General features: G+C 37.0%; 1 protein-coding gene across 2 annotated transcripts; it reads right to left on the bottom strand.

Moving 5' to 3' along the window:
- Positions 1 to 74,838: 74,838 nt before the first annotated feature.
- Positions 74,839 to 142,971, bottom strand: Sec22 (vesicle-trafficking protein SEC22). 2 transcript variants are annotated; one of them, XM_090368606.1, is made up of 6 exons: positions 142,636 to 142,971; positions 120,797 to 120,803; positions 97,875 to 97,980; positions 86,073 to 86,233; positions 81,302 to 81,448; positions 74,839 to 75,275 (listed from the first exon to the last, which is right to left on the bottom strand). In XM_090368606.1, the coding sequence occupies exons 1-6, from the start codon at positions 142,708 to 142,710 to the stop codon at positions 75,127 to 75,129; spliced, it is 645 nt and encodes a 214-aa protein (XP_090224732.1). In that variant the 5' UTR covers positions 142,711 to 142,971; the 3' UTR covers positions 74,839 to 75,126. The 2 variants fall into 2 exon arrangements, with proteins under 2 accessions (XP_090224732.1, XP_090224731.1); XM_090368605.1 differs by lacking the exon at positions 120,797 to 120,803 and having other exon boundaries at positions 97,875 to 97,984.
- Between the last annotated feature and the right edge of the window lie 1,208 nt (positions 142,972 to 144,179).

Here is a 144,179-nt window from a genome sequence, read left to right as displayed (position 1 = left end):
TATTATTATTTATGCTAACCATCAAAAGATGGACCAATTTAGCAATACTGGAAAATTAAGTATCAATCGTCCTGAAGCACTGTGTATTACAAATTGAGTTCATAAATGGATCTAGGTTATTCAGGAAATCACAGGAAATATAACCTCTGTGTAATAAAAATAGATAGTTTATTTATTATGAATTAGAAGACAAAGTCAGTTTCTGCAACTACATTATTAAGTCCAACAGAGGGTGCAAATTTGCGGATTCCTGCATTACATATTTAGCATAGCTTGTCTACGCAAGGATTTTAAAGTAATAAAGTCACTAAATAATACATTATCACGATATCTTCTTTTAACAGTATTTAGGTCAGTGGTCCTCAAACCTTGTGGTTCCGATGATTTAAAATGAAGGCCATAAAACATAAAAAGAGGTCTGTATGAATGTCAAAATGAAACTGGTTGTTCTGCTATGTCAAAGCATGAAACATCAAGAAACTAAACGAGTTTAATTGAAATCAATTGCTATAGAGCAGCTCACCTTCATCTCACTCACTGGGTGAGACAAACGTACTCACCGGTTAGACAGCATTTTTAAAGGAGTGCGCTAATACTCGGCAAACACTATGAGGAGATTTTGCACACTGAACCAGTGCACAAAGTTTTGCACAAAACATCATGTCTGTAATTTTCCAAGTCAAATTTAAATATTAATTTAAATTTTTCTACATTAAACTCGATTTCTTGGATTTCTACATTAAACTGAATTCGAACACAGTGCATATATATCGATTTATTCTTCATAATCTAGCTACGGAAAGGATTCAAATAGAATCACGGCAATAGTATGAACATCAGTGTAATGAAATATGTGTGATGAAAGACTGCATTAGTCCAGATATTAACTTTTCTGGATTCAAAGGAGTTCTGTTCATTTCTGAACTATCTGATCTCAGTCTACGATCAGAAATAATTCCTGCATCCACCCCACAGAGCACAATTTCAGTTAAACAAAAACAAAAAATACTATGAAAGTAGAAGAATTTCAACGTGCAGTTATTAGAACTCTGTCCATGCGAAATGGGAATCAAATGCAAGAAACATTAAGTCGAAATATTTTTAAACCTATATTTTCAAAGATATACATTATACTTCTTAAAATTAGGTGGGCATCTTAAAAGATGCCTATATTCACTGGCGATGAAAAACTATTCAACATTATCAAAAACAACAAAAAAAAAGTAGCACACATAATTATCACTTAGTATTATTAGAGAGCCAAAGAAGACCCTTCTTTTTCATACAACCCCTAAAGTGGCAGTCCTAAAGAAGAAAGGCCCTCCTTTCGTCTTTAGGATTGCCACATTCATAACATCTCAAATTTGCGGCATTCTTCCTGTAGTTCAAAGTGAAGCTTTTATAGGCCATCCGCAATCTGTCTCCAATTGTTTAGAAACATTTGAATGATTTCTGCACTGTTTGAGGATCGAACCAAAAAGCACTTGGTGAAGGAGTCGTGAATCTTTTTATACAAAGTGAGCCGAGAACCAAGATTTTATAAATGATTTATTTTAGTTGAGGTGTATATTATTGAATTTCACTATATATATTGTACAGTATTTATTATTATATGAATTTTCAATTTTCAATATTTCCAAGCTGATCGATATTTCCATGCCATTCGAAATGTTGCCAACTGTCCATATCTACTTCGGGTGTTTGTTCTGCACTCGAAGCAGATATGGGCATTACATACATACAAACACAAACTAATTAAAATCTTAGAGATATATCTTTCCGGAATCAAAAGTGCTATTTAATTTGGAGAATCACTTGGGATCCAACAGCGAGTGATGTGGCATATGAAGATAAAAAATTTCTCTTTTGAACATAAAAATGATCCCTTACACAAAGTTTCGAGTAGTTAATTTCGACAATTGTAGTTTTAATGGCCTTTCTTCAGCCAATGACATATGACCATTTTAGTGATTCACTAAAACAGAACTTACTAGCTTCTTACTAGCTTATATTCCTTCATGACCGACTTACTTGAATGCTAATAGACTGGCAAAACGACAAAATTGTTATTTTCAACTCATGAACGCATCGTACACTTATGAATCCATCCCTTCAATTATTATTTAATAAGTTAAGGTCCATTCCTGAAACTAACTCAAACAATAAATGGTATTTTAAAATTACTGTACTTGTCAGTTCGGTTCGGTGTTGGCATAGTAGAAAGCTATTTAAAAAATTCCCTTTAATTAAGGCGAATTCTTGATGGGTTTGGTTTTAATTATCCTATGACATCTTTTATTTTCGTTATAATTTCAAATGCTTCAATTTCTCTTCCTCCTGTTGTCTGTTGCCAAAATTCGATTGAAAACGAGGTAGCTTTCGGCTTTGGGCCACTCATACACACTTGAAGACTTCCCGTATAGATAACGATCAACTTTTTCCTTAAACACCTTACTCGCTGTCTTTAAATGCTACGAACGTCACCCAAGGAAATAACCAGCTCCATCGATACGACCTCGTCATATCTGCCACGTTTCAGAAACTGCTTCCACGCCCTCTAGCAAAAATCCAACGTGGAATGGGACGAAAGTTTTAATCTGGTCAAGGCGAAATAAACAACAAAAATTCTTGTAAATGCAGGACATTTTCTCATCTTCCACTAATGAGTAGGTGGAAGATGATATTATCCATGTTTAAATCTTGACTGCTGTGATCAAATTATATGAAAAACAATAATTGCCACTATTTCTATATTGTCTGATAAAAACATGGAATTTTTTTTATTTGTAATTAATTTATTTATTATTATTATTATTAATTAGTTTATATTCTGAAAAGTAAATAAGAAAAGCAATTTTATTTATCGAGTTAAATAAAGAAAAAATACATTTTCAGCTTCTCTGGATCCACATCTCTCATGAATATTATGTTAAGGGAGTTGGGAGAATAATAAACTATTACACATATGCTATACAATTTTTAATCCTGTTTTAAACAAGATCTGTGTAAAAACAGCCTAAGTACAAAAGAAAAGGAAAGATCTAAGTACAAACGTAAAAAGAAAGGCTTTACAATTAGAACATTTATATCTAAATCATTTGTCGAATACGAGAACTGCCAGAAGGAAAAATATCCAGGGAAAGTGTAGCTTAAAAATTAAATAAAACTCTTTTCTGTTTATACTAGGGGTCACAAGAATTGACGGGATAGAGTACAAATAACTTTTATCGTATTTTGTGGTCACCTGAATTCAAACGCGCTCCGTAATTTTTTTATTTGTACAACGAACCATTCGGTAAGGTTGTGCTTGTTAAATTTTATTTTAGGATATAATAAACGAGTTTTTGCGTTTTATCAGAAATATAGATTATACTGCGCACCATGTCTGTAGAAGAGTGTATTCACGGCCGATTTGCAGGCTGAAAACCCAGGAATAATTCACATGAGAAACCCTACTCACTTCACCAAAGATCGACTACCTGCAGCCACGATTGAAGAGAACTTGTTCCTCTTCAATTCCATCAGCCACAGACAGAAACCGGACCAATAAGACAGTAATAGAGTGATAAATTTGGCAGTAAGGTTATATGGACGTTCCTTAAAAATCGAAAATATCCACAGCACTAGAAGAAACAAAATAAAAATCATCTTTGAACGCAACGTTTCCATTTGATGCTGAATTACAGTCAACCGTTATTACATTCTGATGGTACAATTCATGATCCACGTTAAACTATGATAATCTGTCACTTATGGAGTCTTGTAGGCCTGAAATTATTTTCGACATTTTTTCTTTTGTTATTTTCGAAACTAGGAAGGCAGTTTCTCGTATAATAACAATAAGAACTTTCAAACAATATTTATTCTAAATGTGAACAAGCTAGAACCATATATAATTATGCACATCATAGTTTCTTAGAAGTTTGAAGCAAAAAGGGCGTTGTTCCGAGCCGAATATGGTGTTCATTATTTTTGGCTAAGCGAAAATAAGGACCAACGAGTCTACACGATACAGTTTGCTTTAATTTGCTAATCAAATATGCATTCCAACTTGATTATGCTAATCACGTTGCCATATTGGCGACTTTTAAATATTACTTGCAGAAAAAAGGCAGAACGTTCGTGCGCTCGTGAAAGAGAGAGAGACGCCTTTATCAGTCTTTTGTCCGTATTTCATTTCGCATCATATCAACCGACTATTTAAAGCAAATAACAGCAAAACTGGTTCGGAATGAAATGCTGTCTATGACGTTATCACGTCCAGGAAACATTCCTACAGCGAAGTCTAGCTTCGCCCATTACAAGGCTAGTATTCTGAGAGGTGTGCCTGTTGCACTAGACATCACGCATAGGCGTATTACTATCACGCCTGTAATATTCACCGTCAACATACAATCTTTCAACAATTCATATAAAACCTCTCCCTCTCTATTGTCAGCAAAAGAAATAACGCTAAACCAAAAGTTGTTTTCTTTTAAGAAAGTTGTTCGTGTTCTATTACGTGTAATAGAGCACGCTTATTGATTGTACATGCTTATGCACAATTAATCTATATTTATGTGCAGAATTCTAGTGATTAGAATTGCCTTTTTATACATCACCATCACCTACTCTCTAAAGAAAATGAAAAATAAGTCTTCCCCAACATGAATGTAATGCAAAGAAAGTTTTATTGGCCGTTTCTTTGTTTTTCTCCAAAGCAACTAAAGGATACGAGGCATCAAGTAGTCTGTCTGTAAACTATGTATTCTAAGGTCAGTTTGGCTGTTTCCGGATAAAAAGAATCTCTTGGGAAGGGAGGGAGGAGGCGAAATCCTCTCTTGACTAACTGGTTAAAATGTGAAAAGGTCAGTTTGGCTGTTTCCCGATAAAAAGAATCTCTTGGGAAGGGAGGGAGGAGGCGAATCCTTTCTCGACTAACTGGTTAAAATGTGAAAAAAAGTTCACAAAATTCCATCCGCCTTGAGAGAATTCGAACTAAGGCCTTCGATACACGATACGGAAGAGCAGCGTTGTTGTGGTGTTTTCTGGCGCAAAGGCTACTTAGGCCACATTGCACCTCCCAAATCAATTGATTTTCTATATAGAAAGGGCAGCGATCACAGCCACTGTGCTATTGCGTGAGATTTAGCAAAGTGACCTTTACAGACTTACTATGTACTAAAGGCTCATTTTACATTGAAAATGAAGAGTATTTTAATAAAACTCAAATAATACTAATTAAACCAAGTTACCTGCCATTATCAAGTGAATTTTATTGTGCACAAAGTATCGCAATTAAATCATGTAAGTTAAATCATACACAACAGAGCTACAACTTTTCTGTCTAGATTCCACGTTGAATTCTGTCATCAGGCAAGTACGATTTGGAAGCTTTGAAAGCTGATACTAACTGCACAGGGTACAAGAAGGGTCTTCTCTTAACATTAGCTACAGTTTTCAAATGCATGTGAAAACTGCTAAGCAATTTCTAAACGATATTTATGAATAATAGCATGTGAAGGAAGAACGTTGCAACCATCGCTAGCAATGCAAAAATATGCGAGGAAAAAAAAAAAAAAACAGCATAATGCACCTTCCATCAATTACCGGTCACTGAGGCTGCATTCATACTGTAAGCAGTTTCAAGAAAATTTCTATTCATAAGAACACTGCAACCTTTTATTATACGTGTAGCTGTTCACAGTAAAACAAATTTATTCGGCGGATCGCTCGTCATTGCTAATCGTTCAAACTGGTTTCTGATCGCAAAAACAATGAATACAGAAAAATTGATTAATCTTGTTTTCAATGAAAGTGCTTCATTGGGAGGGGGGAAGTTACCATAACCCGGAAGTTTCGAAAAAAAAAATTATGGATGAACGTTTCAAGAAGAATTTATTAAATAAGCAATTATTTGGAAACAATGTGCATGAATACAAGTTGTGCACATTGTTATTTGTATACATAGAGAAGTAACAGAATTTGGTATGAACAAAGTGAAGAGTTTCGGCGATACATTTTAGAGGGTACTGATGTATACCTGTATTTATGTTGTATTTACAACAATTATGTTATAAATGATTAAATTACACAGCATAGTCGTATTGCAGTCAATACTCTAAAGCTGGCATGAGAAATTCGCCTGAATTCGTTTGCAGCGTTACCACAGCTTTAGGAAGTCACTATGACCCGCAGAGAATATTAAACGTCGCAAAGGATCCAGGGCTCAAAAAATCGAAGAAGCAGAATGCTCGCTAATTAATAAAATATCTTATTTTTAGCAATCCAACATACGCAGGACATTACCAACGAGTATTACAAACCAGAACAGCATTCTGATGCGCACCGGTCCATTCCGAGCCCTGAACAGACGATTAACTGTAACTTGCCCAAATAAAGCCAAGGTAAAATACAAAGATAATGCGAGTACCATAGCCTGGTATAGTGGCTGAAGAAATCCGATTTTCATCAAGGTGGCTTAACTGTTTTCATACACTCGGATTCTATAACAGTGCTTCAATCTTATTTCAACAGAGCTGTCGCAAATTGAAGTGGCACTGGTACAGGGTCGGTCCTAAAGTTCAGGGGGGATACAGGTGTAAGAATGTTTGGGGGAAGTGCAGTAAGAAGGAGTTCTCTTTCAGGGTTCCCATTTGTTGGGATTTGGGGCTCTTTTTAGTACGGGTACAGATGAATTGCACCTCCCTCTAATTACCGGTCCTAACTGGCTGCAAGAAGCAGGTACACCGTGCTACAAATAAAAAAAAAAAAACCATGTAGTGGCACCAACAAAATGATTTTTAATTCTTTGCAAGGAATGATATGAATATTATTATATAAAGCATCTGGTAGCAAATGGACAATAAATTAGGCAGTAGACGTCTTGTGGCATCCAAAATGCGGGGAAGGGATCAAAGCAACGACTCGGGTATCTGCACAGCATTTGATCATGCAGTGATCCAAAATCTTATACGCTCAGTGACAGTATGTGAGGGCACTTAACAGATATTGGTGCAAATTTTATTCTGATCAGACTGAACGGCTCAAAGCTTAATAATTTGCCGACAGCTTATATATATATATATATATATATATATATATATATATATATATACATATATATACACACTGTGCTGCCACTTTATTAAGTACACCCCTGCTGTGCACACAAATGGTTTGTCCCACAACTTTGCAAGTCACATGACCACAGTTGTGGATATGAATGCAGCAGAACAACCTTTCTAGTATCAGTTAAGCGTAGAAACCGTAGCAAGAATGGAGAAAAGGAGTGATCTAACGTGGCATGATAGCAGGTGCAAGACATGCTGGATAAAGCATCTCTGAAACGGCAGTTGTCCTGGACTTTTCATGCATCACAGTTTCAAGGGTATATTGAGAATGGTGTAACGAACAGAAAACATCCTCTCAACGGCACTCCTGTGGAAGAAAATCGCTTGTTGATGAGAGAGGTCAGAGGAGGATGGCTAGAATTGTGCAAGCAAACAGAAGGGCCACAATGTCGCACATCACGTCAGAATACAACCTTGGTACGCAGAACAAAATATCGCGACGAACCACAAGTCGCACTTTGTAGCGAATGGACTACAAAAGCCGACGGCCACATCGCGTACCTTTGTTATCAATGAAGAACAAGAGCGCACGCCTCCTGCGGGCACAGCAACACCAGCACTGGATTATCGAGGATTGGAAAACAGTTGCTTGGTCTGAAGAATCGAAGTTCCTGATGCATCATGTTGATGGGAAGGCTCAGAATTTGGCGAAAACAACATGAATCCATGGACCCGTCATGTTTGACAACTACTGTGCAAGGTGGTGGGGGCAGTGTTATGATGTGGGGAATGTTTTCTTGGCACACGTTGCGTCCATTGATACCCATAGATTCACGTCTGAATGCCACATCGTACCTAAACATCGTTGCTGACCAAGTGCATCCGTTCATGTTGACAGTTTATCTTCAGTCAGATGGTTACTTCCAGCAGGATAATGCGCCGGTGCCCAAAGCCAGAATTACTATGGAATGGTTCCAGGAACATGACAATGACTTTTCTTTGCTGCAGTGGCCCGCTTAGACCGCGGATCTCAATCCTATTGAACATCTTTGGGATGAGCTGGAAAGAGCTGTTCGCTGCAGGCCTACACCTCCGTTGAATCTCAAGGAACTGCGTGACACACTCATGTCTGCATGGTACTCTATTCCTGCAGAACATTTTCAGCATCTTGTTGAATCCATGACTAGACGAATTCAGGCTGTTTTGTAGGCTAAAGGAGGCTCAACACGCTACTAGGTAGGTATACCTAATAAAGTGGCGGCACAGTGCATATATTTTGCTATTTTTAACTTGTTACCATCCCTTTTCTAAATACATAAATATTATTTATTTACATCCCCCACATTTCACGAGACAAATGAAATTACAAAAAAAAAAAAAAAAAAAAACGAATTGAAGACAAACATTTGTATTACTATATTTTGAAATTTTAAATGCCATCTCTCTGTATTGCTACTAATTTCAAATGATTTTAAGCTGCTACAGAGTTGGGTGACGGGGAGGGAGGTTGTCTGCTCCCGTAGGCTATATTTAAAGAACTTAATACAGAATACATACGTAATGAACACTTATATGCAGACTATTAAAAGATGACTATTTCCGTTACTACCCAAACGGCTTCCAGTATTAATGCCTTATTAATAAAAAAAAAATCCGAAACAGTATTCGTCAACTTAGGCAACCAAATTTATATCTTGCTAGGCAAAACCATTCTAAAAAGTAAGTCTGCATTGTTAAGTTGCAATGCACACGTACAAGAATGGAGAAGCGATATTTTAAAACTTAAATCTACGTTAAGCAAAGGCAAAGAAATTCTAGAATAAGAGGCCAAGCAGCCCTCGGTACTCTAATAGTGAGGGAAGCCGAAATACTGAGAAAAGTGGGAAATAAGAAAGAAAATTTAAGAACTCGGACATTATCTGCTTTGCCGAAACATTACTGTCTTCAAATAAGTTTGGTGTATACTTTTTTTTTTTTTAATGACTAATTGCTGTGTACTGGTAAGCTGGTTGGGTCCTGCTGGTTAGTGGTATTGTTTTGTTTTTATAAAAACTTAAGTGTGAAATGATGCCTATGTAAATAATTATTTTGATGGTTTCTCTGTCTTGTACTTTAAACTTTCTTTTCTAACTTCTTCATTTTCGGAGATGTCTTCTTCTCCTTCTTATATCTGCTTTTCCCCCCATCTCCCCAAATAAACCTTCCATCTCCTATCTTCCTTTCAGTTCAAAATTCGGAGCTCCCAGGCTTGCCTGATAGCGCCATTAAGTGTCTCAGATAAAAAGTGGGGCCTGGCGCGCTTCCTCCTGGCCAAGGTTGGGAGTCAGGGGGCAGGAGACCTGGTGTCCCCTCCCCCCTGTCTGCGAAGTCGCCAGGTGCCGGCACTCAACAAAACTTAATAACAACACATACTTTCACACCTACATACACACTTGCCGGCCTTGGCCTTTTGCCTTTTCAGATGCTACAGCGGTATATAGCAGAAACCATGGAGACCGCAATTAAACAAATACTGTACACCTCGACCTTGTCTTCAAATAAGTAGCTTGACATTCTTATTTCTAATTCTGCATATTTTACAGTTAGAAATGATCGTGCAAATAAGCGTGGTGGTGGCATGATTCTCCATCGTAAGTCATATCACTCTGAAAACCTGAGGAAAAACAGTTCCTATCACTTTGAGGGTTGGCGCCTCCGTGGGCAGGAGCAGCAGTGCGTAGCACAGGCTTTTTGATTAGACCGGGGTTCGAGCCCGTAACCACCGGATGCGGAAAGGTCAGGGAATGACCACCACATATCCCCGGAGCAATATGGCCTTAGTTGCTAATGCTCCTAAAAAAATAAATAAATAGATAACTTTGAGGGTCTGTGCGCCACTTTTGAATGTAGATTTGTAGAAATCATCAAATCTGAATTGTTTACCTACCTCCTAGTCATACGCAGAAATCTAGAAATGAAATCCAAACATGGCTTTCGTGTCACTTCTCCTCTGATGTTCCTACCTTTCTCACAGGCGATTTCAACATGCCTGTTCCTAGATATGCGGATGCCAGGAGTGACCTCATTCTGACTTGAAAACTGCAGTTAGCGTGTCTCTTGAGACACAGCCCAACAGATGGAATCAGATATTAGATCTAGTATTTCATTGAATTCCTGGCCTTACTTTAATAAATAATTTTCTGTTTATACTCTGGGACGACCAAACGGTCAGAGGAGTTCACAAGATAGACAGAATACAAGAAACAGCACCGTATTCAGCAGTCACGGGTTTGAACCCCGGTCACTCAAGGCACGTGTATGCACCCGGCGCGCCTGACCACTAGGCTACGGCGGCCTTCTCCAGACTTCTGTTGCGACCAACTTCCAATTTGCATCGGATCACAAGCTGTTAGTTTGAAATTTTGTTCAGTCAAACTGAATATAAGGACACTAAATAAAATTTTCTGTTAATGATTACATCTTCCTAAAGCAAGATGTAATCATGAATTTTCTCACTTCAACAAACTGGGAATTCTTTTCCCAGTTGATGATACTATCAACGGTCTTGCTTTACTCGCCTTCATCATGAAACAGAAACTATACAGGAAATGGCAAAGAACACGGAATCTAGCCGACTACCAGCTCTATAAAAAACATCGGGCACGCTTCCTACGCATTCGGAGGAAGGCGCAGAACGACTGGATTGTACAGAGAATGAAACTTGGGAAAAGAATCTACATCAACAGTCCCCCATGACCACTGACATTTTCCTCGCGTGGGCTAACTCGCTCGAAACTAAGCCCCTACCTGCCCCAAACCACTTTATTCGGGTTAATCCACCAACTAACCAGACACTGGATAAAATAGCCATCACAAAGGAACGCCTTACTGAGGTCATCAATCCATAGGTTGGGGCAGAACGACTGGATTAATCACCACATTCTCTGCTCCACAGGGCTCCCCCAAGGGGACGTTCTCTCTGCCGCCCTCTTCCCAAAAAGTCTACCACTGGCCACGATGGATTCCCCGTTTTCATGATTAAATTATGCAGTGTATATATCATTGACCTCTTGCTTGACGCATTCAATTCCTTCCTCGTAACAGGAGTTTACCCTGCTATCTAGAACACATTATGTTTCTCCCGTCCCAAAAAAGTCTAACCCAAAATCGCCTAATGACTACACACCAATTTCCGTAGGATGCACTTTCCTCAAAATCTTGGAAAAAGCCATACTTCCTGCTCTCACCCATCACATGTTCGGCCACAAACCTCCATACCTCCATAGTGTATTACCTGGACGATCCACGATCACCAACCTTTTGGACACACTGTTCAGAATTGAAAGTACCTTAAGCAACAAAGAGCAACTGGATATTGTGTTCCTCGATATTAAGGCGGCCTTTGACAATCTGTCCACCCATGTATTATGCACCATACTGTGCAACTACTTCAAAATCTCTGGCAACATCCTAGTTCTCCTTAGGAAACTCCTTCAGTCCAGGACCCTATGGATCAGAAATCAAAACCGTAATCACCACATTCTCTGCTCCAGAGGGCTCCCCCAAGGGGGGGCGTTCTCTCTGCCGCCCTCTTCGCCGCATCTTTAGAACCCTTCCTATCAAACCGTACTAATTTTACCACCTACGCAAATGATATTAAGTTCTTCATCATCACAAAATGCTCCCAGTCTCTCCAGTCTATTACTGTGAGCTCCAACCGACAGCTACATGAACTGGAAAACTACCTTCATGCGATTGGGCTCTCCATTAATAAAGAGAAAACTTCACAACTCTCTATCACCAAGAAGAAAAATACCAACGATGTGAACATCATTATAGCGAACTCTCCAGTTAAAAAAGTCACACAACATAAGGATTTGGGTGTCACCTGGGACAAAGACCTCACCTTCTTGCCTCACCTTAATGCCACTCGAACGAAAACATATTCGGCTTTATGGGCAGTAAAACAAGAGATCTCCAACTTCCATAACCCGGACCCTATCATCAAATACATTCTTCGTTGCATTTTCCCAATTCCTTTATATACCTCGACTATATGGTTCTCAGCACCCTCATCATACCAAGCCAGGTTCCTCTCCTTGGAATTCTGGATCTTGAAATGGCTAAATAGGGTTGTCGGGCTAACACCTACAATCTCAAAATCTGTTCTGGTCACCAATCTTCATACGCTTCCTTGGAGGTATCACATCACCTCTGGGAACCTTCTTACCCTCTCTCAGCTTCTATCCGGAAAACAGCTCACCTGATATATGGGATATCATCGCTAGACCGTCCGACAGGAGAAGATGCCAGTCCAAGACCTCCCCATACAGATCGAAGCTGCGTAGCATGTCCTCCCTGGACAACATGTTTCCACATAACTCCTTCCAAATATTTAATAGATTAGCCATAGACGTTGAGAAACTTTGCAAGGACAGAATCTACAGATCTTCCATTCTTGCAGACATGTATGCCTTAGTCATGCTCTAGGTCAGGGGTGGGCAACAGCCGGCCCGCGGCGCTGTTGAATCCGGCCCCCTCGGTAAATGCATAAATATAGAAAATCCATACCTGACTACACTCGCCGTAAACGTTCGGCTTAATTCGGTTCAATCGGGAATCGCGGCCAGTACAACAGTAACCAAGTGATTCTACGCAGCGTCAAAGAGTTATTTCCTAATTATTATTGTAGCATCGATCGAAAGAAGTTCCTTTGGGTTTGACTTCTTATTGAAAAAAATAATATTGGTGCGAGATATTTTATGTTTTATGCCTTTTCTAATTATTACAATTTTTAATTTAATATAATTTATAGCCCATAAAATGAGCCAATTAAAAAAAAAAAAAGAAAAATTGATGCCGAATGCCGCATTTTCAATGATAATTGGACATTCAGATATTTTTTTTTTAAAATACATTAATAATTTGGTAATTCAAGTAATATAACATTTTTTAGGTTCTGATTTTTTTTATTAAATCGTTCAATCTATTCCGGCCCGCATCATGATGCGAAAATTTCATTCGGCCCGCATCATGATACGAAAATTTCATTCGGCCCGCTGACGAAAAAAGTTGCCCACCCCTGCTCTAGGTGGACTCTCTGTGATGCCGCACTAGCCACGCTCCGATGTATCCGTATGCACTTTTATTTGTTGTAACTTTATGTTTTTGTATCTTCACCAGTGGCTGTTTAAGGCCGTATATTGTATCTGGCTCTGTATACAATGCATTTGTCTGTATTTTATGTTTTATCTCTGTATGTAACTCATGTCCTCTAGCTGCATAGCTGTAAAGGGAAATTTCTTCGGAAATAAATTGATATTAATAACAATACATCTCAAGGCTATAGAACTTCAAAAAGATTCCAAAAAGATCCGAATCAACAAATGGATGATACAGTCGAGCTCACGAAAATCTTCATCAGCAAGCAACGAGTATATAGGAAATGGGGAAAAAAAAAGTAGCGGCTCCTCAGGAGTACAGTCGTTACAAAAAAGAAAATGAGGGCTTTTTTTTCTTAAACTCAAGAGACAAGCATACTATCATCTTTTAACTAATAAACTCCAAGCGTCCATTTGCAAAGCACAGCAAATGATTTAGGCCGGATAAGAGTTGTTTTATTTATGGCCAGATGCCACCATTTCAGATTTTAACACAAATGGTAACAGCTCTTATATCATCTCTTCCATCGAGGGTTGAAATTGCCTATCTTTCCTCCATAGTACTTACTAAAGCGAACCTTATTAAAGTTATTAATGGACTGTCAAATAAATCCACTGTCGAGCCTGATATAAAGAATGTGTCTAATGAATGGCGGAACATGGAACGTCAGTTCAACTTCGCTGTGGTGATAGAGGATATGCCTATAGATAGAACTGTCGGACCTGATGGATTTCCAGCGTTTATGTTTAAAATCAGCAGTTTTTTCATAGTTGATGTCCTGCTGTGCATCTTTAACGAAATATAAAGACCAGCCTCCATACCTCTCATTTGATACAGTACTTTGTGAACGCTGTCCCAAAGAATGAGAGAACAAAAACAGTGAAGGATTTCCGACCTATCTCAATTTGGTGTTCCTTCCTTAAACCATTTGAAAAGGTTATCCTTGCAGAGATAATTGATGACTGTCTCCATCATAGGCCTCTACATCTGCACTCAGTGATCCCTGGGCAGTCTGCTATTTTCAATCTTCTTGAAATGTATAGAAGTAGCCCTTAACAATAAAGCGCAACTGATATAATCTTTCTTGATATAAAGTCTGTATATGATAGAATCTTTGTTCCTGCTTTGTTAACACTATTAGAATATTATTTCAGACTAACAGGCTCTCTTCTCATGGTACTGAAAATTTACAAGAGAGACATCTCATTGTCATTCATCAATTTCAGTGCTGCTATACCATCATCTGAAGAGTCCCTCAAGAAGATATGTTGTCAGCTGCCCTTTTTCTGCTGCAGCGTTGGAACCTCTTCTCTACAGCGGCCGTAACATATTATCATACGCAAACGACCTTAAAATTTTTATCACCTGTGACTGACGAAGCACCCAGTCTTCCAGAATGCAATGAAGTAAATCTCGGACATTGCCAGTTTACTTAGTCAGTCAGTCAGGCTGGAAATAAATCCACCAAAATCGGGCCAGATGATCTATACTATAAGGAGGAGGAAGATTCCTCTACTGTTCACTATTAGTAGCGTCTTAAGTCGAAACTTTATCGCAGAGATGTGTATCGCAGTTTATCTGCATGGCGTGGGACAGAAACCTATCTTTCCAACATCATTTTAAGGAAACAAAAAATAAATCTCTTGCTGCTCTTTGGATTGCACGACAAGAACTGTCTGGATTTTGTAATATAAAACTAGTCACAATATATGTAGAGAATTGCATCACCCCGATTGCAATTTTACACCTCAGAGGTTTGGGCATCAGCCACATCTACATAACTAAAACAGTACATCGGGCTGTAGTACTGAATATTAAGATAGCTTAATCGAATAGCTGGAAACTCCCTCACCATCATCAAGGCAGCCTTATTCTCATTCTTGGAAACAACCCCATGGATGCTTATAATTACCATCCCGAACATCACCACCCTTGCTGAACTTATAACGGGAAGGTTCGATGCTCTGGACATCTACAGACTTATCAAGCAATTTAAGACCAGTAAAGGAAGTAAAAGGTAAAGTGCAGCCATTATCAACTCACTGCAGGATGGAAGCCTCCTTAACAATTCATGCTGAGGGAAATGGACCATAATCTGCCACGCTGGTCCAGTGCGGGTTGGCAGATCGACCGTATTCAGCAGTTAGGGGCTTGAACTCCGGTCTACTCAAAAGAGCGTGTGCTACTGCACTCTCGCTCCTGACGACTCGGCTACGTAGAAGAAATACAGACCAGCAAAGAGTGCAATTAAATTCCTCGCTTGATCAGCTGGGCTGTTTGAATAACATGTTCCCAGCTAATACACTCAGATTTGCCAATGATATGGGCATTGATCTTTAGAGGATACAGGAAGATGATTTTTAGAGAAACCTACACTGTACTACAATCCTAAAGCAACAATCGCCTAATAAACTTATACGCTATGTTTTGTACATAAGTTTAATATTTATTCAACAATGTAAAGTGTTAAGTTTACTAATGTAAAGTGTATATTTTTAAATAGTCAATAGCCATATAGTACAAAGAAGCCACAGACTTTAGATACTCTGGCCGAAAAAAAAAAAAAAAAAAAAACACACATACAAATTACCCCACATAGGTAACTATCCAGCTGACCTTTGAATTTATTCAAACTGTCAGCTTCAACTACCTGCGAAGGCAAACTGTTCCAGCAATAAACGACTCTATGGCTAAAATAAAACTTCCTACAGTCTAGTCTAGTCTAAACCTCTTCCGCTACAATTTGAATTTATGCCCCCGAGTTCTAGAATTTGCTGTAACAGTGAAAATTCCGCATTCATTCACTTTACTAACCCTTCTCAGAGCCTTATAAACCTCAATCAGGTTACCACTGAATGGCCTGGTTGCCAAGCTCTGTAGTCCACATAATCGGAGTCTTTCCTCATACGGTCGTCCTTTTGCCGATCTCACCATTGAATTTCCAGTCTTTGGACCCTTTCAAGAAGCTCAGTGTATTTTTTTTTTTTTTTTTTCGTTGAAGTCTCCATACTTGAACACAGTATTCCAAATGTGGTCTTACAATTGCCTTATACAGTAAGATTACCATCTCCTATCACTACAGGATAACGTTCAATAAATCATCAATAGGACACCATGGACATTCCTGACTGCCATTCTTTCAAGCTTTTCAAGTCATCCTGAAGGAGCGCTGCTTGATACTGATCATTAACTACTCTGCCGAACTTTTCGTCGTCTGTAAATTTTGACATCAAGCTTTTATCCCATCGACGATATCGTTTATGAAAATCATAAACAACAGTGGTCCAAGAACCAATCCATGGAGGATTGAAGAATTTTTGATGTACCTAAAATATATTGACCTGTACAGGAGCATATAATTTAACATCTATAGCTATATGTTGCCTGTAAATAAACAATGAACAGACACAACTTGGCCTCAGTAGCCCTTGTGTCGTTAAACCCAACAACAACCACGGAGGATCCCACTTCTGACTTTACACCAATCTGAAGAATATCCATTAAGCACAATTCTGTGCCTCTGCTCTGCAGCTGACCATCTTAGAATTTTTCCAGTAATCCCGACATGTTCCAGCTTATACAGTCACCTTTCATTAGGGACCGAGTCAAATGCCTTGCTAAAATCCAAATAAACTATTTCGAAATTGTCCCCTACATCCAGCTCATAAGTAACTCAAAATAGCCCACTAATGAGAAAGGAATTCAGTGCGACTGGAAGAACAGTAACTGGATTTAATAAGTAATTAACTAACAAGTAAGTTAAGTAAAAAGTAAGCCCGCTAAGTTGGTTAAATATGATTTTCCCTTAACAAGCTGCGGTATGCATTCAGGATGCCATATCTATCTAAATGTCCCTGAACTGCACGCTTAATCATTGCCTCTAAGATTTTTTTGTACCACTGAAGTCAGAGTAACCGGTCTGTACTTAGCAACTTTTCCTCTTAGAACTATAAATACATGTATATATCTTATAACATGTCGCGTATATGCTTATATATATATATATAACACCTTCTTTATTGCCCTCCTAGTATATGAATGCTGTGTTGGAGCCAATGTAATTTATTTACTGGACTAATAACTTCGGGATCGTAATTTCATCCAGTCCCTACTAGCACGGGCTTTAGAGAAATAATAAGGATCACAAATTTATATATCTAGGCGCCTCCGTAGCCAAGTGGGCAGGAGCAGCAGTGCGTAGCACACGCTTCTTGATTAGACCGGGGTTCGAGCCCGTGCCCACCAAATACGGAGGATGCGGAAAGGATCCGGGGAATGACCACCGCATTCCACGGAGCAACATGGCCTTAACTGCTAATGTTCCTAAAAACCAAATAACAACAACAAAAAAAAACAAACAAATTTATAGTTAAATGTTGTAAAAAATTAAAATATTTAAAAATCTATTAAGTTATTTAATTCATTTTCTCCTTGCATTTTCCATGACTATAAGCATAAACTTCCGTTTCGAGACCCTTTCCTCAATACTTAAGGCACGCCAATATCCAGGCTATTACAAGATGAATATTTCCTTCAAATATTCAAATCACTTCACAAACAGCTTCCGATTCTAAGTGGCGTCTCATCAATGGGAAGTCAGATATTTGACTGAGAGGGGGAGGAGAAAAAAAAAAAAAAAACCCAAAATATCCATCAACTTTGGCGTCCAAATTTATATCTGTTTGTTACTCAGTATTTCCGATTCCCTCGCTATTACTACCAAGGACTAGGAAGTTCATCTTTTCTTTTCCTTGGTTCAGCCGAGTGGTTAGCGCACTAGTATACGCATCCGAGTTGAATTTGCTTAGAGTCCTCGTAATTGCTAAATATTATTCACTGTATTATTGTCAAAACGATTAGTTGTAAATTCCTCTGCCTTATATAATCGTCCCGGTAGCAAGATATACTGTATATAAGAGAATGTTGAAGTCGATGTATGTTACTTGGATTCGTTTTAGGCGCGTTAGCATATATGGGTAACAACAGTCTGAGAAGTGTCAGAAATTTTTAATATTTCGAGGAAATAATAATCTTGTAATAAATAGTCGGGTTATTTGGTTCCTTATGCATTAGTTTATCATGGTCCCTAGGCTCAGTCAGTCCTCGGAAGTTTGCAAGACAATACCGTAATGTGCATTTAATTTTGAAATGAATTGATTTCAAGGCGAGTCGATGGCATTATAATAAGATAACTAGATTCAGCTACTAACATCTAGGACCCTAAATCAAAATTCACTTCTGACAGCTAGAAAATAAAAGAAATTCTAATAACAATAACAGCCCGAACTTCTTTTCTGTACAGCCATCATTCAAGTGCAATGCATTTAAAGTATACATCGAAATGTTCATAAGACATAAAAATGTAAGGCAGACACGCGTTTGTTATCTAATTATCATAGCCAGGTTCGGCCTTAGAGCGAGGTGATTGCCTTGGGCCCGCGCACCAGTTGACAAAAAAAAAAAAAAAAAAAAAAAAATTGCAACCTACCATACGTAAACACACCGCGAAATTCGCATAAAATAGTAAGGGAAAATTTAATACAGTCAAAAATGCTTTCAAGGACGGGTTAACGAATTGGACACCACAGTGAAATTATAGCCAAGTTTGCGTTAATCTCGCAAGATTTGTTTAGGTATTAAAGTTAGAATATCAACTGTGCATATTTTTATACTTTTTGGCTATAGAAGCTTTAAGTTATTACTTAAAAAATATATTTTTTGGTAGTATTCATTGTTTTGCCGTGGTCCAGGTAGGGATCCAGACTGTCCTCCTCCTGGGAGAAGGTTAGCGATTGCCCCAGTCGCTGCATACCGAATCTGCCAGTGTCGTGGCCTTTGGCCACTTCTAAAGGTTCGATTTTTTCGCTCATTTTTAAACACTGAACTTTTGATTCTGGATTTGACATAAACTGTACTACCCACTTGATGGGGGGGGGGCAGTGTCAGCGCGTTGCCTTAGGCCCGTAGACTCTAAAGCAAAGCCGCTCAAAGAATCACAATGATTCCTGCTGGCACTAGGTTTGTGGAAAGGAATGCTGTATAATCGAAAGATATGGATTATTATGGTAATATAGGTAGGAATAATTAAAAAAAAGAAAAAAGAAAAACCCCTAACTGCTCGCTTTCATATTTGGTTTTTCAGATTGCTAATAGCATACTTTTCAAATAATCAGGAGCGTAACAATCCTCCTCGGTGCTGGAGGAGAGGAAGACCAAAACAAAGGAGGCTCGTTTGGTAAAGACAGCCGACGTACTATTTTGTTTGACGTCTGCCTGAATATTTAAGTTTATGTTCTGTGAATTTTAAACTTAAATATGAACCATTTTTAATTTCTTTATCTATCAGCATATGGTCAAAGAAAGACGGATAGATACCCAGCACAAAGCAATGTTTTCACGAACTTATGGCAAAATTCTAAATGTAGAAAAATGAAACTAATAACAAGGCCGAGAAGTTACCTTCGTCTCCTCCGTAATTCTAATCATTACCTAGAACTTCCTAATCTAAATCGCCTGACAGTGTTCAAACAAATTTGGGAAGAAAACATATATCAACCACCAGGCGCCATCCGACAAATGTGTAACGTTTTACAAACATTTACCAGGTTTGTTTCCTGTTTCTGACGTCAATTTAGGTAAGTTCAGTTCAATAACCTCGTCACCAGAAGCACACTTTTCTTTTTGGGCAGTGTGCAGCACCGTTTGCCAATTGGGTTAAGACGAGATGTCAGAACTCAACGACCTTTTTCATGGACAATGAGAATAGAACACGTTTAAAAAAGTAATAACAATGTACATCAGCTGTCGCGCTCTCTAGTTTTTCTTGATTTTTCAGAAGTGGTACAGCAGTGAACCGGTTACCTACTCAAAACAAGAGACTTTTATCATTTCTAGAATACTTTTATTCGAATGGAATTTATTTATTTTTTAAAAATTTCTTTCTTTTTTTTTTTTTTTTCTCTTAATGTCCAACAAGTGTCCTGAATTCTGATTGCACATTTCTTAAAAACAATCAGAAACAAGAAATAAAACCCCAATAGGCGCAGACGTACCTGTACCATCATTTACATCTCATAAAGTGCTCAACATTATGGAATATAATAACGATATACTGTAATTGAAGAGGAATAGTACCGATATAGGAATGGAGAACGGAGATCGCCATAAAACCTAATGAGATGAATTAAGGCACGATCTCTTTATGAGACCAGTTATGGCAGAAACTGGTAGACAATATGTATGTCCTATTTTCTCTATCTAAAAATTTAGAGGTAGTGAATGTATAAAGAATCCTAACGTTTCGTAAATAAGTATTACGCGCATTTCAATTATTTCTAAATAGAAACTGAATTATTAATTATTTCTAAATAGAAACTATGAAACAAACCTACACGGGGCAGAACTGTTTTCAGATTTTTCTGAAAACAGTTCTGCCCCGTGGTCAGAAAAAAAAAAAAAAAAATTGAGAGAAAGTATCTTGAAACTCCTCCCCCCCCCTTAAAAAATATGAAATCTTTGTGCTTATTTTGAACAGTGACAACAGATGGATTATGCTGAAGGCAAAAACTATTAACACATAACAATATTTTTCCATTTATTTTATTTTTTGGCGAATGTGTTTAAGCAGTTTGTTTTAGAAGAATACAGTTATGTAAATCTCAAAACCATTTGTGCTATACCAACAAAATGTTGGTAGGCACAGATGGTTTTGTACCAATGTTTGAAAAATAAATACAAATACAAAATTTTTAGCACTGCAAGCGGATTATTTTAACCAAAGGCAAATTCTAAGCACTCATTATCTTGGTCATGACAAAAACGAGGACGTAACTTTAGACAGCGGGAAACGTTGGAGAGAAAGATTTGGTAGGAACATGAACCAGAACTAATATTAGAGTCTGCTGCAATCGATAAACGATATACATTTATTATTCGAAAGGAATTGTGTCATAGCATTTCTAACTTGTCGGCGGTGACCTAGACACGTAACCTAGATGTATCAGCTGGGTCACACAATGTTCTGTTCCTATCGGAATGTGTATTGGAATACAATATTTTGCGCCTTTTTGTTATACCAAATTCTCAATAGAGAATTTGGTATAACAAAAGAATATTTCAACAACTTTGCTGGTCATAAATGAATGGAAAATAAGACAAACATTTAACTAATTAATACTCGGAAATAAAAAAAAAATGGGAGGGAGGTGCTTATGCAGTAGTGAAGATCTCTTAAATACTGTACATCTTATTTGCTTTACAGTTCTTACTCCTATGGTCAAAACGGAAGACGGCCCGCATTCAGATTTATTCAAATTAATATTTCTATTATGTGTGATAACAGTAAGAACACATGGTAATATCCTTAAAAATCAAAACATTTCATTGTTATCATTAACTCATAAGCTCTTCATAAAGTTAAAGACAACTCTTATTTACTGATAACATTCATTTTAGTACTGGGGAGCACGGCACACATTCATTTGCTGTAAAATGGAAAGTAAAGCGTAGTAAACATGCGCTTAGGAAAGGAGGGTATAAAGTCCCTTCGTTATCGACACGATAAACAAACAGCACTTTCTTTCCCTTTTGAGAATTTGCCTTTATTTGTAATATGGCTCCAGCATCACGATAGCTGTTGGTGCATCCACAGTGATGCACTTAGAAATCCAGTGGTAATTTGGAATTACAGGCCCAATTCATTTTGAGATATTAACTGTAATAATTTTGACTCTCTGGAACTTATCCCTAATACTTCAACTCAATCTCCATTAAATATAGAAGATATCAATTCTAATGATTTGGTAAAAGCTATAAATGAAGGTCACAATTCAGCTAACCATGATTTCATCCCAAATTAATTTTTATTTTATTTTATTTTTTTTTCAGAATTATTGGTTACATTAATAAAGTAATGCAAAAAAATAATCAAATTATTTTAACAGCACCAAAGCTTGTCGTTCATATTTCTATTGTATATTTGTCAGTAGAATTGTGTGCTTACATGCCAGTTTGCAAGTTTTCGGAGTAAAAAACTTGGAATATTTCATAGGGAGTGGGGAGGAACCATATTCCTTCTGCTCGAGATTGGCTATCTATTTTTCACAAAAGTACATTGTTACAATTTAAATTGCAATTTACAATTTAAACTGTCGATTGTAAAAAAAATTGAATAAGCCTAATTCCGAAAGGCGTGCGAAATTTGCATGTTGAAGCACTTGAAAATTTTAAACTGGTATGTTTTTCCCTAGTCTCAAGCAGTATAAAAAAAAATGCGACTTCCTTAATTTTTTCATGAGTGTACGTGTTTGTTTATACAGAGATAAAATTTATTATATTAAAGTGGTAAATTTGTAACGAGGAAATTTTTTATTTGAGAGAACAATAGAGCCAAAAGGTTGACTGGTGGTAAACCCAGTTAGCACCTACCTTCTGGATTGAAAATATTCCTCCAACGACCGATGCCATTATTCTCTGAAATACCTTAATAAATCCGTTGCTTGTAAGAAGACAACGGTTACTAAATATTAAAAGAAAACTAAGTCGTCCTACTTTCAGGGAAAAGGCATTCCCCCCATCAGCGTTATTCAGAAAAGAGAGAGAGGGAGAGATTCTTAAGACAAACCTAAGAAACCTGTTGAAACTGGGTCATACTACCAATCTTCCTCGCGAAGGAATTATTCGTTTCAGCATTAGAGGTAGGAGGAGGAGTATTAAAATTATGCATCTATTTAGGTTGGTAAGTAGCAACATAAATGTGATATATTTCAGAATTTATAATCAAAATCTATTATAATTTAGGGTGAGAGAGGATAAATTTGGCAAAAAAACTGATAAGCATTAGGTGGACCACGGTGACACTGTCGTTATGTGTGCGTGTGAGAGGAAAGAGAGAGAGAGAGTGTTAACTTAACTGTGTCATTACAATTCCTGAATGTATTTCATCCAGGAATTGCCTTGACCAACACAAGCAATGACACTGCTTTAGTTAAAACCAATGTCTGTTCGCACATACAAATACACTGAATGGTCACTTTAGTAGAAATCAGAGAGAGAGAGAGATTATCCCAATTTTAACCCTCGGAACAGCCTGGTTCGTCGTGGAATGGACTCAGCGAGGTGTCAACAAAGTGCCTTGGGGATGCTGGTCCATACTGATTCAACTGCATCCCATAGTTGTTGCAAATTTGATGATTGTGGATTTATACACCGAAGAGCTCGTTCCACATAATTCCACAGGTGCTCAATTGGATTAAGATCTCAGTTACCACTGCAGTAATTCATTCTAATGTTCAAGAATAAATAAATTTCTGACCTTGTGACAAGGTGCATTATGCTGTTGGACGAACACATTCGCAGATGGATACACTGCGGCCATGAAAAGATGCACCTGGTCGGAAACAATTTCCAGATAACTGTGGCACCCAAATATTGCTCCGCTGGTATCTAGCGTTGTTGTTGTTGTTGTAGGGTTTTAGGAGCATCAGCAACTAAAACCATATTGCTCCGTATATTCTGGGGTTGCTTTTCTATTTGCTGTTACGACTTTCTGGGAGAAAAAAAACTATGCCACCCTCGACTGAGACCGACTAACTCAGCCACATTGTGAAAAAGACCCATAAAAATTCCTCACGGCATCAAAAGGGACTCGAACTCAGGTCTTTTCCAGCGGGTGTGCGGAAGATGACGATTCTACCAACTATGCCCATTGGTATCAAGATACCTCATGTGAGCAAAGAAAAAACAGCACTACACTACAGCTATCAGCCTACTTCTGATATAATTTTTTTTTTAACACCACGGGAAATTCGTTTTTTTTTCTTTTTTTTTTTTTTCCTCCTCTGAAGTGGGCCCCCAGAGGAATCTGGCCCATCTTTTGCCAACATCAGGTGGGTCAGAGTCTCGAATTGAGACAGTGCGAGCTCTATTGGGACTGGCCCACCTTTCCGTGGTGTAGACGAGTACCCAGAATCATCTGTCCAGGTGACTGATGCTTCTAGGTAGCCAAGCGGCCAGGCACAACAACAGAACACACACATAATACACACAAACATACACTACTCATTTCTGGCCCTTCTACAGTGGTACTGTTCTTCACAGAAATACGAGGCGGAGATGAACTGACGTTCCAGGTGCCACCCATTACAAAAACACATGTCCACATGCTGATAGGGCCGCGGAGATGGGAGAAACCCCTGGTGTCGTCAGACAACTAACACACTTGCTGATAGGGGCTGTTGTCTGATCTGATAACAGAGTGGCCTGATGTTACAACATTTACACACACTAACGCACACATATTTAATACACTTAGACTAACTAGTATGTCTACAGAATATACAGGTGGAGATCGATGCGAATCCGGGTGCCACCCACGGAAAATACACACACACACACACACACACACACACTACTGTTGACATAGCAGAATGGGGTTTATGGACTCATGCTGGTTTCTCAATATTCTGGTCCTTTCATCAGCGTAAAACAGCAGGAACCGGAATTTGTCAGACCAAGCAACGTTTTTCCAAACCTCCGCTATACAATGTTCTCGAGTACACTATAACCTTTTTTTTTTTTTTTTTTTGGTGACAGAAGTGGACGCCTTTTTCAGACCTCACGTTTCATCATACACTTGTGTTCAAAGAAAAAGTGCATCACCTAGGAATTTCACATTTCTAACCCTTTTTCGCGATGGTATGTTGCATTAATGACTAGCATCACAAATAGAAATATAAACAAAAGATATTTATTAATAGCCAAGGCAAAGCTAAGTAATATTTGACAGGTGCTCTCAAAATATTCCAAAATGAGCATTTGCAACCTTTATACAACAGTTTGGGTAAACAAGACAATTATGGCTGAAATGTTATCAGAAGCCCTGAATTTTCTTCAGTTTATCATTTTAAATGGAAAACAAAATGAAAAATTCACCAAACGCAAACTAATATTTAGTTGAACCGTCTCTGACAATGATGACAGCAGCACACCGTCGAGGCACTGACAAGATCAATTTCTGAAGATAATCAACTGATAGTTCGTGGTTCCAAACACGAATTATGGCTTCCTCAAGTTCACCAAGATTCTTTGTTTTCTTTCTGGCAACTGCAGATTCCACACGATGCCAACAATTCTCTATAGGATTCAGGTCCGAGCTGTTTCCTGGCCAGCTAAGAGTTGTAATGGACCGTTTTTCAAACCATTTTTTCACCTGCAACAAATGTAAACACATTACTGTCGAAGAAATGAAGCTAAAGTAACTACAGAAGTGCCTACTTAAACTTTTCGCCCGATGACAAGGAGCTGAGTCGTCCTGAAAGATGCAGTTGCTTAGCAGGTTGAAATTGTCTCTAATGGTTGGCAGCAATTTGCCTTCCAATATAAGCGCCTCCGTAGCCAGGTGGGAAGGAGCAGCAGTGCGTAGCACACGCTTCTTGATTAGACCGAGGTTCAAGCCCGTCACCACCAAATACGGAGGATGCGGAAAGGTCAGGGAATGACCACCGCATATCCCGGAGCAATATGGCCTTAGTTGCTAATGCTCCTAAAAAAAAAAAACTAAATAACAAAAAATAACAGCCTTCCAATATAGCCAGGTATCCATTGGTATTTACGGAACCTTTTATAAACTGCAGGTGATACGAAATGCATCCCCATATCATTTGGCTGGTAGGGAATTTCACTGTAGACACCAGTCGGTAGTATTCTTCACCACGTCTATGCCGAATCGTTTGTCTCCCATCAGAGCCATGCAGGTTGAATTTATTCTCATCCGAGAAAATAACTGACTTCCACTGCTCGGGGGTCCATTTGACATGCTTATGAGAATATCATAAGGCAATCTCTCAACACAAATTTAATGCATGGAAAGAATTGGTTTGTACTACTGGAAATAGTGAGCCATGGGGACTGTTGTTTAAGTTCACCAGAAACAAGTTGAATGTTAATAATTTAATTAATACTGTGTATTCAAATGATACTGAGTCTATTGATTGGTACTCTACAATTCCTACTATTTCTAGTACTTTATTTCTGAATCACAATTGTGGGAAAGATAGTGTACAGCAGCAACAAATTAGACAGGGGAATGAACAATACACTGGATCATCTGAGATGGAATTGTTTAATATTGATGAAGTGAAATTTGTATGTTCTAAGGTTGGGGATAATAAAACACCAGGTTTAGACTTGATTGAAAATAATTGTGTTAAAAAGTTTGTTGAGTTGCGTCCAGAAATAATGGTTAATATGTATAATAAGTGTTTATTGAAAGGAGTTTTTCCAGGAATTTGGAAAATTGCTCTGTTAAAATTATTAAAAAAAATAATTTTTTGTAATAATTTTAACAAAGCAATTTTAACAGAGCGATTTTTCAGGACAGACAAGAAATCAATGAATTTTTCTAAGGGAGATTTAAAACTCTGAAAACCTTGAAATTAATAAATTAAAAGTGCTTTGTTAGTTTCTGCTGTTTTAGATTAATTAGTTATCTAATATCGTAGTGATTCTTCTGTTAAATCACGTCAGTCCAGTTTTATCAAGTGGTGGTATATGTGTATCCCCTGAAGATACACGTGCTAGCGGCTGGCACAACTGAAAATTAAATTTTCATTTTTAGTTTTACATCACTTTACTATCTTTGTACTTTTAAAACATTCAAATGAGATTCACGGAGGGGTTGGGGAAAACGAAAAATTTTCTTACACGTGTGATACGGTTTTGGTGTTTAAAATTATACATTTCGATGCTATTAAGCAAGTAGAATTTTCTAAAGAAATGAAGGCGCAAGAATTAAAAACAAAACTAAGAAATTGCATATCTCCAGAAAATGATTTAATTCTTGCCCTCAGCAGTTTAAAACCTAGGTTTGAAAATTTGGTTTCAACCAAAGCAGCTGAAATTTCGCATTAATTAATTAAATCTTTTGCTGTAATTTTATCGATCACTGTTTACTGATGTTTGTATAAAAATGTATACACGTGTAATGCATAAAAAGTTTACTTATTTTATGGTATATTTGTTTAACTTATTTGCAAAATAAGAAGACGATGGCAAGTTTATTGCTTATAAGCAATATTTGAAAAGTGGCTACTTTGTAATAAAAAAAGGTTGAGAAACTGCGTTAGTCTACCGGTAAATTACGTTAATATATTGCTAAAATCAGGTTACTGACATAGCATGTAATGAATTAAAATATTAAAAATCGTTTTTATTTTTTAAATAAAATAACATTAAAATCATTATGCTGTATTCTTAAAACTGGTTGATAAGCTAATACTCGTATTATAATAAAATTATTTCAAGACACCCTTTAAGTACAGTGTATATAGTACTGTACACATTATATGCTAACCTTTACTGTGTCACAAAGAACCCAAAGTTAACGTACCTGAATTAGGATAAGCAGTGTTGGAGCGAAACAGAGCCAAAAGATAATCCGATAATTCCTTATCCCATAACGATTCCCAACTTTCCAAAGCTTGATTCTGGGGCTCATCTCTGGACGGTTTAATAAAAACAAATAAAATGCTTGGACTAAAAACAAGTTGCTGTCGGAAAGTCGATAAATAACTATTATTTTCCTTTTTTTAAAAATTAAGTTACCAGAACGCACAAGTTTTGATTAAAATCATATTTTAAATAATAATAAGACGAACAGTATTTTCCATTTGTTTTATGACTGCTTTTCTTGCTGGCTACGAAAATAACTTAAATTATACTATCACCAATATATATATATATACATTAAAAAAGTTTTCCTCCTAGTGATATTTATTCGAGCCAATGGGAGAAGAGGGCGAGGCAATTATGTCACTACAAATGCAATTAATTATTGACAACTGCATCCATAACGTTCACCAACCTTATGCACGTAATTCAGTGTCTAACATTTGATGTTCCATTGTAAAGGGTTTTTTGTATATTAATGAATATTCCATATTTGCAAATACTGTAGTTTAATATTTTGTAAATATTTTAAATATTTCTTTAGTTTGTAAATATTTTAATTAAATATTTTAGTCTTGCTCTTTCGGATGCAACAATATTCCTCATGTATTATGGAACCCCAAGCAAAAGGCCTTTTCCTAAGTGACCTATGTAAACTCAGGTAAATAATTACATAGTGATATTGGCTGAAGTCCAGTAAAGTATACACCGGCAGGTGTATACTATACTGGACTTCAGCCTCCTCAATGAAAGTGAGGAAGACGGCAATAATTAACAGGTGAAGGCACCTCCCTTTTCTGATTGTTTTGTGTCGTCGAGAAGGGGGGCTTTGCTCAGGTAGGGTGTTTATCCCTCCATACATACTGCTGTTTTAAAGTGGGAAAACGAGTTTCCGATTTAAAAACAGCGACAAATGTGAGGAAAAAGAGGCAATATGACATTTGGTCATTGCGTGAACTACCACCGACGAACTCCTAATACACTGTCGTTTAGTGACAGTAGAAACTGATTAAAGCTGCTCGTAAGAAAGCACCTGCTCAAAAACCATAAATGAAGGAGAACAACTACCTCAAGTGTTTTTCTTAAAGGGTTAATTAAGAATATCGATTTTTAAGAAGGCTAGTTTTTATTTTTCCCTCCATTTATTTTTATTTCCGAGGCATAGCAACCTAGGAGGACGATGGGCGGGGAAAGCAGTGGCATCTGCCAATCACTGCTTTGTTCCTGTCCGTTTGTCGAAATATGGAAGTCACAACTTGTCAATCACTGCTTTCCCACTGTTTTGCTTGCTGCTATGTTGGAGGGTGTACTGTATACCGTTCTTGGAGATATACCGTGATATTTATTCGACCTCGAGAATGCCGCTCACTACAAATGCACAGGTAGATAATTACATAGATCATTTCCTAATTAGATATCGACCAGTGCGTTTCGACAGGTCTTTTACGTAATAGTAATAGAGGCATGTGATGCAAGAGAGCAACCGTATGAGCTTATATAGCATCAAAAAAAAAAAAAAAAAAAAAAAAAAAATTACACAACTATTCCCTCTAAAAGTTTGTCCAGTTCCTCCCTGAATTTATTTAAGCTATCAACTTCCACAACGACAAATGGACGATTGTTACAGCAATTAACCATCCGCTGGCTAAAGGCAAATTCCCACACATCTATTCTACAACTGTCTTTCCTCAATTTGAATTTATGCCCCCTTAGGTTCGGAATCGGAATCTGAGCAAGCGAAAGAATCCCATCAAAATTCAGCGTGCTCAACCCATTCAAGGCCTTATACACATCAATCAGATCACCTCGCAGGTGCCTAGTCTCTAGCCGCTGAAATTTGCAGAACTTAAGTCTCTCTTGGTAAGAGGATCACTTCATTCCTTCTCTTCTCTGTACACGCTCAAGCAAATCTACATCCTTCCTAAAATGAGGCCTCCAGACCTGTACGCAGTACCAAGGCGTAGCCTAACCATTGCCTTATCCAGCGTTTCCCAAACTTTTTTTAGTCACGGAACACTTTTCATCTCACAATATATTGACGGACACTTACGAAACACAAGTTTAGCGGGAGCCAAAGAACTGTTTGTAACAACACACTGCGCATCAGAGGCATCTTTATTTACAACATATGTAAAGCCGAAATTCAAATAACTGTCGTCATACTTTCGTTTTGGTCTTTTATTAGTTGGTTCCAGTTTTTTCACTTCTGATTTTTTGGGGAACAAAAAAGGCTGCGATTTTTCATCCTCACTTTGCAGTGTGACAATATTGTGTTCGTTTTCATCGACCACAGTTGCACTAACAGAAGTACTTCGCTTCTCGTTTTAAAGTTCCTTTTCTCAACCACATGGTCGTTTAAATAAATTTTCTGTTTACACTCCGGGACGACCAAACGGTCAGAGGAGTTCACAAGATAGACAGAATACAAGAAACAGCACCGTATTCAGCAGTCACGGGTTTGAACCCCGGTCACTCATTTTATTTTAATAATAGTATTTCGAAATACTGATAATTATCAAAAACAAAATTTAACAAGGAAGTGAGTTAGTTATGATATCGGTTCGTTAAAAAAAATAGCAATGTAGTGATCTAATATTGCATTCGCATACGAATGACATATTAGATCGATACATTGCTACTTTTTCTAGATGTCATTACCTCTACGCATACTTCCCTATGCAAAAGCGCGCCAAAAAAAAAAAGAGTGTTCCGCGGTCTATTTGATTATTAGTCTATGCCAATATATTAATAACCGAAAAAAAAATAATGTTAAGAATTATAATGATACAAAAGTGGTGTCCGCTACAAATATACAAAATGTATTTATTTTATTTTCTTAATTATAAATTACGATTTTTCGCGGAACACTTGTCCACATCTCACGGAACACAGTTTGAGAAACGCTGCCTACAAAGGGATAACACTTCCTTTTCCCTGATAGCAAAATTTCTGTACACCATTGACAAAACCCCATGACCTGCGTAGAAAAGATTTGATTTACTTCCTATACCTCTACATTTTAGAAAAGCGTGCGCGGGGGTGGGCGAGCAGGGGACGAAGCCTCCTAGTATATATTAAAAAAGGGAAAAATTATCATAAAAAGAACAGAAACGAAAAAGGAAAAAAAAAAAAAAATTGAATTGCAAACACCAGTGGCGCTGCATTAATGCACATTCCACTACCTGCTGCTTATAATAACTAAGATTAAAACAAATAAAATACATGCCAGTAGCATCGCAAACCAGTAGAGCGAAAATATAAATAAATAAATAAATAAATAAATAATATATATATATATATTGGTGATCTCACTGTACTCTTATGAGTACGTATATGATTTCTTACACATTAACTATCAATATAGTATTATGACTTTCACGTAACCTTGGAATATTTGCTTCTGAAGCATTTTCAACCATTTTTACTTAATAGCAAAAATACATAAAAATCCTTACTTAGATAAATTTTTAATAGAGCTATAATATAAAATACAAAATAATAGTTTCGCCAATCAAACATACCTCATAACATAATCAGGACAAACTTGCCATGCACTAAATAAAATATCACGCACAACTGTAAAAAGCACAGAATCAAATACTACGTCGACAACTTACGCTAAACTGCCATCTGCCGTTGTTGGCAAGTTTTACTTTTAATAAATATTCATAATTTACATACAAAATTTGATTTTTACAATAAAAATGAACAAGTAATTTCAAAAGAAAAAAGGATTTATTAAAAACTCAACCATATATGACACCCATTCTATGAATAAGCGTTTAAAAATATATATATATAATAAAAACTAACTATCTTCAGGATGGAAGAACGCTTTAAAATTCGATTAATAATTATCATTTATTATTCTATCATAATTATTTTTCTGTCTCTAACCAACCAGATAGTTTCATAATGTTTTTTTTTTTTTTTTTTTTTATCAGAAACAGGACCTTGCAGTGGTTTATCTTGAAGTTCCACAGCCTTTAATGCAGTGAATATTAATATTAGCATTACTAGTGGCAGATGATGCAAGAAAGCAAGCATCAGCCAAAAAAAAAACAAAAAAAAAACTACACACTTTACCCATCCATATCCTCCAAGAATTTGCCTTGCTCTTCCTTGAATTTATTCAAACTATCCACTTCCACAACAACAACAGATGGAACTTTGTTCCAATAATCAACCATCCGCTGACTGAAAGCAGACCTCCACACATAGTGTGCATAGCATTAAGGTCAGGCGCCACCTGGGGTTTCCCACATCTGCGCCATATGTTCGCTGTGAAGGAATACAGTACTACTGTAAATGCCAGAAAGGTGTTGTGTGTTGTATATGACATATTGCGTTAGGTTCTGTTGTATGTCCTGGCATTTAGCCGCAGGGCCCCTGGTGGGACTCACGTTGCCCGCACACACCACTAGGAGGTAGCCAGGCTGTCCATTATTCTCTGGCTTGTCTCCGACAGGGTCGCCAGAGCGTTCTGGACGGAGACAAAAAAAAAAAAAAAAAAAAAAGGTAGAGTCGGGGAAGTACAGGGTGTACGCAAGGAAGGAGGGTATAGCTAGAAATATGGAGGATGTAGGCGAAGGCATCCTCTAGATTATCAATGGAGCAATAAGCGCCATCAGGTGAAAGGGGACCCCGGGAAGCAGACTTTCACACAACTATCCTGGAATCATCCTTCCTCAGTTTTATTTCCCCTCTTGTGTAGTCTCAGCAACCATCAACGTTTAGCTTACTCAAGCCATTCAAGGCCTTAAACACCTCAATAAAATCACACTGCAGATGTCTAGTTGCGAGACGCTGAAATTTACAGAACTGAAGCCTTTCTTGGTAAAACTGCCCTTTTGTTCCCTTCATCAATCGGGTTGCCTTTCTCTGCACCCGTAACAGTAGATCTATATCCTTCCCAAAATGAGGCCTCTACATCTGTATACAGTATTCAAGATGCGGCCAAACTATGACCTTGTACAAAAGAATAATCACCTCCTCCTTGTCCATTCTCGCAAAGTTACTGTATACCATTTACGAAACCCCATGAGCTGTCTTGGGAGCCTGTTTGCATCACTCAGAGAATTTCATATTTGACTGTATATTAACCCCAGATCTTTTTCATTTTCCACTTCCTTGAGTGTTGTATCATACAGATGGTATGTTAATCTGGGAATACTTCTATCCATGTGCAGTACCTTTCATTTGTCAATGTTAAACTTCAACTGCCATTTCTCAGCAACTTTTGTATCATTTGCAAACTTACACATTAAGCCTGATATAGCTTCTTCAGTATCATTAATAAATATTGATAAACACTTGTAACCTTAGTCCACGAAGAGCAATACCCATTGATAACCAATCCCTGTCTTCTCCCACTGAGCCACCCCTTTATCCATAGCAGTAACCTGCTCTTAATGCCACATTACTCCAGTTTGAACAACAGGCTTTTACGTGCAACAGTATCAAAAGCTTTCATGAAATCCAAGTATATGACATCAAATTATTTTTTGTATCCAGTACCTTAGCCACCGCATCATAGTGTCCAATCAGATTGGTCAGACAAGGCTGCCGGTTAAAAAATCCACGTTGTGACCGTACGATAATTGTATTCTTATCTAGATGGTCTTGCATTACCTCTTTAACTAATGGACTTCATTATTTTCCCGGGAACAGACATGAAGATAACACGTCTATAATTACTCATGTTACATTTTGATCTCCTTTGTGAATTAGGGATACATTTGAAATATTTCTTAACTGTTTCGCTTGATTGGAAAATTCTTCATTATCAAGATTCAGGAGTTTAGACATCTGTTTAATTTAATACTTAGTGTATATGCACTCCTAGCCTGTGTCTGAATGGTTCTGCTCAGTATGTAATAAAGGCTGCATAAGTGTAGTAATAAAGATCTTATGTATACAGTATATATAGTATCTTTCTTCGGGCTAGATGGGAAAAAGGGGAGACTAATGGTTGTTAATAAAATAGCATAGGGTACGGACACCTCTAACAACAACAACAACAAAGTTGATCTTTCATGAAAAATGTGTATATCAAGGATTTTATAGATTATGAAGCATTTGTAAAAATTTGAACAAAAATACACTGGAGTGACAGGGGGGCCTCTGAAAAACAACGCTGCACCGGGCTAGAGCTGGCTCTATCGAGGTTTCTTTAAATTGCGTTTAACGGTGCGCTGTAAGAATTATTCGAAAGGTGGGCCATAGGAATGGGAGCCATGTTTTGCTTTACATCTTGCATTTTTTTGCGACACGCCAGTGTGACATGGCACATCTGTTAGAAAGATCTGTTTCTAGCAGATGTGCTTTCTAACAGATTATGTTTCATGTAGGTCATTTATTAAAGAATAAGGGGCTGTGAGCGGAGCGCAACCCCAAAGAATTCTTCTTACTAGCACATATAAAGGAGGCTTATTACACACACACACACACACACAATTTAAAAGATAGTCATCGATCCACATGTGCCTTGCAGTTCCGTTGGAGACATTTTTTGTAAGCACGACTCACCAAAAGTGAGTGAGTCAAGCGCTATTGTGATTTACAAGATGGATGCAGCGACCTATTTACCGTTATCCAATAAGTTCTTAAAATGAGAACCAAATAATACTATATTAAGTTTTTCAAGGCTCTACAGTAAAGAAACCACAAAATTTGGACCCCCACCGCGTGATTCTGGACGGACCGTCTGTGCTCATTAGTGGTGTCACAGCAAGTTTCATGACTGAGAGAATATGCCAAAATCATCAACATTGAGGGCCCTGTTTACAGTTGGAGGAAGTTGTTCTCTGATGGAATTTACTTTGCTGGCGAAAAGCGTGACATTTAATATTGATCACTGTGATATTCCCTCCTCTTGGCAGAAGGGACGAGAGAGTGAGGATCCCGCATGAACTTGAAAATACTCATTGGCTAAAACGTTTTTAATAAAAATGGGGAGGACCTGGCAATATGACATTTGGTCATTGCGTGAACTATCACCAACGAACTCCTGATATACTGTCGTTTAGTGACAGTAGAAAGCTGCCCGTAAGAAAGCACCTGCTCAAAAACAAGAAATGAAGGAGAACTACCTTAAGTGTTTTTCTTAGAGGGTTAATTAAGAATATCGATTTTTAAGAAGGCTAGTTTTTATTTATCCCCCATTTATTTTTATTTCCGAGAACATATATTGAAGTGAAAAGAAAGAAGGAGAAGTAAATTCAATTATCTTAAAGCTAAGGGTGTGTGTGTGTGTGTGTGTTGTGGGGGGGGGGGGATTTTATAGATTATGAAGCATTTGTAAAAATTTGAACCCAGCAAAATTACTCGTCTTCTAATGGATATTTTTTTTTTTTTTTTTTTTTTATTGAGGTCCAGAAAACCAACGGTTGTTTATGAAATAGAAAAATCAGGAAGACGCTGCAGTATGCTTCCTGATCTTTCGTCTTCCTAATGTTTTGAAAATGCTGTTACTGAAATTCGTCTTCAACAATTAGTGCTATTGTTGGTATTACTATTAGTATTAATTGCCGCAAATGATGCAAGGAAGCAAGCTTATAGAGCAAGTTTTCAAGACATCTGTCAGAAATTATCTACCCATTCATCTTCTCTAATTAATTTGGCTAATCCTTAAGTTTATTCAAAACACCCGAAACATACCTAATTATTATGTTATTCTCAAATTACTGCTGCCCATATGCAGTACTTTGCATCAATCAATGTTAAACCTCAATTGCCACTTCTCAGCCCAACCTACCTAATATTTTTAGATTTTTCTTACAGCATTGCCTTGATTCCTGTCATTTCAACCTACCAGCCTTTGTATAATCTGCAAATTTAGACGATACGCTTGATGCGCTTTCATCAATATCGTTAATAAATACCGAAAACAGTACGCAGCCCAGAACTGAACTATTTCGCTAATAACATTAGTTCAAGAAGAGCAGTACCCATTTATAACCACCCTTTGTTTTCTGCCATTCAACCATCCCTTTATCCAGAGCAGTCATTTGTCCCTAATGCCACACTGCTCCAATTTTGTACAGCTGTCTTTCATGTGGAACAGTGTCAAAAGCAAAAACGTAACTAGGAATTTTGACATCTATGGAAGAATGTTAGGCATGCGCCTTCATTTTCTTAAAAAAATATAATAATATTATAATATTAATGAAATTACAATTAAATTACAAAAATTACTACTATTGAATATTATCCAAGAGATGTTACTTTTATAAAAAAAAAGAGAGGTGTTTATAATAATTGATTTTGAAAATAATAATTGTCATATTTTTAAAATAAATTCAGTTTTTTTAATTGTTTATCTCCATTTGCTGTCTACGCTGAATGAAGTCGGGCCCATACTTGCCATACCCAAATTCAGCGTCTAGTAAAAAGTTTTGATATAAGTATATGATATCAAAATTATTATTTGCATTCAGTTCCTTTGTTGGTGCGTCATAATAGCTATTCAGGTTGATCAGACAGATCTCTGCCTTAATAATCCCATACTGTGATTTTCATAAAACTGTACTTCTGTAAAGATGATCCTGCAGTATTTCTTCAATCACCAAATGCATTATATTCCATTGATTTTCCCTCAGGGTGACAGTGAATGATTGATTGTATGATTATGAACAAATTAGCATGCAGGCAATAGCGATGCTATTAAAAGAAGCTGGAAAGGAGAAAATTTATCATATGCCAAATGAAGCAACGAGTCTGATTTAGTTACATTAGCGAAAAGGAGTAAGCAATGCCTGTTATGTCCAATTTTTAAAATAACTTCCTGTTTGACCAAAGCAAAAATAAAAGAAGGAAGACGCTGCAGTATGCTTCCTGATTTTTCGACTAGATCGAATCATCAGGAAGCATCCTCATTTTCAGAGTTGAAAGACACTTGAATAATCATCTATAAATTATCTTTTGTCTAGGTTAACTTCCAGTATGATTTTGTTTGCGTGTTTCTGGATCATGCCAGATAAACATACAGCGATTGCTGATAAACTGACACAGAGTGATGTCAGAGCATGACTTTATTATAAACTTTTATTTCACAACCTTCATAACTAAGAAATGGACGGTGACTAATATAGAAGGAAAAAGGGTGTGTGCGGTCTATGTCTTGGAATGCTACTAGTAGAAAGCAAAAAGGTGAGTGAGAGAGAGAGCAGTATATCAAATTATATATTTCCAGGTAATTAAAACGCCCTAGGGAGAAAGAGATCCTGTTTCTGATAAATACCGACTGTTATTTCCTGTTTTTCCACTGCAGGCTGGCTTGTCCTGCTGCCGTATGCTGTGCTAACATAACAAGGTTACCTGTCGCATGTCTAAAACACTAGCTGTAGTTTAACTAAATGTGATAAATGAATTTTATACTTTTAGTTAGTGAGAAAAGGGGGGGAAACAATTAAGTGCGTCGCGTTAGATTAAACATTTGAGGTAGCTCACAGAAGACAGTAGCTGGTTTTATGGATCAGACAAAAAGAAAATACACAAGAATATCATACGTTATATTGATGCTAATGGAAGATGAGTTGCTGGCCTTATTCATACTACTGAAGGTTTCGGGTAAAACTTGTCGAAGTATGTAACTAGAGTATATTGGGAAGTGTGTCTTCCTAACTGCCCCAAAGTTTGTTAGTAACAATCCCAGAAGAAGGAGGAAAGGGGAAGGGGGGAATGAATGATATTTTCAAAAATGCTCCACATTAACGATTCGTTCACTTTTCCGATTTTTAAGAAGGGCGAATGGCGGATATATTTTGGGTTGGGTAATACTCCGAAGAGGAAAGAAATTATTTCTCTAGATGCGACCAGTCAATATTCTAGAAAAAAAAAACATTTACTGTATATATTTACTCAAATACTCAGTAATTACCGTTAATTGAGAATTTTTGAATAAAAAAAAGGACTATTTTTCGTTATAGATGTTATTATGCGTGATACGTAAACGTAAAATAAATGCATGATAAATAAAAAAAAAATGCCTGGCACATAAAAGTAAAATAAATGCGTGATAAATAACACAATGCCTGACACAATACAAAGTTACACATAATATAATGCGTGATACATAAAGTAATCCGTGATACACTTACTCTTGATATGAAAATTTATTACCTGTAAAATCTGCATTTGAAATGTTTTTGAATAGGACTTTGGGGACGAGCCTTCAGATGCTTGATATACGAGTAATATGAGTATTCTAAATAATGTCAAGTTAGGTAAATCTCGATTTTATAACGTATCTAAATAACACAATACATAATAACTTTATTGTAATATGCCCTACTGTTGCATAACGTGGCAATAGGATTATTATTATTATTATTATTATTATTATTATTATTATTAGCCATATGGTACAAGGAAGCCTGAGGCTTATGCTGCACCAGCCAAAAAAATTCCCGAGTTACCCTGAGAGAGAGAGAGAGAGAGAGAGAGAGAGACAGAGAGAGAGAGAAGTAGAAAGGAACCACCAAGAAAGAGAAGAATGATGATATCCAGCTCAGGACCCTGGGTTTGCCAAGCCCATACTCACCAGATGTGAGCCCCCGGGGTTATTATCCTACTTACATATCTTAGTTTAATGGGATACTTTTAATTTAAATGTAAGCTAAAATCATGCCTCATATTAGAAGAGTAATGCAAAGACACGGGGAAGAGATGCTGAGGGTAGTTCTAGCAATCACGGCTTTATAAAATGCGCTATTTTTTGCATGTTTACAAATGGAAGACTGCTGTAAAAATTGGAGAGGTATGGCATTAAGGGTAAGTTGCTAAGGGATTGTTGAGTGGGAGACGACAGAGTGGTAATCAATGGACACTGCTCTTCGTGTACAAATGTTATTAGTGGAGTTCCCCAGGGTTCGGTGCTGGGCCCATTGTTGTTTTGCGTATTCATCAATGATATTGATGAAGGGATATCAGATTTAATGTCCACGTTTGCAGATAATACAAAGGTTGGCAGGCTTGTTCAAGTAAAGACAGTATGCTACTTTAACTGGATCTAGATAAGCTGGGCAAATGGGCCAAGAAGTGGCAACTGAAGTTTAACATTGACAAATGCAAAGTACTGCATATAGGTAGCAACAATCAAAGAGAAACGTACCAACTGTGTGGTACAACACTCAGGGTGATAGAGAATGAAAAAGAGCTGGGGGTAATTGTGCAGTCAGATATGAGGTTTTCTGAGAATGCAGACGGACTGCCAGGGCAGGTCATGGAGTCTTGTCAAATATATATAGGAACTTTGCTAGCAGGGACAGGGAGGTGAATATCCCATTGTACAAGGCAATTGTCAGGCCACGCCTAGAGTACTGCGTACAGGTCTGGAAGCCTCATTTTAGGAAGGATGTAGAGTTGCTAGAACGAGTACAAAGAAGGGCAGTAAGATTGGTGAGGGGAACAAAGGGGTGCTCTTACCAAGACAGGCTTAAGTTCTGGAAATTGCAGCGCCTGGAGAGTAGGCACTGCGAGGTGATCTGATTGAGGTGTATAAGGCCTTGAATGGGTTGAGCAAGCTGAATGCTGATGGGATTCTTCCTCTTCCTCAGATTAAGAATCTGGGGAGCATAGATTCAAATTGAGGAAATACAGTTGTAGAATGGATTTGTGAAAGTTTGCCTTTAGCTAGTGGGTGGTTAATTGGTGGAACATACTTCCATCTTTTGTTGTGGAAGTTGATAGCCTAATTTTTTTTTTTTTTTTTTTTTTTTTTTGATTTGGTAGTTGTTGGCGCATCGGCTTCTGTGGCCATATTGCACCTCCCAAGGTTTTTGCAGTACTTTGATCCAAGCCCTAGGCGGGAATCGAACCCGCGACCTTTGGGTTGCCGGGCAGGTACTTTACCCACTCGGCTAGCCCGGTCGGCGATAGCCTAAATAAATTTAAGGCTGAGCTGGACAGGCATTTGGAACGAATGGAGGGGTGAAATGGGAGGTTTTTTTTTGATTGATGCTGCATAAGCTTGCTTTCTTGCATCGTATGCCTCTACTAATGTTAATGCTAACGCTAAATCATCTATAGCGGGACACGATAAAGTTAAATGGGGTTTTATGTGTTTTCGTTGCAAAGAATGTAAGGAGTTTAGGAGAAAATTCAGTGTTTGTATGAGCGAATATAAGAGGTTGAAGAAAGGAACAGGGTTGATGTTCTTGAGTTAATTAAAATGAGGAACCTATCAAGTACTCAGTTGTCTGGCTCAAAGCTCAATACTTGTACATTAGACAACACAGCGGCATCACTATAGACAGAAATCGCTGGTGAACTACATTGTCAATGAAATGAAAATATATTGTGCTAAAAGGAATAGAATCAGTGTATGTCTGTCAGGGGCAGAAGTTAATCATTTTATAGAACAGTTATTACATTTTGAGGCCACAAAATTGTTGCAATTTTATAGTTCGTAATAATAGTATCAAGAATATCATTAGTTCCAATGATATTAAGAAAAAGGGGTATGAGAATTTATTAAACAGATATAAGGCAATTTTCAGAAAAACCTGCTAGTTACGATTAAATCTGGAAGTGCCTGGAATATTGTTTGAACATGACTTGACAGGAAGGAGTGAATTATGAGTGCTCTGTTAATCTTCATATAATAATAATGTCCAGAAAAGAAATCACTAAGTAGTAGAGATTATAATTTAATGACGTGGGATTTACTTAAAAATATAACTACTATCGAGGGTAAAAGGGAGTATTCTGCTTTCGTTAAGGTGACTACAATGGTCATACGATAGTTTTTAAATTCTATTCAGTGGGAACAACTGATGATGTGAACAATTAAAAATTCTAAGTGGGAAGCGTTCAGGAAAATATACAGAGAAGCTACTAAGTTTTTTATATCAACTAAAGAGATATTTTTCAAGGTTTAATGGCTCTCAAAGACTACTTAGAATAGTGGCAAAAATAAAAATACGTGGGATGATTAAAATTTATCAGGGAACACAGAAACCTACAGTAAGTATAAACCGATATCCAATCGCAAAAACCAGATGCCAGGCCGTCTTATGGGAGCTTGTTTAGATGACCTGTATGTCAAACACATTCAAAAGCCTTAGAAATTGAAGCAACTTCTTGAATTTCACCAAATTTTTCTAGCTAATTTGTCCAAAGTTAAGTAAAGCAAGACAATATATCATCAATATATCGACACTGACTGAATACATTTGACAGTCATTGATCCGATGGACGAGTTCGAGATAGTTAAAGTTGGCAGTCGATTTCTCTATTACTTTTGATGTTGTTGTTGTTGTTATTTGGTTTTTAGGAGCATTAGCAACTAAGGCCATATTGCTCCGGTGCGGTGGTCATTCCTTGACCTTTCCGCATACTCCGTATTTGGTGGTGACGGGCTCGAACCCCGGTCTAATCAAGAAGCGTGTGCTACGCACTGCTGCTCCTTCCCACCTGGCTACGGAGGCGCCCATTACTTTTGAAAGAGTAGAAATAAGTGCAATCAGGCAATAATTGGACGGGGAGGAATTTGTCACCCATTTTAGGAACTAGATATCAGCAAATTTCTAAGCACAAGGAAAACACTAATAGAATTGGATGCAAAAAGGGGACGCAGAATATGGATTAATCTCAAGAGTGCAGGTTTCGAGAATAAGTAAGTAAATTACATCAGAACCTGGAGCTATCATAATTCTGGCATCAACGTTAATAATAGAATCACTGATTAAAGAAATAATGCAAGACCATCTGGACAGGCATGCAATTATACCGCAATCACAGCATGAATTTTTTAAGCGGCTGTCTTCTCTAATCAATTTGATGGGTTACTGTGATGCAGTGACCAAGGAAACTGGATGCAAAAAATAATTTTGACATCATATACTTGGATTTCAGGAAGGCTTTTGTTGCACATAAAAGACTACAGCAATATGGCGTTAAGGGCAAGTTAGTGCTATGGATAAAGTGATGGTTAAGTGAAAGAAGATAAAGAGTAGTTATCAATGGGCTCTGCTCTTCGTGGACTAATGTTATTAGTGGAGTTCCCCAGGCTTTACTGCTGGGCCCATCGTTGTTTTCAATATTTATCAATGATATTGATGAAGGTATATCAGGCTTAATGTCTAAGTTTGCAGATGATACAAAGGTTGGCAGTGTGGTTAACAACAGCCAGGGTGAGTTACTGCAACAAGATCTAGGAAAATTGGGTCGATGGGCTGAGAAATGGCAGTTGAAGTTTAACATTGACAAATGCAAGGTACTGCATATGGGTAGCCGTAACCGCAGGGTTACGGCTACCCATATGCAGTAATCTTAACAGCAGGGTTACTTATCGACTGTGTGGTACCACACTCAGGGTAGTGGAGAATGAAAAAGATCTGGGGATAATTGTGCAGTCAGACATGAAATTCTCTAAGCAGTGCAGACACATTGTCAGGACAGTTCATGGGGTTTTGTCAATGATATACAGAAACTTTGCTAGCAGGGATAAGATGGTGATTATCCCTTTGTATAAGGCAATGATTATGCTGCATCTTGAGTACTGTATACAGGTCTGGAGGCCTCACTTTAGGAAGGATGTTGAACTGCTGGAACGGGTGTAGAGAAGGGCAAGCAGATTGGTGAAGGGAAAAAAGGGTGCTCTTACCTAAAGGGAGATCTGATTGAGGTGCTTAAAGCCTTGAATAGATTGAGTAAGCTGAACGTTAATAGCATTCTTCCACTTGCTGAGACTACACACACGAGGGGGCATAAATTCATGTTGGGGAGGGATGGTTGCAGGATAGATGTGCGTAAGTTTGCCTTCAGCCATCGGGTGATTGATTGTTGGAACAGGCTTCCATTTGTTATTGTCGAAGTGGATGGGTTGAATAAATTCAAGGAAGGATTTTTTTTTTTTGGCTGATGCTATATAAGTTTGCTTTCTTGTATCATTTTCCATTTCTACTACTAATAATAATAATATTTCAGAATTCTTCTAACATTCTTCTGTCGGAAGACAACGGGCGGAATTGAGTGGAGTGTATTGGGTTTGACATGAGATGGTTTACCAAGATCGTCCATACAGGAGTTATAAGAAAAATAGGAGACTAGTAAGTCAAAGACAAATAGGATGGTTTGTCCTTAACATGCTAAATTAACACTTAAAATTGATGTTTGTCTTGCTAAATGAAAAAAAAAAAAAAAAAAAGAAAAAAACAATACACATCGGTAGATGAAGTAACTTTCCGGGTGAATACAGCGTTCTCTTTATAATTTTTTTTTTTTTAACTGTCATACGCAGAGTATATTTAAACTCAAACCATTGTGACAATTTTTGCAAAATAAAATTCTGCTTACTCGTTATTTCCTCACCTCCAGAAGTTAAAAACAATACAGATATTATTGAAAGTGAGTATAACATAAATATTACATTTTTAAACAACATCCTATGTTCAATATCAAACGAAACATACACATTGAGAATAAAGTATACGTTCTACTTCTAGAAATTTTCAAATCGACTCGCGCAAGCGCTCTTGGAGTGACGATGATGTGGGTAACTAGACATTAAGACGGTGGTAGGCTCGTTGATAAAAATGCTGAAAAGACGCGGATGATATTATCATTTAGACCTTTTGAGCGCGGGGCCCTGTTCAACAGAATCGGTTGAACATGCTTGTGGCCGGCCCTGCACCTGTCCACTGCTACGGCGGTCGCCGTGTACCTAATAAACTGGTCACTAAATGTAGCTCTAGCAGGACACAGTTGTACCTAATAAACTGATCAGTTTATTACAGCTGTGCATGACTACAGGTGGGAACGTTCTTGTAAAGTGAGATTCCTACCTTTGGTAAGAATGCAATAAGCGCAAAAACTGATTAAAATTCCCAAGGTTACTTAGGCTTGTGCCTTTGAAACACCGATATTTTTCATGGTATTTCAATAGTTGACACGTTAATCCAAAAACCTACATACGTGGAGGTCAAAGTTTGCAGAGAAAAACTTTCTTCTGTATCTCGAGCTACTGCTGAAGTCTAAATTAACTCTATTAGCAACCCAAACTGGGGCATTAATTACAGAAGGTGTTACGTTAAGTTAAAACTTCTCCTAAATGGAGGTTGTTTTGATATTTTTTTTTCAAAACGTGTCTTCAGATTAAACCGTCCAAGGCTACACATACACACAGCGTTCTCTTTATAATTATGGAAATATGACTTTGCTTCTAATGTAACAGAGTAAGTTGCAAATGAAAATAATTATGCCATTATAGAACAGTTACATGCTAGTAAAATGTAACAGAAATTTATTATGGAATTTATTCATAAAAAATTCTAAACTAAAATGTTAGAATAGCGTTTTGCTTATAGGACTCTCTTTAGTGGGGCTACAGTTGAGTGAAACCACTTATTTTAAAGGATTGTCTCTCTCTCTCTCTCTCTCTCTCTCTCTCTCTCTCTCTCTCTCTCTCTTTCTCCTCGTGGGATTTTTCAAGTCTAAATGAAGGAGTCACTGATTTAGGACCACAGTTTTGTTCTGAGTGCATTCTATGTTGAAAGCAGTTTGTTCGTATATTACTCCTTTAGATGCAATTCATCTAAAATTATCCGTATTTTTCGTAAAGGTGGAGAATTTTGTAATTAAGGCAAATGAGAATTGCCGATGATGTATATACATATATGAAAAAAAAAAAAAAAAAACCGTCTTTTCCGCGTCTAGGTTTTACAAAAAAAAATTCTCGTGGTAGCATACATATAAGCACCGGTCTTTCCCTCACCAACCAGAAAAGGGCTGGGTTCGAATCCTGTCATGATACGAGGAATTTTTATGGGCTTTTTTCACAACGTGTGAAATTTCAGTATAAATAAAGAAAATGTTTGCAAGTGAGTTCAGTAGACTTTTAAAAAGTGAAAACAAACAAACAAACAAAAAATGTATAGAACATGAACGAATTCTGAAATAGAGAATTCTACGCTAAACTATCTCTTTCTGATACATCCCAAGACAAAGCTGCCTTACCAACATCCTGATTTTCTTTTGATTTGTAAGTTGAAAAATCTGAGTAAGTAGTCTTCTAGAAAACGAAGTAAATAACAATACTGGCGGAATTATTATACCATCCCATGTTTAGTCTCTAGAGCAAAGTTTTCCGGCATCCCCCTCCCTCCATACTTCTCCTTCAACCCATGCACGGTACTAAGTGCTATAGGTTTTGATACCTTTTGTGTTTGGGGTTTTCATAAAAAAAAAAAAAAAAAATTAAGTTCGTCACCAGTGTCCAAACATATTTAGATACTAACTCTTTAGATACAAAAAATATACTAACTCTCAGACCTGGGGGGTCTGAGAGTTAGTATATTTTTTTTTGGGGGGGGGAGATAAAGGAATCATTCAGACATCTAGCGGTGGGGCCAGAATTTGTAATTACGCACTAACATAACGTAAATAACATTACCATAAGAACAACTGAGTAAGAGCTGTTTCTTCTTTTTTTTTTTTAGCAAGAAAAAAAAATCTGAAAGGAAGAGAAGCCTGATGTTCTTATGCCTATTCGTGATTGGCCATATTTGGCGATTGGCCAAAGTTAGATTGTCGAAACCTCAAAACAACTTAAACACACACCGAAACAGACTTATTTTTCCTTTTTTTCCCCTCAAGACATATTTCTTTTGGTTTACACCTCATATCTCACTTGGAAATATTATATTCAGAATATAATTAAATATACACTATTATAAAATCACTGGTGAATTTAGTAAAAGCTGCCTTCATTTTCAGTTGAGGTATGTTTGCCTTTGAGGTATTTCAGTTGAGTATTGCCTTTTCTGCAAGGCAATACTTTAAATGCATTTGTTCTGCTTACTGACAATTTTTTACTTTCTACAGAGGAGCAGGTTAGGCGAGAAACATGACAAATTAACCGTCTGATATATTAAAAAAGGAGGTCAAATACCCAAACACCCGGAATTCCTTGTTTGGCGCTGCTATGTAATCGTGCACAGAATTTAACGTAGTGTGCCCCCCCCCCCCGTGCCAATTACTTTTTCTTTGTCAGCTTGTCTTCAAACTTTTACCAATCATATTACTTAACACAGCATACCGCAAATTAGATAAGGCTATCTGAAGGTTCCTATCTTACATACAAAAGTGGCTGGCTCTTGGCTTCCCCAGAAAGGCAGCGTTTACTTATTGGATTCTCCTATCGTTTCCCATATCTCATATGCTTTATTGGAGGAAGATGCATTTGATCTGAAAATATTCAAGAAGGAAAGTTTCACTTAAAAAAAAACAAAGAAAAAAAGAAATCTAGACTTGACAGAAACTAAAAGTTTCCAACAAACGAAAAGCAGTATCCAATCTACACCTAATAGAAAAGAAAACTTTCTATCAAGTGTAGATGGATACTGCACCTATAGCAACTGTGTTGCCATCTAGTGGAAGAAATCAGAAAACTAAAAATACGTTAGTTCTGTAAATGTGAATAGTTTTTAAGTCAATTTATTTGCTGAAAGAAGAGATGAAAGATTCAGCACTACACCTAGGATTTTTCTTTATAGGAGGCTGAGGATCAGAACAGCTATTTTGACTTAAAAAATTATTTAGTTTTTTTTGCTTTTGATTTTTCGTTATAACTGTGTCTCCTTGGGAAGACTGAAGACCAATACCCACTCAGAATATGCCCGTGATGAAAGTTTGAAAATGACATAAAATTTTTTCTCAGTTCCTGTTAGTAGTTTACCCTGCGGTGCTTTAACTGCGCTGTAATGTACAGGAATAGTGTTCCGGTTGATGCTTATATTTACAAATTAAGCCCAAAGCATTCAGGTTGTTAAGCTCTTTCGCCCAAAAAGAAATAAGAAGTCATTCTCAATTACAAGTCTGAGCACAGGCATTATTAATCGTGGTGTCTGAATGTTAGCATCAGTTAAAATTGGTTTATAATGTTTGCAGGCAGGAGCGGATTAAGGTCGGTTGAGGCCCCGGGCGCAGAAGAAAATATTGGGTCCCTTAAAAAAAAGAGAGAGACAGGGAAAATAAAAATACATGTTAACCAATTTTTTTTAAATAAATAAAAAATATTATGTACTATTAATGTTTTATTTCCAATAAAATTTCAAAATAATATATGTATAATATAATTAATAATAGCATAGTAATAATCACAAAGTTTTGAACTAATATGTTCAACTAATTTGTTGGGGTTTTGCGTGGGCCCTTCAGAAGTCGGGGCCCAGGGCGTGCGCCCGGTACGCTCGCCGTTAAATCCGCCTCTGTTTGCAGGTGTTATGCTGCACCAGCTAAAAAATATTTCCGAGAGAGAGAGAGAGAGAGAGAGAGAGAGAGAGAGAGAGAGAGAGAGAAGTAGAAGGGAATCATCAATAAAGAGAAGAATGATGATATCCAGCTCGAAACCCTGGGTGTGACAAGCCCATACTAACCAGATGTGAGCCCCTGGGGATTATGTACGAGTATATTTATATTAAACAAACAGTTTTAACGTATTTAACCACCTCTTTCTGTTAATATAAACATATTAACAGAAAGAGGCTCTGCTTGACATGCACAATGACTTTATATAGATTTCACAGCTTAGGCTTTTGCTCTAGACTTACCGCACCATCTCTCATCTCATATACAAAGTGTGGCTATCAAATAACGAGACTGCGCGCGTAGCCACCACACACCAAGCGCCATCTGCGAAACAAAAGCAGCAGTTGACCTTGAACCTCTGCCTGGTCCCGTTCCAGCACGCATATTCAGTGAGACAGATTTTCATTACCTTGTGTTTTTGCATTTTGCCAGAAAAATGACAGACAAAAAAATAATTGAACAACAAAACAACCTCAAATTTTAGTTTTAACAAAACTAAATAAGCCACCAATTGAAAGTTATGAGTTATTATGTCAAGTTTATGGGGAAGATACTATGCCAAGGGCATGTTTGAATATTATAAAAGATTTTTAGAAGGAAGAGAGAATGTGGAAGATGATGATTAACGACCAGTATCAATGAAAATGTGGACCCAGTCAAGGTGTCAAGGTCAAGGCGTGTTTGTTTTAATTGCGGTCTCCAGGGTTTCTCCTATATACTTGTGTAGCATCTGAAAAGGCAAAAAGCCAAGACCGGCAAGTGTGTGCATGTAGATGTGTAAGTATGTGTGGTGTTATGTTGAGTGTTGAGTGCCGGCACCTGGCGACTGTGGACCCAGTAAGGACATCGGTTAGAAGTGATTGTAGTTTAAGCACATTAGAATGGTTCCATCAGAACTTTCTTTTCTTTGAAATTAGACTTTCCGCAGTTCTACTTTCCTAACAGTGAGATAATTTCTCTTGACGATTTTAATATTCTCAGCTCCAGCTGGCTTCATTTGGCTTACTTATATGGCCCTAGCCAGTCAACATGCTGAGGCTTCTGCCATTACTAATGACTTCGCACAGATTGTTCATTTACATACCAGAATACCAGACAGTCCTAACCACACCCCAGCATACTTGATCTTTTTCTCACGAATGCCCTTCAAAGTATACAGTCAAGGTCAGTGATCCTCTAGGCACCTCAGATCACAACTTGGTGATGGTCTGTTCTCCAGTGAGCTTTTCTCTTGTGGCCAATCTCAGCCTCGTATCGTTTGGCATTACAAGAATTCAAAATGAGACGATCTTCAAGATACCTATTCTTTTCCTTAGCTGGATTACTGTTTTAAATGTTCTGATGTCAATTTTGCTCAAATCGCGTCAGTGATATTATTCTTGTAGGGACGAAATCCTCTATCCACAATCCAAATTAAAATTTCGTTCTTTATCTAAACCTTGGGTTTCCAATGAGTATGTTAAGGCTGTTCAAGTTAAGAAAGTTCCAAATCACAACTGCTCCTCTTCTAAATCTCCAGGTTTTTCTGCCTTCACAAAAGCTCACAATCGTATAGCAGTTATTATTCAGTCTAAACTAGATTCTTAAAAATCCTAAGCGTTGGAAACTTCCTTCTTGTCCAAAGCATAGTCAAGCATTGTCTCTTGCAAAAGAGACAATGCAAGAGACTCTTGGAAAAGCTATTGACTGCGCCTTTTTGTCATCTACACAGCTTGATAAAATTATCAGAACAAAATGTTTTTCATGAATTATTGTGAACATAGTGCTGAAGGTGAATATTTGATATAAAAGGCATTCTGAAATTCAAATTCCGAGTATCCAATAGAAATTGATCTACCATCTTACAGAGCCGCATATTATGCAAATTATTCATGTCTATAAAAACACGGGTTGAAATCATATCCATTCCGTTTTTTGGATTGCTCAGTAATATACCCACATCTCCAGTACTCAGGATGGAAATTCATCACCATTTAGATGATTCTTCGAGATGACGGGCCGTTGGACGACTAGAAGCAGGGCAGTCGCACATGGAGTCATGTTGGCTTAATGAGTCACGCAGTGCCATCTTACACTATAGAAGCAGTTTGTCTGCGTGGGTGGCATAGTGGTATCGTCACCGTCCTCCCACACCAGATGGAAAAGGTCCGGGTTCGAATCCCGTCGACACAAGGAACTTTTATGGGCTTTTTTCACTCTGTGGCTGAGTTAGTCAGTCTCAGGTGTAGATAGCAAGTTTTTTTCCGTGGAAACTAGTTTTTCGTCCAGGAAAGCAGGCAAATCGACCAGAGAACACATGCAATTTACAAACATAATACATATGTGTAGATGAAGTGTCTTTCCCGGTGACCCTAATAAATAGTTTTTTTTTTTTATGGAAGAAGTTTCAGGAGACAGGAACCATTACAAGAAGAGCAGGCAAGGTCTCCTGAAGGCTATGTCGAGAACAGACGTTCTCGATCTGGCTCTAACAGCAAGATGGAACCCTATATCCTGTCATCAAATGTCTCTTGATGTTGCTGCGGCGATAGGTGAAAACATTTCCAACTAGACTATGTTAAGAAGACTCAATTCAAGTGCTCTATGCAGAGAATCCAGGGGTTTGTATCCCATTAATCCCAAACCTGTGCAGAGCTCGCAGAACAGTAGTGCCATGAACATGTGACTTGGAGCCCTAAAAAATTGGGGTACAAGTCTCTTCTCTAATGAGTCCTGTTTTAGACTAGATTCTAGACTTCCAATATCAGAGAAAAGGACATTTACAGTGTCCCTTTCTCTCGTATGGGGCGGAATAGTGAGCAACGGCCTGACCTCTCTCATGTTTTTGATAGGGGCACCACAAATGCGCAGAGGTACCGAGAACAGATGCTCGAATCATACGTGTGTTTTATTGGTGCGGTTGGGAGAGCTTTTCTTTTCATTTACGATGCCATTGCATACAGAGTTCAAGTTGTGGAGGAATACCTTAAAACTGAAGATATCCGACTGCCGTGGCCAGCACAATCGCAAGACTTAAATCCAATTGAACATGTGTAGGACACTCTTCAGCATCGAATTGCGTGCCGACAGTCACTTGGTGAGCTAAAGTCTGCTGGTGGAAGAATGGGATTTGTTGCCACAGAACCTTAGACACCCTTACATCGAATACGGTTCTTTGTGACAATATTTTGGAGCATCTTGTATGGACTTCTGTAATGTGACTTTTTTGGTATTTCTTATACCCCTACAAATGTCTTAATCCTGTCTGATATTACTTGCTCTCATTTCCTCTCTGTTCTACGTACACCACCACACCAAATTTTGTTTTGCTTCATTGCAAGCTGCACGAGTTGTTTTCAGTTAATTTTGTCGAGCAGTACATATATATCCACCTCTGTTAAAATTTGACGGTTCTTTTGCTTCCTCAGCTAAAGATAGCTGACTTGATAATATCCTACTACCCTTCTAACTTGTATATTGACGATCTTGGTTAACTCCAAGGTTGTGGCATTCTCTTAAAAGGATGTTGGAAGAACTTTGAATATTTTTTTTATGCCAAATAAGCTCCTGGTCCGGATGTTTCTCCACTTGTTCTCAAAACCTAGGCTCGCTCCTGTCCTATCACCTTTTTACACTTTCTTATTTCATTGGTGCTTCCTGCTGCTTGGAAATTTTCTTATATCTGTCCAGTTCCTAAAAAGGTAACAAATCCGTCCCACCCAGTTATCGTCCCAATACACTTTTTGCTCTTTCCAAAGTAATGCAGAAATCCATTAACTGTCAATTCTTAAACTATCTTAACCCTCCATGTGATCAATGGTCCCCAATATGGATTCCATCAGTGCTGATCCACTGGTGATATTTTGGCTTGTTACCCATCTATGAACAAATTCAATGAAACAATTGGTGAAACTCAAGCAGTTCTTGACATTTCGAAGGCTTTTGCTTGTGTTTGACATTAAGGACTTAACAAGCTTGTCTATAGATTGCCGACTTTTTGTAATGGGTATCCAGTTTTCTGAATTCTCTGCAAATGATGGTGAATAGTTGTCTTCTAACTTACACTACTTCTAGTGTACCAAAGATTTAGTTTTCTCTCACGCTTTTCCTCCTATACATTAATGTCCTTCTATTCACTGGAAATCTTGTCCATAGTTTTGCTGATGATAACACACTGCATTCCATCTTCCAGTTTGAGAAAGTTTGCCCTGCAAAAACAGCTTCAACTTCTCGAATATACACCACAAATTCCTTAAATGCTTATCTCCAGGTATAAAATGGGGGAAGGATAAGTTAATTTCAATCCTAATACTCAGGCATCTTATATTTTGCAAAAAGGATATCCACAGCTCCTATGCTTAACTTCGACACTCGGATTTCTAGATAAGATCGCACATCTCTATTAGGAATTACCCCGACTTCTCTTGGCATAAGCACATCACAAATATTGCTTTCTCTGCATCTAAAAAAAAAAAAAACGATTTGATACACTGCACATTCAGACGTATGAAGTTTCCACAGATTACCCAAGAGACACCCCTCCGGACCGCTAATGACAAATGGTGTTAACAACACTCACACTAGTTGGACACTACAGGACTGGAAATGACAGGGCAGATGAGGCTAAATACCTGGTGCAACATGCCACCTTTGTGTAGTGCAGAATAAGTCCATGGATCTATCGTGCCCAGCAGGTGACAGTGGTTGCTAAATATAAGGCATGCTTTGCTGGCAAAGGACTAGGACACCTTTTGTATATGGACTGTTTCACTGGTGAAGTCTAATGGCAGCTCTTAGAAGACCATGTGCCAGGTTGCATTTTTTCCAGGACAGAAATAGGACCTTCCAAGAGGATAGTACATCATGTCGTCAGTCCTGCACCATGCATGAGTTGTTTGAGGAACAGTGAAGATATCTTGATCGGCCTCCAAATTCACCTAACCCCACTCCAATTGATGACGTGATTTTTGGAATGGAAGTGGTATATTCATATGCAACTGTCATCTATTCTGACAATGTGGAAAGCTTTTCAGGCAGCATCAATCTCTATGGACATCTTCAGGCATCTAGTACAGTCAATGCCTGGCAAATAGCTGCTGCAAACAATGGCCCAACACAGCATTAGGTAGGTGGTCATAATTCAATGATGGATTGTAGTTTTAGGAGCATAAGCGACTAAGACCATATTGCTGTGTTTACTGTCTGTAAATTGTCTTCCGATTTCGATTTTCTGTTTGCTGGGTGAAAAATCCAAGTTTCTGGGAGAAAAACAACCATGCTACACATGCCCAAGACCAACTAACTCAGCCATGTTGTTAAAAAAAAAAGCCCGGTAAAAATTCTTCCCATTATCAATGGGACTCAAACTCAGGGCAAACTGTGTAGTGCCCCGAGTTTGGGGTCATCCTCCCCACACTGGGAAAAACCCAGGGTGGGGAGGATGGTATTCCTACCAACTATGCAACCGAGGGCATCACTGGGTTACATAAAGCTAATGTTTTTTTTTTTTTTTTTTTTTGTTAGTTGTTGGCACATCGACTTCTGTGGCCATAATGCACCTCCCAAAGTTTTTGCATTTTTACTCTGATCCAAGCCCGAGGCGGGATTCGAACGGGCTACCTTTGGGTTGCCAGGCAGGCACTTTACTCACCTGGCTAGCCCAGTCGGCACTAACAATGTGTCCCTACTGTCATGCTCATCATTACTGATGGGAAGGCCACTTGAACATTTTGTTCATACTGTTTCTCATCACTTCTAGATATAGACATCACTGCATGAATCTAGTATACTTTTCAACAAGGTGCAAGGGAATTTTTGGGCATTTTTCAGGAAAAATAGCGCATCTTGTGGTTGGTGAAAATATTTTATATTTCTGTAGGAAATTTTAAAAAATTGTCGAAGTATCAATGACGTCACAATATCACTCCTCTGAAAGGTAAATTCCACAAAACCATTAGTCCAAGACCATTCCACAAAAAAAAGCAAGCCCAAATTAACAGACTGACACTTCTACGCTTTAATGGATCCAGGATAGTGCACTTCTTTTCAAATTTCTCTGGTTTTAAGACTATGCCTAAGTAAACCTAATGTGAACAGCATATACATTTAACCCTAGGGGCTCACATCTGGCGAGTATGGGCTTTGCACACCCAGAGTCCTGAGCTGGACATCATTCTTCTTTCTTGGTGATTCCATTCTACTTCTCTCTTAGAGTAATTCAGAATTTTTTATTTTTGCCTATTGCAGCATAAGCTCAGGCTTCCTTGCACCATAACGCTAATAATATATTGTTGCTCCAGAAATTTCTTTGTACTTTGCAGAAGCCAACTCATCTGATTGTGATAGTAATGTTCTGGTTGCAGTACTTGAGTTTTTTCTGTGGGTATATATGTAAATATACCCACAGAAAAATAGCATTTGGCATTAGCAGAGGCATTTGATGCAAGAAAGCAAGCTTATGCAGCATCAGCCAAAAAAAAAAAAAAAAAAAAAAAACCACTTCCACTTCACCCCTCTGGTCGTTCGAAATACCTGTCCAGCTGAGCCTTAAACTTATTTAGGCTATCAACTTCCATGACAAGGGATGGAAGTCTGTTCCACCAACCAACCACACGCTGGCTAAAGGCAAATTTCCGCACATCTATCCTACATCTGTCTTTCCTCAATTTGAATTTATGCCCTCTCAGGTGATTATTCTGAGCAAGAGGAAGAATCCCATCAGCATTGAGCATGCTCAAACCATTCAAGGCTTTGTACACCTCTTTCAGATCACCTCGCTGGTGCCTAGTCTCCAGACACTGTAATTTGCAAAACTTAAGCCTTTCTTCGTAAGGGCATCCCTTTGTTCCATTCACTAATCTTGTTGCCCTTCTCTGTACTCTTTCCAGCAGCTCTACATCCTTCTTGAAATTAGGCCTCCAGACCTGTATACAGTACTCTAGGTGTGGCCTGACCATTGCCTTATACAAGGGAATAATCACCTCCTTATCTCTGCTAGAAAAATTCCTATATATCATTGACAATACACCATGAGCTACTCTTCCGCCCGTTTGCGCTGCTCAGAGAACTTCATATCTGCCTACACAACCACCCCCAGGTCCCTTTCATTCTCTACCACTGTCAGTATAGTACCACAGAGTTGATATGTTGCTCTGGGGTTGCTGTTTCCCATATGTAGTACTTTACATTTATTAATGTTAAACTTCATTTGCCACCTCTCAGCCCATCTGCTCAACATTACCAGATCCTGTTGCAGCAGCATAGTGTCAGTAGTGTCCTTGACAACCCTGCCAACCTTCGTATCGACTGCAAACCTGGACATTAAACTTGATATACCATCATCAATATCATTTATAAATACAGAAAACAATAATGGACTGACCCAACACTGAACCCTGAGGGACTCCACTAATAACATTAGTCCACAATGAGCAGTCCATTGATTACCACTCTGTCTTCTCCCACTCAACCACCCCTTTATCCATAGCAGCAATTTGCCTCCAATGCCACACTGCTCCAATTTGTGCAGCAGTATCAAAAGCCTTTCTAAGATCCAAGTATATAATATCAAAGTTATTCCCCGCATCCAGTTTTTTTGGGACTGCATCATAGTATCCAATCAAATTGGTCAGGCAAGACTTCCCCTTAACAAAACCATGCTGTGTCCGAGCTATAACTGAAGTCTTGTCTAGATGATCCTGCAGTGCTTCTTTAACCAGTGCCTCCATTAATTTTCCTGGAACAAAAGTTAAACTCACAGGTCTATAATTACTTGTGTCAGCCTTTGATCCTCCTTTGTGAATTGGGGTCACATTTGCACATCTCCAGTCTGCGGGTACCTCCCCTGAGTCCAAGGAAGCTCTCATAATTATGGCTAAGGATTTTCTTACTTCCTTTGCTGCCTCCTTTAATATAACTGGATAGATCCCATCCACCCCAGCTGCCTTTCTTGTGTTATCTTCATCAATTTCTCCTCCACTTTACTCTCAGTTATTACAAGATTCTGTAGCTTACTGCCAGAGTTGAATACACCTCTGGCATTCCCCTCGCTGAATAACTCCTCATGTGTGAATGTTGATGCAAAATATTCATTTAGTTTGTTAGCTACCTGAGCAGGATCATCAACAGTTGACGAATAGTTGATATGTAAACTCCCTGTTAATTCAATGCAATCCTCTGCTTTTAGCATGAACATTGATAACTGCTCCTGTAAACAACTACACCACAGGTGATTCTTTGGCAACTTCAGGTGGTATTTTTCTAGATATGTTTTCAGAGCTGCCAAAAGACAGGGATCCCTGTATATTGGAAACTGGTACAGTAACTATCAGTCTATTATATAATGACCACTTTCAATGGTTGTTTTGGTAATTTTAATTTGATAAAGTTTTAAAACTAACAGAGAATTTAAGTGTATAACTTTTTTTTTTTTTTTTTTTTCAGAAACTGGTGATATAGAGTTGTAAAATTGTGCATGCTTCTATTTCAAAATAAAAATATAATAGCCAAAAATATGCTTCTTAAATAAATTAAATAATAACGTTCATAAATTAACAACATGGAAATATTTAATCGGAGAAAATAATACAGAGTACAAAAACTAAAAAAAAACTAGTGGAAGACAAAAAAAAACTGAGTCACCTTAAAAAAAGTAACATTTATAGTGAAACATATAAGATATTGTTTGATTACAGTCATTTTGTTTGTTGCAAATGTATTGCATCAGACAGTAATTGCAAGGTATCATTGCTGTTTCTATAAATATGGCGTTGGAAGGGTACACGTGATCATTAGTATCCTGCTTTGTGGAGGTGTAAGCATGGCTCCATATATTCAGTTGACACCAAGAAAAAAGTGTAGCTTTTGCTGTCCTAGCAAGGGCTTTCTACGCATGCTATAGCTGTTAAATTAGGCTGCCACTAGTCAACAGTATCCCATGTGCTGAAATTAAAGTGTGAAAATGGGATGTGAAGAGAAGACCTGGATCAGGCCGTAAGAGAGACGATATCTGAAATGGCTATGCCTTTGTAATTGCCATGCTAGTGCTCCTGATCTAAAACTGGACTTTGAGATGGCCTCTGGTATTGAAAAAAGTGCACAAACTAATTATCCAAAGACGGCTTTTGGAATGTGGTCTGCATGCCTATCAGCTCAAGAAGACTTTGACCCAACAAATGAGGAAGAAGCTACTTGCTTGAGCTAAGATGCATGTTTCACGGACAAAGGAACCATGGGACACTCATCTTTTCTGACAAATCGAAATTCAACCTGCATGGCTCGGATGGGAAGCGATATGCCAGAAGACGAAAATCGGAGGCATACCACCCTGACTGCAAAGTTTCCCATTGATTAGATGGTCTGGGGATGCATAACAAGCAAAGGGGTTGGGCGATTTAAGTTTATTAACAGAATTGTGAATGCAGAAACCTACACCACTATCTCGGAGGAGTGCCTGAAACCTGTTATTATGGATCACCACACAGATGTCCAAAACTGCATTTTTCAACAGTCAGCACCTTGCCACACAGCAAAATTTTATGCTATTTAGATTTAATGATGACTTTGTCTTCTTGTCTCACAGTCTTAAAACATACACCAATGTTTTCCCTCATTTTTCTCCCTTAAGGTGCAGTCAGAAATGCTGGCATTAGTGTTGGACTGGCCTGGAAACAGTCCAGATTTGAATCCTATTGAAAATTGCTGGTACATAATGTCGTCTAAGATGGCTCAGAAGCCAACAAGTAAGATTCAGCTGCAGGAGAGCAATGTAAGGGTGTGGTACCATGAAATTGGGCAACCGTATATCCAGAAGTTGATTAACTCTATACCAGATCATTGCAAGGCTGTAATTGCAGCTCGAGTTGGAACAAAATATTGAGGATTTATTTTGCTGATTAACAGTCCATAATACTATTACATTAACTTGTCATTTCAGTTTGTACACGTAAATGCAATAAAATGTGTGTTTGGTTGTGATGATTGCCATTTGCATGATTTCTCATAATTCCATTAATTACACATTTCACCCTTTGGGAAGATATTTATGACAACTTGGTGTATCGGTTAGAGTCGTTTTATTGGATTTCAATCACAGAGATATATATCCCATCTAACAAATGCATTTCAAACATTTCTGCAACCCACAATGCAGTGCAAAACACATTTGCAAAATTCACAAGTGATGCAATTTTTTTGTCTGCCACTGTATATGTACTTTTAAATTCACCAAGATTAAAATTTTTTTTAGAGTGGATATCACATCTTGGGAAGTCTGCTCTCCATGACTTCCCTACCAATTTGTCTTGGCAGTTAGCAGTGGACAATATTATCCACACATCCAGTGCCTCATCAAATGGATGTAGTAGTGGACACAAGCAGGCATGCTGCCTCTTTATTGTAATAAAATAAAACTTGTATCATTGAGATGTATATCTCAATAACAAGTTACATCTAAAGAAAAACTAGTTTTTCTTTAGATATATCCAAAAAATAGTATAGGTTCCATATATTTGAAAATAATTACTAAAAAAAAAAAAAGTAAATATTTTGAGATCATTAATAAATGAAAATCTGCAAGAGCTTTTGCAATAAACAAGATCACCAACATAAAGAACAAGGAATGTCACTAATATCGAAAAAAAAACAAGAATATTTCATGCAAGTCAAAAATGAAAACAGCAAATTTTCATTCCTTGTTTAGTGAAATTCACTAGACAAAGATTAACAGCTTCACCACTTGCTATTTATCCCTCTTCTCTTTATTCTTTTTTAGAATCTACATTAACCATGAAGCACTGCTTCAGGCAAACTGAATCTGATACTTGAAAGGATCAGTGAATATGCAATACCAAAAGCAACAAGAATGAAAATATTGCTGATGTTATTAAACCATGAGTCAGCATTCAAGCAGTTGTTAAAAAAGCTAATATTTTGCAATAAAGTTTAAAAACTTCATCATTCTGCAATAAAAATATTAAAATATAATAATGGTGCAAAAATGTTTGGGAATACACATCAGAAAGAGAAAAACTGCTCAGCAAAATCCAGTTGCTTTTGTGAAGAATGGGGAAATGTTTTTCTATTTTAGTGCAATTGCTTATTTGGTAAACTTTATAAATTGGTGAGAACTGCTCTTTACAGATTACAAATTATGTGGCTGACCATATAATAATGCCAGTGACCAGTCTGATGTTGCATTAGAACTGAGAGTGAAGAGAGCTAGAAAATTTCCAGTGTCAGAACAGCAGAAAAACTTTGTTTCCTTAAATCAATGGTTAATCTCTTCCATCAACAATGAATTAATGATGCACATGAACAAGATTTAATTCTACACAATCGATGGTTTGCCACCATTATAATAAGCCATACAGCTCATCAAATGCACAACATTATAATGGTGGCAAAACCAAAACTCAACAATCTTTATTATGTGCAAAGAAACCAAATAAACTTGTACACTAATTATTAAAATCAAAATGTCAAGTAATGATAAAGATCAAGAATTCGTCATTATAATTATTTCTTAAGAATAGTCTTTTAATCCTCTAATGCAAAAGTATTCTTTTACTGAAGCATACTGACTAATATTCTCTCTGATGGTGTACTAGACATGCATTTAAGATTGATTACAGTGCATTTGCTGACTTTGTTTATTGTCATTTGTTTAACAAATTGAATTGATATTTACATTTGTAACCACCACTATCGTTACCTTCTGGTCATTATAAATGTTTATAGATGTAAATAAGTGCTTAATATTCACTGAAATGTGTTTTTCAGCCTGCTCAACCAACAAGTACACCCAGGAGTGTGCTGGGGGTGATGTTGCATGAGCCCTTGTTAAATGTTTGGGGATTATCAGAGCCCCCCTTGTTAAATAAAAGTTTGATGAAATTTAGCAGACTACTTTAACCAGGCATGACTCTTGGCTGAAATTGTTCTCAAGAAAGCTCTTTGGTATACCACTTAAAACTCCATAAAATTTTAAAATGTAGGACCTCTCAGTTCCTGAGGACACCAGACTTTAAAGAGTTCATGGTAATAATTTTCCATCACTTTCCATCATTTGTTAACATAAACAAATTTGTTTTAAATCATTTTATTTGCTGTTCTTCTGTTCATATGAAATGCCTAAAAGCAACCTGTTTTTTTGGTTTCTGTATAGTTTCCAGTAATTCTTTGTACCAATGGTGATTGTTAGGGACTAATGTACATATGTTTATGTATAATAGTCCCTAATGTACATTGTTTCGTTTCCTGGCTTCATTTACATTTCTGCTAACTCACTGGCCTTTACTATATTTGCATAAAATGCAATTATTCATTAGCATTTAAGTAATTTAGAACAGGTGCTGAACTAAGGCCATGAGGCCATGAGGTGTCAGTATGCTGTCAGTAATTTGCATGTGCTTTGTTTGTTCAGTTCTGGCAGGAAATTCAACTACTTTTCTGTAGTAGAATTTCAAGAGAATCAAAATGTGTGTGTATATTCATACTCCTTTAACCTGTACATGAAAAAACATAACAGGGTGTTTCAATTAAAACACACTAGGGTCTATTGCTTATATTTAGGCTTCAGCTATTTGTCGTATGGACCATTTCTGTTATATTTTGGTGAAATTATCAAATTTCACGTTTAAACAGGGCTATTTATTACCATTTATATTTTATGATTTTTGCCTAATCAACTGCTTTTTTTTTTAAATGGGAAAGTTGTTCCTGTCCTTGGTTTAGTCCAAAATCATCTGTATGCTTCTAAAATGAATGTAACCATTTAATTTATAGGAAAAAATGAATAAATGCAGAAGTTGCATGTGATGGTTGCTTTTGGTATGGGAGTTTAGGTGCGTTGAATAGCTAGCTGTATAAGAGCAGTTATGTATCGCATCTCCTCTTGCAAATAATGACAAAACAAATAACATTCAAAACAATTATTTTTTTAAAGACATTCTGGGTCAAGAATTAGAAAAAAAGGGGGGGGGGGAAATAAGTGAAATGAGAATGGATATTTCAGTGTTTAAGTTTGCAATTTTGGCTATTTGTTATCAAACATTAGTTATCAATAACATCAACATCATATGGCTGCTGCTATCATTTCCACAAATTAAAATGTAACAATGTAACTAAAAACAACAATGGCAGATTCAAATAATTTCAATCTTATAACACAATAGCAAGTACACACCAGACAAAAATTTACACACTACAGAGTAATTAAAAAGTCACGTGCCAATTTAAATACTACAAATTAATGCTGCTTTTTTGTTAGAGCTAAAAAATGGCTCACAAATTAGCATTAGTAGATGCATATGATGCAAGCTTATACAGCATCAGCCAAAAAAAATTCCCTTCCCATTTCACCCATCCATTCACTCCAAATGTTTGTCTAGTTCTGCCTTGAATTTATTTAAGCTGTCAACTTCTACAACAACAGATGGAAGTTTGTTCCAGCAATCAACCATCTGCTGGCTAAAGGCAAATTTCTGAACATCTATTTTACAACTGTCTTTCCTCAATTTCAATTTATGTCTTATCAGGCAATTAATCTGGACAAGAGGAAGAATTTCATCAGCATTGAGCTTGCTCAAACCATTTAAGGCCTCATACACCTCAATAAGATCACCTAACAGGTGCCTGCTCTCCAGACACTATAATTTTCAGACTTAAGCCTTCGTTCCTAAGAGCAACCCTTTGTTCCATTCACTAATCTTATTGCCCTTCTCTGTAGTCATTCCAGCAACTCTACAAACCTTCCAAAAATGAGGCCTCCAGACCTGTATACAGTACTCAAGGTGTGGCCTGACCAATCACCTCCTTATTGCTGCTAGAAAAATTCCTGTATATTATTGACAACGAGAAGACACCATGAGCTACTCTTGCAGACTGACTGTGCTGCTCAGAAAACTTCATATCTGACTGCACAATTCAAAGGTTTAGTGTCAGATGTTAGCTACAAAATCATTTTGTAGTAAATGTTTTGGTAATTAACCAAGAAAAAGTCATTTAACATTTTCTTGGTTTACCAGAAATGTGCTTATAGCTCAAGCTAACTTGTAAACTACTAGAGAAATACATTTCTATGACATGATATGCACTGTTATTTGTATAAAGTTAAACTAAAGTTGACTCAAAACAAAAATGAAATTTTGTAGTTAATGTTGTATGACACTAAGCCCTCGAATTACCCCCAGGTCCTTTTCATTCTCCATTACGCTGAGTGTAGTTCCACACAGTTGATATGTTACTCTGGGATGTTACTACACAGTACTTTACATTTATCAATGTTAAACTTCAGTTGCCAGCTCTCAGCCTATCTGCCCAATTTCTCTAGATCCTGTTGCAGTAGTGTATTGTCATTAACAACCCTGCCAACCTTTGTATTGTCTACAAACTTGGACATTAAGCCTGATATACCTTTGTCAATATCATTAATAAATACAGAGAACAACAGCGGGCCCAACACCAAACCCTGAGGTTTGGTGTTGGGCTAATAACATTAGTCTGCAAAGAGAAGCATCCAATGATTACCACTATGCCTTCTCCCACTCAACCACCCCGTTTTCTCCATTGTAGCAACTTGCCCTTAATACCATACTGCTCTAATTTGTACAGTAGTCTTCCATGAGCAAAAGTATGAAAAGCTTTCCTGAAATCCAAGTATATGATATCAAAATTATTTTTTGCATCTAGTTCCTTTGTGACCACATCATAGTATCCAATCAAATTGGTCAGATAAGACTTCCCTTTAACTGTCATCCATAGATAATTATGTCTATTCACATAATTATCTAAGGATGACAGAGTGAGCTTAGTGTTTATGTATGGCTACACAAGTAGTCATACATAAACACAAAGTGCTACACACTGTTCAGTTGCTGAAGAATTTAACAGGCAGATTCCTCACTGGCTTCCATTTAATCAACTGTTAGATGACTAATAAACTATTTTAAAGAAACTGGAAGTGTAACCGATGTAGAAACATTAGTAACAGCAGTCCGGTCTTCCGGGCGTGGGTTCGAATCCCACTCCTGACAAACTTCTTTTTAACCCCAGGGGCTCACATCTAGTGAGTATGGGCGTGGCACACCCAGGGTCCTGAGCTGGATATCATCATTCTTCTCCTTCTTGGTGATTCCCTTCTACTTCTCTCTCTCAGGGTAACGTGGGAAATTTTTTTTTTTTTTGGCTGGTGCAGCATGCCTCAGGCTTCCTTGCACTATATGGCTAGTAGTAGTAATAATAATAGTAATAGTAATTGTGGCATGTGATGCAAGATTCAAGACTGTGGGACTGTTAGTAATCCTGGGTATAACCTCTATGCACAAGCACATGGTGGGTGACCATGTGCTTGTGCATTGACCACACAGGTGAGACAACGTAAGCAGGGGTCGAGTGGCGCTCACACCTCATGGAGGAATGCCACACCTCTGTGTTACCAGGCAGTACTAGGTGGTAGATGACTCTCATCAACCAGTGCAATACCACCACTTTGCTTATTGGAGGCTTGAAGTGGTGGAACCCATGTTTAGTCTCCAGAGCTAAGTTACGCTCAACCCTTCCCCATCATGCAGTATGACATCGATGGACAGAGCAGTGTCGAGTCAGGTTGGTGTGACATAAGCATAGGTAAATCAAAATTGAGAGTAGGAGTGTGCTATAGGCTTAATGACTCTGATCAGTATAATAAGATACTGTACAGGGAAATAGAATGGGCCAGTAAATCAGAGTCTTATAATGGGGGATTTTGATTTCCCAGATATTGACTGGAATTTGTGGGTTGGTCACTCACACACTAGTAAGGCTTTTGTGGATTTATTGGATGATTGTTTTCTACACCAGCATGTTCGGGAAGCAACTAGAGGGAGTAATACTCTTGATCTGATTATCAGGAGTGATTCTTCATGCATTAAGAATCTGCAGATAAAGGAACCATGTGGCAGTGATCACAGTGTGCTGAAGTGGGATTTACTCAAGGAGGTAACTACCATCAGAGGTAAAGGGAAGGGTTTTTGCTTTCGTAAAGGCGACTATGATGGTCTGAGACAGTATTTAAATTCTATACAGTGGGACCAACTGATGATGTTACCAACAGCAAATTCAAAATGGGAAGCATTCAAGGAACTAATCTTGGAAGCTACCAGGCTTTACATACCAACCAAGAAATATTGTTCAAGGTTCAGGCCTAAATGGTTGTCAGATGAACTAATGAGACATATGGCAGAGAAGAAAAATGCATGGGATACATACAAATTAATGGGTGACATGGAAGCCTATGATAGATATAAGTTGGTCTGTAACCAAGTCACAAAGGAGATTAGGCAGGTAAAGGCAGATTATGAGAAATCCTTGGCAAAGGATGCAAAGAAAAACAGAAAAGAGTTCTTTACCTATTTAAACTCAAGAAGGAAAGGGATGAATCAGATTGGTCCACTGGATGTTGATGGTTCAACAGTTAAGGATCCTGCTCAGGTGGCTAACAATCTAAACAAGTATTTTGCATCTACATTCACACATGAGGAGTTATTCAGGAAGGGGAATGTCGTAGGTGAAGTAAACATTGGCAGTGAGCTAGATGATTTTCTAATAACTGAGAGGAAAGTGGAGGAGAAATTGTTGAGGATAACATAAAAAAGGCACCCGGGGTGGATGGGATCTATCCAGTTATATTAAAGGAGGCAGAAAAGGAAGTAAGCAAACCCCTAGCCATAATTATGAGAGCTTCTTTGGACTCAGGGGAGGTACCCATAGACTGGAGATGCGCAAATGTAACCCCAATTCACAAAGGAGGATCAAAGGCTGACACAAGTAATTATAGACCTGTGAGTTTAACTTCTGTTCCAGGAAAATTAATGGAGGCACTGGTTAAAGAAGCACTGCAGGATCATCTAGACAAGAATTCAGTTATAGCTCAGACACAGCATGGTTTTGTTAAGGGCAGGTCTTGTCTGACCAATTTGATTGGATACTATGATGTAGTCACAAAAGAACTGGATGCAGGGAATAACTTTGATATTATATATTTGGATCTTAGAAAGGCTTTTGATACTGTTGCGCATGGAAGACTGCTGCACAAATTGGAGCAGTGTGGCATTGGAGGCAAATTGCTGCTATGGATAAAGGGATGGTTGAGTGGCAGAAGACAGAGAGTGGTAATCAATGGACACTGCTCAACGTGGACTAATGTTATTAGTGGAGTTCCTCAGGGTTCAGTGTTGGGTCCATTGTTGTTTTCTGTATTTATAAATGATACTGATGATGGTATATCAAGCTTAATGTCCAAGTTTGCAGACGATACGAAGGTTGGCAGGGTTGTCAAGGACACTACTGATGCTATGCTGCTGCAACAGGATCTGGAAAGGTTGAGCAGATGGGCTGAGAGGTGGCAAATGAAGTTTAACATTGACAAATGTAAAGTACTACATATGGGAAACAGTAACCCCAGATCAACGTATAAACTGTGTGGTACTACGCTGACAGTGCTAGAGAATGAAAAGGAGCAGGGGGTAATTGTGCAGGCAGATATGAAGTTCTCTGAGCAGTGCAGACGAGCGGCAAGAGTAGCTCATGGTGTCTTGTCAATGATATACAGGAATTTTTCTAGCAGGGATAGGGATGTGATTATTCCTTTGTATAAGGCATTAGTCAGGCCACACATTGAGTACTGTATACAGGTCTGGAGGCCTCATTTCAAGAAGGATGTAGAGGTGCTGGAACGAGTACAGAGAAGGGCAACAACATTAGTGAATGGAACAAAGGGTTGCTCTTACGAAGAAAGGCTAAAGTTTTGCAAATTACAGAATCTGGAGACTAGGCATCGGCGAGGTGATCTGATAGAGGTGTATAAGGCTTTGAATGGCTTGAGCATGCTCTATGCCGATGGGATTCTTCCTCTTGCTCAGAATAATCACCTGAGAGGGCATAAATTCAAATTGAGGAAAGACGGATGTCGGATAGATGTGCGGAAATTTGCCTTTAGCCAGCAGGCAGTTGGTTTGTGGAATAGACTTCCATCATTTGTTGTTGAAGTTGATAGCCTAAACAAATTTAAGGCTCAGCTGGACAGGTATTTCGAACGAACGGAGGGGTGAAATGGGAGTATTGGTTGTGTTTTTTTTTTTTTTTTGGCTGATGCTGAATAAGCTTGCTTTCTTGCACCATATGCCTCTACTAATGCTAATGCTAATCACTGATGACTTTTAAAGTTATGATGAACATCGTGGCAAGATCCAATCTTCCTTACATTTCGAGGGTACAGCTATAAAATGGTGTTCACAGGCCGGCTGCTAGTTAGTACACTGGACTGAACCTATTGGTAACTCTTTAGGAGGCTTCTGGATCAGCTAGTGTATAATCTTGCTACCTCTACTCTGCCAGATAGTGACTGGAGGGAGTCCGAGTAGTGTGTATGCGGGGAGCATTGTTGAGGCACGTTATGTCAAGGATCTGGGTATATTCTTACCATGTGTAAACCATACCCAAAAACTTCATTACTTCATACAGCCTGTCCCACCCATCTTTTCTTACTACTGAATACACCATGAATTGTCAAACTAATTGAGTAAGTTTATCTGCGAAAAGATCTAAAACTCCCAAACACTTCCTAGTCCATTTCACAAATATACGTGGTCTCAACAATGTCCATTTCCATTTGCAGTCTGCCAAACTCCATTTACTTTTTCTGACAGAATCTCAGTTATCAGTTGATTCAACTAATGCTCATCTCAGTTGAACAAATTATTCACTGTATGATTCCTTTCGCCTCAAAGGTGATACTTGTGCATATGTCCTTTCCGATATTCCCTGTCAGAGACTTGGTAATTTGGAATCTCCTCTTTTCGATCTTCTCTGGCTTAAAATCTCTCTACCTCATTGTGTCAAGTTCATCTGTTGTCGCTACCGTTCTCCCAATTCCACTAATCACTTGGAGCTCTTTGACTTCCTCTCTTTGCAACTTGACTTGCTCCAGTCCAACTTTCCTAACAGTGAGGTAATTTTCCTTGGTGATTTTAATGTTCACAACTCCAGCTGGCTTCCGTTTTCTAGTCACACCGACTCAGCTGGTCGAGATGCTGAGGGTTTTGCAATTACTAATGACCTTGCACAGATTGTTCATTTACCTACAAGAATACTGGAGAATCCTAACCATACAGCCAACATGCTTGATCTTTTTCTTGCAAACAACTCTTCGAAGTATAAGGTTGAAGTGAGAGGTCCTTTAGGCACCTCAGATCACAACTTGGTGATTGTCTCTTCTCCAATGGAGCCTTTATCTCATGGCTATTCTCAACCTCATATTGTTTGGCATTACAAGAATGCAAAATGGAATGACCTGCGAGATTTCATTTCTTCTTTTCGTTGGTGGATTACTGTTTCAAAACTTCTGATGTCAATGTTTGTTCAGATTGTGTCGGTGAAATTATTCTTGCAGGAATGGAATCCTTTATCCCACTCCACTTTAAAATCTTGTCCTTTATCTAAACCGTGGTTTTCCAAGAAATGTGCTAAGGCTGTTCAAGAGAAGAACGCTGCATATCGTAATTGGCTTGTTTCTAATTCTCCAGTTTCATTTTATGCCTACACCAAAGCTCGCATCAATTGTAAAGCAGTTATTAATCAGTCCAAACTAGAGTTTGAACAGGCTAAGAGTAGAAAACTTGCTTCTTGCCCTAATCATAGCCGAGCATTCTGGTCTCTTGCCAAAGCTATTGGTCGCAACTTTTGCCCATCTCTGCTCCCACCTCTGCCCAAACCAGATGGTTCTGTTGTTACTTCAGCCAAGGATAAAGCTGACCTGCTAGCATCCCATTTTTCTTCCAACTTGTGTATTAATGATCTTGGTAAAACACCTCCCACCATTCCCAACACTCTCCATTCCATGCCTTCTGTTATCTTCCGTCAAAAGGATGTCAGAAGAATTTTGACGAATCTGGATGCTAAGAAAGCTCCAGTCTCTGATGGTATTTCTCCACTTGTTCTCAAAACCTGTTCTCCTGAACTTACTCCTGTTCTTTGCTGCCTTTTTTCACTTTCTTATTCCAAAGGTGTTTTTCCTTCTGCTTGGAAATTTGCACATATCCAACCAGTTCCTAAAAAGGGTGACAAATCCCTCCCATCAAGTTATCGTCCTATTGCAATTACTTCTACTCTTTCTAAAGTAATGGAAAGATCAATTAACCGCCAACTCTTAAACTACCTAGAAATCTTCCATCTGTTCAACGATCGCCAGTATGGATTCCGTCAGTGTCGATCCACTGGTGATATTCTGGCGTATGTTACTCATTTATGGACTAACTCAATGGAAAAGTTCGGTGAAACATAAGCAGTTGCTCTTGACATCTCAAGGGCTTTCGATCGTATTTGGAATAAAGGTCCTCAAAACATGCTTCCATCTTATGGTTTGCCAACTGTTTTTTTGTAATTGGTTAGCTAGTTTTTTCTCTGATCGCTCACTGAGGGCGATGGTAGATGGCGCTCTATCTTCTAACTTCTCCACTAATGCTGGTGTCCCCCAAGGTTGTTTTTTTCCCCCACTCTTTTCCTCTTGTATATTAATGACCTTCTTCCATTGATTGGAAATCCTATCCATAGTTTTGCCGATGATAGCACATTGCATTCCACTTTCCATTTTAAGAAACCTTGCCCTGCTCAATCATCAAGTTCTCGAATATCTGCTACCAATTCCTTAAATATTGATCTCCAGGTAATTCTCCAGTGGGGCAAAGACAACTTAGTTGATTTCAATCCTTCTAAAACTAAGTCTTGTCTTATATCTTGCAAAAAAGATTCTTCTGCTACTATGCTTATCTTTGGTGACACTCCAATTTCTAGGCAAAATGATATATCTCTTTTGGGGATTACCCTGACTTCTAATCTCTCTTGGCACAAGCACATTACAAATATTGCTTCCACTGCATCTAAAAATAACTTTGTTTTCTCTTTCGCTCTCTGCGTTACTTTTCCTCCAAACAGCTGTTCACTCTGTACAAATCACAAATCCGCCATACCATGGAATATTGTTCCCACATCTGGGGCGGTGTCCCCAAAACCTCTCAGCCTTCTAGATTCCATTCAGAAGGGGGCAGTTAGTTTAATTAATGACTCCTCTCTAACAGGGTCTCTCAACTCGCTGTCTCATAGATATACTGTTTCTGGTGCATGCCTTTTCCACAGATACTTCCATGGGCACTGCTCTTCTAAATTGGCTTCTCTAATTCCTTCCCTCTCTTTCAAAACAGTCCGAACACATGCTGCCACCAGCCAACATCCATTTACTGTCCAACTTCAAACTCACAGAACCAACTTTTCATCTTCTTTGTTTATTCATTCAACTGCTGTTTTCTGGAACAACCTTCCTTCATATGTATTTGATGAAAATTACAGTCTACAGAAGTTCAAGTCGAATGTCAACAAATATCTTCTTTCGTCTTCTCAACCTCCAACCCATGTATGGTACTAAGTACTACAGGTTCTAATACCTTTCGTGTTTGGGGTTTACATAAAAAAAAACCAAGCTTATGAGCCATCAAACAAAAAAAAAAAAAAAATCACAACCATTCCCTCTAATTGTTTGTCCAGTTCCTCCTTAAATTTATTTAACTTATCAACTTCTGCAACAACAGATGGAAGTTTGTTCCACCAATTAACCACCCACTGGCTAAAGGCAAATTTCTGCACATCTATTCTACAGCTGTCTTTCCTCAATTTGAATTTATGGCCCCTTAGGTCCGTAATCTGAACAAATGAAAGAATCCCATCAGAATTGAGCGTGCTCAATCCATTCAAGGCATTATACACCTCAATCAGATCACCTCACAGGTGCCTAGTCCCAAGCTGCTGCAATTTGCAGAACTTAATCCTCTCTTGGTAAAAGGATACCTTCATACCCCTCACCAATATTGTTGCCCTTCCCTGTGCACGCTCAAGCAAATCTATATCCTTCCTAAAATGAGGCCTCCAGACCTGTACGCGGTACTCAATTCGTGGCCTGACCATTGTCTTATACAGAGGGACAATCACCTCCTTTTCCCTGCTAACAAACTTCCTGTATATCATTGACAAAACCCCACGACCTGCTCTTGCAACGTGTCTGCATTGTTCAGAAAACTTCATATGTGACTGCACAATTACTGCCAGATCGTTTTCATTTTCTACCACCCTTACTACTAACACAGTTGGTACGTTCCTCTGGGGTTAACTTCTACCCATGTGCAGTACTTTGCATTTGTCAATGTTAAACTTCAGTTGCTACTTCTTAGCCCATCTTCCCAAATTTTCTAGATCCTGTTGCAGTAGCACACAGCCATTACTGTCATTAACAACTCTGCCAACCTTTGTATCACCTGCAAACTTTGACACTGAGCCTGATATACCTTCATCAATATCATTGATAAATATACAAAACAAAAGTGGACCCCACACCGAATCCTGTAGGACTCCACTAATAACATTAGTCCACAAAGAGTAGCACCCACTGATTACCACCCTCTGTCTTGTACCACTCAACCATCCTTTTATCCATTGTAGCAACTTACCCTTAATACCATTCTGTTCCAATCTGTATAGTAGTCTTCCATGCGTAAAAGTGTCAAAAGCTTTCCTGAAATCCAAGTATATGATATCAAAATTATTTTTTGCATCCAGTTCCTTTGTAATCACATCATAATATCCAATGAAATTTGTCAGAGAAGACTTTTCCTTAACAAACCCATGCCGTGTCTGAATTATTGCTGCAGTCTTGTCTAGATGATCCTGCAATGAATCTTTAACCAGTGATTCCATTATTTTACCTGGAACAGAAGTTAAACTAACTGGTCTATAATTAATCGTGTCACCCTTCAGTCCTCCTTTGTGAATTGAACTTGGGGATACATTTGCACATCTCCAGTCCGTGGGGAGGTCCCCTGAGTCCAAGGATGATCTCATAATTTTGGCTAAGGATTTGCTTAGTTCCTTTGCCACCTCCTTTAATATAACTGGATAGATCCCATCCACCCCAGGTGCCTTTCTTATGTTTAACTTCAACAATTTCTCCTCCACTTTGCTCTCAGTTATTACAAAATCATTAAGCATGCTGCTACAATTTGATAATCTTCTGGCATTTTCAATCCTTAATAACTCATGTGTGAATGTAGATGCAAAATACTCAGTCAGTTTGTTTGCTATCTGAGCAGGATCATCAACAGTTGAACCATTGATATCAAGTGGAACAATCTGATTCATCCCCTTCATTTTAGAGTTTATATAATTAAAGAAATCCTTGCTGTTTTTCTTAGCATCCTTTGTTAAAGATTTCTCGTAATCTGCCTTGGAGATGATATTGGCCAGCTTGCAAACAGCCCAAAAAAATTCAGAAGGAAGTGAAACTAACAGGGGTTAGCTCAATATGAACATTAATCAAGAATGAAAATTAAATTTTCTTCAAAAAATTAATTTTCATTCGTATAAAGTGCAACTTGTTCAGGATTTGCGTGGTAATGATACAGATTGATGACATGAGTTTTGTGAGTGGATGCTGCAATACAGAGATATATTGAACTTCTTTAGTAACAAGGCAGTATTTTACCTAAGTGGTAACATCAATAGACACAATTTTCATTACTGGTTAGATGGTAATTTAAATTGGATGGAAGCAACTAATATGCAAAATGACCCCTGCATTATGGTGTGGGCTGGAATATGGGATGGTCAAATAATTGGTCCTTATTTCCCTGACAACAATAGCAAAACTGGAAAAACGTACTTACATATGATACAGAATTATTTGGATTTTTTTATGATGTTCCTTTACAATGAAGGATCAACATGTTCTTCTAACAAGATGGAGCACCAGAGCATTATTCACTTGTTGTGCAAAACTATCTCAATGAAGAGTTCTCCAACAATAGGACAAGGCCCAGTTCAATGGTCACCAGACCTCACATCCTTTGATTTTTTCCTTTTGGGCCATTTGAAGTCCATTGTTTACCAGAACTGCGTAAAAAATATTTACAAACTTAAGGAAGCAATATATCATAAGAATGCCATCAAATCAAAAAAGACATTGATATGTGTCTAAGCATCATTTCCACAAAGAATTCAAAAGTGTTTGCAAGTTGGAGGTGGTCATTTTGGACATTTGTTACAATAAAAATAATTGACTCCACAGTGCACAACTTTATAGACTTAATTTGTACATTGTTTGCAGGAAAGAATGGCACATCAAGTAATAATTTAAAAGATATAATTTCAAAAGCAAGTGCAAACCACAGAATGAAATAAAGAGCTACTATCTAATTGGGGGGGCGGGGAGATTGTCAGTTTCAATGTCCCATGAAGGACTGCACCCTTCAGTCAGTTTGTGGCTCAATCTGGGAAAAACTGAGCCACAAACTGACTGAAGGGCACAGCAAAATTCATTAGAGGTACAACTTCTTGGTGTGTGAAAATTGTATAAAAGGCAAGTTTTCCAAAACCGATTTATGTAAGATGGTATTATTATATGGAAAATGTGGCCAAAATGCTAGAGAAACAGTAAGATTATTTTCTGAGAGAGATCCTCAGAGATTGCAAATATCACATACCACAATTACGCATAATCCGAATAGCTTTATGTTAACTGGAAGCATGATGCATAAAAAAAAGAGATACAAATATGTACAGAAATTGGGACATGTTTCACAAAGATGCTGTGGCTTTCTTCCTATCACATCCAACTAATGGTGTTTGGGAAGCTTCTTCCACACTGGATCATGTGAAAACAGATTTGAAGAAACAACATGCACCCCTATCATTTGTTTTTACAAGGTCTGCATGAAGGTAATAACATAAAATAAAATGTTGTTTTGTAATTTTCTTAACTAGAGGTTTTGAAGAAATCCCAGTTCCCTCAGCAACACTGATGGTTCAAATGTTGATGATCCTGCTCAGGTAGCTAACAAACTAAATGAGTATTTTGCATCTACATTCACACATGAGGAGTTATTCAAGAAGAGGAATGACAGAGGTGAATTAAACTGTGGCTGAGGGCTAGATGATTTTGTTATAACTGAGGGCAAAGTGGAGGAGAAATTGTTGAAGAAAAACAAAGCACCTGGGAGTATCGGATCTATCTAGTTATATTAAAGGAGGCAGCAAAGGAAGTAAGCAAACCCTTAGCCATAATTATGAGAGCTTCCTTGGGCTCAGGGGAGATCCCCATGGGCTGGAGATGGGCAAATGTGACCCCAATTTCACAAAGAAGGATCAAAGGGTGACACAAGTAATTACAGATCTGTTAGTTTAACTTCTGTTTGAGGAAAAATAATGGAATAATGGTGTCACTTGTTAAAGAAGCAGTGCAGGATCATCTAGACAACACTTCAGTTATAGTCCGGACACAGCATGGGTTTGTTAAGTGGAAGTCCTGTCTGACTAATCTGATTGGATACTATGAAGTGGTCATAAAGGAACTGGATGCAAAGAATAATTTTGATATTATATACTTGGATTTTAGAAAAACTTTTGATACTGTTGCACATGGAAGACTGCTGTACAAATTGGAGCAGTGTGGCATTGGGATAAACTCCTGTTATGGATAAAGAGATGGTTGAGTGGGAGAAGACAGAGGTAATTAATGGCCACTGCTTTTCGTGGACTAATGTTATTAGTGGAGTCTCCCAGGGTTCAGTGTTGGGTCCATTGTTGTTTTCTGTATTTATTAATGATATTGATGAAGGTATATCAGGCTTAATGTCTAAGTTTACAGACAGTACAAAAGTTGGCATGGTAAATGTAAAGTAACCCCAGAGTAACATATGAACTGTGTAGTACTACACTTAGGGTGATAGAGAATGAAAAATAGTTGGGGATAATTGTGCAGTCAGATATGAAGTTTTCTGAGCATTACATACAGTCTGCAAGAGTAGCTCATGGTGTCTTGTCAATGATATACAGGAATTTTTCTAGCAGCAATAAGGAGGTGATTATCCCCTTGTATAAGGCAATTGTCAGGCCACACCTTGAGTACTGTATACAGGTCTGAAGGCCTCATTTTAGGAAGGTTTGTAGAGTTGCTGGAATGACTACAGAGAAGGGCAATAAGATTAGTGAATGGAACAAAGAGTTGCTTTTAGGAAGAAAGGCTTAAGTTTTGCAAATTAGTGTCTGGCAACTAGGCACCCGTGAAGTGATCTGATTGAGGTGTATAAGGCCTTGAATGGTTTGAGCATGCTCAATGCTGATGGGATTTTTCCTTTTGTCTTGATTAATCACCTGAGGGTGACATAAATTGAAATTGAATAGATGTGCAGAAATTTGCCTTTAGCCAGTGGGTGGTTGATTGGTGGAACAAACTTCCATCTGTTGTTGTAGAAGTTGACAGCTTAAATAAACTCAAGGCAGAACTAGATAAACATTTGGAGGGAATGCATGGGTGAAATGGGAAGGTTTTTTTTTTTTTTTTTTTGGTTGCTGCTGTATAAGCTTGCTTTCTTGCATCATATTGCCTCTACTAATGCTAATATCCTGTTGAGTGACGAGGCCACCTTCATTCAAGATGGCTTCCCCCACATGCACAATTTCTGCTACTACTGTTATATTCTGCATCAAAATCCATACTGTTAGAGAAATACTCACCATCAGGTGAGATGATCCATCCATGTTGTGTGGCATATGGAGATGGAGAAATTATGTTGTAGGTTCAGATTTCTTGATGGCACATTGAGGTGAAATATTATGTATTTGACTGATTAAAAAGTGCCATAAACATCGAAACCTTATATCTTTGGTTCTTGGATGACAGTACCTCATTGCAAAATTGTAGACTATAAAAGTGGGTACAATGCATATTTAGTATACAATGCAGTGTATAGGATATGCCGTGTGATGAATACTACTCCACATTCTCCTGATCTCAGCTCTTTAGACATTTTCTTTTAGGATTTCGTTACAGCAAAAGTGTATGAAATGCCCATTGATAATTCAGATGATTTCTAAAGGAGAATATGTAATGCACGCCTTGAAATTAGGAGCATTATTCTAAAGAGTGTACATCCTAATTTAAAATGTAGGTTACAAGCAGGTATTGTGGTTGAGGAAGGGCACAAGTTTATGAAAAACAATTAAATCAAGCATTAGCTCTCTTTCGAAACTAGCTACCTACAATTTCTCAGATAAACTGTTATCAATAAAATTCTAGTGTGCTGATTTTGTCTAAGGAATGCTCAAAACTTTGCAGTGGCCATATTTCGTTAATTGAAGAAAATAGATTTCCTCATGTTAAAAAATTAATTCATATATCTAGATGATCTAGAAACTTTCTTACCTCCTAATATTCAATATTTGTGTGTGGAGAGGAAAAATAAAAACTACTCTGATGTAATTTATATGAAAAGGCCTCACCCAGCTGAGAACCATAGTTCAAAACCCAAGTGACTGTTAAATAAAATTAACGATTGTATTCTCAGCTTACTGCAAATTTTTCTGATCAGATGGTCATGAGAGAATATGAATAAAAAAAGTATAAATGTGATGGAGGTGCAACAAAATGACCCTAAATTTACATGAGCTCTAGTTCTACAAGATTAGGTTAATTTATTCAAACAGTTAATCTTCTGGCTAAAGGAGAATTCTCTTATATCGAAATAGAAATTCAGGATTTGTAACAAATTAAAGAAACAATAACTGAAAACTTTAAAATGATGAACACTTTTTCCTTTTCATAATTATATAATTGTTTTAAATATTGCAAAGTGAAAAAATTACTTGGGTTTTCAAACATATATAATTTTGAGAACAATTTTAATACACACATATTAGTTAGTACCAGTATTGAAATAAAGCTCGTAATTTTTTGAATTCTTTATTATGGACTAATACCCAAAGCAAATATGAAATATTGGATGCATAAAAAATTTACACATTACTGAAAGAATTAAAAATAAATATAAACAATATCTACAGAGTACATTTTTATTTATATATACAGGCCAAAGAGCACAAATACACAGTTAAGGAATTAACAGAACAAACAAAAGTATTCCAATATTTATATATTATTTTGAGGAGCGAAGTTTGAAAACAAATCAAATGGAAAATATATCACCACTGACAATTCCCTCTCCACCTTCTCACTTCATTTTTGTACTTTTCAAGCTGATGAAGATTATAAAAGCTATATTTAATTTTTTATGTGGATGTCTTGGAACATTCCTTCTGAAAAACTTTTCTAAGGAAAGTGTGGCTTTTACAGAACCCAAAAATATAGAAAAAATACAAACAATATAACAGCTGCGGCAGCTAGTTTTGCATAAGTCGATTTTAAATTTAGATAATGGGCATCTTTCTTATATTTCTGTGAAAGATAGGACAAATTTCCGGCCTTGGTATCTAGTTCTAAAAGAGAAAGAAAAATTCATCTGAAACTTAAATAAATAATTAATACATTCAAAATAATATACATTTTATATTGAAGATTAAGAATTACAAGCTTCCGATGAATTATAAATATAAACTTATAAGAATTATAAACTCTGCATTATAAACTTCAAAGCCTTAAAGCATCTGCGATGCTTTAAGGCTCACTACATCTTTCTCTTCTAGCCCTTTAATAGCTAACTTCCTTCACTTCAAGCTAAGGTATATGCATTTTTTTTGTCCAGTATTTAGCTCATTACACATGAATTAAGCTAAATATTCTCAATTAAAAAGCTAAGATAAGGACAAGAGACAGATACAATTATATTTACAAAAATCACAAAGTGATATGAAACAAGTGTGGTTTAATTTTTGTATTACTGCAAGGTGGTCAGAGCAATACTGGAAAGTTGGTCAAGAGTATTGCACATATTATTAGACAACAGTTTTAACTAGATATCAAATTATGCAAATGCATATAACATGAATATGACTGCACATGAAATACTGTACCCAAGTATGGAGAATGCACCAAACAAAAAAAAACCCTTAGCCTAGGTCAAATTATGGGCAACCCACATGAGGAAAGGCTTCAGTTACATCGGTTACAGAGCTTGGTAACCAGACAACTTAGAGGGGTTGGTAAAACGAATGACTGTTATAAAAATTCCAGAACTAGGGGACATAAAATCAAATTATGGGGGAAGAGGTTTGGTTAGACTGGACTGCAGGAAGTTTTCTTTTAGCCAGCAAGCAGCTCCATGAAGGCGACAGCGTGAAGTTCAAATGTCAACTGGATAGTTATCTGTATTAGGAGGGAAGTCATATTTTTGGTTTAGTTTTTGTGTTACTTTTTATATAATATTTTATATCTTTGTTTATATTTTTATTGTTATTATTTATTTTTGGCTGCAAAAGCCTGTGGCTTCCTCGCACTACATGGCTAATAATAATACTATTACTACCAACACTAAGTATTTTGTTAATTTGATCAGTTTTCAGCCATTAAACTCAGAAATGTGGCTTCACCATTGAAAACATCACAATATTACAATAATGTTAATGTAGGAAAAGAATTCAGTCAGTAAATGATGTTTTACATTAATTCTTGTGCTATCTATGTTGGATGAGAAGTTCATTCTTTGAATGCATAATATAACAGTTCAGTTTTGCTAAATAAATTTACAGACTAGGCAGTTTGAACTTTTGTTCAAAATTTCAAAAATCAAATCTGCTGTTAAATTTGTGGAACCGTGGATTGCTAATCGCAGAAGGGTTCATTATGGATGGCAGTATAATCTTTTGGGTTGTTTGTGAAAAAACATGTTTCAGACTGACCAAAACATGAAAACCAAACTGCAAACTGTGGCCAAAATAAAAAAAAAAAAAAAAAAAGAAAAGTGACTTTTTGAAAAAATATTCTATAAATCAAAACATTCCAGATGAATATAATTTGAGAAAGAATTATGTTAATGACATTTATGTGAAATTTGTCAAGCCATTTGAAAAACAAACTGCTCTGGATGTTTTCTGATGAAATGGTACTGATGAAATTCACTGATGTTATATTGCAAATTTGGTATATGTGAAATTAGGTATATAACTTTCTCTTCCATGTTTCTTGCTTGTATTACATGCTTCTGAAAGAACTTAAGGACACAATGCAGAAAATGGCAATCAATATGTGGAGTGCTGCTCATGTAGCACACTGTGTATTTTTTTTTTTTTTTGCTATCTAAGTTTTCATGGTTGTAACTTAACTTTTGGACATAAGTTAACTGTTATATATTTTTATATCAAATAACATTCCCTAATTATAAAATAAAACACTTAAAAAGCTTTTACTTTTAAAAATCATAAGTTGAATTTTGAATCCATGTGCAATAATAAATAGTGCACAATCACCAACTATGAACTGTAGCTATTATACTAGCTGTTCTTAAGCAGTTGCAATGAAAATGATTTAACATATTAACAACTAAAATAGACAACAGAACAAACTAACCAATAACAACCACGTCACACTAAACTCCACCTGAGTTGAAACAAACAAGGAGTCAAAACATATGATATAAAAAGTCCAGATATTTTTAACTTAATGAGGTAAATATATGCCAGCGGGTGGTTGCTGTACTTAGACTAAATGCGAGTAGTTACCTAAAGTCAGCTTTTAAGTGCCTATCATTCAATTCAGTTTGAGAGAGAGAGAGAGAGAGAGAGAGAGAGAGAGAGAGAGAGAGAGAGAGAGAGAGAGAGAGAGAGAGAGAGAGAGAGAAGACATCTGCATGTTTGAAAAATATGCAGATATGTAACCAAAAACTTGAAAAAAATTAACCATACTGATAAAAGCCAGAGTTATTTATCTAAGATGAACTGAATGAGCTCATAGATATTAGAATAAAGCAGAAACTTGGTTAAGAACCAGAAAGTGTCTCACTACTGAAAACGAAATCAAGTTTGCCAACATTCTTTACATAAAATGATCCGCTCTGCTACTGCCATGATATCAATGAAGATTTTAGGTAATTTCCACACATTACATCTGAACATAACATTACATCAAATGCTCCTCACAGCAAAGTTTGAAAGCTGTTCTCTTGTAATGGGAAGTTAAAGCTGCCCCTTACCCATGCTGTTTACCTAAAGGAGACATACTATAGCATGAAGACACTACTTTTGCAATTCAGTACAGAACTTATCAATAGAATAGCTGCACTGGTATGCTAATGGGCATGCAAGGAAGGTTCACAAAACATTTTTGCTTACTATGCCTATAGAACAGCTGTTCTACCCCTGACCATTAATTACATCAGACATGACTTGCCTCAAATAAGTATATATGAGTGAGGAACAAGTAGTGTGCAGTATAATGATTAATGGATCCAACGAAGATTTTCTTTCCACATTAAACTTGTCCTAATAAATAATTTTGTGACAGTGATGGCCAAGACAAATTCAAGTGGATTTCACTACTAAAGAAATTTCTCAAGATCAGTGTCATAATAGTGAAGGCAGGAATCTTTTGTAGGTCTGAAATTAGAGAGCAAGTGGTAGTAAGAAAACAGCTTGAAAACTGGAAAAGACACACAGCTCTTAGCATAATTGTCAGATTTGCACTTACAAAGCCTGGAATTGAATAAATTTTGCAAACTAGAAGTTGACAAACTCTGGTCAAGTGATACATAAATAGATGTTGTACAATGCTGTATATGGGGCCATGTAAAAACACGACCTCGTATACAGCATCGTGTGTAAAAACTGTGACCCAGTTTATGTAGGATCTACAATGGGGGTGGCACAGTTTTGAGCAAAACAACACAAAGCTTCAGTTTGGGCGGGTCGATCAAATGCTTCGGAACTTTCATTTCATGCAATAAATGAACAAGTCATTCGGCTTTAAGGAAATAAAAATTATAAATATTCATCGTAACTACTATAAATTACTTATTGCAGAAACCCTAGAGATGAAGTTATGTAATAATTCAAATAATATCCGTAGACCATTCTTATTATCGGATGATTGGTTATTTACGCGCATGTGCGAAGAACAAAAATTACTACATAAGACAAATGCTTCTGGTTGATTTTTGTGTTGCTCTTATTCCTGTGAACACGTAGTTTCGAAAAGTTTTAGTCCAACTAAAGGAAAGAAGAGAAAAAATGCTCCCATATGCAGCTAAGCTTTTTAGATTATCTAAATTTAAAAATTTTTAAATTTAATGTTGATAGATGTAATATTTTTCTTACTGGCAGAGGTATGGTGGTTTAAAACCGGGGTTGTGTTGAGTACTCAATATTGAGACTGTGGGGTTTCATTCACTGTTGTTCTGACAGTGGGGAAGATGTTTAATATTTTTTATAAGTTTCATATCTTCATTAAATTAATTTTTAATGCGTAGGACTAGGAGAGTTGGTTGAAACAGAAGCAATCCTATATCAAAAATAAAGGTAATCCCTGTTGATTTCACAATAAATAGATGTGCATGATATCACACTGCAGGGGAAAAAAAAAAAAGCAACAACATGCATTTATATTTTTTCATGATTTTTTTTAAAATTCTGATTTTGATTTTTAATAATAATTTCACTATAATATTAGACAATCAAATCAAAATAAGAACAAATTAATATTTAGATGTATATATGTACAAAGTGTTAATTTTTACAAAATTTCAAGATCCACACAGAAATTCAATCCACAGATCTCGTGTACATACATGTAATTTATAGCCAGAATCCCACGCACTTCCAGGAACTTATGCATGAAATAATCAATTTTATAGTAAGAACAATAAAATTGTTCTTACTATAATATAATAAAACTAGTTCTTAAGTGCTAGTTTTATTATATTATTTCCTTTGTCTATTACTTAATCTGTAAACTAACAAATTCCTAGTATTTTCTATCTCTATCTCTGTTTTTTCTATCTCTCTCTCTCTCTTTTTTTAAAAATTTCTTTACTAACCACTCTTCTTTGACTCAAATGATATTCATCACCTGTAGAGCTCGAATTATTTCTATAGCATCCTCTTTTATTTCTTTAATGTTATATTCTCGGAAAACCCATCATCCTCTAACAATTCCCTTAATTCTGTGGTCATCACTTGTATAATTCCATATTTCAGACAACAATACCTGCAAAAAATATTCATGTAGTGAACTACTGACGAAAAATTTGAATTATACAATAGAATCTCATAAATCTGGCACTTTTTGAATATTTCTATGAGTTAGTCAACCATACAAGAGAAGATGGGAAATAGGGCTGTTTGAACTAATGAAAAAAAAAAAAAAAGAGAAAAAGAAAAGTGATCGCAGGCACCAGATTTCTGTATTATGTTCCAGTAATAATTTACAAACACCAATTCCTTTCTGTTTCACATATTTCCCAGACTGTATGTTACTATGTACTTGAAACATACAGTCATTTGGTGAGTTATTCAATAATAACTTATTGTATAACACTAAGCAGTATAGTAGTATACATTTAGTTTTTAAGGAGATTCAATTGCTGTGAAATAATATCATTTATACTTGATATTAAAAACACTGGCCAACATAACACCCATACAAGAGGTGGGATTTGATCCCGTGGCTTTATTTCTCAGGCAAGCACACTACCCATCACACAAGTTCACATTTCAGCCTAATGCTAGTGGCTATTGTTCTATGAAGGCAGGGATTAGAGATACTGTATTACCTAATAAAATATTCAAATATGATTTCTGACAATATTTTTATATTATTTAGTAGCAAAAAAAAAAAAAAAGAAAAAAAAAAAGAATACTTATTTCATTACGCAATCAAAACCTCTGTGATTTCACTCTGATAATGTGGCTGCATTAAATTATGCTATCACCTCATCTAAGTTTACTGAACATAGAAAACATATGTAATATGAATTACCACTGAATACTAAGCTATGTAGACACACATGCCAGAGTTCTGAAAATCTGGAATTTTCAGAAATCTGGCATGTACCGTCCCAAGGATGCTGGATATACGAGTTCTACTGTACTGAAAAAAGTGTAAGAAGATAGAAAAAATGAAGGAGGGTGAATTATGATAAAAATAATTTGAGAGGTTGCATAGACCCCCAAAGTCAGTGCAACTTATCTCTAGTAATCAGCGTTCAGGAATAAATTTCTTGGCAATTTCAATCATCTGAGGTGAAAATAAGTGCACTTTGAGACATAAACAACAACAAAAAAATAGTCTGCATGAATCCTGCCTATGAATCCAGAGTTAACAGTAATTTTATTAGTGTATTGTAGGTTTATGGAGGAACTACACCGTTTTATTACTCATAAAATAAAGTCAGGCCAAAGTCTAATCACTGTAGAAAACAGTAAATATATGATAATATTTGAGAAAGCAATGAGTTTTTCTCTTGAAGAGATAAAAGATCTGAATATCTTTTAACATGAATTATATATATTTAACATGTACAGCAATTAATTCAATCATGATTAATGCATTCAACTTTCTGAAAAGAGAATATCACCTGATATCGCAGTTCCTCTTTGCAAGACATCATCAATATTCTGAACCATTATCCTTTGCACATCTTGAAGTTCAGTATTGAGATGCGATAGATTTCGTCGTGCTCTAGCATCCATATATGATTTTTTGGTTTTCTGAATAAAAGTATCTGTAAAGATTTCATCGTATATTTGTTTATAACACTGCCTACAAAGAGTTAGGACATTTATAGATATCATTAGATTGTAAACTGCATGAATATAAAAGTAATACAAAACATGTTTGAAGAATAAGACAATTTTAAAGTACACATTTTTTTTTTTTAATTAAGCTAACTGATTCAAATTTAAAATAAAAATACTCTTAGAGCAACTGTATTTCAGAATGGCTATGATGACAGCAAATGGTACTAAAAATTTAGACTAGCATGCAGCTAAGCAAAATTTGAGAACTCAAATATTGCTTTGCTGCATGAACTACTGTTGCATGTATCCATTTGCTACCATATAAGTGATAGTCTGATCTAATACAAAGTGTAAAATGGCTCAAACATGCACCCCCCCCCCTGCCAATACAAATTAAAAAATATTTAAAGTCCAAATTCTTACAAAATACGGAATGGTAGGGCAGTTAAAGATTATAAAAGCGGAATTAAAAATTCAGTATTACACACACATTCTGATAATTTTTTAAAGGATAATTTGCATGTTTCTTCTTGTGGATTCAAAAAAATTCAAATAAACAAACCAAAATGGTATGTATTAAGGGAAAATAAATTCTGAAATAGACTTGCATAGCAATTTTTACCAGCACAGGTTACAACTTGCCTTTATTTCTCAAAAACAATATGACTTTATTCAGACATTTTGTAATATATAACGTATCACTTCATCAGTGACTGGAAAAGGCATCGGAGTAGGAATTCTATTATATGTTTTAAGAAATTTATTACATTATACTTTTAAAAATATTTCAGTATCATAATAAACACTACATAAGAATAATGCTGCAATAAAATTTTAAAGTTTAAGTTTCAGTTTAGTAGACTTTAGAGCAATGAAGCTTCACACTGAGAAGTATACAGCATTTGTACAAATAACCATTTTTGTATGTATATAGTTGGATATATAAAAACAAATGAAAGTTTGCACAAATGTCATCATTATACATCTAATATAACTTCATATTATCCCTTGTTGCTTTTATGGCTTTAGTGTGACAAAGAGGAAGAAAAAGCCAATGTAGGCAATAGTGGATAAAAAGTTTAGATTTAAATGTCTTTATTTTTAAGAATATATCAAAATGCACCAAGTTATCAAATTCCATTATGTAGCATAAGCATTGCTTGTCCAAATAAGGATGAAACAGTTTGAAAGCACATAAAGTGGGAGTCATACTGAATAACAGAACTGAGAAGGTATTGATGCTGGAGTGATGGATAAAATTTACTTCAAGAATAAGACTGGATAGGACAATTTCTTTCCAGGCATGCTGTCAGTGTCAAAAGTTAAAGTAAAACTGCAAAATAATTTATTTATTAATTTTTAAATTTGTGATAGGCAAAGCTCTCTACTCAGCAATGGAGAGTGGTCCCAATGAGCTTTGATCTCAATATTATCCAAACTTTTTGTCACACCTGTAAATTGACAAGGCATAGGCCTGCTTATCAAAGTGTGTAAGGCTCCTAGCATGGGCAAGTAATGCTACAATTAAAATAATCTGATGAGCCAAGAGTACAGCAACAGTTTGAACAATGTTTTGCAGCTTTAAATCCTGCTGCCAGCATTCAATTACAAGACAAGTCTGTTTCAGCTGCATTAACCCTTCCAGAAGTTTGTATATATGGGAATCCACAATTTTCCTATACAGGCTCTGGGGAGTATATATATGTAGATCTATATTCAAAGGTTGTTTCAACAAATCTGTTAATATACAAACTGTCCTGAAAAATTTCTATTATGTGCTGCCATGTCTTATTTGTGTTTCCAACTAACGTAGAACCAATTTACAACAGACAGCAGCACAAAAATAGCTTTGAAAAATCAGAAGGCAGAGGAGATCACACCTGTTAGCGTCAGTTGACAGATTTTTTTTCAGCTTTTATAGGCTAGGCCCATAAAAGCCAAAATTGAAGAAATTCTCTAAATCAGATTGAGAAGTTGATAAAATCAAATCAAATGACACAGAAATAAGCGCAGAGGATATTATTTCATAAAAAAAAAAAAAAACCTGAATTTTTCACAAATTTTCTGTTTTTTTTTTTTTCACTATTATTATTTTTTTTAAATTCTGATTTGACTTTTGACAATAATTTACTTTAGTATGGCAGTATAGTCAACAAAAAATTCAATTTTTTTTTTTTTTTTTTTTTTGGCTGATACTGCCTGCTTTCTTGTATCATCTGTTACTGCTAATACTAATTTTGGCGCCTCTGTAGCCAGGTGGACAGGAGCAGCAGTGCATAGCACACGCTTCTTGATTAGACTGGGGTTCTAGCACCAAATATGGAGGATGCAGGAAGGTCAGGGAATGACCACCGCATATCCCCGGAGCAATATGGTCTTAGCTGATAATGCTCCTAAAAAAAAAAAAAACCAAATAACAAAATAACAATACTAATTTAAAATTCCATGGAACACTTGCTTCAAAGGACCTACTGCTATCAGAAATTCACACTGCCTGGAGCCCACATAGGAAACTTGTTTGTGAAAAGTTTAAAACCTGCTGGGGATTGTAATTACTGTTTTCAGTAAGTTTTGCTAGCTCAGATGGAAAAAATTCTGCTGCTTGGTGGTTAAGTGATGTAGATTCGGTGCACACTTCACATCAGGAGATTAAAGCAGTTTATAAGATTTGTAAAAACCTATCAGTATTAAGTGCTATCACTTTGGATGGCTTACCTTCCTTTCCATATACAGTCATATGTGAAAAGAATACAATTTATGTGCCATCTCATGAATAAATAGGTCTGATCTTCAATTCAAGTGTTCAACAAAGCTTCTATCTTGCTTAGCTGAACATCTCATCTTATTATCCTCACCTTCTTAAAGGCTAAAACTTTTCTTATGTGATTTGATGTATTCAGCATTAAATGTGTGCTGACCAAGAAGAGAGGTGGATAATGTAGTCTAACTGACAGGCTTGATACCATGTTCAGTGAAATGGCTTTGTGTGGAGCATAATATAAAATTAAGTGCATGCAAAATAAATTTTAAAAATAAAATAAACAGTGTTAATAAAAAATGCAATTATATATGGTTTAACTTATATTTAATTTAGATAATTTTATAATAATTATAGTTTACAACTGAGAGAAATTTATATGTACAGGATGGTGATAATTAAAGTTTTCATGCTAAAGTTTAGGCCTGTCAATCTGAGAAATGGGCAAATATGTAAAGCCAAAATTTGATTCTAGATATTTTAAAGATGCAGAAGCTTATGGGGATTTATTTATTTATTTATTTTTAATCCCAATACTTACCACTAGAAGAAAAAGAAAGATGGCTGACACACTGTCAGGAAAACAGCTTACTTCCAGCATACTGGAAGTGAAGAACATTACAATGCAACATATCTGCCAACAGTAAGATGCATGTCTCACACCTGTTGGCAAACTTGGCTTCCAGAAATCATTTACACTCTTTGTGATATGTGAAGGAGTGGCATTAAACACACATAAATGTGATTTTCGGAGTTATCAATGTGATTGCAATATCGGAATGATAACAAGTATAGGACATGGCAGTGCTCACTAATGACAGAGCATATTACAGGTCCTGTTGCATGGCCTTTCTCAGATGGTGGTGGTGGGAGGGGGGAAAGAACAACTCTGGTGCCAAACCACACCATACTTCTGCATACATACGAATTGGCATAGGGCCACGAGAATGCAGCAGGGCTGGATGCAGATTGGTTGCTGCTCAAATCAAACAGTAGTCAACATTCAGAGTTCTATTAAAGCAGAACTGAGGTTTGTAATAACATTGTCCAAGGCAACATGGATACATGCTCTGCTTTACACATACTACAAAGTTCTGTATAAAGGCCAAGAGAGTTTCCAGATTGGAAAAGAGTTAATATGAACAGTTGTATGGACATTAATGAGGCAAATTTTCTAGTGCTTTACATATAACTGTTTTTGGCCATGTCAAATTGATTTTTCTGTTTAAATTAGAAGCAGGGCAACTTTTAGTAAAGTAGCCAGCTGTGTTGGGCATGCATAACCCTAAGTAGGTTGTAGGTTCCAAACTGTACACTGTCATAAAAAATGTATGGCCCACTCTGAACTGTTGGGATAGAAAATCTGACTGACTAAATTCAATATGTAATATAGTCACAATGAAGATAATTAAGGACAGAAGTAAACTCTTCTGTCCTTAATTATCCCAGGAATAAATGGAAATTTATTTATTGCAGTTCAAATGCTACAGCTGCTGTGGATACTGGCCATTTCATTAAACATGGTGGAAATTCCCTCAATCACATCAGGAACAATGCATTTTCATCCTTGTCCATCTTCTTTCCAAGATCCTCTAACATCATCTGTATTTTCCTCTGTCTATACTCTTTCAATACCTGTAATGTGCTACTAGCATTCTCAGACAATGGGATCTTTATTTATGACTACCCTGTAGTTATAAATTTACGTGTATTAGCTATGAATGCAAATTAATTAAGTAAATGATAAATATGCATTTATTTGACTTTTTTTCGGGGGAGGAGAAGATATAGAAAGTGCAGAATTTAAAGAGACTTTCATTAGAGTAGTTTGACAAATCTCACTCACTCACCAAATTCAATAAAACTATAGGGCCTAGTTGCACTGCTGACTCTATTGCCATATTCTGACATAAACTGATTCTGTAAGTCTTCCAGATAAGCAAATGCCAAACGCTTTGAAAACGACTGTTCACAGAGTACAAGGTAACAAACACCATTTTCAATAAGGCAACTGAAATAAAATGTATATAAAAATAATTAGTTTTGTTTGCATAACTAATAAAGCAGAAATATGGAAGATTTATTATGTTCTGTTTAACTGATAAAAAATATTAAATATTAAATGGAAGAAATCACACACACACACACGGTTTAGGCCTAAATGGCTGTCAAATGAACTAATGAGACTAGTGGCAGAGAAGAAAAATGCATGGGATGCATATAAATTATCAGGCAACACAGAAGCCTATGGCAGATATAAGCTAGTCTGTAATCAAGTCACAAAGGAGGTTAGGCAGACGAAGACAAATTACGAGAAATCTTTGGCAAAGGATGCTAAGAAAAATAGCAAGGATTTCTTTACTTATATAAACTCTAAAAGGAAGGGGATGAATCAGATTGGTCAATTTGATATTGATGGTTCGACTGTTGATGATCCTGCTCATATAGCAAACAAACTGAATGAGAATTTTACATCTACATTCACACAAGGAGTTATTAAGGATTGAAAATGCCAGAAGATTATCAAATTGTAGCAGCGTGCTTAATGATTTTGTAATAAATGAGAGCAAAGTGGAGGAGAAATTGTTGAAGTTAAACATAAGAAAGGCACCTGGAATGGATGGGATCTATCCAGTTATATTAAAGGAGGTGGCAAAGGATGTAAGCAAACCCTTAGCCATAATTATGAGAGCATCCTTGGACTCGGGAGGTCTCCACGGACTGAAGATGTGCAAATGTGTCCCCAAATCACAAAGTGGGATCGAAGGGTGACACGAGTAATTACAGACCAGTTAGTTTAACTTCTGTTCTGGGTAAAATAATGGAGTCAATGGTTAAAGGTGCATTGCAGGATCATCTAGACAAGACTGCAGCAATTCAGACACAGCATGGGTTTGTTAAGGGAAAGTCTTGTCTGACAAATTTGATTGGATACTATGATGTGGTTACAAAGGAACTGGATGCAAAAAATAATTTTGATATCATATACTTGGATTTCAGGAAAGCTTTTGACACTGTTGCGCATGGAAGACTATTGTACAAATTGGAGCAGAATGGTACTGGGGGTAAGTTGCTACAATGGATAAAAGGATGGTTGAGTGAGAGAAGACAGAGGGTGGAAATCAATGGGCACTGCTCTTTGTGGACTAATGTTATTAGTGGAGTTCCACAGGGTTCGGTGTTTGGTCCACTGTTGTTTTGAATATTTATCAATGATATCGATAAAGGTATATCAGTCTTAGTGTCGAAGTTTGCAGATGATAAAAAGGTTGGCAGGGTTGTTAATGACAGTAATGGCAGTGTGCTACCGCAACAGGATCTAGAAAATTTGGGAAGATGGGCTGAGAAGTGGCAACTGAAGTTTAACATTGACAAATGCAAAGTACTGCTGCATATAGGTAGAAGTAACCCCAGAGGAAAGTACCAACTGTGTAGTAGTAAGGGTGGTAGAAAATGAAAAAGACCTGGAAGTAACTTCACATCTAGTCAGATATGAAGTTTTCTGAGCAATACAGACAGGCTGCAAGAGCAGGTCATGGGGTTTTGTCAATGATATATAGGAATTTTGCTAACAGGAAAAAGGAGGTGAGTATCCCTCTGTATAAGGCAATGGTTAGGCCATGCCTTGAGTACTGCGTACAAGTCTGGAGGTCTCATTTTAGGAAGGATGTAGATTTGCTTGAGCGTGTACAGAGAAAGGCAACAATATTGGTGAGGGGAATGAAGGGATCCTCTTACCAAGAGGGGCTTAAGTTCTGCAAATTGCAGCGGCTGGAGACTACGCATCTGCAAGGTGATCTGATTGAGGTGTATAAGGCCTTGAATGGGTTGAGCATGCTCAATTCTGATGGGATTATTCCATTTGTTCAGATTACGAACCTAAGGGGGCATAAATTCAAATTGAATAGATGTGCAGGGGTAAAGGGGTAAAGGCAGAAATTTGCCTTTAGCCAGCGGGTGGTTAATTGTTGAAACAACCATCCATCTGTTGTTGTGGAAGTTGATAGGTTAAATAAATTTAAGGAGGAACTGGACAAACATTTAGAGGGAATGGTTGTGCAAATTTTTTTTTTTTTGGCTGATATTACATAAGCTCATAACGCTTGCTTTCTTGAATCACATACCACAATTACTATTACTGCTTGATGTAGGATTTCAACCAATGGGAATTCAAACTTATTTTATTATATTTGAAGATAATACCCTTGAATGAGAAAATGTATGAGGGGTTTCAGAAGAGTGGCATTATAGGAAATAAATTAATGATACATATAATAACACAGGTAAACAACAAACAGTAAGAATTTTACGCTAAAACATGTGAAAGTGATAATCTGTCATACTTGACAAGTTTTGTGGAACTGGAAAAATCATTAAATTTACACATGGTGGGCAACCATCTAACTAAGTCACCAGTCTATCCTGTGCTTTTCTCTTCTTGCATATCATGCAAAGAAATGATTAACTTTTTTTAATGCATTCACACATATACAAGTATATGTGTCTATTGTCTTCACTATTTCCTTTTGTATGTAACAGAGGGACTACAGTGGACAGATTTTCATGAAATTTTATACCTGGGCCTTTTAAAAGTATTTTTTCAGCTATTCCAAGTTTTATTAAAATTGGACAAATAGAAATCAGGCAATTAATTTTTCTGTTTTCCATATAAATTGTACAGAAAAAAAGATATTTATAAAATAATTGTAGTTTTAATGCAGTATTGTTATTTTTAGACAGTCCGTGCATGCTTCATGTGTATTGTTTGTGAGTGTGGTGTCACTTGTGAAGGAAAAAGAGACAAAAAAAAAGTATATGGGAGAAGAGCAAATAAATATTATAACTTCAAATTAAATTGAATGGCTAAGTTTAAAGAACATAAAACCTAGAGTAATATATAGAGTAGTAAAGAGTATAAAGAACAAAACTCATAGAGCTGATGAGGATACAACTAACTTACTTTTCATTTCTATTAATCACAGAAATACAGCAATACTTCGCATAGCACTGATAATTGGTACCGAAACTGTTCCGTGTTATGTGAAGCCATGCTGATTGAGGTATAATTATAATGGGCTTTAATTGAATGCATACCAGAGAAACAGTCTACAAACAAATTATAATAAATCTATAAACAATTTGCACTTGATAGCCAATTAAAAGGATTTGAAATTAAAAATATTGCAAAAATTTTATTAATGAAAAGGTAACATCATCAGAGATGAGATAAAAGCTTTATCGTTTAAGTATTTCAATAATAAAGTCTGGTGAAGTAGTCTCTTCTTTTTCTCGGCATATGAGTCTTTGTAGCATTGAATCTCATCTTGTAAAATTTGTTGTATCTTGATGCTACGTTCGACATCTGGATCTCCATTCATAATCGCTTCACAGGCCATGTCAACCCCCCCCACCCGAAAAACTTTCTCCAATTCTTCTGTTGAAAATTCTTTTGGTGCCACTTCAGAATTGTTTTCCTCTTCTTCATATGCAGTTTGCGCTTCAATTTCGTGGAGAGTTGCATCATCTAAGTCATTTGCATGTGAGTCAATGCAGTCATGTACATTTGCAGTGTCCAAAGTTTTGAATTCAGTCTTTTCTGATCTTCACAATGTCTTCGGCAATTGTCTGAATTTGTGATTCAAAACCAGTGAAATCATTTGCCAAATGGGGCAAAACATGCTGCCAAACAGAACGAATGTTGTTGGCAGTGATTTCTAGCCAAAAAATGCAAATATATTTTCAATCGTATTTAAAGGGGTAAAAAATAAATTGTGAAATGAAAAGTTTGAAAGCCATCACGTCGTCTCATCAGGATGGAATTAAGAATCTGAACATGGTTGAACTTTGCCGCTGACTGCCTGAGGGGAGCTATTGGCATATGTGCATGTGAGACAATAGAGTTGACACTGCAGCATATATGTACGCATACCTAGGCTACAACAACATAGCATATATGTAGAGTACGTCTAGGCTATTGAATGAGTTTTAATATATATGGTAAATTTTTGATGTAAACTTAATTGAAAACTGTGCTATAGTGAAACCCGTGATGTTTGAAGCCGTCCTAAGTGAGGTATTGCTGTATATAAAAAGAAAATTCAATTAATTTAAGAAAAAAAAAAAAATTATTGCACCTGAAATGTAATGCACTACATACATAACTTTTTTTTTTTTTAAACAGGCTATACAAATTAAAACCTCTCTACCCAATTTATTTTGTACCTACTAAGCATCCTTTCTGCTTTCTCTGTGCAATTTGAGAACTATTAAACACAATCATTATTGATATACAAAGCACACCAACAACACCCACCATTTAACCTTTTTTTTTTTTTAACAAAATTTTATAAACTTTGTTTGCTCAAAACAGTTGAGCAAAAAAATGAAATGAAAAAAAAAAAAAAAAAAAATTTTTTTTTTAATCATGCTAAAATAATGAAGAATGGATAATTGTTATTTCAATTGGCATTATTCTTGTTTATTTTTCTAAACAGGTAAACTGTCTACAAAGTATGCAACATGACACCTCATCATTCTTTCTTCAAAAGTATATACCGAAATGCTGAATGGCAATGTAAACTAAAAAGTTAATTAATAAAATTACATGGTGGGGCTCAGAAGGAACAACATAAATTGCTGATTGTTTTCAAGTCCACCACTGATGCTTCACAACAGTCTGGGAAAATTTGATGAACAGTCCAGGGAAATTTGAGTTCCTGCAAACGGATAAGTATTTTTAATATTTTTACCATATTCTTGATTAATTAATATATTAAACTGTGTTTTACAAAGATATTAAATAGACTTAGTAGAGTTTGTTGGCTTATTTTTAAATATAACTAGTGATTTTTGTAAGTTACGACACTGCTCTTACCACTATTGTATTGGTGTTCTTGGTGTGAATATTGTAGAATGTAACCAGTAGTGCAGAGGAATAGTAGGGTTTAATAATGATAAATAAGTAGTTTCAAGGTTTTAATCACTTGTTGGGCATATATCTTTTGTATTTAGCTAAGGATATAACTAATATAACATTGTGATTGTTACGGTATAATGTAACTTGATACGTATATCTTGAACTTGATAGTGTAAGGTATAATGTAAGAACTAGATAGTGTAATATGTACTACTGTATGAGCTTAGTGCAGTATTGTCAATTAAATTTATTAACCTTATTAATTTTCATTGTTAATCAATTAAACAGTATTTAAACAGAAATCGTGCCCAGACTAGAGCAGCAAAGCAACAAGCACAAAGCAGTGGGAGTGCTGTGGCTTGGCAGAGAACCGAAGTGGGATATTCTACAATGCATCACAGCCTAAAAAAATGTGCAACTTGTGAAATGTTTGTGGATCTTTCTGGAACAGGACATGATCTAGCCAAGAAAGATGTCTTTGTGTATGTGCTAGATGCAGAGAGTGTCAAGAAATTAGGTGCCAACTCAGCATTCTGATGGGTGTCTATGAGAGTGAAGAGCAGGGTAGATGCCCCTCGAAGGAATTAAAATGGGGGACCCATCAACACAGCGGCAATCTTCAGAGCAGAACGTGTTGGTTCTACACAGGCTAGTTATTATTGGCGACTATTGTCAGGGAGATGGGAAATAAATTATGCAAAAAGGATACGTGGAATAGGACCAAGGTATGTCTGCCAGGGGCAAAAGTTCATAATGTCGTAGAGCAGATATCTTTTAAGGGCACAAAGAGTGATATTGTTGTACACGTTGGCACTAATGACATTAAGAGTAGGAGATCTGCAGACTTTCTTAACAAATACAAGTCAATGTTGGAAAAAAGTCACGAGTTAGGGTTAAATTTGAAAGTGCTTGCAATTCAGCCCAGACACAATATGAAGGAGTATATGATGGGAGCCATGGCAATCAATTCAGCTCTGGAGAGATTGTGCAAGGCTCATGGGGTAAAAGTTTTCTCAGCATGGTCTGTGCTTGTTAACAGGACAGATTGTTTCTACAGGGATTGGATACACTTAAATAAAAAGGGCAAAAGAATATTTGCTGATGCTATCGAGGCAGTGTTAGGTGGGTCAGAAAACTGCTAGCTTGAGGAGATTCACAGTAGCTGCAGGCAGAGATGAGAGTGAATCTTGCACTGCTTCTATTGGAATGAGCAGCAGTCTGGAAAGCAAGGTGCTGGCGATTTCCAGGACTGCTGGGAGTCATCATGAAACAAGTAAATACATGGGCTGTGTTAGGATAACTAAGAGTAAGAACAGGTGCATGTATACTTGCATGTACACCAATGCTAGGAGTTTATTAAATAAATCTGATGAATTTGAGGTGCTGGTCAAGACATCAAAAGCAGATATCATTGGAATATCAGAGACGTGGTGTCACACAGATATAAGGAATGCAGAATTGGAATTTGGGGAGTACAATGTATACAGAAAAGACAGACAGGATAGGAAGGGAGGAGGAGTTAGGCTGTTAGTTAAGAAACACACAAAACATAATGAAGTACATCCGGTTGATATTGGTAGACAGTGCAATGTTGAGTCAGTTTGGTGTGACATAAGCACTGGAAAAGCAAAATTGAGGAGTATGATGTAGGCCTAATGACTCTGATGAGTACAATGAACAACTGTACAAAGAAATACAGTGGGCCAGTAAATCAGATTGACTTATAATGTTATAATGGGGGCTTTTAACTTCAGAGATACTGACTGGAACTTGTGGATTGGTCACTCTCAAGGCTTTTGTGGATTTATTCGATGACTGTTTTCTACAACAGCATGTTCGAGAGGCAATCAGAGGGAGTAATACTTTTGATGTGATTATCAGCAATGATTCTTCATGCATTAAGAATCTGCAGATTAAGGACCACTAAGTGGCAGTGATCACAGTGTAAAGGTGACTAAAGTGGTCTCACACAGTTTTTAAATTCTATACAGCGGGACCAACTGATGATGTTACCAACAGCAAATTCTAAATGGGAAGCATTCAAGGAAGTAATCTTGGAAGCTACTATGCTTTTTTTTGTGTCCCCAATAAGAAATACTGTTCAAGGTTTACGCCTAAATGGATGGCAGATAAACTAATGAGACTTGTGGCAGAGAAGAAAAATGCATGGGATACATATAAATTATCAGATGACACAGAAGACTATGGTAAAAAAAAAAAAAAAAAGCTAGAAGCGAAGGCAGATTATGAGAAATCTTTGGCAAAGGATGCAAAGAAAAACAGCAAAGACTTCTTTACTTATGTCAAATCTAGAAGGAAGGGGACAAATCAGATTGGTCCATTTGATATCAATGGTTCGATTGTTGATGATCCTGCTGAGGTATCTGGCAAACTGAATGAGTGTTTTGCATCTAAATTCACAAATGACATTCTAGATTACAAAATAAAGATTTTGTTATTTGATGTTTGGTTATTTTTAACAAACTTACTCTTTCAATTTTTGGATTCTACCTCACTGAAATCGCAGAAGACAATGACTAAAAAAATTGGAATTAACAGAACTTTCATGGCATAAATGTATACAAAGTGGCATTTCAAGAAACAATTTGTTCTTGAGTACAGCAAAATTTATTTAGGAATTAAAAATTTGGAATCAAACAGGTGAGCTTTTTCATGGCATTTTAAGTAAGTTTGTTTTTGAGTACAGCAAAATTTATTTAGAGGGTATGTAAACTAAGTTAGCAAAAGAATTTGAATTTATTTTTGCTAATAGTGATGAATACACTCCAAAGTTCTTTTGCAAAAGTTAATCACAAAGAAATTTAAAAGCCTTTAATTTTGGGGTAAAGGAGTCATATTAGTTGGTTTTATCTTTATGTAACATTCAGAGAAGATTCCCCTTTGTTGCTCACATCACAATTGAATTTAAACACACTATATTTGTGGCACACAAAAAGAGTGACTGCCGTTAAACTCAATGGAGTTTTACCCAATCTTGCGGTGCAACTTAACACTTTTGCTGCCACCTAAATGTGAGAGAACTCATTCAAAGTGCTGTAGGTTTCTGAATGTTGAAAAAAAAATTAAACATTCCGACAACACCAGCATTCCAAAAATTGTTCATAATGGTGGAAAATTAAGTTTGGAATTCATTGCTAAAAGTGAACACTTACTTTTGTGCGAGCTGTCAACCAGAAGAAATTTTAAAATCTTTTCATTTTTTCTTGTGTGATGTTAGTTCATATGTACATGAACTAACATTAACACAAACAAAAAAAACAAATAAAATTGTGTTAAGTCAATAAACAAATGCCAAGCATTACTGCAAAGCATCAATCAGTGTCAATAGTGAATAGTTTTAATTTTGTGCACTTCATGTTTATGGCACTCAATTGTCAACTGCTTAAGAATGATTGCTCTTATGTGTTATGGCACATCACTTGAGTGCATTGTGACACAATGCTCAGAGTGCCATTTTATGCATACATGCACGGAGGCAGAGAACGTGTGTGTGTGTGTGTGTGTGTGTGTGTGTGTGTGTGTGTGTGTGTGTGTGTGTGTGTGTGTGTGGTTGTTTATTGGCGCATTAGCTGCTATGGCTATAGTGCATCTCAGGAAATTTGTTAAAGAAACTCAGAGTGTCAAGGAACACAGTTTTGGGTGATTCATTTTGGCTGGTTGTTTGTTAGCAATTCACTGTCTTTTTTTCACAAAACTGATGTATGATAATGTAGTACATGAGGCAATGACCTTGTATACTACTTTTTTTTTTTTTATAGAGAAAAGAGGGGGTAAAAATGAAAAATAATATATGAAAAACCACAATTAACATTATTCTCTCATGATTAAATTAACAGCCAACAAAATATTTAAGCCAGTGCTAGTACATTAATGATGATGAAACAGCCTCTAACTTTCTCAATATATAGTGGGACAGATATGCACGTATTTTTCTGTTGAAGGCTTACTGTTTATGAAATTTTGGCCCAAAAAGTTAACTTATGTTTTATGTAGAACATCTTGGGCCATCATTCAAAATTAGGAAACAAACCTGTAATTGTAAAAAAACAGCTGCAGAATTCAAGCTTATATGGCATATCATTTGAATGGTAGTTGCGTTTGAAAACAACACGAGTAATAATGGTGTTCAACAAGAACATTCAAAATCAGGAAATTTCAATTCACGTGTGATCTGTAGAACACTGGTATTTCCACACCAAAATATACCTTTTCCAAACAGTGGCAAATGACAATATTACAAAGCAATTAGGAATTAGTAAAAGTTTAAATAAAAGCATAAAATATAGCAGTGTACTGACTGACAAAAAAAAATAAAAAATATATATATATATATATATTGTGTTCTTACTGAAGACTATAAAAATGATATTTGGTAAAGTTTACTGTATTAGGTACCTGTCAGTTGTACAACATTAATGCTATTGCACATAGGGCAATTAGGCATTGTTGTTGTTTTTGATTTTTAGGAGCATTAGCAACTAAGGCCATATTGCTCCGGGATATGCGGTGGTCATTCCCTGACTTTTCCGCATCTCCTGTATTTGGTGGTGACAGGCTCGAACCCCGGTCTAATCAAGAAGCATGTGATACGCACTACTGCTCCTTCCCACCTGGCTATGGAGGCGCACAATTAGGCATTATACGTGCATGAAATTATATTAGTCAATTTTATTTAATGGTATCTATCTGTAGGGAATTAGGTGTATAAGGACCAAACTAACAAGTTAGTAAAAGTAAACTAGCTTTAGCCTGGAAGGCCTATATAAAGTTATATTAATGAAAATGGAAAGAAAAATTAAATTAAATGATGATGAACAATGAAAATAACCATAAAAATGATAATAAACAATGAAATTGTAAATATGATAATAAACAGTTAGTAAAAGTAAACTAGCTTTAGCCTTCCAGGCTAAAGCTAGTTTACTTTTACTAACTTGTTAGTTTGGTCCGTATACACCTAATTCCCTACAGATAGATACCATTAAATAAAATTGGCTAATATATATATACACACACACACTGAGTGGTCACCTACCTAATATTTCGTAGGTCTTCCTTTTGCCCCCAGTACAGCAGATATCCGACATGGCAGTGATTCAACAAGATGTCGGAAGCGTTCGGGAGGTATGACCAACCAAGCTGTGTATAATGCGGACAGCAATGCAGGTATGGAGGTGATAGGTGTATCCAGACACCTGATATGACTTTCCATAGTGTCCCACAAGTGCTCTATGGGATTGATATCAGGAGAGTTTGGAGGCCAATCGATATGCTTGAAGTCAGAAATGTGGTCCTCAAACCATTCCTGCATAACAAGTGCCCGATGGCTCGGCGCATTGTCATCTTGGAAGACACTATCGCCATTTACGAAAAAGTGTAACATAGCAGGGTGTACACAGTCAGCAAGTAGTTGACAATAGCAGAGACCAGTGATATGTTTTTCCACAAGCACCAGGAGTCCAAGTTCCTGCCAATGAAACATGCCCTACACCAGTGGTCTCAAACTCAAATTGCATGTGGGCAGAATGCATGATCTGAAAGCAGCTGACGGGCTGTAATTTTTTTTTTTTTTTTTTAACAAAATGAGAGTGAATATAAGCACCATATTTACAACAAATACATAATTGAAATGTATTCGCACGCTGTGTAAAATTGCTTCGGTGGCCGGATGCAGCCCGCCAGTTTGAGACCACTGCCCTACACCATACAACCGCCTCCACCTGCCTGCACTTTGGTTACCATGCATGATGGATCAAGAGCATCGTGTTGTTGATCCCAAATTTGTACACGACCATCCACAGTGTGGAGTAAATAACATGACTCATCCGAACAGCACATCTTCCAGTCTTCTAACGTCTAACGTCCATCTTTTATGCCGATGAACCTTGGTTGGGAGAGGATGTCATAGGGGTCATCTGCTGGTATAGCCCATATGTGCAAGGGTGCAACGCATGGTCATGGCAGATATTGTTCCACATTGGCCCATGTTGTATTGGATAGTCAACTCTTGAACAGCGCTGTGACTGTTCGTCTATATGAGTCATCGGACCCGGTGCTCACTTCTAACTTCAACCTTTCGCTGACCTCTTCAGTTTTGCTGTCAGGTCATTGTTTGACCATTTTGATGCCAGTCCTGGTACACTTTAACTACGGCGGCTCTCGAACACCCCACCAGTTCAGCCATTTGGGAAATTGAGGCACCAGATCATCAAGCTCCCACAATCTGTCAAAGTCTGATAAAGCCTTCCTTTTACCCATCATGCTCGAAATTTTACTACCTACTGAACCACTGACACCTTATCTATGCTATGTAGGTCGACTAACTGCGCACTCTTGTACCTCACATGGTCTTGCGTGTGTGTGTGTGCACGCGCACACACACATGCAAGATTAAAGCAGAACTAACTGAATTAACAGAATTAATGTAGCTGCCAAAAATCAAGACAGAATGTGTTTGATTGCACTGTGAATTTTGTAATAATTTTATAAATAAATTATTTTAAACATTTCATATCTGGTTCCTCAATTTTTCTATCCGTGTCACACACACAACTGTACTTATTATGGTTATGATGGGAACAAGTTTCTGGAAGTGTACCCACTGTACATACATCCCCCCCCCTCTAAACCTATCTGTGGCAGCTATACCCCTGGAGTGTGGTTTTTTTAATATATATATAATAATAAATTAAAAATTCGATATAGGATAACTTACTGGAAAATAAAAGGTCCTGTCTCAAGGCTACTGCGTGGAGGAGACTGGGTATCTAATTTCTTGAACAGCATTTTTGCTTGATTCTGGTATTCCAGAGTACTTCGTCCTGTCTAAATATAGCAATTAATTAGAAATATTTTATTTTCTGCAAGACAGTGAAAATACTATTTAATAATTAGAAAAAAATTCAAATATTTTAAACTACAATTATGAATGTAGTAATTTACTGATATCAAATATTTCATAATAATTCAAATATAATGTCTTAAAATCAGCTGTCCAAAAATTAGGCATTTTTAAAGAAAATTTGATTAAAAAATTCTACACAAATAACACCATATTAGTTCATTTAGTTCTGGAATACTTTCCAAACTAGTTATCTGATATTTAACTACAGGCAGCTGTTTGACACCAGGAATAAAGCAACAATTTCAGACTGATGCAATATGGCAGACTTTGATTATGCAGTAGTATGAAAATGTTTTGTGTAGATGTTAAACATTTTGAAAATGTCAGTTGCAGGAATAGAGAAAGTTAATAAAAATACAAGTCATAAGAAGTAAGTATAAAAAAATAAATAATACTGAAAAATATTGGTATAGATGTAGATAATAGTATATCAAATACATGAAAGTTATTTACAGTACAATTTTCAGCTGTTGTATAATGCAGTAAAGTAGTCTAGAAGTTGGCGAGATGAGAAATGCCATCGACAGGGAAAATACTGTTATAACATTTACACAATGTTATAACAGTAATATAACTGCTAGTAACCAAATATAAATGATCAGCTCAATTGAATATGTGGACATTATACATAGTGATATTGCAGCAGCTGGTGACCACTTGGTAGTTAGAAACTTCATCGCCCTAAAACACCACTAAGTCACAGAAGAGTTATGAATGAAACATGGCTGTATCCGAATACTATTTCATCAAAAATGCAAGCTTGTGTATTTTAACTTAAAAATCAAATATATTTTTTTTACCTACTTCATACTCACAGAGAATATACATACTTATAGTGTTTTTATAGTTGCCAAACCCATTCAATTCATACACAAGGTGTGTCAAAAAGTCTGTTTGGATTGCTACAATACTGTAACAATAAGCATACTTATCGGGTGGGAGACATCATTCCCTTTGAATTAGTGACTTTCTGAGGAAACACATTTAATCCAACGATTTTCCCATTTTTGGAAGCATTTCTGGAAAGCTGATTTTGAAACTACTGAAAACTGAGCCACTGTATCTTTTTATTGTTTGAATACTATCAAATTGATGCTCTTTAAAGGTTTTTTTTTTTTTTTTTTTTAGTCTAGGAAGCAAACAAACAGATTAAACTGGATTGTTTTTCCTGGTGAATTATATGCAGAACTTGGGCTATTCTGTGTTTGGCTAAAAAAAAAAACTGTACGAGTAGAGACAAATACTACAATGCATTATAGTGGTGAAGCAACTAGTCTTTCTTGGGAGTTTACTGTTCCTAACGGCATCTCAGAACTTTAATTATTGGTGCATTGGCAACTAAGGCCACAACAATTTCAAGCTTTATCAGATACATATGTCTTAAGTAGAACACAGAAAATATCACATTTATTTATTGATTATGTTTAAGAAACAAATAGCTTTCTATGTGAGAAATTCAGAAATTTCATGGTATGTTCCTATCACTTCATCATACAGAAAATTAAAAGGAAGAAAACAGAATTAAACTTTTTTATGGTGCTCTGCAGTTTTCTTTTCTATTAAACACATTTGAGATCAGCAAAGAATGACAAGACTGTTAGCATAATAACATTTTTTGAGTGTTATGTGATGGAAAGAGATATTTAGATCTCATGTAGGTTAAAAGTGCTTCATTTTTCTGTTTTAAAAGATTTATAATCAATGTACAGAATCTTAAAAGACACAAAATTGGACTGATAGCATTTTTGGCATTATGATCTATGCACCATTTCCTGGAATTTTGCTGCAATTCCAGCAAAATCTGAGTAGTTGATTATGGTTTTGAAATAGTGTTAATTTGATTCAGATGTTCTGTAACAGAGGGTGACTGGAAGAGTGTGCACACTTTTGTGCACATAAACTCTGCACTTTTGATGTGCAGAGTTTATCAATGTTCTCTAGGGTTTAGGGGACTCTGTTAGCATTAGCATTAGCATTAGTAGAGGCATTTGATGCAAGAAAGCAAGCTTATGCAGCATCAGCCAAAAAAAAAAAAAAAAAAAAAAAACCACTTCCACTTCACCCCTCCGTTCGTTCAAAATACCTGTCCAGCTGAGCCTTAAACTTATTTAGGCTATCAACCTCCACCACAAGGGATGGAAGTCTGTTCCACCAACCAACCACCCGCTGGCTAAAGGCAAATTTCCGCACGTCTATCCTACATCTGTCTTTCCTCAATTTGAATTTATGCCCTCTCAGGTGATTATTCTGAGCTAGAGGAAGAATCCCATCAGCATTGAGCATGCTTAAACCATTCAAGGCTTTATACACCTCTATCAGATCACCTCGCTGGTGCCTAGTCTCCAGACACTGTAATTTGCAAAACTTAAGCCTTTCTTCGTAAGAGCACCCCTTTGTTCCATTCACTAATCTTGTTGCCCTTCTCTGTACTCGTTCCAGCAGCTCTACATCCTTCTTGAAATGAGGCCTCCAGACCTGTATACAGTACTCTAGGTGTGGCCTGACCATCGCCTTATACAATGGAATAATCACCTCCTTATCTCTGCTGGAAAAATTCCTGTATATCATTGACAATACTCCATGAGCTACTCTTGCAGCCCGTCTGCACTGCTCAGAGAACTTCATATCTGCCTGCACAACCACCCCCAAGTCCCTTTCATTCTCTACCACTGTCAGTGTTGTACCACAGAGTTGATACGTTGCTCTGGGGTTGCTGTTTCCCATGTGTAGTACTTTACATTTGTCAATGTTAAACTTCATTTGCCACCTCTCAGCCCATCTGCTCAACCTTTCCAGATCCTGTTGCAGCAGCATAGTGTCAGTAGTGTCCTTGACAACCCTGCCAACCTTTGTATCGTCTGCAAACTTGGACATTAATCCCGATATACCATCATCATCAATATCATTTATAAATACAGAAAACAATAATGGACCCAACACTGAGCCCTGAGGGACTCCACTAATAACATCAGTCCACGATGAGCAGTGTCCATTGATTACCACTCTCTGTCTTCTCCCCCTCAACCACCCCTTTATCCATAGCAGTAATTTGCCTCCAATGTCACACTGCTCCAATTTGTGTAGCAGTCTTCCATGTGCAACAGTATCAAAAGCCTTTCTAAGATCCAAGTATATAATATCAAAGTTATTCCCTGCATCCAGTTCTTTTGTGACTGCATTATAGTATCCAATCAAGTTGGTCAGGCAAGACTTCCCCTTAACAAAACCATGCTGTGTCTGAGCTATAACTGAAGTCTTGTCTAAATGATCCTGCAGTGCTTCTTTAACCAGTGCCTCCATTAATTTTCCTGGAACAGAAGTTAAGCTCACAGGTCTATAATTACTTGTGTCAGCCTTTGATCCTCCTTTGTGAATTGGGGTCACATTTGCACATTTCCAGTCTATGGGTACCTCCCCTGAGTCCAAGGAAGCTCTCATAATTATGGCTAAGGGTTTGCTTACTTCCTTTGCTGCCTCCTTTAATATAACTGGATAGATCCCATCCACCCCGGGTGCCTTTCTTGTGTTTATCTTCAACAGTTTCTCCTCCACTTTACTCCCAGTTATTTCAAGATTCTGTAACTTACTGCTAGAGTTGAATACACCTCTGGCATTCCCCTCGCTGAATAACTCCTCATGTGTGAATGTCGATGCAAAATATTCATTTAGTTTGTTAGCTACCTGAGCAGGATCATCAACACTTGACCCATCAATATCAAGAGGACCAATCTGATTCATCCCTCTCCTTCTAGAGTTTACATAAGTAAAGAACTCTTTGCTGTTTTTCTTTGCATCCCTTGCCAAGGATTTCTCGTAATCTGCCTTCGCCTGCCTAACCTCCTTTGTAACTTGGTTGCATATCAACTTGTATCTATCATAGGCTTCTGTGTCATGTGTTAATTTGTAAGTATCCCATGCATTTTTCTTCTCTGCCATATGCCTCATTAGTTCATCTGACATCCATTTTGGCCTAAACCTTGAACAATATTTCTTAGTTGGTATGTAAAGCCTAGTAGCTTCCAAGATAAGTTCTTTGAATGCTTCCCATTTTGAATTTGCTGTTGGTAACATCATCAGTTGGTCCCACTGTATAGAATTTAAATACTGTCTCAGTCCATCGTAGTCGCCTTTACGGAAGCAATAACCCTTCCCTTTACCCCTAATGGTAGTTACCTCTTTGAGTAAATCCCACTTCAGCACACTGTGATCACTGCCACCTAGTGGTTCATTTATCTGCAGATTCTTAATGCATGAAGAATCACTGCTGATAATCAAATCAAGAGTATTGCTCCCTCTAGTTGCCTCCCGAACATGCTGATGTAGAAAACAATCATCCAATAAATCCACAAAAGCCCTGCTAGTGTGTGAGTATCCAGCCCCCAAATTCCAGTCAATATCTGGGAAAGTATCTGTTGTAGATCATTTTTCATTCCATTTTCCTTACTCGAAGGTGGTCCAGGTTTGCTCTCTTCATCATCTTAGTTATTAGTAGAATCATTGTTTTCATATTAGTTTGTTTTAAGCAAACTACACACTGCAGGTCGTGAGGCTCAGCCTCAGAATCTGAAAGCATGGACAGCAATTAATCTGTCAGTATATATAACGGTTTGCGGAAGTCAGTTTATCAATGTTCTCTAGGGCTAGAAATATGGCATACAATTCTGTGGTTTATATACTCCATTCTAAAGAAAAATTGTTGGAAAATTGTAGTACCTGAAGGAATCAGCTGAATTGACTTCCACCTGTTTTGGGGCCATCTGTGTATATATATCTTAGTAAAAATGACAAATCTGGGTTGAACAGGCAATATTTAGTAACTTGATATTTATACTTCTGATGACATTTTCATCTTACTGTTGAATGATATCAACGTAATACACATAAAGAGTTTGCTATGTTGGACAAGCTGTGTAGTAGTCTGCCTGTCTCCTAATACATGCTTGTCTGTAAGTACTTAATCAAAAGTTATTCTCCAGTATGTGGTTAGTATGTGCTATCAAAAGCTAACAGATTTGTTTACCACTAGTTTCTTTTGACCGAAATTTTCTCACTGAATTTAGAGGGACTGCTTATTTTATTTTATTATTAAGAAGTAGTGTTTACCCGAAAAGACATGGCAGAAGTTCATAAGCTTCTGTAAAAAGACTCAAACCCAGTGATGTTTGAAAGGCTACCGTGCAATTCACAAGGTATTATGTTGTATAGACTAAGTCATTTTAGTATGCTTTGCCTGGTTGAAGCACGAACAGTGCACTTCAATATCTGTTTTGGTCTGATTAGAACACAATATAAATGAGCAACAAGAATAATATGCATCCTCATATAGCAGATATTACTCTTAGGAAATTAAATTTCTTACCAAATAAGATACAAAAATCTGATACTATAACTAAGAGGATTCAGAGAGGACTTAAATCATAAGTCAGAGTTTGGATGCAATAGCTGTTTCCAAAAGAAGCGGATAGCAGCTAGTTTTGTTTGGAGAGCGAATTGCCATTGTTATTAGTCTAATTTTCCAACTTATTTCTGGTACTCTGATTTTATCTTTCTATTAAATGCATTGGATATTGGTATGGGATCAAGAAATGCTTTGTATGCATTAAGTTATGGAATTTTGTAGTGACACTACAAAATTCCATTTTGTAGTGACACTACAATATGTGTCACTATGAACAGGGCCTTGGGGAAGAGGAGGGAAATTCTTATATATGTTTGGGAGAGTGTACAGTCAGTTCTGCTATAAGGTGCATTTTTGCAATGCGAATTTGCTCCAATATGCAACTGATATATTAGGGAACAATGTGAGTATAACACAATTTTTGCGTTGGCTCATGCACAATTTCATCTGTGAGTAACACCAGGTGAACGTAAAACCCAGCACCAAGCTGAATGTAGTTACCTGCATAGCAATACATACAGGTTTAGGAATCTTAAAAAATGTCAAATGTGTAAGAGCTATATTTCTCATTTACTGTAGTTGTATTGGTCAGAGACACACTTCATCACCATAGTTAGGCGCATTATGGCCTTACTGCCCTTGCACTGTAAAGCCCATAAATAAACAAACAAACAAACAAACAAACAGAGCCACACTGTTGTCATTCGCCATATTCATAAGATAACAGGTGATACTGTATGCCGACTCACGTTTTCAGGAGCTCACATTTTTCTTTTCGAACAGAAATTTTGTGAGGCGGGATAGCAGGAGCAGAGGAGCACATTTTGAAGGTCACTACCATAAAACAATAAAAACAATTTGTAGTTCCTGGTTTATTGGACTTAGAAAAGTTGGTGCAATCTATTTTAAATGGGTAGTAAACTTGATCTTATTGCATTATTACCTGTTATCTTCATTATCCCATAATATATCATCTTCTGCACCATTGAAAGCATTGGTGATGCAACTTTTTTTTTAAATGAGTGCTTGACTGTTTTCTGGGATAAGCTTCCAAGCTGTGGATACCCATTCTGACAATTTTTATGCCGGCACTTTCTTAATTTTTCTGGACGGTGTCAGGAGGTTTGCCGGTCAACAGCCAGAATTCATATTCCTTTCTCAAGTAATCTTTAAATGGTTTGTTGACTGAAACGTCGAGTGGCTGCAGTTGGCTAGTCATGCCACCAGGAACCACAACCAAGTCACCATAATTTTGCACGATTTTATTTTTTACCCATTCGGACAAATGTCCACAAAATGTATCAAGTACTAGCATGCTGGGTGGGTTACGAAGATTTCCAAGATGTCTATTCCACATAACATTTAGCCAGTCTTCCATAAGCTCTGCCGACATCCATCCATTTTTTTATGCAGGAACAATAACATCTTTGGGGAAAATTTCATTCTTCGGTATAGTTTTTCCATTTAAAATTAAATATGGTGGCAACTTTCGACCATCAGCGGTGATGCTTGTTTGTTATTTGATTTTTCGGAGCATTAGCAACTAAGGCCATATTGCTCCGGGGATATGTGGTGGTCATTCCCTGACCTTTCCGCATCCTCTGTATTTGGTGGTGATGGGCTCAAATCCCGGTCTAAATCAAGAAGCGTGTGCTACGCACTGCTGCTGCTCCTTCCCACCTGGCTACGTAGGCGCCAGCGGTGATGCATAGCGTAACAGTGATATGCTGTTTTTCATAGCCCATGCTTATAATCTTGATTTCTTTAGCGCCTTTAACTTTGACTGTGTAATTTTGAGGCATATAGAAGAAGACTGGGGTTTCACCAGCATTTCCGATTTGACTAAACTAATAGTTTCTTTTTTTACTTAATTTCATCACCGGTCGCTGAAAGTTAATCAGCTTCTGTTGAAAATCTGCAGGAATTTTTTGACAGATAGATGTTCGGCGCCTTAACAATAATCCACTACAACGCATGAATCTGTCGCACCAGCCACGACTATCTTTAAAAATTATTTTCTCTATTCCAAGGGACTTGGCAATTTCTCCGGCTTTCAATTGCATGGATTGTCAAGTGATGGGTAATCCTTTTGTGTGTGTCTCCATTAAAAAACATATCACAGCTTCGTCGACTTGTGGAAATCTTCCTTTCTTAGGCCCTGTAAAGCACTTGGTTGTTGCTTTGCATGAAAATATGGAATTGCGATCATTTCCTCCAACGACGAACATTTACTTCACTAATGTCAAAATGTCAACCTGCAGCTTCCATGTTCTTTTGCATTTGTAGTACAATCTTTTTGACATTTTAATCTGCAATAAGGGATCAAAATTAATGAAATACAGTAACTCCACTTACGTACTTTCGAAGATACAAACAAAACTTCCTAGTTTTCGCTGAGTGAGCTCCACTATAATGAAATAACGGTGGTGGCTTCACATTTTGAAAACACGTGAAATCACCCATGCCACTTTATTCTCCATTGGAATTGGAGAATGCAATAACGGTCAAACTTGGAGACGGGGTTTCCACGTAAAAACAAAATGTGTGGTGCTGTGCAAAGCGCGGGAAAATTCAAAAAAAAAAAAAGGAAAAAAAAAACCTTCAAAAAACTGCGATTGTAAGATGCCATCAATTCTAAGATGCACCCCATTTTTAGAGATGTTTATAGGGGAAAAAAGTGCGTCTTAGAATCGAAGAAATACAGTAATAATCAGAATAAAAATAAAATAATAATTATAAAATTAAAAAATAACTAATAAGAGAAAAGCAAATGAACAGCCTGTGCATTTCCCTCCTTCCATATGTATCCAGCTGACCTTTGAATTTCCTCAAACTGTCAGCCTCTACCACCCATGTAGGTAACTTATTCCAGTAATTTATAATTTGCTGGCTAAAATAAAACTTCCTGCAATCCAGTCTAAACATCTCCTCCCGTAACTTGAAATTATGGCCCCTTGCTCTAGAATAATTTATAACCATGAAAATTTCATCCTCATTCATTTTGCATATGCCTCTCACAGCCTTAAACACCTCAGTCAAGTTTCCTCTAAGGTGCCTAGTTTTCAAACTCTGCAACCCACATACTCAAAATCTTTTCTCATATGGATGCCATTTTGCCGATTTCACCAAGCGAGTTACCTATCTTTGGACCCTTTCAAGAAGCACAATGTCTTTCTTTAGGTGCAGTCTCTATACTTGAACACAGTATTCCAAGTGAATTGATCTAACAATAGCCTTATATAATGGGATTATGACGTACTTATCTCTACTAGCAATTGTTCAATAAATCATCGATAGGACACCATGGACCTTCCTTGCAACCATCTACAATGCTCGGAGAACTTCACATCTGATCGTATCATAATACCCAAGTCCCTTTCCTCCACCACCGGCTTTAGTTCAACCCCGCCAAGTGTAAAGTTATTTTGGGGTTACTTTTCCCCAGGTGCAATACCTTACACTTTGTGGATTAAAGCATAGCTGCCATTTTTCTGATCATCCCTGAAGTCTATCTAGGTCATTCTGAAGAAGCTCTGCTTGGTGGCGATCATTAACTGTTCCACCAATCTTTACATCATCTGCAAATTTAGACATCACGCCTTCTATCCCTTCATCATGTCATTTATGAAAATCAAAAACCTGTGTTAGCAATTTTATTGAGTCTAACTTTTTTTTTAGTGTTTTACTTACCAGACTGAACTTTTTTTCTTTTTGAATGCTCTGCCCCATCCCTATTTTCCCCATAAGCCCTGTTGTTTTTATTGCGCAAAATACCATAACGCAGAGATTTTTAGGAACACATGGACCATGTTATAGCAGAACTTACTGTATTTTGAAAATGGACATCAAAGGATCTGCTACTTAGACATTCTGGATGAATTTTATTTGGCCTCATACACTTAATCTACGTAGATCTTAAGGGAACCCACATCACTACATGCCATCATATTCTTTTTTGACATCAAGGAAAATCATGACTGGTTGACTATTCTGAATATTTGTTTCTGATTTAATTATGATCTATCTTTGTGAACACCATATTGATTTATACTCAATAAGTGATGTGCTTTAAGGAACAACATCAGTAAAACAGATTTGTAGCATAGCTTAAAGTTTCAAGAAAATGGCAAATTATGATCACCATAGCTTTTAAGAAAGTTCCATTTCTCAAAAGCTATACACAGCAAATTCTAAATGGTAAGCATTCAAGGAAATAATTGTGGAAGCTACTAGACTTTTCATTCCAATTAAGAATTTTTTTTTTGTTAGTTGTTGGTGCATCGGCTTCTGTGGCCATAATGCACCTCCCAAGGCGGGTTTGTTTGATGTTTGTTTGTTATTTGGAGCATTAGCAACTAAGGCCATATTGCTCCGGGATATGCGGTGATCATTCCCTGACCTTTCCACATCCTCCCTATTTGGTGGTGACGGGTTCGAACCCCAGTCTAATCAAGAAGTGTGTGCTATGCACTGCTGCTCCTTCCCACCTGGCTACGGAGGCGCCTCCCGAGGTGGGATTCGAGCCCGCGAACTTTGGGTTGCCAGGCAGGCACTTTACCCACCCAGCTAGCCCAGTCGGCCGATTAAGAAATACTTGAAGGTTTAAGCCTAAATGGATGTCATCTGACATCCATTTAGTATGAGACTCATGGCAAAGAAGAAAAATGCATGGCATGCATATAAATTATCAGGTGACACAGAAGCCTATGGTAGATATAAGCTATTCTGTAATCAAGTCACAAAGAAGGTCAGGCAAGCGAAGGCAGATTACAAGAAATCTTTAGCAAAGGATGCTAAGAAAAACAGCAAGGACTTCTTTATTTATATAAACTCTAGAAAGAAGGGGATGAATCAGATTCGTCCATTTATTATTGATAATTTGACTGTTGATGATCCTGCTCAGATACCTGACAATCTGAATGAGTATTTTGCATCTAGAGTCATACATGAGGAGCTATTAAGGGAAGAGAATGCCAGAAGTTTATCAAACTGTAACAGGCTGCTTAATGATTTTGTAATAACTGAGAGCAAAGTGGAGGAGAAATTGTTGAATTTAAACATAAGAAAAGCACCCGGGGTGGATGGGATCTATCCAGTTATATTAAAGGAGGCAGCAAAGGAAGTAAGCAAACCCTTAGCACTAATTACGAGAGCATCCTTGAACTCAGGGGAAGTCCCCGCAGACCGGAGATGTGCAAATGTATCCCCAATTCATAAAGGGTCACACGAGTAATTACACACCAGTTAGTTTAACTTCTGTTCAAGGGGAAAATAATGGAGTCACTGGTTAAAGAAGCCCTGTAGGTTCATCTAGACAAAACTGCAGTAATAATTCAGACACAGCATGGGTTTGTTAAGAGAAAGTCTTGTCTGACAAATCTGATTTGATACTATGATGTGGTTACAAAGGAATTGGTTGCAAAAAATAATTTTGATATCATATACATGGATTTCAGGAAAGCTTTTGAAACTATTGTGCATGGAAGACTACTGTACAAATTGAAGCAGTATGGTAGTAGCAGTAGAGGCAGAGGCATACGATGCAAGAAAGCAAGCTTATACAGCATCAGCCAAAAAAAAAAAAACCCTTCCCATTTCACTCATCCATTCACTCAAAATATTTGTTTAGTATTAAGGGCAAGTTGCTACAATGGATGAAAGGGTGGTTGAGTGGGAGAAGAGAGAATGGTAATCAATGGACGTTGTTCTTCATGGACTAATATTATTAGTGGAGTCCCGCAGGGTTCAGTGTTGGACCCACCATTGTTTTGTATAATTATCAATGATATTGATGATGGTATATCAGGCTTAATGTTGAAATTTGCAAATGATACAAAGGTTGGCAGGGTTGTTAATGCCAGTAATGACAGTGTGCTAGTGCAACAGTATCTAGAAAAGTTGGGCAGATTGGCTGAGAAGTGGCAAATGAAGTTTAATATTGACAAATGCAAAGTACTGCATATGGCTAGAAGTAACCCCAGAGAAACGTAACAACTGTGTGGTACTACACTGACGGAGGTAGAAAATGAAAAAGACCTGGGAGGATCTTTTTCATTTTTCTTTTTCAAATTGAGGAAAGACAGTTATAGAATAGATGTGCAGGAATTTGCCTTTAGCCAGAGGGTAGTTGATTGCTGGAACAAAATTCCATCTGTCGTTGTGGAAGCTGATAGCTTAAATAAATTCGAGGAGGAACTGGAGGACAAACCTTTAGATGGAATGGATGCATGAAATTTTTTTTTTTTTTTTTTTTTTTTTGGCTAATGCTACATAAGCTTGCTTTCTTGCATCATATGCCTCTACTACTACTACAAAGTTATACAAAGCAAATCACATAATTTTGAATGTCAGCCAAAAATAAATTTTTTATAGTTCCCCCCACTAGACAACTGGTGAGAGTGACAGGATGGCAGTGTATTGACCACTGTTAGGGCACAAGTTTTGTGTAAAAATTCTTGATCATGAAATAATAGATGCCATCAAGATCTGCAGCACTATTTCTTGATTATTTGTAAATCTGTGGGTGAAATCAAAAGTTTAGTCTAGATTGTAGTTCTCTGCTTATACTTTACTTTGGAAAGCGATAACCCAAAGGTATCTTTTAATCTCAGAAGGTTCTGAAATTTTCTGTACTCTACTTGCAATGTAATAGTGGTCATATGATGGTATTTACCACAGAGTTTCCAATCTCATTTCAAGCTGACCCTATGTCAGTGAATCTATTAATGGTTGTGATGTACTGAGCCCATCTAACTTTTGTCTTATGAATCAAGCTCTAGTTCTTATCTCTTACATTAGATTTAAACTGACATTTGTCGGACATTTACGAAAAATATTCTAGTTTATTTTCTTTTTTGTTCAGTGTCACAAGTTTCATTCCACCAACCACTTGGGTGATAGCAATATTTAAAGGATGATTTTGATAACCAGATTTTTGCACCACAGTCAACTACTACAGAAACATGTGAAAGGGTTTGAATATTTCTTTTTTCCACATAACCAAGAGCTATGTTTGCTCAATTTGGTTTAGTGAATTTCAAAGTCATTCTTACATATGTTCTCCAACATTGAGGGGAGGCAGAGTTATTTAACAATTTATAGAGTACTTTATCACTATTTAATGAGTTGTCCAAACTGTCTCATCAATAAGTAAAGATAACACTGGAGAACATATGTTTAAGTCAGTCATGGAATTGGACCTGGTAGAGAGACACACACAGGTGTGAGCACCTGTTTTTAAGCTGCAATAAGTTTTTCAATTAACTGTCCTCTTGCCTAGATGCAGAGCCCACAGAGGATGATTTCCATTAAGGTCATCTAGAATGAAAATAGGAGAGGTCAACTGGTTAACTAATTCATCAAGTATGAAAAGTTATACATTTGATTAGGGGAGGGGAAATAATTAAGCAACCCTTACTATAGTATTGAAGCTGATATGAGCTGCTACTACTTCTAAAGATGTTTGTACAAGTATTTATCTGAATGGAAAACTACATTTAATTACTACTGCTTCCTTCTCCTCTGTGTTCTGAAATGGAAGAAAGCCCATCCTTCCTATATAATACAATAGTACAACTCTTGTATTAATGATCTTGATAAAACACCTCCTGCCTTATACAATACACTCCACACTATGCCTCCCATGGTCTTCCAACGGAAGGATGTCAGAATTCTGAACAATCGATGCCAAGCTCCACATCCTGGCAATATTTCTCCACTTGTTCTCAAAACCTGTGCTCCTGTATTGTTTTGCATTTTTATAATTTCTTATTCCACTGATGTTTATCCCTCTGCTTGGAAATTTGCTCTTGTCCAGCCAGTTCCTAAAAAGAGTGAATCTAGTGAGTATGGGCTTGGCACGCCCAGGGTCCTGAGCTGGATTTCATCATTCTTCTCTTTCTTGGTGATTCCCTTCTACTTTTGACTCTCTCTCTCTCTCTCTCTCTCTCTCTCTCTCTTAGGGTAACTTGGGATTTTTTTTTTTCCTGGTGCAGCATAAGCCTCAGGCTTCCTTGCACTATATGGGTAATTATAATAATAATTATCGCCCCAATGCACTTAACTCTACGGTAGCCAAAGTAATGAAGAAATTCACCAACCACAACCTCTTATAAGATATCCCAAAATCTTCCATCTGATTAATAACTGTTGATAGGGATTACATCAGTGCCAATCTTATGTTACTCATCTTTGGACAAAATCAAAGCAAAAATTTGAAAAAGTGAAGCATTTTCTGTTGACATTTCTAAGGCTTTTTTTTTTTTTTAAATGAAAATCCCAAACATGAGAGGTTGTTATTGGTTTGGATTTTATTGGAGCATTAGCAACTAAGGCTATAATGTGCCGAGACCAGAAAAACATGAGGTATTAGAACCTATAGTACTTAGTACCATACATGGGTTGGAGGTTGAGAAGATGAAAGAAGATATTTGTTGACATTAGACTTGAACTTCTGTAGACTGCCATTTTCAGGATATATATATGAAGGAAGGTTGTTCCAGAAAAGGGCAGTTGAATGAACAAACGAGGAAGATTAAAAGTTGGTTCTGTGAGTTTGAAGTTGGACAGTAAATGGATGTTGGCTGGTGGTGGCACGTGTTTGGTCTGTTTTGAAAGAGTGCAGGAATTATAGAAGCCAATTTAGAAGTACAGTGCCCATGGAAGTATCTGTGGAAAAGGCATGCAGCAGACACAGTACGTCTATGAGACAGAGTGGAGAGACTGTTACAGAAGAGTCATTAATTAACTTAACTGCCGTCTTCTGAATGGAATCTAGAAGCCAGAGAGAGGTTTAAGAGCACCGTGCCACATGTGGGAACAATATTCCATGGTAGAGCAGATCTGCAATTTGTACAGAGTGAACAGCTGTTCGGAAGAAAAGTAACGCCAAGAGCAAAAGAGAAAATCAAGTTTTTTAGATGCAGAGGAAGCAATATTTGTAATGTGCTTGTGCCAAGAGAGAGAAGTCAGGGTAATCCCCAAAAGAGATATATCATCTTGCCTAGAAATTGGAGTGACACCAAAGATGACCATAGGAGCAGAAGTATCCTTTTTTGCAAGATATAAGACAAGACTGAGGTTTAGAAAGATTGAAATCAAGTAAGTTGTCTTTGCCTCACTGGAGAATTACCTGAGATCGGCATTTAAGGAACTGGTAGCGGATATTCGAGAAGTTGAAGCTGATTGAGCAGGGCGCAGTTTCTCAAACTGGAAAGTGGAATGCAATGTGCTATCATCAGAAAAACTATGGTTAGGATTTCCGGTCAAGGGTAGAAGGTCATTAATATACAAGAGGAAAAGAGTGGGGGAAAGAACTGAACCTTGGGGGGACACCAGCATTAGTGGAGAAGTTAGAAGACAGAGGGCCATCTACCATCACCCTCAGTGAGCAGTCAGAGAGAAAACTGGATAACCAATTACAAAAAACACTTTGCAAACCATACAATGGAAGCTTGTTTAGAAGACCTTTATGCCAAACATGATCAAAAGCTTTTGAAATGTCAAGAGCAATTGTTTGTGTTTCACTGAACTTTTCCATTGAATTTGTCCACAAATGGGTAACATAAGCCAGAACATCACCAGTGGATCGACACTGACGGAATCTATACTGGCAATCGTTGATCAGATAAAAGGTTTCTAGATAGTTTAAGAGTTGGCGGTTAATTGATTTCTCCATTACTTTAGAAAGAGTAGAAGTAATTGCAATGGGACGATAATTGGATGGAAGGGATATCACACTTTTTAGGAACTGGCTGGATATGAGCAAATTTCCAAGCAAAGGAAAAACACCTTTGGAATAAGAAAACAAAAAAAGCGGCAAAGAACAGAAGTAAGTTCAGGTGTGCAGGTTTTGAGAGCAAGTGGAGAAATACCATCAGGACCTGGAGCTTTCTTAGCATCAAGATTGGTCAGAATCGTTCTGAATCCTTTTGATGGAAGACCACAAGAGGCATTGAATGGGACATGCTGCAAATGGTGGGAAGTGTTTTACCAAGATCATTAATACATGAGTTGGAAGAAAAATGGGATCCTAGCAGGTCAGCTTTATCCTTGGTTGAAGTGACAATAGAACCACCTGGTTTTGAAAGAGGCTTGTTTGTTTGTTTGTTATTTGGTTTTTAGGAGCATCAGCAACTAAAAGGCCATATTGCTCCGGGATATGCGGTGGTCATTCCCTGACCTCCGTATCCTCCGTATTTGGTGGTGACGGGCTCGAACCCCGGTCTAATCAAGAAGAGTGTGCTACGAACTGCTGCTCCTTCCCACCTGGCTACGGAGGCACCCTTTGACAGAGGCAAGAGCAGAGATGGGCAAAAGTAATTGCCCATCTCTGTAATTAGTAATTGCAAAAGCCTCAGCATCTCAACTGGCTGAGTCTGTGTGACTAGAAAACAGAAGCCAGCTGGAGTTGTGAACATTAAAATCATCAAGAAAAATTACCCCACTGTTAGGAAAGTTGGACTGGAGACAGTCAAGTTGCAATGAGAGGAAGTCAAAGAGTTCCAAATGATTAGTGGAGTTGGGAGAACATTAAAGACAACAGATGAATTTGAAAGAATGAGGTAGAGAGATTTTAAGCCAGAGAAGATCGAAAAGAGGAGATTCCAAATTACCAAGTCTCTGACATGGAATATCGGAATGGACATATGCACAAGTACCACCTTTGAGGCAAAAGGAATCATACAATGAATTGATTGTGTTTGGCATAAAGGTAATTTTATAGCTAAGTATTTTTTGCAATTGGGTATCCAGTTTTGCATTTGAATGCTCACTGTGAGTGATGGTAATTGGTGTTCTGTCTTCTAATGCTGATGTTATCCAAGGATCTGAATGTAATTCAGATTCAGTTCTTTCTTCCATTTTTTTCTTCTTGTATATTTATTGATTCTCTTCCACCGACTGAAAATTCTATCTGGAGTGTTGCTGATGATAGCACACTATATTCCACCTTCCAGCTTAGGAGATCCTGCCTTGCACAAAGCCTCAAATTCTCAAATATCCAATACAAATTCCTGAAATGTTCATCTTCAGGCACTTCTCCAATGGAGCAATAAAAGTACAGATAAAAGACTGGAATGAAAATAAATGAAAAATTCACATAACTGCTGTAGAAATTGGAGGGTGTGGTATCATGGGCAAGTAACCGATATGGAGAAAGGGATGGCCAAGTAGGAGAAGACAGAGTGCTTATCAACAGATACTACTCTTCGTCGACTAATTTGCAGAGTCAACCAGGGTTCAGCGGTGGGTCCAATGTACGCTACTACAAAGAGATGAGTAAAAATTAGGCAGATGGATGGGCTGAAAAAAGGCAACTGAAGTTTAACACTGACAAATGCAAGGCACTGCATATGGCAGCAGTAATTCCAGATTAATGTACCAACTGTGTGGTACTACACTCAAGAAAATGAAAAAGACCTGGGGGTAATTGTGGAGTTAGATACGAAGTTCTCTGAACAGGACAGAGAGGCTGCAGGGCTAGTTCAAGTGGTTTTATTAATGACAGACAAGAATTTTTTTTAGCAGAGATCACAAGGTGATAATCCCATTGTATAAGGCAATATTTAGGCTGCCTCTTGAGTACTGCACACAGGTCTGGATGTCTCATTAGGAAGGATGTAGATCTACTGGAATGGGTGCAGAGAAGGGCAACAAGGTTAGCGAAGAGAACAAAAGGGTGCTCTTAGTAGGAAAGGCTTCAGTTCTGCAAATTGCAGCATCTGGAGCCTAGTCAGCACTTGTAAGGTGATATGATTGAGGTGTTTAAGGTTTTGTATGGATTTGATGGCACTCTTCCTCTTGCTCAGACTACACAGGGGAGGGATTCAAATTGAGGAAGGATGGTTGTAGGATAGATGTGTGAAAGTTTATTCTCAGCCAGCAGATGGTTGATTATTGGAATAAACTTCCATCTATTGATGTGGAAGTGGTCTTCCACATCTAAATAAATTCTGAGAAGAACTCGACAAATTACTGGAGGAACTGGACACAGTGATGTAGTGAATTCCCTACCCTGACTGATATCAATTAACTGTATAAGTCTGCTTCCTTTCATTATTTTCCACTAATAATACTAATACTTAGTTAATTTCAATCTCATTTCACAAAAAAAAGGAGCGTACTACCATTATGCTCATTTTCAATGACACTCATATATCTAGACAAGGGATCACAAAATCAGGCCACCAGACCAGTATACAGTACTCAAGGTGCAGCCTAATCATGGCATTCCAAAGGGATAATCACCTTTTCTCTGCTAGCAATGTTTCTATATATCACAGTACTCAAGGTGCAGCCTAATCATGGCATTCCAAAGGGATAATCACCTTTTCTCTGCTAGCAATGTTTCTATATATCATTGACGAAGCTCCACGAGTTGTTCTTTTAGCCTGTCTGCCCAATTACCTCCAGGTCTTTTTCATTCTCTACTACCCTGAGTGTAGTACCAGAGAATTAGTATGTTATTTGGGATTACTGCTACCCATATGCAGTACTTGGCATTTGTCAATGTTAAACTTGAACTATTTCTCCACCAGTCGGCCTAATTTTTCTAGATCTTGTTGCAGTAGACTACTTTGATTATTCATTAACTACCCTGCCAATCTTTGTATCATCTGAAACTTAGCCATTACACCTGATTATATCTTTATCAATACCATTAATAAATATTGAAAACAACAATGGACCCAGCATTGAACCCTGGGGAGCTCCACTAATAACAGTCCATAAAGCACAGTGCCCATTGATAACCACCGTATTCTCCCACTCAACCATCCTTTTATCCATAGCGGTAAATTGGCCTTAGTGCCACATTGCTCCAGTTTATACAGCAGTCTTTTATGTGAAACAGTATCAAAAGCATTCCTGAAATTCAAGTATATGATATGAAAATTAATTTTTGCATTCAGTTCCTTGGTCACTGCATCATAGTAACCTATCAGATTGGTTAGACAAGACCACCCCTTAATAAATCTATGCTGTGACTGCAGCATAGTTGTATTCCTCTCTAGATGGACCTACATTATTTCTTTAATCCGTGACACTTTATTTTCCCTAGAACAGATGTTAAGCTAACAGGTCTGTAATTATTTATGCCACCTTTTGATCCCCTTTGTGAATTGGGGATACATTCACACACCTCCAGTTCATGCATCACCTCTTCTGAATCCAAGGATATTATCATGATTATGGCTAAGGGTTTGCTTACCTCCTTTGCTGCCTCTCTTAATATAATTGGATATATCCAACCCACCCAAGGCACCTTTTTTTATTTTAGGCTTCAGCAATTTCTCTGCCACTTTTTCTTTAGTATGACAAAATAATCAAGATTTATCAAGAGTTTGATAAACTTCTGGCATCCCTACCTTAAAGAATTCCATGTGTGAATGTACGAGGGGTGATCATTTAATTTGCAGACTCGTGCAGGATTTTATGTTTACTGCATGAATTTTCCATAAATGCCACTAGAGATGCTCTACCTGATTGCTACTGAGCAAATTTTGTGTGTGCAAGCCAGTACTTATCAAGCTAGTGAGTATTGAGTGAAGAGTTTTTTTTTTTAGCAGCATGTCACTGATGATTGTTTTGAAGAAGGTATCACATTGGACATAAAGAATGAACAGCGATATGTGATTTGTTATTGTGTCAGATGGGGCTTAAATGCACCGGAAACAGTCAGAGATGAATGAAGTGTATAGTATTGAGCGTCTTGGTAGGATGGCCATAAATAAATGGCCCAAGTGATTCAGTGAAGGCCATGAGTCTGCTGCTGATGACCCAAGAATTGGTCAGCCTTCCTCCTCAACAACTCCTGAGAAAATTGCAAAAGCCCCACGAAATCTTGAATTAAGACAGGCAAATTACACTTCTTTCCATTTCATACGGTAGTGCTCACAATATTGTGAAAGATCACCTGAAAATGCTGTGAATCTGTGCCACTGGATTCCACACGATTTGACTCCAGAACAAAAATATCAAAGTGTAGACTTGTACAAAGCTTCAATCGTTTTGAAACACACGGTCAAAACTTCTTAAATTGAATAGTGACTTGTGATGAAACTTGGATTTTTCACTATGATCCAGAGACAAAACAACGATCGAGTAAGTTAAAGCATTCTGATTCACCAATATCTAAGAAATTGAGCTTCTCGTCCAGCTGGCAAACAAATGGTTCTTGTGTTTTTTGACATAAAGGCATTCTTGTTACACATTTTGTGCCTTGTGGAACAACTATAAATACGGAGGCATACTCTGAGGTTCTCAGAGCCAAACTTTACCGCATCATTTGTGAGAAAAGTAAGAACTTCATGTTGTGAAGTAGTTTCTCCATCAAGACAATGCCAGGCCCCATATGACTAATATTGTGCAGCCAGTCATTATGAGTCATTCAGAGATAGGCACTGAGGTCCTGCCACATCCCCCCTTATTCCCCAGAGTTAGCCCTGTGTGATTTCTTCCTGTTTTCAAGTCTGAAGAAAGCTCTGAAAGGCACGTGTTTTGCATCCGACAATGATGCTTGCAGAACCTCAGCGGAAGCACTTCGCAGTCATTCGAAAAATGGCTTGCAAGAAGCATTTAATATGTGCGTATGACGGTTGCGAAAGTGTATAAAGTTCAAGGGAGAGCATTTTGAGAAGGAGAAATCCACAGAAGATTCAGATGATGACAATTAAGATCTTGCACCACTCCACAGATTAAATTATCACCCCTCGTAGATGCAAAATTCCTATTCACTTTCTCAGCAACCTGAGCAGGGTCGACAGTTAAACCACCAATATCAAGTAGCCCAATGTAATTGATCCCTTCCTTCTACTATTAATATACACACAGAAGTCTTTGTTACTGATGTTCTTTGACATATACTTCTCATAATCTGCCTTAGCTTGCCTAACCTCCTTTGTGACTTGATTATGGATTAGTCTATATCTACCATAGGTTTCTGTATCACCTGATAATTTATATGCATCCCAAGCATTTTCCTTCTCTGTCACAAGTCTCATCAGTTCATTTGACATCCATTTAGGTCTAAGCACTTTGAACATTATTTCTTAGTTGGTAAGAAAATCTCAGTAACTTTATGATTATTTTCCTGAATGCTTTCCATTCAGAATTTACTGCTGGTAACATCAACAGTTCATCCCACTGTAGTAGCCTTTGTGAAATCAAAAACCTTTCCCTTTTTCCTTGATGGTAGTTACCTCTAAGTAAATCCGACTGTGATTGATCACTGCCACCTAGTGGTTCTTTTATCTGCAGATCCTTAATGCATGAAGAATCACTGCTGATAATCAGATCAAGGGTATTTCTCTCACTTGTTCCTCTAACATGCTGCTGTAAAAAACAATCATTTAATAAATCCACAAAATGTCTTACTAGTGCACGAGTGACCAACTCACAAATTCTAGTCAACAACTGAAAAATTAAAATCCCCCATTTTATGACATCCTGATTTACTGGCCCTCTATTTCTCTGTATAGTTGTATGGTATACTCATCACAGTCATTAGGCCAATAGCACACTCCTACTCACAGTTTTATTTTCTCAGTGTTTATGTCACACTAAATTGACTCAACATTGCTCTGGGCATCCATTTTGACTGGATTTACTACCTCAGATTTAACATGCTTTTTAACTAAGGGCATAATCCCTCTTTCCTACTGTCTTGCGTGTCCGTTCTGTATGCATTGTGCTCACCATATTCAAATTCAGCATTGATTATGTCTGAGTGACACCATATCTCTGATATCCCTACCATGTCTGCATTTGATGACTTAATCAGCACTTCAAATTCATCAAATTTATTTATAATGTTGCTAGCATTAGTGTTTTTACTCTTAGTTACCCTAATACAGCCCATGTATTTAATTGTTCAATGACGGCTCACTGCTGTCTGGCTTGAAATCCCCGACACCTTGCTTTCCAAGCTGCTGCTGCATGTTAAAACAGAAGCAGTGCAAGAATTTAACCTCTGCCTGTATGTTGATTCTTAGTCTATTAATCTGGGTATCCCCCAACAAGTTAGCAGTTTTCTGACCTGCCCATCACTACCTCAATAGCCATAGCAAATATTCTTGCATCCTTTTTATATTAAACGTATTCCATCCCTGCAAAAACAGTCTCTATTGTTAACAGCACAGACCACACTGAAAAAAATTCTACCCCACAAGCTTTGCACATTCCCTCCAAGGCTTAATTGGCTGACAAGGCTTTTTAAAACATGTACTGCCTCCTACTGTGACTGGGCAGAATTGTAGACACTTTCAAATTCAATCCTAATTCACGGCTTTTTTTCAACAGTGAAGTGGCCTGTACTTGTTAAGTAAATCCGCTGGTCTTCTACTCTTAATATCATTAGTGCCAATGTGTACAACAATATCACCTTTTGTGCCCTTAAAAGATGATATCTGCTCTACAACATCATCAACCTTTGCCCCTGGCAGACATACACTGGTTCTGTTTCATCTATCCTTTTTACACAACATGTTTCCCATTTCCCCTGACAATAGAGTCACCGACAACTACTAGCTCCTGCAGGACCAGCGAATTCTGCCTTGGGGGTTGCTACCGTCTTACGCAATGATCACATGCAAGCTCTGGTGTTGATGTGGGCAGCTGAGAGCTTGATGGGCCCCTCAATTTAGATCCTTCGAGGGCATCCACCCTGTCCTTGAAGCTCTTATATAGGCCCATAACAACGCTGAGTTGTCGCCTGATTTCCTCACACTACTTACATTGCGCATACACAAAGACATTCCCTTTGGCAGTATCATGTTCCGCACCTGATTGCTCCAAAAACATCAAACAAGCAGTGCATTTTAAAAGGCTGTGATTCAAGAGCAACTGCCCCCCCCCCTCAGTTCTCCCCTGAGCCACACCACTCCCATTAGTTCGAGCCTTTTGCTTTGCTGCTCTGAGTCATGATTTCGATTCAATTTCAATAAAATTTCAATACAAAATTATAACCCTAAACTTATATCCCAATGCAGTTATAACACTATATATATATTTTTTTTTTCCAGTATCGAGTATTATGGCTGAGTTTCTTTATCTAACTTTCGTTATTCCGTTATATTCAGTTATTCCGTCTTATTACACTTATCCTTTTTGCACAATATATTTTCCATTGACAATAGAGTTGCCAACAATAACTACCTCCTGTGGGCCAACACATTCTGCCTTGGGGATTACCACTGTGTTGGCTGATGCACAAGTGTGAGCTCTGAGGTTGAGATGGGCAGATGAGAACTTGATTGAGCCCACCATTTTAATTCCTTCGAAGGCATCCACCCTAATCTTTTAGCTCTCATAAATGCTCAAGAGAATGCTGGGTTGGCACCTAACTTCTTCTCATTATCTGAACACACACATACACAAAGGCATACTCCTTGGCTGTATCACATCCTGTTCCGGTAGGGTCCACAAACATTGCACAAGTAGTGCATTCATTAAGCAGTGATTTGCAGGAGAATTTCCCCCTTCAGTTTTTCATCGAGCCACAGCTCTAAAGCTACTGTGAGCCCTGCTGTTTTGCTGCTATAGTCTGGGGCATGATTTCTGTTTAATTTCAATTTAATTTGACAATACTACACTAAGCTAATATATACCTAAATGCAATAATATGTATTACACTATCCAAGTTATGTTGTACATTATGTTATCAAGTTCACTTTATATATTACGCTATACCACTGCATTTGCCAAGTTTTAAATTAGTCACAGCTTTACTAAAAGTAAGCTATTTCTTAGCTAAAAAAAAAAAAAAAAAAAAAAAAATGCCAACCTATGTTACTAGAACCTTTTATATACTTATTTATCACAATTAAAACCCTAACACGAAAGTTAGTACTCACACTAGCGAAAACATTAGTTAGGTAAATATACTTTCAGTATTAGTTAGGTAATGCTAAATGTATATTTATCTTCTCATATCTGTTTACTTCACATTTACAAATATACGTAACAAGAAAAATATTTTGGTGAATAAACTACATTATATTTTATGTTTGGGGCTACCAATGTGTTCACGGCACCACTAAGAAGTTTTGTTGGTGTGACAGAAGTCACACAACTTCTTTTTTATTTTTTCACGCTAATTTTTCTTTTTTTAATTATGGGAACATCACTGGTTCTGTTCTGATAATTCACTAGCATCATTTGTTGACACAGCAAATTCCAAACGTGAAAAAACGTGAAAAACATGAAGTAGTTGTGGCTATGATGAATCTCTAATTTCCTAACAATAATCATATATACTGGAGAAATCAGAATGTGGCAGTCTGTTACTGTATTGTTCAAAAACATAAAATGCAACCCACTGATGTGACATTTCATCATTTCTGTTTCAGATCAAGTACGAGAATAGTGTACATTCTGAAGCAAAGATTATTTATTTTGGAAAGTTACACTAAATATCAGTTATAAAGGATCCAAAAAACAATTATGGCAAGCTGGAATGTAGTGTACAGCATCATTAAGAAGACTATCTTTTTTAATGAGACAATCAACAGTAAGCATAATATACAAATCATTAAAAACACATGTTTTTCATGATTTGTGTATTTCTGTTTCACAGGCAGAGGAATACAAGGATTACGGCCACCAAGAAGTTAAGATTTGGTCAAATCATTTTCTTTCAATTGATACCGAAAAGGATACTGTTCATTGAAATCACCCTCATTCATTCAAAGAGCTAAGGTTGCAATTCAGCATGCAGTATATGCCATATTATATATATATATATATACATATATATATATTTTTTTTTTTTTTTTTTCGTTAGTTGTTGGGGCATCGGCTTCTGTGGCCATAATGCATCTCCCAAAGTTTTTGCATTTTACTCTGATCCAAGTCTGAGGGGGGATTCTAACCCGCAACCTTTGGGTTGCCAGGCAGGCACTTTATCCACCTGGCTAGCCCAACTGGCATATTATTATATACATTTCTACGGCCTCTACCAAAATTAGCATCATATCACACTATCTTCAGAAAATCAGTATAAAACAGAGTACTGCATCATTTAAAACCACCTTATTTCTCGGAGGTTAATTAAGCATGACAAACCTCTCAAATAGCTAGATGGCAAAAGAAGCAATATTATCTGCCACTCTACTACAATTTAAGTTTGGTAATGAAATCGTGGGTTAGACCTCAGCTTTTGCAACAAACAGCAGCACAAAGGACTGATATTCAAGAGATGATTACCAGCCAAGAGATGATAAGCAGCCGATTATTGAAGTGGCCTATAGTGATTTTTCTGCAAAAGAAGTATTTTAAAACTATTTTCTTTTCATAAGCAAATAATAATCAGATATTTAGCAAAATGTCAAGAATTACTTGCAAGACAATAATTCACCTCGGCAAAAACTGTCTATTACAAATGATCATGTGGTGTGAGCTGTCAGCTGTAACAAATGACTGCTTGCTCTTTGCAAAAAGTACACATCTTTTCCAAAGTCACCACTATTTATTCAAAGATCTTGAAGCTGCAGACAATAAATATTGCCAGCCGGGTATGTAAAGTGCCTGCCTGGCAACCCAAAGGTCCCGGGTTTGATTCCCGCCTCGGGCTTGGATCAAAGTACTGCAAAACCTTGGGAGGTGCATTATGGCCACAGAAGCCTATGCGCCAACAACTACCAAAAAAAAAAAAAAAAACAATAAATATTGTGATGTGCTGTTGTACACTGAAATGCTTGAGTTGAGGAAAAAACACCAGAAAAGTTCTCTAGTCTTTTTTTTTTAAGGTCAAACAAATTCTATATTGCATTCTGTGATGACATGTACTGACAAATTTTGTCCCTTAACATATTTCACTATTAAACTGAATGAACTTAATTTAAAACAGAATTTAAAAATAATAAAAAATAAATAAAAATAAAATAATAATCTCCAAGATAACAGAAGCTCGGTGAGTTCCTTCAAAGACAAAGTAAATGATGTACAGATCAATCATTTGACAAAATGGTCTGTCACATTTCTCTAATTACCTGATGGCGAAAACCGTTAGTCCAGAAAAATTTGATAATTTTTCTTTTGCTACACACCTTGAAAATGAGAGAATTCCAAAAGTGAGAGAATTCCACCCCAATTCACAAAGGAGGATCAAAGGGCGACACAAGTAATTATAGACCTGTTAGTTTAACTTCTGTTCCCGGAAAATTAATGGAGGCACTGGTTAAAGAAGCACTGCAGGATCATCTAGACAAGCCTTCAGTTATAGCTCAGACACAGCATGGTTTTGTTAAGGGGAAGTCTTGCCTGACCAATTTGATTGGATACTATGATGCAGTCACAAAAGAACTGGATGCAGGGAATAACTTTGATATTATATACTTGGATCTTAGAAAGGCTTTTGATACTGTTGCACATGGAAGACTGCTGCACAAAATGGAGCAGTGTGGCATTGGAGGCAAATTGCTGCTATGGATAAAGGGGCGGTTGAGGGGGAGAAGACAGAGTGGTAATCAATGGACACTGCTCATCATGGACTAATGTTATTAGTGGAGTCCCTCAGGGTTCAGTATTGGGTCCATTATTGTTTTCTGTATTTATAAATGGTATTGATGATGGTATATCAAGCTTAATGTCCAAGTTTGCAGATGATACGAAGGTTGGCAGGGTTGTCAAGGACACTACTGACACTATGCTACTGCAACAGGACCTGGAAAGGTTGAGCAGATGGGCTGAGAGGAGGCAAATGAAGTTTAACATTGACAAATGTAAAGTACTACATATGGGAAACAGCAACCCCAGAGCAACGTATCAACTCTGTGGTACTATGCTGACAGTGGTAGAGAATGAAAGGGACCTGGGGGGGGGGTTGTGCAGGCAGATATGAAGTCCTCTGAGCAGTGCAGACGGGCTGCAAGAGTAGCTCATGGTGTATTGTCAATGATATATAGGAATTTTTCTAGCAGGGATAAGGAGGTGACTATTCCCTTGTATAAGGCAATGGTCAGGCCACACCTAGAGTATTGTATACAGGTCTGGAGGCCTCATTTCAAGAAGGATGTAGAGATGCTGGAACGAGTACAGAGAAGGGCAACAAGATTAGTGAATGGAACAAAGGGGTGCTCTTACGAAGAAAGGCTTAAGTTTTGAAAATTACAGTGTCTGGAGACTAGGCACCAGCGAGGTGATCTGATAGAGGTATATAAAGCCTTGAATGGTTTGAGCATGCTCAATGCTGATGGGATTCTTCCTCTTGCTCAGAATAATCACCTGAGAGGGCATAAATTCAAATTGAGGAAGGACAGATGTAGGATAGACGTGAGGAAATTTGCCTTTAGCCAGCGGGTGGTTGGTGGAACAGACTTCCATCCCTTGTCGTGGAAGTTGATAGCCTAAATAAGTTTAAGGCTCAGCTGGACAGATATTTCGAACGAACAGAGGGGTGAAGTGGAAGTGGTTATTTTTTATTATTTATTTATTTATTTTTTTTTTTTTTTTGGCTGATGCTGCATATGAAATCCATTCATTCCAAGTGATGTTTGCAAAACTGCTTGTTCAATTGGAATAAATATTAATGGTTTCCCAACTCAAAGAACTTGAATTAGCAATTGTAAATATCCAATAAAATTGAATTCCAAAAATCCTGTTTAATACCAATATGTTTTTAAATCTTAAATAAGTATACAATTCTGATAAGTGTGGCCTTAGAAAATAGATCCTCTTTCGATTGATTTATTTATTTGAAATGCTTTTCTTGGTGATAAAGCATGCGAAAGCTAAGAACTGATTATAACAGAAGACCTCTTAACCAAATCACCGGATTAACATATGCTCTCCCTTTCCTTTTTAAATATACTAGACTAGTGCCCATGGCATATTGCAGTGTGCCATGGGCACTAGTATCTTGCAGCTAATATAGTACATCACACCTGCCTGTTGAGTTGTATGCTTCCCAAGAGGTCAGTTTGGTATCTGTTCCAAACCACATTAACAACAATAATATTTGTTACTTTAATTAGATTAAGTAATTTGATTAAATTTTATGTAAATTAATGATATATGGGTAAGAAAAGGAAGAATTAATAAAAGTGAGTCTCTAAAAAAATTACTGTCAATTAGGTGTGAGCAAGACAACTGAAAAAGAGTGGAAAAATAAAGAAAGATTTTACAGTGTTTCATTAAAGCCATCGAGTTCTTACCCACTTTAAAACCGAGATATACAGTAGACTGTGCATTCTGGCTTTGGTTCATGCAAAATAACACAACTCCAATCAGCATTCAGAAAGTTTTACAGCAAGTGACAGATGACTTGAATGTTACAAAAAATATGGGTATTCATGTAGTGAGTATTAGCAGGAGAGAACATCTGCCAATCAGCCACCTGCTCAAAAATTTATTGGAGATTTAAGGTCATTTATAAAGAGAGAAAAACTCACTGGAGAACAACTCTACAATATGAATGAAACAGATCTAAATTACAAGATGTTATAATTTAGAGCTAAGTTCAGAGCATGGTATCCACTTGTAGCAATGCAACTGGAACTCAAAAATCAACATTTTAAGTTCTGTAAATCAACTAATCTTGGGGCTTTTAAAAATATAAACTATCCACCTTTACAAGTTTACTAACACTCATAAAAATCAGAATGGACGAACTCTGCATTATTCAAAGAATGTTTTTTTAACAAATTTGTACCGTCTGTAAAGAAACACTTGAAGAAATAAGCTTACCTGAAAAGGCTCTCTTTCTGGATAATACTCATTGTGAGGAACTTAAAGAAGGGAACACAGAGGATCATGATCCATAAAAAAGTATGAATATGTTTTAAGTCAAAATGTTGTTGTTGTTTGTTAGTTGTTGGTGCATCGGCTTCTATGGCCATAATGCACCTCCCAAAGTTTTGCATTTTCTACTCTGATCTCTTGCAATTGCCTTTCAAATAAATGCCCGATTATAAATTATTCACAAAGTATTTAATGGAGAGAGGGAGTTTGATTGTATACATCGATTTACATTGAATCTTTTCTTCTTAAATCTGATTATAAAAGTCTTAATTTTAGATAGTGGAAAACCTCTTGTATATTATTTTCTTCACTTAAAATGTTTGTCAGAGTAGGAGCATCTTGAATTTTAGTTATGGTTTTAAAGGCTGTTTTTCTTTCGTTTGTATAGGCTGGACAGTCTAGTAACAAATGTTTAACTGTTTGTTGCACATGGCACTGATTACACTGAGGCAGTTCTTCGGCTCTAAGTAGATAGGAATGAATAAGATATGTATGTCCTATCTTTAACCTGGCTAGGATTACTTCTTTTTGTATATCTCTTTCGCTGGACTTCCACTTCTTTAAATTTGGTTTAATTTGATAGAGTTTATTATAAGTTTGCTCATTCCATATTTTTTGCCATTGTTCCTTGCTGTTCATTTTGATGAACAGCAAGGCTGTTCATCAAAATGAACAGCCTTGCTCACCTGGCTAGCCCGGTCGGTCTGTTGGAAGTACTCTGTACAAATGTTCCCATATTGGTGCATATAATGTTTTGTACACAGGATCTTTGGAATACACTTTATTTTAGCTGCATAAGATAGTAGGAATTCTTGTCTTCTGAGGTGGAGTGGAGGTTCATAGGTTTCAGCATAGAGACACTGAACCGGAGAAGTACAAAACACTCCTAGGGCTATACGTAGTGCATTATGGTGTATAGGGTCTAACCATCTTAAGGCGCTAGGTCTTGCCGAGCTATATACTGGTACCCCGTAATTGAGTCTGGATCTTATAAAGGTTCTATAAAGATGTAACAAAGTGTACCTGTCTGCTCCCCACATTGTTGCAGATATAACTTTCAGAATATTCAATTTCTTTAGACAGTTTGTTCTAAGACATTTTATGTGATCTAAAAAGGTCAGTTTCTTATCAAGGGTTAGTCCAAGAAAAATTGTGCTGGATGTTATTGGGATTATTTATTTATTTATTTTTTTTTTTTTCTGTTTATACTCCGGCACGACAACCAAGTCAGTGGAGTTTACAATAAATCGTCAATACAAATATTTATCGTATTTGGTAGTCACGGGCTTGAACCCCGGTCCACTCAAGGAACGCGTGCTATGCATTCTCGCTCCTGACCACTGGGCTACGTCAGGCCCAGTGGATTAGTTGATTAGTGGAAAGTGTATTCCAACTGTCTTTTGTTTAGAGAGTCGAAAGCCATTGTTTTGGGTCCATGCTATTACTTTATTGATTGTTGTTTGCAGTTGGCGCTCTATTGTTCGCATGTTTTGCGAGTGACAAGAAATGCTGAAATAATCAACATAAGGTGGGGTATCTATGGTATTTGGTATTTGTTCAGCTATTGAGTTGATTTTTATGGTAAAAAGGGTAGCACTGAGTACTGATGCCTGTGGTACTCCTTCTTCTTGTATAAAAACCTGCGATAGTGGTTAATATTCTAACTTGGAAAGTTTGTTGTTGCAAAAAATTATGCATATATATTGGGAGATGTCCTCTCATCCCAAAGTTATAAATGTCTTTAAGTAATCCATATCGCCATGCATTTTTTATATCAAAAGATATCATTACTGGATGCTGCTTTCTTATGAAGGCATTTCTTATGTTGTTTTCTGCTTTTATCATTAAGTCTAGAGTGCACCTGTTCTTTCTGAAACCACATTGAGCTGTTTAGTAAGTTATGGGTTTCTAAAAACCACATTAATCAGGCATTTACCATTTTTTCAAGTATTTTTCCAAGGCAACTAGTTAAGGCTATTCGGCGATAGTGGATTGGATTTGTGGGATCTTTATTTGGTTTTGGAACGGCTAAGACTATTGCATGACGCCACTGATTTGGAAAGGAATTTTCTAGGTATATCCTGTTATACAACAAGAGTAATGATATCAATGATTACTCATCTAATTGTTGTACCATCATGTATACTATTTCATCTGGACCCGCTGCACTTTGCCTCATCTCTGAAATGGCTTTATGAAGTTCTCTGAGAGTGAAAGGTTGGTTATAGGCTTCTCTACTTTTACTGGAGAAATTTAATTTATGTTTCTTTATTTGCTTTATGTTTTTGGAAAGCTGGTTCATAGGAGCTATTGCTTGATATTTTTTCAAATGTTCTACCAAGAGCATTGGCTATGCCTTCAGGCTTTGATATATCTTTTCCATTCCATTTTATAAAAGGAGCAGAAATTCTTTGGTATTTGTTGTTTATTTTATTTATTTTGTCCCAAACCTTCCTGTTGTCTGTTTTGCTAGTAATTGTAGATGGGAAACGAATCAAAGATTCTTTTTTACTGATCTTAGTAATGCGTCTAACATTTGCCCTTTCTTTTTTGAAATGTATCACGTTAGTTGTGGTAGGGTATCTTTGGAAATTATTCCATGCCTTGTTTTTCCTCTTGTTTTTCTAAAGTACATTCATTGTTCCACCACGGCTTTGGATGTATGGGAAACTTTGAAGAGGTTTTTGGTATTGTTTGTTCTGTTGCATGGAGGAGTTTATCAGTTACATATTTCACTGCAGAGTCAATTGAAACCTGTTGTATTTGTTGTTCTTCTAATATGGCCAGCTGCTTATATCTTACCCAATTCACTTTATCTAATCTCCACTTTGGAGTTCGTTCCGGTTGACAAGGGGTCGGTTTGTTTGAAGTAATCTTTACTGGAAAATGATCGCTACCTAGTGGATAATTGTGAACTGCTCACTCCAGTAGAGGGTATAATGATGGAGTGCATATGGAGAGATCTACTGCTGTACTAGTTCCTGTGGATAGACGTATATATGTCGGTGTACCATCATTTAAGAGTATAAGATTGAGCTTATCTAGTAGTTTTTCTATAATTTGATCTCTTTTATCAATGTTTTCATTTCCCCACAGAGGATGTTGGCCATTCATATCTCCCATGATTAATAAAGGAAGTGGTAGTTGGACTACCAGGTCTTCTAGATACCTTATATCTTGGTTTGGTGGCAGGTACATGGAGGCGATTGTTATATGATAGTTTACTGCAATTTGTACTACTATGACCACTAGATTAGTTTGCAAAGGAACCTGGGTAGGTATACTGGAGTTTACTAAGATTGCTACTACTCCATGTGTTGTACTGTTGATAATCCTGTCCTTTCTGTACATACTGTAATGTTTTAGTGATATTTTATTCTGAGGTTTAAAGATATGTTTCTTGCAAACAGACTAATTGGATTGTATTGTGATAGGAGATCATGGATATCTTCAAAATTGCTGTGGAATCCTCTACAGTTCCAATGTAAAAATGTATTCATTATTTGTTTTCTTGAGGTTGTTGGCTTAGGGTTCTCTGTTTTTGGTCTTCTTTTTTAGGGAAGTATGGCTTTCCAGTATCCATCTCTTCCTCCTCTGCAAAAATTTCTAGTATTGTTTTCTTCCATCTGATTCTTTTCTTCTACTTCCATGTTGTCCATTTTATTCCCATTTACTTCAGTGGTTCTATCTTGTTTTGTGGATTTGCTGGTTTCTCTAGTTGGTGGTATCATAATGGGTGTGTTTATTGCCTGTTCTGCTTTTTGTTTTGGTTTTGGGTCAATAAGCAGTGAGCGTGCCCAATCTGAAATAGACTTTTTTTTGGTGGGACTATTACTTCTGTCTGTGTTTCTACTGTTTTATAAGTTTGTGTTACTTGTGCATAAGATGGTCTATTTGTTCGTTGTGGCTATATTGGTCTTTTAGCTTCTTGATGTGTTACATTGTTTTCCACTTTATATTTCTGTATTCTTTTTTCTCTCTTCCACTCTTCACATTCTTTCGAGTAGGCATTATGTTCTCCTCTGCAGTTGGGACATCTTGAATTTTGTGCTGTACAGTCTTGTTGGGTATGTTCTCATGACCTGCATTTTGCACAGATAGCGAAACTTCTGCATACTGCTTGAGAGTGTCCATACTTCTATACTTAAAACTTCGGACAGGATTTGGAATGTATGGTCTTTACTTCTTTATTTAATAATATCCTCTACATCTATTTATGCAGTTTAGTGGGCAGTTTAGATATCCAGCTTTTACAGTTTTTGGAGTGTTGAAGGTCAGAATTATATTCCTCGTTGGGATAATTTCTCCATCTCTTTTAATTGTTATTCTTTTGACTTGAATAACCTTGATTTTTCAGCTCTCCTTTGATTTCATCTTCGGGGACGTTGAGGTCCCATTCAGTAATTACTCCTCTCGAGGTATTCAGGGTGGAATGGGGAGTAACAGTTATTGGAATATCTCCAAACGTTTTTGCTTTCATTAGATGCTCAGCTTGTTTTTGGTTTGTCATCTCTACTAGCAGATCCCCTGATTTTAGTCTTCTGACTGTTTTAGGGGAACTAGCTATGATTTCAAGAGTTTTTTGAATTCTGAAAGGTGACAAACTTCTGATCAGTTGTTCATTCTTAGAATGAATAACTAGAAACAGTGGTGCAACTAGAGGGAGATCCTCTGTTCTTTGTCTCTTAGCTGTACATGAATCCATTTGGTCTAGTTTTCTGCTAGTTTGAGTAGCAGAAACATGGTCTGTGCTTGCCATGTTTGCTCCTTTTGGCCCTTGGCTGGAGGACTTTTCCACCAAGATTTCCTGCCCCGCCACAGGGAGGCAGGAGCAGTGCCGCTAGTAGGCCAAGTGGTTAGTTAGTTGGTTAGTGCTACTAAAAATATATGAAAAAGGAAAAGAAAGGTGAGTTTCCTTTCTGCGTTCTGACTTGTAGTTTTCAAGTATGGAACTGTTTTTAAATGAAACTGTTGAGAGAAAGACAGGAACTTAAAAATAATGCTATTCACTTATCAAGAGCACTCTAAGTCGCAGTAATGTTGCTTGGCCTCGAAAAACACTTGGCACCCAGGGCCTTAAGTCAAAATAAAATTCTTATGATACATATGCATACTTTTTATAGTCCTCACTTTAACCAACTTTCTCGATTAACTGACCAGCTGCTGATTGCAATCATGCTGAATAACAGGATTCTACTGTATGTTTAACTGATTTACATCTTGAAAAAAACAATAAAAAATCTAGTAAGATTTTGTACTCAGTTTGTTTCATAAATGCAATCAAATCCTTGCCTCATTTGTAAAGAAACCAAAATTTTCTAATTTTGGTTTATACACAGTACATAGTGCAGCCCAACTATGGTTCAGGCAAGATAACTTCAATTTATGCTTCATGACTGCTCTAGCAGCATTCTTCAAGTACCTTCCAAACTTCGTTAGGCTCAATGAAAAGTGCCAACATTTTGCTAAGTGAATTTACCTTTCATCATTTTCAGAAAAATTAAATCATAAATCCTTTATTATTTTGTCTTATTCAAATTTTATCTATTATAGTAAGTAATTCTAAATAATTTTCACCTGAAAATTTAACTTTTTTCCATAATTCATTGTTCTCTGACATCTAATTAATTTGAAATCATTTATGTTATTATAGAGCTCAGATTTATATAATTACACAAGTTAAAAAATTTAGTGACAAAAAAAAATCTTTACTTCTTTATTTAATAATATCCTCTACATCTATTTATGCATCATTTGATTCAATTTTATTTCAATTTCATCAACACACGGATACAAATTTAGAGAATTTTGCTTTTTGTAAGCCAAATTTGGACAATTGAGGCTAACAGGTATAATTGCTACCTCTGATTTTTAAGCCTGTTTTCATATGCCCATTTATTAAAAAAATTCAGTTTTGTATTGCATTTGTAGTACATGGTTAAATTAGCATATATTTTCACAGCTGATACTATTATTTGTAATAACTTTGTATTAAAGAATAACTGAAAGTTAGCTAATGAATTAAGTATATTTGTTAGAGAAATGCCAATATCATCTATCTAATCCTATTTGTAAGTGGACTGGCAAGGTTACCTGCAGTTACTGGTGTACTAGTGTTGGTGAGTTCTTTTTTTTTTTTTTTTTTTTAAACTGATGCTAAATAAGCATCAGCCTTAAAAAAAAAAAAAAATCTGTATTCCATTATTAAAATCACCTTATCCTTTTAAAGCCTCAATGAAATCCCTACATACACAGTTTGTTTGTTTCTTTTCTTTTTTTTTCTTTTTATTAAAATCCAAAACACAACAGTAGTACTTAGTACTTCACATGGGCTGAAGGTTGAGAAGATGAAAGAAGATACTTGTTGACATTAGACTTGAACTATTGCAAATTTTTAGGAAATACACAGAGAAAGGTTGTTCAAGAAAGTAGAAGTTGAATGAATAAAAAATGAAGAAAAGTTGGTTCTGTGAGTTGGACACTAAAAGGATGTTCACTGGTTGCAGCATGTGTTTGGACTGATTTGGAAGAGAGAGCAGGAATTATAAATGCCAATTCAGAAAAACAGTGCCCATGGAAAAGGCATACAGCAGAAACAGAAAGTCTTAAAAACAGAGAGTGGAGAGACTGTAGAGTGGAGAGGAAATGAGTCATTAATTAACCTAACTGCCCTCCTTTGAATGGAATCTAGACTCCTGAGAGAGGTTTTAGGGGACCACCTCAGATGTGGGAACAATATTCCATCATAGGGCAGATTTACAAATTGTGCAGGGTGGACAGCTGTTTGAAAAAAAAAGTAATGCCAAAAGCAAAAGAGAAAACCCAGTTTTACAGATGCAGAGGAAGTTATATATGGATGTGCTTATGCTAAGAGATGGGGGACCTCAATGCTAAGGTTGGAAAGAGAACAAAAGAGCGCAGAAAATTTTGGAATTGGTGAAAGAAATGAGAGGTGAAAGACTTGTGGAATTTGCAGTTCTCCGAGGAATGTCAGTAATGAACACTTTTTCTCAAGAAAAGGGTGAAGAGAAAGTGGGCATGGAAGAGCCCAAATGGATTAACAACTAATGAAACTAACTTCATCCTCACTAACAGAAGATATATTGTGAATGATGATACTGTCCTGAACAAGGTAAATGTTGGAATTGATCACAGAATGGTAAGATGCACAATTGATATAGATGTAAGAAAAGAAAAAAAAAAAAAACTGACATGAGTAAATAATATGAAGGTCTTTGAGATAACTGAAGAGGAGAAGAAGCAGTATGTACTGAAACTTAGGAACAAGTTTGAGCTCCTGCAGACTTTTCAGGACCAAGATATTGATGAGGAATACAACTTTCTGAAAGTGATAAAGACCAAGAAACTTATAGGTAAAAAGAAATCCAGAGAAGAAAAAATTAGTCAAGAAACACTTGTCATGATAAACCGAAGATCCAAGATTTCGAAGGATCTGGTTCGACATGCCCGGATAGTAGGGAATATAGGTGGTAGGCATATTGTCATTTGGTGATGATGATGGTCTCCAGTGGATTGCGAGCTCTTGCGCTTGTAGCAAGCACCTGTCTAATATATGGGTTGGATAGCCACAATTGACCAGGTCAGTTTTTACCCTGAAAATCTTGGTGTGCCTAGCTGCCTCTGAGCTGGAATGGTTCCAAGCTTGGGAGAATAGAGTGTGGGTGGTGCTGTTGAGATGGCTAGCGGCGTGGCCCAATCTGTAGTTGGTAAACTGCCTGCACCACATGACAATATGCCTACCACCTATATTCCCTACTATCCAGGCATGTCGAACCAGATTTCGAAAATCTTCCGGGAATATCGCATAAAATGCTTACAACTATCTGGTAGGAGCTTATGTTCCCTGGTTTCTAACATGAAAACTCTGGTCGCCCCTCTTTTGCGTAGCGGAGTGGTATACCGCGTAACTTGCAAAGATTGTGGCAGTTGCTACATAGAAGAGCCCGAGATGCCTTCAAGACAGCCTTGCTGAGCATGATAGATCAATTCACCTTGGTGACACTGACCACTCCGCAATCGCAGAACATTTCTGGTCGACCCACCATGACCTTAACCCTAAATTTGATTACGAAGTGATCGACCAATCTCGGCACTTCTGCCACTGGCTAGAATTGCGCAACATATCATGCAATTCAAGAACCATGAATCGCTGCAAGGACATGAGGCTACACCCTATCTTGGAAACAACTGTCTTGAAGCTGGATAAACGCTGGCAGCAAACCCACAGAAGTTCGTGCATCAACAATGAGCACCAATCTAGTAGTTGAATGTTCAATATCGCGGCCATGCACGTATCACAGCTCGCACAACTCTGTATTCTGTTAGAATCTGCATATTGCTGATGAAGGGGTCCATTTTACTCTGAAAACTACATTCTTGTCATTTGTCATTAAATTTATTACTGGATATATACAGTACCATTAATCTCCTTACACAATGGAATCCAGTACAACAGGCCCATTTGTATTTATGCCCAAACTATATATTGGTTTCAGGCTGTTGGGAAACTTTGAGGTGTGAGAACTTCATTTATTAATAGAAGTGCATCTATGATGAAAACACTTATGCTCTTAAGGATATATTGTGGGATCCCATCAAATCCAGCACATGACGTTGGTGGGATACTATTTATGGCCTGGAAGTGTTGTCCTTTTGTAATGATGATGGATGCGAGGTTATCTCGCTGACATCTGTTGTGAAGGTTCTTAAGGTCTGACACAAACTTTGGCTTAAATCTTGTAATGTAGTCAAGCCATTTTATTAGATTAAGTTGAGGGAAATCATCATGTCCTGCCTTAAATGGTGTCTTGCCTACCTTGAGTGTTTTATCAATGTAGGTTTTCACTGATTTATTTGCTTCTGTTAAACTGAGGATGGGTTCTTGAGTATGCTATCCTGTCTATTGGGTCCATTTTGCATGAAGCCTTTGCTTATTTTGAAATTTGAGACTGTTCTACCATGTTTTGCTCCTGCGAGAGATTGACACAGTTTTTGACGCTGCAGATCGAGCAATGGAATTCAGCCAGCAGGTAAGATTTTTACTCTTAGCCTGTTCAAAATTGGGTTTAGACTGATTAATAATTGTTTTACAATTTTTTTGAGCTTTGGTTAGGCAGAAAATGAACCTGGAGATTTGGATACCAGCTAATTACAATATGCAACATTCTTCTATTGAACAACCTTAGCACATTTATTGGAAAACTAAGGTTTAGATTTTAAGGTGGATTATGGAATAGAGGATTTCATCCCTACAAGAATAATTTCACTAAGTGACATGATCTGAGCAAATGCTGACATTACAAGATTTGAAACAGTAATCCAACAAAGGAAAAGAAGATAAAAAAAATCGTGCAAATCCTACCATTTTGCATTTCGGTAATGCCAAACAACACAAGGTTGAGAATGGCCATGAGAAAAAGGTCCATTGGAGAAGAGACTATTACCAAGTTGTGATCTGAGGTGCCTAGAAGACTACCGAACCTTGACTATGTACTTAGAACGGTTGTTTGTAAGAAAAAGGTTAAGAATGTTGGCTATATGGTTAAGACTGTCTGGTATGCTGGTAGGTAAAAGAACAATCTGTGCAAGGTCATCAGTAATTGCAATTTCTTAGCATCTCAATCAGCTGGGTCCATATGACTAGAAAAATGAAACCAACTGGAGTTGTGACCATTAAAATCACCAAGGAAAATTACTTCACTGTTAGAAAACTTGGACTGGAGAAAGTCAAAAATTTGAATTGATTACTGGATTTGGGAGAACACTAGAGGTAACAAATGAATTTGACAGAATGTGGTAGAAAAATTTTAAGTCAGAGAAGATCAAAAAGAGGAGACCTCCAAATTACTACAACTCTTGACAGGGAATATCAGAATGGACATATGCACAAGTACAATCTTTGAAGCAAAAGGAATCAGTCAGTGAATAATTCAGACAACTGAGATGAGCAATGATATCAACTAATAACTGGGATTGTCAGAAAAAGTACATGGAGTTTGACAAACTGTAAGTGGAAATGTATATCAGAACTGATATATTTGTGAAAAGAATGAGGAAGTGTTTGGGAGATTTAGATCTTTTCGCAGATAAGTTTGTTCTACTAGTTTAACAATTCCTGGTGTATATCATGAATTGCCAAAACATAGTTGGTCTTGAAACCTCTACAACAGCGGTTCCCAACTGGTCATTTGCAAACCCCCAGGGGTTTGCAAGTGTTCTAGGGGGTTCGCACTAAAAATTCTGTAATGGCGTCTGCTTAGATTTACATAGGTATATTATTGTAAATCACTAAATATAACTAATAATTAACAATAAAGTAAAATAAAATAAAAATTAAAGAATTGCCAAGGAAAGAAACCACATCTTACACAATTCCTTATAATTACTTTACTATCTTACAGTATATCATGGTAAATAAATATCTAAAATTATTTCTTGACTAATGTCTAAGAGTATGAAAAAGGTTGTTTATGCATCGGTACTGCACTTCCATCATTTCTACTACCCAGGTAGTATGCACGCATCGTTTGATTACATCTCGTATTGTGAATACCTTCACAATGAGTTGCTGAGGTATTGTACTGCTTTGAATAAATAACGCTTCACCAGGGGAGAAGACTAATATCACTTATTCTTGGAGGATACCACCATTCAGACGGCACTGTTTCGAAGCTTGTTGACATACTCATTGGTGGGTGGGCAGGTACCCTGTTGTTGAAATAGTGACAATCCAATTACGAAGTACATAACTCCACAATATGAGAGATGCTTGATGGTGTGCATGGTTTAATTTAAATATATTTCTTGACTAAATTTCTAAAAGTATGAATAAGGTTGTTTATGCATGGGTAATGCGAGATATAATCAAACGATGCATGCATAATACCTAGGTGGTAGAAATGATGGAAGTGCATTACCCATGCATAAACAACCTTTTTCATACTCTTACATATTTAGTCAAGAAATAGTTTTAGATTAAACCATACACACGATCAAGCATCTCTCATGTGGAGTTATACTTCATAATTGGGTTTTCACTATTGCAACACCAAGGTGCCTGCCCACCCACTGAACAGGAGCTAATTGGATCCAAAATGGTGCCGTCTTGGGGGGGGTCTTGATGAGGCCCTCATCACCACGAATAGGTAACAACAATCTTCCCTAATGGGGAAGCGTTACCTATTTGGGAGATTCATGAATGTTTGAGTTCAGTGAGTGTGAGGAGTAACAGTGCCTCTCCTCTTCTAATATCACTTTCCTATGCTTTTTTTGCTTTCCAAAGTCTAATAGGGACAGTATATGGATCTTACCACATACCATTCTTCAAACGGTGCTGTCTGGGTGGTGGTATCTGCCGAGAATAAGTAATATAAGTCTTCTCCATAGCTGACGCGTTACTTATTCAAGGAAGTGCAATACCTCGGCAACTCACTGTGAAGATATTCACAATGAGATATAATTAGTATTAGTAATGGCCGCATGATGCAAGAAAGCCTATGGCTTATGCTGCACCAGCCAAAAAAAAAAAAAAAAAATATCAGACCAAAACTATGATAAAAACAAAAAAAAGTTAAAATAAAAAAAAAAAATAAAATAAATAGATAATAATAATTAATAAAAAAAAAAAAAATTAAACCTATCATCCTATGAGCTTTCCTTACCCGAAGGTACTATCCAGATGACCTTTGAATTTCCCCAAACTGTCGGCCTCTACCACCCACAAAGGCAACTTATTCCAGTAATTTATAACTCGCTGGCTAAAATAAAACTTCCTGCAGTCCAATTTCTAAACATTTCCCCCCAGTAACGTGAATTTATGTCCCCTAGTTCTATCATCATTTATAATCTTGAAAATTTCGTCCTCATTCATTTTACTGATGCCTCTCAGAGCCTTAAACACCTCAATCAAATCTCCTCTAAGGTGTCTAGTTTCCAAACTCTGCAACCCACATATTCGAAGTCTTTCTTAATAAGGACGCCCTTTTTCCGATCTCACCAGGTGAGTTACCCGTCTTTGCACCCTTTCAAGAAGCTCGATGTCTTTCTTTAGGTGCAGTCTCCATACTTGAACACAGTATTCCAAGTGTGGTCTAACATAAGCCTTATATAATGGGATTATCATGTCCCTATCTCTACTTGCAAAAGTTCAATAGATCATCGATAGGACACCATGGGGCCTTCCTTGCAACCTGTTTACAATGCTCAGAGAATTTCATGTCTGACCGTATCGTAACACCCAAGTCCCTTTCCTCCAGTACTGGGTTTAGTTGAACTCCACCAAGTGAATAAGTTATTTTGGGATTACTGTTTCCCAGGTGTAATACCTTACACTTTGTTGGATTAAAGCATAGCTGCCATTTTTCTGACCATTCCTGAAGTCTATCTAGGTCTCTCTGAAGAAGCTCAGCTTGACAGTGATCATTAACTACTCTACCAATTTTAACATCATCTGCAAATTTAGACATCACGCCCTCTATCCCTTCATCAATGTCGTTTATGAAAATTAAAAACAACAGTGGTCCTAATATTGATCCTTGGGGAACCCCACTTCTTACATCAACCCAATCTGAGGAAATAGCCATTTATCACAACCCTCTGCCTCCTGCCCTGAAGCCATCCTTCTATCCATCTAAGGATTTTCCCAGTGATTCCAACCTGTTCCAGCTTATAAAGCAACTGCCCATGTGGGATTGAGTCAAAAGCTTTGCTGAAATCTAAATAAACAATGTCGAAATTATTCCCTAAATCCAGCTCGTGAGTGACCCTTTCGAAATAGCGAACCAGATTTGTTAAACATGATTTTCCCTTTACAAAACCATGCTGAGAATCCTTGAGAATTTCAATTTGATCCAAATGATCCTGAATTCCACCCTTGATCATTGCCTCCATGATTTTCCCTACTACTGAAGTCAGACTGACAGGTCGATAATTTACAACTTCACTTTTAGAGCCACTCTTATGTATGGGAGATACATTGGGAGATAAATTGAAAGATGTATGCATACTACCTGGGTAGTAGAAATGATGGAAGTGTATTACCCATGCATAAACAACCTTTTTTAAATAAATATGTTTTCCATACAAATTTTTTTTTCATTCTTAAGGGTCATTGTTATGTATGGGTACTTTTTTTTTTTTTTAGAACCTATAGTACTTAGTACCGTGCATAGGTTGAAAAGATGAAAGAAGATACTTGTTGACATTAGACTTAAACTTCTGTGGATTGTAATTTTCAGGAAATACGTATGAAGGATGTTTGCTCCAAAAAAACAATTGAATGAATAAACGAGGAAGAAGAAATGTTGGTTCTGTGGGATTGAACTTGAACAGTAAAAGGATGTTCACTTGTGGCATGTGTTCGGACTGCTTTGGATGAGAGAGCAGGAATTACAGCAGCCAATTCAGAAGAACTGTGCCCATGCAAGAATCTATAGAAAATTGAATGTCTATGAGACAGAGTGGAGAGACTGTCTAATAGATGTCGCTGTTAGAGATGAGCCATTAATTAACCTAACTACCCTCTTTTGAATGGAATCTAGAAGCCTGAGAGAGGTTTTGGGGGCACTGCCCCAGATGTGGGAACAATATTCCATAGTAGGGCGGATTTGCAATTTCTACAGAGTCAACAACTGTTTGGAAGAAAAGTAACACCGAGGGCGAAAGAGAAAACTCAGTTTTTTGGATGCAGAGGAAACAATATTTGTAATATGTTTTATGACAAGAGACATTAAAAGTCAGGGTAATCCCTAAGATCTTGCCTAGAAATCGGAGCATAATCGAAGATAAGCATAGGAGCAGACAAATGCTTTTTGTGATATATAAGATAGGACTGAGTTTTGGAAGGATTGAAATTAAGTTTTATTTGTCCCACTGTTGAATTACCTTGAAATCGGCATTTAAGGATTGACACTGGATATTCGAGAAGTTGAAGCTGTTTGAGCAGGGCAAGGTTTCTCAAAATGGAAAGTGGAATGCAATGTGCTATCATTGGTAAAACTATGGATAGGATTTCCAGTCAGTGGAATAAGGTCATTAATATACAAGAGGAAAAGAGTGGGAAAAAGAACTGAACTGAACTGTGGGGAACATCAGCATTATTGGAGAAGTTAGAAGACAGAGAGCTGTCTACCATCACCTGCAGTGAGCAGTCAGGGAGAAAAATGGATACCCAATTAAAAAGAACAGCTAGCAAACCATAGGATGGGAGCTTATTTAGAAGACCTTTATGCCAAACACGATCAAAAGCCTTTGAAATGTCAAGCGGAATGGCTTGAATTTCACCAAACTTTTTCCATTGAATTTGTACATAGATGGGTAACAAGCCAGAATATCACCAGTGGATCGACACTGATGGAATCCATACTGGCGCTCGTTGATCAAATAAAAGGTTTCCAGATAGTTTAAGAGTTGGCAGTTAACTGATTTTGACAGAGATGGGTAAAAATTGTGGTCAATTGCTTTGGCAAGAGATCAGAATGCTCGGCTACCATTTGGACAAGAAGCAAGCTTTCTACTCTTAGCCTGTTCGAAATCTAGTTTGTACTGATCAATAACTGCTGTACAAAGTATAAATAATACTTAATAATAATTCTGATTATTATACAATGTCGCTTAAAAATACGTAGTACTGGAAATATTTTATAACCAAAATTCAGAAATATTTTACGATTTCAGAGAACATAGGCTAAGTGGTTCGCAATAAAAAATATTACGTTGAAAGGGGTTCGCAAGTCAAAAAATGTTGGGAACCGCTGCTGTACAAGAGTACTTCTTTATATCAATAAACTAATCTTGGTGTCCCATTTTGCACTTTTCCAGCAAATTTACATCTATCCTAAAACGAGAGCTCCAAACCTGCATATAATACTATATATGTTGCTTAATAAAGCTGCATATAATAAAATAATTACCTCAATAGCTCTACTAGCAAAATTAGTATTAGCCATATAGTGTATTATATTATATATTTACTTATTTATTAGCCATACAATATATTAAATTTGTTTTTTGGCTTCATCAGCCAAAAAACAAAACAATAATAATAAAAATAAGATAAAATTAAACAAAAATAAAAAATAAACAGAAAATAATAATTATCAACAATAATAACAAAACAATAAAATAATAATAAAAACATAAAGGAAGATATAAAAAATAAAAGAAGACATTTTCGAATGCTTTATAACATTCAAAGTTTCGCCTTCATTTTAATATTCTTTCCCAGAGGCTTACAGAACCTCAAACAGCTCTCCCCCCCCTCCAAGCTGCTTGGTTGCCAATCTCTGTAGCCTTATAATTGAACTTTGGCAACTCACCATTTGACTTAATCATCTTTGGGCCCTTTCAAGAGACTCAATGTTTTTTTTTCCCCTTTTTTTTGGATGAGGTCTCCACATCCAAAGTATTCATTCCAAGTGCAGTCTTACAATTACCTTATACAGTGGGATTACAACTGCTCATCTTTATAGGTTATTGTTCGATAAATCATCAATAGCACAATTTGAGCTTTCCCAATCACCTGTATTATACTGCACAGAGAACTCCATATCCACCCATATAATTTCTAGATCTATTTCTTTCTCTACAGTTTTTAATTCAATCCCAACAAGAGTACAAGTTGTTTTGGGGTTGCTATTCCTAAGTGTGAGATATTTTACACCTAGGGTCCTTTACATCATAGATAAGAAAACACCATGTGGCAGCCAGTCTACACTACTTAGAGATCTTCCTGATGGATTCCAGGAAGTTCTGTTGTGGTTTACTCTAGAGTTATTTTCATTATCACCAGCCTTAAGTTTTTTGTTTCCCCAATGATAAGATAATCTAGGATTACTATTAACCAATACAGAACCTTATATTTCACAACATCTAACCCCAGGGGCTTGGCAAACCCAGGGTCCTGAGCTGGATATCATAATCCTCTTTCTTGGTGATTCCTCTGTGTCTGTCTCTCTCAGGGTAACTTGGGAAATTTTTTTGGCTGGTGCAGTATAAGCCTCAGGCTTCCTTGCATCATATGGCTAATAATAATAATATCCCAATTACTTGGTTACCAGAGTTTAAGGAAAGATGAAAAACGTAAACCACTCACACAGTAATTAATCTGTTGATATATTTTTTTAAACATTAATTGAAATGAGGTACATTTCACCGTATGTTAACATGGTGGAATGGACTGTCATGTAAAGTGCTTGCCGATGGGATACAAAACCCATTTCAATTTCCAAATCTTACTTATTTCTCAAATTATGCTTTTTATAAAATTAACAAGCTTTCAAATGACTTCTCTTTAACATAAAAATCAGAATCAAAACGAAATGCAAGCTACAAAAATAACGAACAACTTTTTATTTAATTTTTTTTTCTAAATTCTGAATCGATAATGAATATCGACAGGTGTTGATTGATATTAAAATTTACCTGATCATCATCTTGGACCGAAGCTGCCAACGGCAACCCGTCAAGAACACGACCAATCATTGTCATAAGAACCATTTTTAGTTACCGGACAGGAATATCACAGGATTTTATTTTCTATGGTTGCATGTAAACATATCAGTCAGGGTGCATCGATATACCTCCCAAGTCTTTAAAAAATATACCTATAATAATAACAGAAACACCGAAAACATTATGCTATCACAGTAGAATGACGTGGCCGACGACAATTATGACATGAGTATGAAATTCCACCTAGTGGCTATTGCAGACGATACCAAAGTTTGCAATTCAGGTGAGCAAATCTACTACAGTGGAATCTCGTTAATGCAAAGTTCAAGGGACCTAAATTTTCACGTTTTGTAATAACGAGGTTTGTAGTAACGAGGTTCCCCAACAGTGTCATAATTTTGCCCCTTTTTTTTTTTTTTTTTTTTTGGCACGTTCTATATACCTAAGAATAATAATATAAAAAATAAATTAATTTAAATTAATAAAATAAAATAATAACAATAAAAATAATAAAACCAAAAGCACTATCTAACAATACGATAATAGGAATAACACAATTTTTAAAGATCACTGAAAGGGATCGATATGGCGGTCAAGGTGTTCTCGTCTGGGGAGGCGTTATCATGGAAGGATACACAACTCCAGATAAACTAAGAGAAAAGCAATTAATGGAAATGAAAATATTGTATAATATATATTTTGATATATAAAATATTTTAGTATCACAGTAAAATAATTACAATCTTAATATAAAAGGAGACATAAAACCATTAACTTTTTAATAAATTTAAAACTTCATATCTAACTGCACAATTACCCCAAGGTCTTTTTCATTCTCTTTACTACCCTGAGTGTAGTACCACACAGTTGGTACAATGCCCTTGGATACTGCTACCGATATGCAGTACTTTGCATTTGTCAATGTTAAACTTCAGTTGACACTTCTCAGCCCATCGGCCAGTAGCGGATTAAAGTCGGTTGAGGCCCAGGGCGCAGAAGAAAATATTGGGCCCCTTAAAAAAAAGAGAGAGACACGAAAAATAAAAATACATGTTAACCATTTTTTTAAATAAATAAAAAATATTATGTACTATTAATGTTTTATTTCCAATAAAATTTGAATATAATATATGTATAATATAATTAATAATAGCATAATAATAATCACAAAGTTTTGAACTAATAGTTGAACATATTAGTTCAACTAATTTGTTGGGGTTTTGCGTATAAAGTTGGGGTTTTGCGTGGGCCCTTCAGAAGTCGGGGCCCAGGGCGCGCGCCCGGTGCGCCCGCCGCTAAATCCGCTTCTGCCATCGGCTCAACTTTTCTAGATCCTGTTGCAGTAAAATTCTGTGATTACTGCCATTAACAGCCTTGCCAACCTTCCTATCATCTGCAAACTTCGATATTAAGCTTGATATACCTTCAACAATATCATTGATAAAGCGGGCAAGTAAAGTGAATTTGTGTCAAACGGCACCAGGGGTTTCTTTCGTTTCAGCGTGGTTTTCTTT

Source organism: Mastigoproctus giganteus, chromosome 2 (assembly GCF_048544385.1).
Source record: "Mastigoproctus giganteus isolate SK-2022 chromosome 2, ASM4854438v1, whole genome shotgun sequence".
Taxonomy (NCBI): Eukaryota; Metazoa; Arthropoda; class Arachnida; order Uropygi; family Thelyphonidae; genus Mastigoproctus; species Mastigoproctus giganteus.
Note: the sequence above shows the minus strand (reverse complement) of the source record. Positions and strands in the feature narration are given on the sequence as shown.

Coding starts and splice junctions, on each gene's coding strand:
- Sec22 (XM_090368606.1), bottom strand. CDS start 142,710: ATGGTTCTTATGACAATGATTGGTCGTGTTCTTGACGGGTTGCCGTTG. Junction 86,234..97,874: donor ACAGGACCTTTTATTTTCCA/GTAAGTTATCCT, acceptor ATTTTATTTCAG/TTGCCTTATTGAAAATGGTG. Junction 81,449..86,072: donor CTATAGTTTTATTGAATTTG/GTGAGTGAGTGA, acceptor AAATCTTTACAG/ATACTTTTATTCAGAAAACC.